Raw genomic sequence first — 144,179 nt, forward strand, 5'->3', positions numbered from 1 at the left:
CAGACCAATAAAGGTATCAATAGCTGAAACTGCATGGACCTGAAACTTCTTTATCTTGTGTAAATAAATATTGTGAAATTGACAGAAGAGATCAGAGAACCAGAGCCAAAACTCATTATGTATTTTGACTGAGAGTCCAGACATCCACTAGAGCACTGAAAGACCTGAGCCCCAGGGGAAAAATGCTTTATTGACAGCTCTAGCTCTCTGATATCTTCTGTCTTGATACTTCAAATGGTCTGGATGATTGACATTTTTATTGGTCTGCACTAAAAAGGAATTTTTTTAAGAAAGTGAAAAGTTAGCAATAAATGACTGTTCTGTAAAAAAAAACTTTTTTTTACATATCCTCTTGTTGCTACAGCATACATTGGTTTTATATAGTGGTTGAATGGGGATGGAAGTATCATGGCTTGGCATAGGAGGGCATGAGGGGCCATAGGGGTGGGTGGCATAGATAACATGATATGGGTCAGGCATGGGGAGCGTCAGGGTGTTGAGGGAGTGTGAAGGGTGAGAACCTTACCGTTTCCATTGTAACTGGGCTCAGTTCCACAGCACTGAGATAGACCTTTTAAAAAGCCCACCTCAGCACCCGGCAGCCGCTGTGGCTGCCTCCGAATTCTTTCCTGGGTTGGCTGGCCCAACTGCAGCCCACACCACCTTCCCCCCACAATCCCCCCAACTCCACCCCACACCAGCCCCACCCCCCAAACCCTCCCCTGCCACCTCCCCCTGCCAAAAAAACTGCAATGAAAACCTTGGCTTTCCTGGCATTTTCTCCCAAGGTGAGTGTGGCAAGACAGGAAATTTCCCTGCCTCGACAGTGAAAATCAAGGCCATCAAGCCGTGTAATCGTTTTTCTGTTTGTCATAATAAAGAGGTGGTCTGCCCATTTCACTGATCTTTTCTTTGCAGCAGGAATGCACTGGTGCTGAAGAGAAGCAATTTTATAACAGGCCTATTTGTATATCTTTGCCAAGATCTGGTCAGTCTTTTCAAATTTTAATGAAAACCATGAAAGTGAGCATAATGTTCAAGACTACTATATATTGAGGATGAGAACTCTTCTCCCTATGTATCCCAAAGATCATCAAAGTTATCAAACCTGGAAAAAAAATTGCTAATTCTTTTAAAATCTGGTAATTGTAAGTGACACCAAGATGGACTCGGATTGATTTGGTTTTTTTTGAAGGAAACAATAGCCTAGATTTTCCGATGCTGGTTATTCATTATGATAGCCTAAGTCAGTCAGCCAGCAGCAAAAAAATGGCAGGGTCTTCTATCTCAGCAGGACTGCACATACTTTGCACTATGGTTTAGTTTCTGGAGGTTGGAGATGAGCTGTGCGCAACCAAGTATTTAATTGGAACCAGGGAAGGTCTGACCATCACTTCTCAATGTTCAAACATCACAATGTCATTTCTAAAGGATACTCTTTTATAATGAACATCCAGCATTGCTATAGAAACAGCTGTGGCAGTATCTAAATGAAATAAAGGCAACTTTCTTTCAATATTTCAATCACTTTTTGATCACCACCCACATGTACAGCGCACCACTGTGTGGCTGGATCTCCAAAATTCCCACATATGCCACATAAGTTAGCCCCTTTAAGTTACTGCCTATGCACAGCCACACACAAAAAGAAACTTAAAGGGTCTGTGCCCTTAAACAAATTCCCTGCATATTATTAACAAAAATTTAGAGGGTTTGTTGCTCTCCAATCAGTTTTCCCTTATGTTGCCTTCAACTAAGACAAGAATCAACTAATACAAAAAATGTGTCAAATACTTGTGAAATTAGCAAGGTTGCACAGTATTAATATACACATGACTGTAAAGTCATAAATGGCTCCAAGAGATCAATCTTGAAGACAAATTCATTCTAAAAAATGGTTAAAACTTTAATTAATAAGCCTTTGGATACTGCCAATGACCACAATATACACTTTCCTGCTCCTGGGAATTGAATGAGACAAACATGTATCTTATAATTAAATAGAATTTTTAGTAGAATGTAATTACTGCATAATTAAAATGTCCATTCTGAAAGACAAGGCTAAATTTAGTTTGAAAGGAAGTGTAGAATGATTACTAGGGAAATGTTGGAATTCTCTGGAGAAGTCATCATGAAGGAGAGAGCAGCTGTCTTTATTTTTGGCAGCATCTCCCATTCTTTTTGTTATCACCTTTCAAAACAACTCAATAATGTCTCTTCACGAAGTAAAAGCAGCTTTTGCTAATGAAGGGGAGGAAGGAATGGATTCTGCAGAGTCACATTCACTGCATCAATGCCAACCATTAATGCCAGAGCCACAAAAGATCAGAACTAAACATTATATATGGATCTTTCATGTAATCATGTTTTTTTTCTGTGCTCATAAAGACAAGGTATGGCAGTGATGGAGAATAGAACTGTTTCCATCTTGGACATCCGAGTTAGCGTACTGTGTTCTCAGGTCAGGTATAACAGAGCTGGATGGAGAGCAAAATTCTCTCAATTTAATCTCAATAATTTTCCTCTGCCCCGACAGCTGAAGAATACCCTTACAATATGAGGTGTCATCAACAACAAGGCTCCAGTATATTGACGAGGTGCTCATAACATGGACATAAATAAAAGTTGTTTCAGTTCAGAGTGAAATAGGAAATCAGGAAGAAAAGTGAGGCAAATTTATCTTGGATTATAATTATATGGCCTACAGTGAAAGAAAGAGATTTGGGGAAAAATTTTTACCTCGGCGGACGGGCACACGTTCGACCTGTTTGAGCGTAAAATGACGCAAGTAAAATGTCTCGGGTGAGTGTCCCAAATGTAACGTGCAGTCGCGTGATATTCCTGTCGGCGGATGCGCGCTGGAGTTGGCAGCGGGTCTGCTGACAATTAAAAGGCCGATTAAGGCCATTAACCAGGTTATTAAAAGAATTTTTTCGCTGCTTGTCCAACCTTACAGTTGGCAGGCAGGCGAAAAGGCCAAGTGGCCTTTGCATTTAAAGCAAAATTAAAAAAAAAAATTTTTTAATTGAAAATTTAATTCATAACATTTAATTCATGACAGAGTCATGAGGAGAAATGTTGCATAACATTTTTCATTTCCTTTTTTTAAACTCTTCATCTCCCTGAGGCAGCTCTGTGCCTCAGGGAGATTATCAAGCCCGCACTCGTTCACATGTGTGAAATTCCTGCTTGCCCCACTTGCACTCAACCCCCACCACCACCTCCCCTCTGCCTGCACAAGCAGTGCAGAGCGCTGCCGCTCTCATTCATGCTGAGCAGGCCTTAACTGGCTGCCAGCATGAAATCGTCTTCCAGCCTCGATCGCAGGCAGTGGCTGGCTTCTCGATCGCCCCCGCTGAGCCCGCCTGACAAGGGCAAAATCCTGCCCTATATTTTTACAATGGTTGGCACACCTGCAGGCAGAGTCAAATGTGCTTCAATGTCATGGAGTTAATTTTGAAACAATAGGCAAAATTGTCTATTCCAGGACTAAATCCCATGATGGGGTCAGGGAAGAGGAGTGTTTCCTGCCATGGAAACCCCTGGGAATTTGTGCCGTATTGCATGATGCTGGCCTCATTAATTATACAGTGGGGGGTTGGGGGGCTGGTTTCCAATGCATTGCGTGGCGGCATGGGCTGCATGGCACTTACCTAAGAGTCACATGCTCCTCCATATTTGAGGCAGCAGTCACGCACTCTCTCCTCTCTTACAGGTGCCAGCAACAAGAGGGCAAGGCCTGAAGAAGACAAAGTCCTGTCTAACACTCAGACAAGTCCACAGAGGACCGAGGCCATTGTGGAGGGAGAAAATACACTTGCGGAGGAGTCACAGCAGTCACCTTCACCCTCCACTAGACCAGAGACACATGCCCTGGTGGGTAATAGATCAAGTTTAGGAAGGGTCTCACATTCTGGTAGTTACTGCTTGATGCATCTCTGCAGCAGGAGGAGGCACGGTCAACCAAGCTCACCAGCACTTGGAAGACTGCTGGGAAGGGAAATAGGCACCTGTGGGATGCGTCGGATGCCAAACCTCTGGAATAGGTCACTCACAAGATGCTGGCGAGGCAGCAAGAGGCAGAGGAACATCAGGCAGGGGTGGCGGAGGCTGTCAACAAAGTGGCACATGAAGTGGAGGAGTCCATCCGCCTATTGGTTGTGAAGTGATGCCGACGAGGTTTCCATGGGGAGGGTGGCAGACTCCATGGAGAACCTGGTCCAGCAGATGCTGCCGGAGATGCACACAGACCTGCACTTTGTTGCTGTAACCATGGGTGAGCTTTTACAGTGGCTATGTGAGGAGGGGACAGGATACCTTGACCTCCCTTCAGGTGCCTCTTCTCCTCAGGGATTTGGGCAGGATCCTTCAGGCACGCAAACAGAGGAAGAGTGGCAACTGGATACCCTGCGCCCTCCACTCAGGACTCTCTGAGGGTGTCCTGCCCTTCTGAACCCCGTTTTCTTGTGACCCCCCTTCAGGCCTTGTCCTCTGTGACCATGCAGTGAGCAGCTGCCCCATGGCAGGACAGCAATAAGGTGGGGCCCTCAGGGCCTTTGGTCTCCAGAGGATGGCTGCCACTGTCATCCAAAACAACAGGACAAACTTTTAAAAAATTCATTCACGGGATATGGGCATCGATGGCTAGGCAAGCATTTATTTCACATCCCTAATTGCCTTTGAGAAGGTGGTGATGAGCTGCCTTCTTGAACCGCTACAATCCATGTGGTGTAGGTACACCCACAGTGCTGTAAGGGAGGGAGTTCCAGGATTTTGACCCAGCGACAATGAAGGAACGGCGATAGTCACATAATAAATAGTCACATTCCATGCGTCAAATCGAATACCTTTTCCCGTCTCCCCATCATCCACAGCTTCCCCCCGCATAACCATTGACGCTTCCCACCACCCTCCACTCCCTCATGAATCACTTTAGACCTTCCCACGGTTATCCTTCAACCCTCCCCCTTCACCATCCATTTCACTTCCGGTCAATGTTGAAGCCCACTACCTTCCTCAAGTTGCCACATCCATCACAGTTGAACTGACACCCCCTCACTCTTCCGACCCCCAAAATCCATTTCTCAATCTGTCTCCACTCCAATAACCCTCAGCACCCCTTCACAGGACCCTCACCCTCCCAATGTAGTGGCTCCCACTGCTCCCTTTAACTTTCACCATCCCCTCCTATCACAATTTCCCTGAGATTTTGCCCCAGGACACATCCACTGACACCACAGACCCCTCCCTCTGAACTCCTTTTCCCTTTTCCCTCCCATGCCTGTTCATACCTGCACATCCCCCCCCTTGCCCATTCACAACTGCACATGCTCCCATGCCCATTCATCCCTCTGCTCGCACTCCAGCATGGCCCTTCCCACCCTTCCACTCCATACCACCTCACTCATTCGACGAGTCTCATAGTATTTTTCTCCTTCCCCTGCCTCTCACACCTCCCCCGCAACCTTCTGGGCCTCCACACCCACCCCTCCATTTCGCTCCCCTACTCCCCATCTAATCCCACCAACACCGCCTCCCCCCAACACCTCCAGCATAGACCATCACTGCCCAACAATACTTCCTGCCAGCTTGAAGATCCACCTCCTGGGAGAAGCTGCTGTGAGAAGATCCACCTCCACGAAACTGCTGCAGCGAGCAGATCCAAGTGGTTGATGATCCACCTGCTCACTGCTGCATGAGATGTTCCAGGGTTCAGTCGCTGGAGCCCTCCATCTTCCATCATATACTCTGGAGACTGCCCCAGGCCTTCTTCAGGTAAATGCCGACAAGTAAAAGCCACGTTGGTCCAGACGTGTTCTGGACCAGCGTGATATCCCGCTGGTGATGCAGACGATAGGGTGGGGGGATGGGCAATTCTGGTCGGGCCTTCATCTGCATTCCATTAAGGGGATGCCAATCTGCTTCATGCCGGCCTCTGGCAGGAATGGCAACATGCCATGGTAGCTGGGAGTGGTAGATCCTGTCATCATTTTATGCTGGCGGGAAACTGGTTTTTCAGCTCCTGCCACATTGTTTCCCCCGCCTGTCACGGAAAATTCTAGCCCATGCTGATTAGTTCATTTGGCCTTTTGCTTGTTCATGACTAAGTACTCATAATATTTTGTCTTTTTCCAGTAGCACACAGTTTCCCAATTGAGATTGGTGGATTTAATTGCACACAAGTTGAGGTTAGAAATACACTTATGTAGTGGTGTACTGGCGTACAGAATGTGCTCGGGGTCAGAAGTACTTCAGTTCTAAAGCTAAGCAGATGCAACACAATTTCAATTCAACATGTGCCCTTCAGCAAACTACTGAGGTGCATAAAGCTACATGCTGTGATAAAACTTCTTAGTGCTGTGCAGTATTTGTGTAGCCTGGTGCATTGTTATGACAAGAAATTATAAAAAATAATAATAGGAAATAGGAGCAGGAGTAGGCCATTCGGCCCCACGAGCCTGCTCCGCCGTTCAACAAGATCATGGCTGATCTTCTACCTGATCACCATTTTCCCCCATATTCCTTGATATCTTTAATATCTAGAAATCTATTGATCTCTGGCTTGAATTTGTTTAACATGTTGCTCACTCTGCAATGATGTGAGAATGAAATCTCCAGCATCATCCATTTCTGGCCTCTGGAATTCCCTGGCTAAACTCATTGCCTCTCTCTCTCCCTCCACTCCTTAAAACCTATCTCTTTGGCCAAATCAAGAGTTAGCACCTTCAGGAATGGGGGGGGCGGTGGAAATGACAGAGAGAAAGAGAGTTCATCCTGGGCTCCAGCAAACGCACACCAATCCAATAGGTTCCTCTTAGCAGTCAAGTGCCTGGTTAGGCTGTTCAGCCATGGAAACAGGAATCAACATCTCAATAAGTATGTGAATAAGGGGTATTGACCTCCATGGTTTTAATGCTTATTGCTGTTATGAATCTCTAAACAAAGCTCATCTGTCAATGTCTGAGGCAAAGAAATGGCAGGTTAGAGATTTCTCTGTGGGATGGTTGGAAAACATGGACCAATCTCCCCGATACGGTTCCACGTTATCAGTCTCTCTTGTAGAGAGTTGATTAGCATCTCGTCAGAAAGGGAACTGGATCGATAATTTATTGAGGCGAGGGGTCAGGGCTTAAAACTCCCTATGGGAGGTGAGCAGAGTGGCCGTTAACGTAGCAAATCAACTGGTGGAGGAGGGTAACTTGTGACAGAATAACCAGAGCCAGACTCTGAGTGGAGAAGCAAGGATGAAGTGGGGGGGTGGGGGCGCAATTCTTTCATAGAATAATCAGACCCAGTTAGAAGCAGCAGAACTATGGAGGGGATTCCATGTTAATAGGCACTAATTTCTAATAGAGCAGGACTGATGGACTGAATGGCCGCTTCCCTTCCAGATTAGTCTGTTTGCGCCAGAGCTCTCAGGCAGGATTTCCAACCCCACCCACCCCCCACCCCCGCCGCCGGGATCTTCTGGTCCTGCCGCAAGTCAATGAACTTCTGGCTGAGGGGCCGCCTCACCTGTGGCGGGTCCCGCCCATGATGGGGCCAGAAAATCCCGGCCTTCATCAGTTTTGCAGTGATCTGAGTAGATTAACTGTTAAGTGATACATTACTGAAGTACTGTACTGTGAGTACTTGTAGTTATTACATGGTGACCAGGCTCCTAAGGGAACATTTGTTACTTACTGCACTATATATGAAGGTCTTTAATTTCATTTCGTATTTGCATGGATAGAAGATTGGCTGGCTGGCAGAAAGCAGAGAATATACATAAATGGTTCTTTTTCTGATTGGCAGGATGTGACGAGTGAAGAGCGGGGTCTGTACTGGGGCCTCAACAGTTTACGATTTACATCAATGAATGAGATGAGGAGAGTGAAGACATGGTAGCTAAATTTGCAGATGACACAAAGATAGGTAGGAAAGTACTTTGAGAAGAGGACATGAGGCTGCAGATGGATATAGATCGGTTGAGTGAGTGGGCAAAGATCTGGCAAATGGAGTTTAATGTGGGAAAATGTGAAATCGTCCACTTTGGCAGGAAGAAAAAAAAAGCAGAGTATTACTTAAATGGAAATGGCTGCATAATTCTGAGGTGCGGATGGATCTAGGTGTTCTAGCACGAGTCACAAAAAGTTAGTACGCAGGTACAGCAAGTAATTAAGACGGCTAATGGAATGCTATCCTTTATTATGAGAGGGATTGAACATAAAAGTAAGAATGTCATGCTTCAGTTGGTGATACTGCACCTCGAATACCATGTGCAGCTTTGGTCTCCCAATTTAATGAAAGATGTAAATACATGGAGGCGGTTCAAAGGATGTTTAATAGATTGATGCCTGGAATGCGCGGGTTGTCTTATGAGGAAAGGTTAGACAAACCGTCTTTGTTTCTACTGGAGTTTAGAAGAATGAGGGGTGATTTGATTGAAGTATACAAGATTCTGAATGGCCTTGAGAAGGCGGACATCGAAAGGATGTTTCCTGTTGTGGGTGAGTCCAGAATTAGGGCCCACTGTATTAAAATTAGGGGTCGCCCTTTTAGGACAGAGATAAGGAAAATTTTTTTCTCTCAGAGGGTTGTGCGACTTTGGAATTCTCTGCCTCAGAAGGTGCTGGAGGGGGGTCATTGAATATTTTTAAGACAGAGGTGGATAGATTCTTGTTAGGCAAGGGAATCAAAGGTTATCGGGGTTCGATGGAAATGTGGAAATTGAAACACAAGAGGATCAGCCATGATCTTATTGAATGGTGGAGCAGGCTCTAGGGGCCGAATGGCCTACTCCTTTTCCTATTTCTTATGTTCTATATTCTTATTTGCACTATAATAGGTCATGACTACAGTTATATGAATGATACCTTCTAATACATTAACATTTGAAAGATAACTTATTCTGAGAATTTGCATTAGATAATTTGGTTCTGTGCAACTTTTCTATTGACAAAATACCATACTTTACAAGCCAAACACAAAATAAATAAACCACAATTTAACACACAATTTGAAGACCTGTTATCCTTTTTTAAAATTTATTTTTTGAGAAAATAATTGAAATACAGTCAATATGGTTTTAAATTCTCAAACATAAAAAATTGTAAATTTTAAACCATCTTATTTTACAAAGTTTTGAACCTGATTTATTCCCTTGCTCCTATTTGTTTAAACTGAAACTCAATTTTAATCACCTACAAAGCTGCATTTTGTTGTTGCACAGTTATTAAAGCAGTTGAATCCCCTTTATTAGAATGTTATTGTTTTTACCGTAAAATCACTCCTATTGGAGAGCTAGCTTGATCATGCTTGGATAAAATATTAACCATCTTCAAGAGTTAAGAAAAATAATTACAATATTCTGAAATCACTTTGGTGTAGAATTGTCTCCTTTTTCATTTTGACATGTTACTCCTGGTAACAAAAAAATAAATAAAAATAGGTTAAAACATTGAAACAATAGTCTTAAAAGTTTAAAAATTAAATCTGAAAACCTTCAATTTCTAATAAATCAAAATGGAAGCTTGCCTCTTTAAAAGTAATGCATTCACCACTTCACTGTAAGGTGCAATATCACATTAATGAGGGTGATTTCCTCTATTCATCAAATGTGGCATCATAACCAAATGTGGGAAGATTTCTTTGGCCTGAACTTTACCGGTGGCAGGTGGCTCAGGTCGGTGGGCACGGGAGTGGCTAGGGAACTTTGTAACTTGGTTAGGCTGTTCAACCATGGAAACAGGAATCAACATCTCAATAAGCATGTGAATAAGGGCTATTGACCTCCATGGGTTTAACACTTATTGCTGTTGTGAATCTCAAAACAAAGCTCATCTGTCAATGTCTGAGGCAAAGAAATGGCAGAACAGAGATTGAGAAGAATATTTTCTCTGTGGGATGGTTGGAAAACGTGGACCGGTCTCACCAATATGGTTCCAAGTTATCAGTCTCTCTTGCGGAGAGTTGATTAGCGGCTCGTAAGAAAGGGAACTGGATCGATAACTTATTGAGGCGAAGGGTCAGGGCTTAAAATTCTCTCGGGAGGTGGGCAAACAAACAGAGTGGCCATTAACATAACAGATGAACTGGTCGAGGAGGTAACTTGTGACAGAATAATCAGAGCCAGACTCTGAGTGGAGTAGGGCTGATGAAGGCGAGGCCAATTTTTTCATAGAATAATCAGACCCAGTTGGAAGGGGCAGGAGTGTGGAAGGGATTCCATGGTAATAGGCACTAACTTCTAATACAGTAGGACTGATGGCTGATTGGCCACTTTCCTTCCAGATTAGTCTGTTTGCGCCAGATCCCTCTTTGGTTTTGCATTGTAATGTGTAGATTAACCATTGAGTGATATAGTACAGAAATACTGTACTCAGCGTACTTGTAGTTATTACACGGTGACCAGGGAATATTTGTTACTTACTGCACTATATATGAAGGCCTTTAATCTAATTTGCACAATGAGCTGGTCTCACTTTAGTGTGCAAGGTCATTTGAAAGTTCAATCGTCACCATAGCAAAGAGAGGAAATGACCCCTGCAGATTCCCATCTACTGCTTTTTTTTTTAATGCCATGCCATTGAATTAAGTTATTGAACAATATATTAGAGAAATATCTACAAAGAAAGTACAAGTAAAATATCCTATCAGGTCACTATCAAATTAAACAAGATTTTCCACCAGGACATTGAGCTCTTGTGAAATATCTCCCTTGTCAGTTAGAGGTTGAACTTCTCACTGGTGGAGTCTTATAATGTTCCCCTAATAAGGTTTGGAAAATTCAAAAGAGGGGGAATGCAGGGCAAGACATAAGTAGCCTCCCGATAGCACAATAAAAATGATCTAAAAATGCAATGAACTCCTGCTGCCAGATTAACATAAATTCAGCAAAACATTTTTTAATAGATTTCTCCTAAGGGCTTTCAGATATGTAGCTGTGCCTGTTATTTTAAGTTCAATAAAAGCAGGCTAGAAAATGACCCACAGTGCATAACATAAATGGTTGGCAACTCTGCAACCATCTCCTAATAGATGAAGGCTGCTGCCAGTGTCAAAACAAACATTTTACTCTCAAGCAAAAACATAAATGGATAGAAATGAAATTCCTGACTGCAAGTTACAGTTTGCTCATTAATGGATGTATGTAAAGCCCCAAAGTGCATTGTTCCAATGAAGTTGCTATCCCTCTAAAAATAATGTTTGGTGAAATTTCAACCCTAAAGTTTTGTACTATGTTACATTTTTAGAAGGACATTTTGCTCTATTATATCCATATTACATTAATTTTCAGATTATTTTGAAAATTGAACATAACGTTCTTTTTTGTGCTTAATAAAATGAGGTATCTCAGTGCCGGAACATTTTCCCATTTTGTTGCATTTATAATCATCTATATGTAGTGTTTCTGGTCTAAATTTGACCAAATTCCCATTTGATGATGAATAAATCTCTTTCTGCTCTGACCCATGAAAATGTTCTTAAACTAAGAAGTGTATTTCTGGCTATATCATTTCTATTTCTCTTCGCTGCATCTACCACCACTCTGACTTCACTGAGTGCTATTGCTGACTTAATGACATTTTATTCTGAGGCTCATTGCTCATTGGGAACTGGGATGAAATTGCACAAATATATTTTATATATGATCCATTGAGCCAGCGGAAAGAGAAGATTTTAACTTATTTTACTTTATTAGTCTGGTCTGGATTGAAACCGAGATCTCAGTTGAAAGGTTATTTTGATAGCCGGATTGCCACCTGAGTTTTGTTAAAAGTGTGAGCTCCAAGTAGTTACTCATGGAATTGAAGGATGAAACATTTAAAAAGTCCAATGAAAAGTCCCTGCAAAGGTTACAGTGATTTAGTTTCACTAATCAGACACAAACACACCATGCAACTACATGTAGTTTCCAGACCAGACATGTTAGTCATTTAAAGTTTTAGATAGTAGAAGAATGAAGTAGACTATATTTATATAAAAAAGACCTTTCCTTACTTTGAATGTTGCTCTTTCTGAAAGAAGAAGGATGATCATGTAAATTTTTCTAGTTCACATCAAAAATGGTTCAGTTATCTTATTGTCAGAATACCTTAATTATATTTGCAGCAATTCAAAATGATACTGTTATTATTTAACGTATTCCATTACACAAAACAGGGTACACAATTCACCAGTTGTTGATGTCACCTATTTTATTTTGAAAAGATGATCAGAAATGCTAGGGGCAAACCAAGCTCTTATGTCTTCTTTCAACATTATAAAGACAATGTATCAATGATTTTTAAAAATTCATTCATGGGATGTGGGCATCGATGGCTGGGCCAGCATTTATTGCCCATCCCTAATTGCCCTTGAAAAGGTGGTGGTGAGCTGCCTTCTTGAACTGCTGCAGTCCATGTGACATAGGTAACCCACAGTGCTCTTAGGAAGGGAGTTCCAGGATTTTGACCCAGCGACAATGAAGGAACGGCGATATATTTCCAAGTCAGGGTGATGAGTGGTTTGGAGGGGAACTTCCACCTGGTGGTGTTCCCATGTGCGTGCCCCCCCTTGTCCTGCTAGATGAAAGCAGTCGTGGGTTTGGAAGGTGCTGTCTAAGAAGCGCTGATGAGTTCCTGCAGTGCATCTTGTAGATGGTACACACTGCTGCTACTGTGCATCAGTGGTGGAGGGAGTGAATTTTTGTTGATGGGTTGCCAATCAAGTGAGCTGCTCCGTCCTGGATAGTGGCAAGATTCTTGAATGTTGTTGGAGCTGCACTCATCCATGCAAGTTGAGAGTATTCCATCACACTCCTGATTTGTCCCTTGTAGATGGTGGACAGGCTTTGGGAGTCAGAAGGTGAGTTATTCGCTGCAGGGTTCCTAGCCTCTGACCTGCTCTTGTAGCCACTGTATTTATATGACTAGTCCAGTTCAATTTCAATGGTAACCCCCAGGATGTTGATGCTGGGGGATTCAGCAATGGTAATACCATTGAATGTTGAGGGTCAATGACTAGATTCTCTCTTGTTGGAGATGGTCATTGCCACTTGTGTGGCACAAATGTTACTTGCCATTTGTCAGCCCAAACCTGGATATTGTCCAGGTCTTTCTGCATTCCTGAACCTTGTGCAATCATCAGTGAACATCCCTTATGATGTAAGGAAGGCAATTGATGAAGCAGTTGAAGATGGTTAGGCTTAGGTCACTACCCTGAGGAACTCCTGCAGTGATGCCCTGGAGCTGAGATGTTTGACCTGCAACAACCACAACCATTTTCCTTTGTGCTAGGTATGACTCCAACCAGCAGAGTGTTTTCCTGATACCCATTGGGCAGATTTTTTCTGTCAGCGAGCTGGGGGCGGGGCCCGCTCGCCAACATGAAAATGACGTGGGATGATGTCAGGAGGAACCCCCCAACATCATCCCGCCCTATTTAATTCAGGAAGGCAGGCGGACAGCACGATCAGCAATTGAGGCCATTGACAGGATCATTAAGCCAATTAAAGGCCCTGCCCGTTCAACCTTAAGTCTGGCGGGCAGGCCAGGAGCCTCAGCGGGCTTCTGAAAAAACATGAACCCTCATCCACTGGCAGGATGAGGTTTCATGTCTGTTTTAAAAAAGTTTAATAAAGTATTTGTCATATTTGTTAACATGTTCCATCTCGTGTGACACTATCACATGAGGGGGACATGTTAATAATTTTTTTTATTGTTCTGTTTTTGAAATTTGAAACACTGTCGGTGATCTCCCTGAGGCAGCACTTAGTCTCGGGGAGATGTGTGCTCTTTTGCGCGCGTGCTCAAAAGAGCACATTTTGACAATTGGGGAATCCCTACCCCTCACACAGGAAGCGCATAGTGCTTCCCGTCGGGCGGGCCTTAATTGGCCCGCCCACTTAAAATGGCGGCGGGGCCTGTTTCAGTGGCGGCGATCAGCTGCCCACCCGCCGCCGAGCCAGTGGGGGTCGCCTGCTCATCAAGGGCAAAATTCTGCCCTTTGACTCCAGTTTTGCCAGGCTCCTTGATGCTACACCCGCTCAAATGTTGCTTTGATATCAAGGGCAGTCACTCTCACTTCACCTAATTTATTGCTGCTCCTCATGTGGCAAATTTAAATTAAAGCACAGAAAGAATCTGCAACAATATTTGCAATAGATTCAGGTTTCTCTGTATATGCTTTGAAGCTTGTACTTATTTGCTTGGTTGAAAATGCTGACTGTAAGTGGAATATTCACTAGCATTATAAAATACTCTTGATCTCTTGATATTATCTCAAGGATTGGAGATTTTATTAAGTATTAATGTTGAAAGAAATTATACCAATGATGAACTTTATGTTACCATACTGAAACTGGGAACTGACCAAAAAACATCTTGGTTCAATGAAAGCACCAGAACAATTATTCAACTTAATTAATAATATGTTAGGATTGGAAGCACCATTCCGTTTAAATGTTCACATTTCAGTACTCACTCTCCATCTCTTATCAAACATTACTCTCTGTTATTACTTCAGGTAATTTAAATTTGTACTATTTGCCTCCGGTCACACTTTTCACTTTATAAGGCTAGATTTACGTGTAAAACCCAGGAAGATATAGATCACAACTGATTAAAATACAGAATAAGTTGTTACTGGCATGGATTTGATGGGCTGAATGACCTCCATTTGTGCAGTAATGACTCTATGGCCATTATTATTCATGACTAGTGGTATTATATCAAATACGGAGTTTAAAAATACTGATAGTCTTTTCTCTACGATGAATGAGATGATGGAAGAAATCAATAACTGCCTCATGTACCAGACGCATAATGGTCATGTCCCATATGGCTGTGGATCACCTCTTTTTCCAAACAAACATTAGAAATGACCAGTAGTAACATGAACTCACCAATATAGAGCGCTGAAGATCAGTCAACACAGAGATGCTCGTAATAGGTCAGCCCCACACCATTGTAAAAATATCAGTTTTTCCTTATTTTTGCAAATTTTGGGCCAAAATTTTGTCTGGGTGTGCAGGCACATTTCAGTGGCATGAATGACAACACTTAGTTTTTTTGGAGGAAATCTGATTTTTCTCCAAATTCCTGACACTGTGCCATTTTTCTCTGGCCTTTTTGTGGGTCAGGAATGCCTACCGTGCACAACCACACACCTACCCCCCTTGAGGTCAGCTTCCTCATTTTAAATGGAGGATAAAAATCAGATTTCCTTCCACCTACCATTTTCATCTGGTGATGTGGGGTTTTGGAAGTCCATTAGAAACATGCCAGGTTTAAGAGTTTGTAAAGAAAATGGAAAACCTGCTGAGGAATCTGGAACAATTCGAAAGGTAAGTGTAAAATATTTTGACACCTTCAAATATCACTACTAGGTGCTGTATTGTAACATAGATGTATTTTAATGCAGTGATTCATCATGGAGATCTGTCTTGCAAAGGTAAGTTGACCCTTACATTGACCAGCATTGTGTAATTGTTCACATGCATTATAGTACATTTCCAATGGAGAAAGTATCATAATGAGTTAAAAATGCAGGAAAAAAATGTCTTCTGCTGTCATGCTTTTGCTATCTGATTTAATGGACTGGCAGATCTGGTGGTTTCTAATTTTCTAGAACATAGAAAACTTACTCTCCCTCCATTGATTGACAGGGACTCTGTTTTGACATGGAAATGGGTATCTGTGCTGTCAGTGGAGCTGGAAGCTTTTGTTATGACAGCTATTCCATTATGAATGCTTAGCTAAGTTTCAAAAGCTTCAGCTCAGCAGGTGCTCTTATTGATCCAAGAATTATTGAAACTTTTATGAGATTATAATAACGGAATACGTCTTAGATATAGTTTATTACTTAAAGGATTGCAACTTTTTTTTCCCCCCTTGGGTGCTTTGGTCCAGTATCAATGATATTGAGTTTGAATTCAGGATTTTCTTAGATGATTAACAATTTAATGTTTTCCCAATGATTTTAAAATAATTCTCATTGATATTGTCTCACTCCTGAGGACATAGTGCAAACTTGATGAGTGGCTATGGAGGATACTTGGGGGGTATAGAGGTGGCATGGGAATGAGAAATGGCTTGCGTTGGCATGGGGGCATGTGAGGTAGCATGGCAGAATTTGTGGGGGCATGGGTTGCATGGTGAATGAGGGGGTGAGGTTTAGGAGGCCTTTAAGTGATGTTGGGAGCTGAGCTACTGGGCAGAATCTTGCCCTTGGATGGCGGGCAGACCCCTCCGGCTTGGCGGCAGACGGGCAGCTGACCCCTGCCACTGAAATGGGGCTATGCGATTCCTGTGCGGGGGAGGGGAGGGATTCCCCAGCTGTCAAAGTGCGCTCTTTCGCACATGTGTGCGAAAGAGTGCACTTCTCCCTGAGGCAAAGTCCTGTCTCAGGGAGAATACTGATAGTGTCAAAAACATTAAAAATAGTAACATTAAAAAATTATTAACATGTCCCCCTCATGCCAGTGGATGAAGTTTCATCAATAACCTGGAGCCCGCTGGGGCTCCTGGCCTGCCCACCAGCCTTAAGGTTGGACGGGCAGGTCTTTAATTACTTTAAATAGCCTGTCAATGATTTCGCTGTCTGCCCGCCTTCCTAAAAATTTAAATGGACCGGGATGACGTCGGGGATTCATCCCAATGTCATCCCGTGTCATTTTTACCTCGGCAACCGGACCCCACCCCCAAATTGCCGAGGGGAAAATCCTAGCCACTGTGTTGGAGAAATGGGGTGGGCCTCATAAGCAGCCCGCTTCTGCACCCACGCTCCTCACGCACTCCATCGCTGCTCACAAATAGCACTGTGAATCCAACCCCTGTGTGAAAAATCAAAAAATCCCTCGTATAGTCACACATGGGTCGGGAGTGTCTTTTGCAAGCCACAAAAGTGCACAGGTCGGGTTTTCCTGAGCCCAGACGAGAATTTGGCCTTTTTTTGTTCGTCACCTTTTGCCAAAATTAAATCATTGTTAACAAAAACAGAATTACCTGGAAAAACTCAGCAGGTCTGGCAGCATCGGCGGAGAAGAAAAGAGTTGACGTTTCGAGTCCTCATGACCCTTCGACAGAACTTGCGTTCGAGTCCCGAACGCAAGTTCTGTCGAAGGGTCATGAGGACTCGAAACGTCAACTCTTTTCTTCTCCGCCGATGCTGCCAGACCTGCTGAGTTTTTCCAGGTAATTCTGTTTTTGTTTTGGATTTCCAGCATCCGCAGTTTTTTTGTTTTTAAATCATTGTTATCTTGTTGCATGACATGATGGCAAAGGTCAAACATGACCAGTTGCAAAGTAAAAAAAATCACAGAAAATATTTGTTTAGCTCATACTTGTCCAAATTGAACCGTGCTGGACTTATTATTCCACCCCCAAAATCAGCTTGGATGTTAGCTAAAAAGATGGGAAAATGGAGCAAGAGCATCTTTGACCATGATCTTACTCCAAAAGATTATTTAATCATTAGTTCTTTCAACAGCCTGAATTTGAATTTATGAACAATAAATAAAGACCTAGACCACAAATTACACTCCTAGTTGGGAAAATAGCAAAACAATCTGATCCAGAGGTGACAGCAGCCAGGCTTGTTCCATTTTCCTCCCCCTGCCCAAGTTAGGAAGGCTGTTTCTTATCTGCTCATTACATGTAATTGCCAACAGGAAGGTGAGACCTAGCCATTCATTTCTTAGCTTTGTGTTACTGATCCCACAGTGCACTCCCCACTTCCCTTCCTCACTGGAACTGCTGGGAGAGAGGTGACAATACCTTCTGGGGCAATAGCGGAAGAATTGCTGATGTCTCTTTTGGAGATAGAGGGCTCAGTAATGGCCGCCTCTTACTCCTCTCAGCCCTCAAACAAGTCACTGTTTTTAGGCCTTGGAATCCTTCACCCTTTTGAGTGGCATCCTTGTCTTCTGGTGTTGCCTGACAGTGGCAGGCTCCATCCTGTTGGCACAGCTCCTGCTGAAAGACCAACCTACAAGTTGAATGACCACTGATTCAGAAAAAAATGGTCAGGCTGTGACAGGGCCTGAGTTGCCTGTCAAAGTCCCACCGTGTTGTTGTATTGGCAGCAGGTGGAGAATTCACCCCTCCATCGCTTTTGTAGAACACCCCACAGCTGCTTGCTATTTAAAGATCTAGCTGTGTAGAAGATCGCAGGAGGCATATTTAATCATTTTTGCCTACAAGAGGTCAGATGGGATGAATTAAAGCAGCTACCAAAGTTTTGGCAGAGCAACAGTCAGTGCACCATTCCAACCAGTCAATTTAAAAAAGGACAGTGGTTGATAGACTGGTATTATAATCACTGGCTTGACATGTATTTACTCATTAGTCCTTTCAACAGCCTGAGTTTGAATTTATGAACATTGAGCAAAGACATAGGCCACAAATTACACTCCCAGTTGGGAACACAGCAAACCCAGCCCACCCAGAGGTGGCAACAGGCAGGCTTGTCCTATTTTAATGGTCAGGGCTCAGTAACAAGGTACTTGCTGACATCCCAACCAAAACTGCCAGGAAGTCATTGGCAACCAGCTAGCTGTTGTTAAAATCATGCTGCTTGGAGGCAGTAACTGGGAAATTCAGGGAATGTGCCCAGAACCAAAGGCTTCCTGATCCCTTCTATGAATGCACAATGTTTATTTCCACAAGATAAAGAGGTTTCAAGTGCTTGAAATTTCTGCTATTGATACTTTAAAAGATCTGGATGATTGGCACTTTTATTGCCTTGTGGTAAAATGAAGCTTTTTTAAAGAAAATGTTAAGTTATCAATGAATGACTTTTTTTTAAAAAAAAGATCTTTTACAATTCCTATTGTCACTATAGGGTTCATTGGTTCTATACAATGTATAGTAGATGAATGGGCATGGCAGTGTCATAGCTTGACATGAGAGACAAGAGGGCCAAATGTGGTGGGTGGAGGGGCATACCTTGGCATGGGGAGGCTTGAGGGGCCATAGAGGGGTTGGTGGGGGCATACCTTGGCATGGGGGCATGAGGTTGCATGAATGGGGCATGGAGAGTGTGTGGGCGTATGAGGGATGAGGGCTAGAGGACCCTACTTTTTCATTTTAACCGGGATGAAATCCCTTGGCACCAAAGTGGACCTTTTAAACAGCCTGCCTCAGCATCTGACAGCCCCTGTGGCTGCCTCCAAACATTTCCCTGGGCTGGCTGGCTTGACTGCAACCTGAACCTGCTTCCCTGCACCTATCCCCGCATTGACCACACCCGAATGAAAATCCCAACTTTCCTGGCACGTTTTCCTGAGGTGGGTGGGCCAAGCTGTCCTGTCTCCCGCTACCTGCCTTGAAGATGAAAATCCAGCCCTTTAAGTAAACAAAAGCAAAATACTGTGGACACTGAAAATCTGAAATTGGAACAGAAAATAAAAACAGAAAAATGCTCACTTCTCATTATTGCCAATAGCATTTTGTGGCCTCTACGGTTATTTTTGAACCCATCAAAGTAATTATTTTTCTCCTGCCAGAAATAAAAATCAATGAACGCTGCAGTAATTAAAAAAGTGAAAGATGAAAAAGTTGCTTGCAGTAACAGCGATAGCGAGCTGAATTATGTGCTCTCATGTACCTTACTGCCCCCAGCTTGAGGGATCCATCATAGACTGATTGATTATTCATGTTATTCCTCACATTTCCCCTTGGATATTTATAGATCTAAAATAGAAGGTGTGGGCTCTCTGCTTGGTTCCTTCAAGGCACATCAGTTGTGCGTAAAATGAACTGAAAGCAGCAAAGTTATAGAATATAGATGGTCACTACAACTGACATACAAACAAGCTAATTATCTGCAACATGCACCATAGCAGTGTACTAAAGTAAAATTAAAGACTTGGGAGTCTCACTTGTTTGAAGAAAATAAGGTTTATTGCCACTTCCACCCCAAATCCCTATTTCCAAATCCTGGCAATTCTACCAAATGCAATAACCAATGGATAATAAAACCAATTAATGTGTCCACACTAGAGAGAAAAAAAAATCCTCTACCTCAAACAAAAAACAGTTGCAAGCAGTCTTGAGAAAAGTAAACTTTCACATCTGACAGTAGTCTGCTGTGGCACAGGACATTCTTTTCGGGAAAGCTAAAAGTACTTAAAAGCTGTATTTCAGCAGATTATATGAACGATACATCTTTGAGGATAAACACTGGTAACCTTGAAACTTCAGAAGCCATCAACTCATTTAACTGGGTGCGTAGGAGCTGGGGTTGGCCATTCAACCGTCAAATCTGTTCTGCCATTCAATGAGATCATGGCCTAGCTGCACCCTAGCTCCATTGACAGCTTGGTTCTGCATCCTTTAATACCCTTGACAAGTAAAAGTCCATGCTCTCATATTTATAATTGTTCATTGAGCTGGCATCTACTGTTCTTTATGGGAGTGAGTTCCGCACTGCTACCATCCATTCCTACCTTCCCTCCTGAATGGATTGAATTTGATTTTAAGGTCATACTGCATTCTCCTATACACCCCTGGCAACAGAAAATCTCAACCCTATCAAAATCCTAAAAACCTCAAATTGCCCCTTAACCTTCTATATACCAAGGAATGCAAGCCTGGTTTATGTAATCTTAGTTTATAATCTAATGCTTAGAGCATGGGTAAGATTCTGGTGAATCACAGAATATTTTCTATCTCAAGTTTCCTCACAGTCAAAAATGAAAACAATTGGTCCTAACAGCCTTTAATTCTGCTCTTTGATTAGTTCATCACAATTTCAGTGAAACAAAAGTTGAAGTTGTTTGTGAAATGCAAATGAGTTTGGGGCACGTGGATTAAATAAAACAGCCAATTTAAAAAGCTGCTGTTTAGCATGCATGCATACACTATACTATTCATTTCATTCATGTTTATGGATTCAGACAACTAATAAATCTACTGATAAAAACAAAAAAACTGCGGATGCTGGAAATCCAAAACAAAAACAGAATTACCTGGAAAAACTCAGCAGGTCTGGCAGCATCGGCGGAGAAGAAAAGAGTTGACGTTTCGAGTCCTCAAGACCCTTCGACAGAACTTGAGTTCGAGTCCAAGAAAGAGTTGAAATATAAGCTGGTTTAAAGTGTGTGTGTGGGGGGCGGGGAGATAGAGAGACAGAGAGGTGGTGGGGGGGGGTATGGTTGTAGGGACAAACAAGCAGTGATAGAAGCAGATCATCAAAAGATGTCAACGACAATAGTACAATAGAACACATAGGTGTTAAAGTTAAAGTTGGTGATATTATCTAAACGAATGTGCTAATTAAGAATGGATGGTAGGGCACTCAAGGTATAGCTCTAGTGGGGGTTTTTTTTAAAATTTTTTTATAATGGAAATAGGTGGGAAAAGGAAAATCTTTATAATTTATTGGAAAAAAAAGGGAAGGGGGAAACAGAAAGGGGGTGGGGATGGGGGAGGGAGCTCACGACCTAAAGTTGTTGAATTCAATATTCAGTCCGGATGGCTGTAAAGTGCCTAGTCGGAAGATGAGGTGTTGTTCCTCCAGTTTGCGTTGGGCTTCACTGGAACAATGCAGCAAGCCAAGGACAGACATGTGGGCAAGAGAGCAGGGTGGAGTGTTAAAATGGCAAGCGACAGGGAGGTTTGGGTCATTCTTGCGGACAGACCGCAGGTGTTCTGCAAAGCGGTCGCCCAGTTTACGTTTGGTCTCTCCAATGTAGAGGAGACCACATTGGGAGCAACGAATGCAGTAGACTAAGTTGGGGGAAATGCAAGTGAAATGCTGCTTCACTTGAAAGGAGTGTTTGGGTCCTTGGACGGTGAGGAGAGAGGAAGTGAAGGGGCAGGTGTTGCATCTTTTGCGTGGGCATGGGGTGGTGCCATAGGAGGGGGTTGAGGAGTAGGGGGTGATGGAGGAGTGGACCAGGGTGTCCCGGAGGGAGCGATCCCTACGGAATGCCGATAAGGGGGGTGAAGGGAAGATGTGTTTGGTGGTGGCATCATGCTGGAATTGGCGGAAATGGCGGAGGATGATCCTTTGAATGCGGAGGCTGGTGGGGTGATAAGTGAGGACAAGGGGGACCCTATCATGTTTCTGGGAGGGAGGAGAAGGCGTGAGGGCGGATGCGCGGGAGATGGGCCGGACACGGTTGAGGGCCCTGTCAACGACCGTGGGTGGAAAACCTCGGTTAAGGAAGAAGGAGGACATGTCAGAGGAACTGTTTTTGAATGTAGCATCATCGGAACAGATGCGACGGAGGCGAAGGAACTGAGAGAATGGGATGGAGTCCTTACAGGAAGCGGGGTGTGAGGAGCTGTAGTCGAGATAGCTTGGGAGTCGGTGGGTTTGTAATGGATATTGGTGGACAGTCTATCACCAGAGATTGAGACAGAGAGGTCAAGGAAGGGAAGGGAAGTGTCAGAGATGGACCACGTGAAAATGATGGAGGGGTGGAGATTGGAAGCAAAATTAATAAATTTTTCCAAGTCCTGACGAGAGCATGAAGCGGCACCGAAGTAATCATCGATGTACCAGAGAAAGAGTTGTGGAAGGGGGCCGGAGTAGGACTGCAACAAGGAATGTTCCACATACCCCATAAAGAGACAGAACACCTGCGGTCTGTCCGCAAGAATGACCCAAACCTCCCTGTCGCTTGCCATTTTAACACTCCACCCTGCTCTCTTGCCCACATGTCTGTCCTTGGCTTGCTGCATTGTTCCAGTGAAGCCCAACGCAAACTGGAGCTCCCTCCCCCATCCCCACCCCCTTTCTGTTTCCCCCTTCCCTTTTTTTTCCAATAAATTATAAAGATTTTCCTTTTCCCACCTATTTCCATTATAAAAAAAATTAAAAAAAACCCCCACTAGAGCTATACCTTGAGTGCCCTACCATCCATTCTTAATTAGCACATTCGTTTAGATAATATCACCAACTTTAACTTTAACACCTATGTGTTCTATTGTACTATTGTCGTTGACATCTTTTGATGATCTGCTTCTACTACTGCTTGTTTGTCCCTACAACCACACCACCCCCCCCACCTCTCTGTCTCTCTATCTCTCCGCCCCCCACACACACACTTTAAACCAGCTTATATTTCAACTCTTTCTTGGACTCGAACTCAAGTTCTGTCGAAGGGTCATGAGGACTCGAAACGTCAACTCTTCTTCTCCGCCGATGCTGCCAGACCTGCTGAGTTTTTCCAGGTAATTCTGTTTTTGTAATAAATCTACTGTCTCTCATCAATGAGCTCGGAGATTTTAAATGTGCAAAAATAATGACTGAAGTTTAACGCACTGTATAAAATGGTATTGTTGCATTGCATAGCTCAAGGAATTGACACTGCTCAGAATGCACATCTCCATTTGGAAGCTATTCCCACACAGTGAACAACGCATGCTATGTGTCATTATGGTAAGAATGTGTAGCTTACGTGAGGATTTATAATAGCGTTCGCATGTGCCAGTTGCTGAATGCCATGTACTAGAGAGGATCCTTTTACTACTGACAGTATGGGGCAGGCATGTCTTTACATATCACCATGCTGGTACATTATAGTCTATGAAATAGCTCAAAATAGCAAGCAATTTCCACTTTATATTGTGAACGTTCTGGTATTTTTGAGATTTGAATTAGCTCTTATTGTATCTATTTACAAAAACAGTAAAGACCAAATGGGCTTCATTCTGTGCTATAATGTCCTGAAGGTCTATAAGACAGCCCATCAGGGCTTTGAAAAGAATCTCAGCAAATGGCAATTTACCTCAGCCTTGCACTGAATATTATTTTCAATGCTCGTACTTTATACCTTGGTGACACTCAGAACAAAATGACAGACTGCTACCTGTAGCTTGGGTGTGGATTCTGTTTAAATTTGGTAAGTACAATGAATCACTCTGAGGAATAAATTGGTGTTCCCATGCAAGGTGATACAAAGAGCAAGTGTATGGATCCTTGTTGAAATCAAACAATCAAAAATCAAGGCTGGGCTATTCTGCACATAAATAGAACAGTTCATGTAAAATTCAGAGCCTTTGTATACTTATGATCAAAATGTGCAATGCACATCCAAATTATGGCGTATCAGCTTTTGTCTTAAAGGATATTTCTGTTATGTATTTGCTGATTCATTGTATATCTTATGTATCTGATTTATCTTAGCAATTACAGGATCCTACACACATAGGGCAAAATTGTCCCAGATTTGCACTAAGTGCGGGAGCGGGCGGATAAAACGATGTTTTACCCGCCGGCTGCAATGGCGGCTTCTTAGACTGTATCGTCCCAAACCCGCCGCATTAATTATGCATTCCTGGGAAATACATTGTTTCCATGGCAGACAGGCTCTCATTCGTGTGCCACGCCATCACCTGTCTGCTTCATTACGTTGGGCGCCATATTTAAAGTGCAGCCGCGTGCACACCTCTTAGTGCCTTTAGCCCACCATTACTGAACAGAAGACAGGGTGGCTAAAAGGCAAAAAGACTGTAGGCCACCGCCTCAGTGACGCATCCCTTGAGTGCCTTTTGAATGCTGTGGAAGCCCATCGTGATGTCATCTACCCACGCTCTGGCTGCAGGATGGGCAGATGTATCACCAATCCAGCATGGGAGGCGGTGGCAGCGGTGGTCAGTGTCAATGCCCTGCAAAAGAGGACAGCTACCCAGTGTCACTACAGGATGAATAGTCTCATCCATTCCGCCAGGGTAAGTCACTCTTCTCATCACTCCCAACATTCACAAACCCTTCACACATCCACAGAAATCTCACACCTCAAGAGACAACACCACTAACTCGCACACACACCCTCACATCTCCATCAGGCTCATACCCTCTTGAGCTCACATCCTCATCTTGTCCATGGCTCTGCTCACCGCACAAAAATTCTACGCAGTGCCATGTGTCCTGCTCACACTCTCTCCATCGTTTTTCACGCAGGAGAAGCCTGCTCACATTAGCAGGGAGAGGTCCCAGACGAGGGGTGGAGTGGGCCACATTACCCAGAAGGGAAGAACAGTAAAAATTGGGAAATAAAAATACTGGTCCGAACTGGTCTTGTACACCTTAAAATGGAACACCAGTAAACCTGGGAAATAAGAGTCCTGGTCTGAACTGTTTTTACCTTCTGGTTAGCCCCTCACTCACTTTGAGGAGTGTGCCATTGTACTGACTGGTGAGGATGTGGACCATGCCTGTGGTGACAGTGAGGTTGGCAACGAACACCCTTGTGAGGATCCTGCCCCACATCACCCCTCTCTCCTGTTTTTGACCCTGCCGCCATGCACTAATTACCTCTACTTTGATTCACAGGGTCTGACACCCTTAGCCAACCAGTCCCTCAGCTCCATCCACGTCCTAACCTCCAGCCAAAGGACACCTCCCACATTGAAGAGCTGGAAATAAACAGCCTGGAAGACCCATCACAGCACTTACCCACACCCTGCACCAGTGCAGAGACACACACCTTGGTGGGACCTAGATCTAGAGCAGGATTGGTTTCACAATCTGTTGGTCACTGCACAGACACATGTCCGCAGCAGGAGGAGGCAGGTTTGGATGAGCTCCCCAGCACTCGGAGGACTGCTGGGGAAGAGGCATCTGTGAGGTCTGAGTCAGATGACGAGCCTCTGGATTTGGCCTTCCAACTAATCGTGGAGAGTCAACAGAAGGCAGGGGAACATCATGCAGAGCTGTTGGAAGCCCTCAACAGAGTGGCATGCGAGTTGGAGGAGTGCATCTGATGAAGTGGTGCCCACATGTGAGCGTATGGAGGTGTCCATGGGGAGCATGGCGGAAGCCATGGAGACCCTGGTTCAGCAGAACGTGAAGATGTGTGCAGAGCTGCACTCTGTCACGGGAGTCATGAGTGTGTTTTTGCAGTGGCAACGCGAGAGGGAAACAGGGCACCACAATGTCCCTCCAGATGCTCCTTCCCCTCAAGGAGTCAGGCTAGGGCCCTGGGTACCTGAAGGGAGGGAGAGCAGCAGCTGGACACCCCTGGATCATCCTCTCAAGAATCTCAGAGGCTGTCCTCTCCCTCTGAGTCCCCTTTGCCTGTGAGCCCTTCAACCTCGTCTTCTGACACTGCAGAGAGAGCAGCTGGCGAATGATTCTGGAAGGTCTGTGTGGCAGGGCCATTCGGAGCCTTGTGCAAGCACTCGCCCACGCATGCAGATTCTTACTGTATTACACTCATCTCACAGTCCTGAGCATTTTCAATGCTGCCTGCTGTGGTTCACTTTCAGTTGTCCATCTGAGCTGACCTGCATCTCCACCCACCCACTGATCACAGTTCCATCCAGCACCTGATCTTGCCCACCACGACTTTCGCTTCACTTTTGATTTAGACAGCATGGTCTTGTTCAGTTTTTCATGTGCTCCCCTGTCCTCTCCCCTCCCCCAGCCACCCATTTCATTTTCCCCATCATTGTTGATGCCCCTGGCATCACCTTCCACCTCCCTCCTGTGACCAACCAGCCACAACCTTTCTCGTTCTGGGATGTCTAGGTGAACGTGCAAATTCCTTACCTTCCCGAAAATCCCACCCCCATTCACAATAACCTTCCCGACCGCCTCCTTCCCACCCCAGGGTCCGGGTCTGCCTCCGATTCCCCACCTACCTACCTCACCATCCCTTCTACCGCTACCGTCAAACCCTCATCTTCCCATCCTACCGCCTCACCCTGCCCTTGGTCATTCTCATCATCCCCTTGTACGTGCCCACCCTCAATTTGCTCTCCAGAAGGCAGTTATGGACTCATCAGAGCTCTACCTTGCATGTTCACCTGGACATCAGCACCCCCCCGGACCCCTTCCACCCTGGAACCCTTCCCCCCTTCGAACTCTTTCCCCCACCTGGGACTCTCCCCCCACCCTTTGACCTCCCACACACCCTCCAGATTCCACTTCCCCTTAGTCCTATCCCCCACCCCTGTTTAGTCCTTCCGCCTTCCTGACTCCTTCAGGCACTCTTACGTCTTCAATCACACTTAGTCCTTCCCCTCTCCTGATTCTTCCCTCCATCCTTACTTCTTCCTCCAGCCTTACCCCTTCCTCCTTCCTGACTCCTTCCTCTCCCCGGACTTGCTCCACTCTCCACACTCCTTCCTCCCCCCGGACTCCCTCCCCTCTCTGCACTCCATCCCCCCTCCGAACTCCTACCCTTACATCTTTCACCCCCCATTACACCTAACTGCCTTGTTATCCCCTCCTGCCCCTGTACTCTCTACCCCCTCCCAACCATTCCCCGCTGACACCTTCATTCCCCCCTCCCAACCTCACCCCATCCTGACACCTTGATTCCCCCCCTCCCAATCTCATGCCACTGACATCCCTTCCTCTCCCAGTCGACCCTAGACCTTCCTCTCCAATTGCGGTACATCTTCCTCTTCCAAACACAGCTGGACCTTCCTCTCCACAGCGTTGACCATCATCCATTGTGAGCAGACCTTCAACGGTGGCTTTCCAACTTCTGTGGGTTGCTTTGCAGCAGAGCCCTGTCCAGGAGAATCCACCCAGCATGCCATGGAGGTTCCTCCAGTGTGCCATTGCTGTCGGGCTCCAGCATCTTCTGCTCCTCGGCTGTCCGCAATGTGAGCAAGGCCCTGGTGGTAAGTCCCAATTCCTGCATGTCACAATTGTCAAGACGTGTTCTGTACTGGCATGTTTTCCTGCCAATCTGGGTGGGCGATCCAGCGGGGGCGGGGGATGATTCTAACAGGCGGGCCTTATAATGATATGCTGATGTATTATAATTAAGTTCCCGATATCCGATGGCAGGGAATGCGGCCCACCATCAATGGGCTGAGCGAACAATCTCAAACTGGTTTCACAACGTCATGAAACCAATTTCTGGCCTTCTTGCCAAATTGTCTATTCACACAGCTTAGCACACCTAACACCAGTGGGCATGGAAAATTCCACCCATGCTCTCAGCCCTGATTTCAGAACATTCTTTAAGCTGTAACTTGTGTAAGCTCTCGAGCTTCACCTGCAGGCTTAAGCAATCAAGTACAGTGAACGTAGATCAGTGGACAGACTAACATAATCAAACATAGATCAATTAACACAACAGTTTCTGTTTTGTGTCTTTTGCACTGGGAATATATTTTACCATAATATTTAGTGAGGAAGGTATAAGAGAGCAACTCTGGTCAATGAAATTAAGTGTGTGCTCATTATAATACAAATGCTCCTTATTTTATTCAAATTCAGTCAACTATAATCAGCATTTGGCATAACTGATAAGAATTGAAAGCACAGTAACACGCCCTTCATCACAACTGATCTATGTCAGCATTTGTGCTCCATACAAACCTATAACATAAATAGATATTATCATAATATCAGCCGTTCTTGTTGAGCCTTTGCCTTACAATGCTGACACAATGGAAAAATGCTTTATGTTGAAAACAACTTGCACTGTTATAACTTGTTACAATCTTGGCAGAAAGTTAGAAAACACCAATATAATGACATGGGTTCTTGAAGTGCAGCCAAGAGATGTTCATTCCCAAAGAGCTAGCCTGTGATCAAGCTAAGCAGCTAAGGCCCACCCAATCACCAAGAAACTCTGTGCATGTTTTTAGGTGTGGAAAAGTCTTCTGATTCTGAGCAAGTAAAATCATGGTACTTCATGGTCAAAAAAACAGTTTACAGAGGCAAGGATCCTGAAGTTTAAAACAAGTGAAACAAGCGAGCTTTTGACCAATAGAAAAAAACCTGGAAGGAGTAGAGAAGGTAACAGAGCGGTCCCCTTGCCTGAGAGTGCCACCTACTTGGAACTGTTTCTTCACTCATCCTTACAAGCATTCAATTGAAAAGAATCCTCCCATCTAAATACCTAATGTGGGGAGGCAGTGGTGTAGTGGTATTGCCACTGGACTGGTAATCCAGTGACCCAGGGTAATGCTCTGGGGACCTGGGTTCAAATCCCACACAGCAGATGGTGGAATTTGAATCCAATAAAAATAGGGAATTAAAAGTCTGATGACAACCATGAAACTGTTGTTGATTGTCGTAAAAACCCACCTGGTTCATTAATGTCCTTAGGGAAGGAAAATCTGCCATCCTTACCTGGTCTGGCCTATATGTGACTACAGGCCCACAGCAATGTTGTTGACTGCTGCATGCCCTCTGAACAAGGGCAATACAAGCTGGCTGAGTTGGTGATACCCACATCCCACAAACAAATAATTAAAAAAAACTGATAATTACATGTAGACATCAATACCTCAACTAGAGGCTGCATGCTGACATTCGGATCTTTCTACACATCCTCTTAACAACCATTACACCCATTACATTGTCAGTATTAAAGATCACTCCTGCAAGCAAGTCCTAACTCTACAAGCTGGTGCAAGCCTTTCACAGTAAATATCTGGATAATTGTAGCAAAATCAAGAATCGAAAATAATTTCTTGCCACTATACTCAGCTTACTGGTATATCATGTGAGCTCCTTGATTTGGCAGGCAACAAACAATCTATCAAATTCTGGCTTATGCTATAAACTGCACAGCAATTTAATAATACAAATAAGCAGTACTTCACTGTTAATGCATAGAGCATTTTATCTGCACTAAAATTCACAGTGAAACTGGATCTGATAACATCTATTAACAATATTTTACATGGATTTTGTAAGGCAACTTTCCCTTCTTCAAACCTCCTATATCTTGCTCTCTGATGGTTTCATAAGAATTGATATCCAGCTCCTTTGGTACTCCACCCAGAACAAAAATAAATCAAATATGCTTTGGATTAAATCTGGTTTGCGAGTAATCTATTGGTTGCCAAAGTGAATGTTGTAGAAACTGTCTTTATGGTGACCACTTCATTATTAAATTCAGTAGTCTATATGTAAACTTCAAACTGGAAGTACAAGCAAATAACCCCTCAAAAAAGCCAAATAGGCCATTGCTCACCTAATAGCTACAGGGCAATCTAATTGGCCAGTTAATGCAAATCCCTCTCTGAACTCATTAAATAAAGCATTCGTGGTTACAATTTAACTCACTAATACATTAATATTTCTCCAACAACAACAGCAGACATACTTAGGCTGCTGATGTCGAGTAGATTGATTTATTTCCTAAAGGAATCTGGCTTAAACCCAAAGTGTCATAACAGAAAAATCAGAGCAAATAAAAAAAACACAATGTGGGAAAAGAGCTACATTTTGTTCTAACTTATCGTTTCTTTGACCCTTCTTGCAGGAGAAGTTAACATATGAATACCATGAGCGACCATTAACAGGTGGTGGGCCCTCAAATTGCACTCTGTAAACAACTGCCACTTTGGGAAGCCTGCAATTCTCTAAAACTGCACAGCCCTTTCATGCTTCCATCAGCTGTTCATTGAGTAAACAAAGCATCCATGACTTGCGGTACACATCTATGCACAGCTGATTGGTTGATATTCAATACATTCCCACTGGCAGCTGGAAATGACCCTGCTGCATAAACGCTGAAGACGATTATGAATTGTCCAGGAACTGGCAGCACTGTGTGCCTGTTGTGGAATTTAGCTCCAGGTCTGACTGCAGCATGTGGCATAACTCTGTGAAGGCTTTCCTGGTGAATTAAATCCACCTCGGGAAGTCTCCTCAGATAAGTGTACAGTATGTGTGCGTATTTCTGACTCTATATTTTGCTGTAGCTGTACCAATGGCTGGGTGTAGCTAGGTCAATCTAGCATTCTCTCTCTGTTGGTCCTCTCTTCACCTAAGAAATCTGATATAGGGGTATTCCCAATGGAAAATCCATTGTGGCAACAGAAATCGGCTATGGGCAACACCAAAGATATTACAATAAAGACGTTACAAAGTGAAAAAGATTTCTGAAGGAAAAAAAACAAGAGAAGAGCTACAATGAAACCCAATCAATATGCCAATTTCATTACTGGTCTCTTCAAACGCACTTTTGTATGGAGTCCAGTACCAAGCTAACCTGATTGCTAAGTTTATATGGGCAGAGAAAGGAAGCAGTGCAAAATGATGGAAGTTGTACAAAATCATGTGAATTACATCTTTGTCATTCGCTCATGCATCCACCCACAAATGATAGTTAAGCATTCGTATTCCATAACATAACAGGCTTTTCTGTTTAAATCAACCAAATGCTGCTCGGTGTTTCAACAGGAGTGCATTACAAACTGTTAGATTTGACTGTCGTCGATGACCTCTAACCTGTCCTTACTTGATTTGTAAAACACCAACTGTTCACAAGCCTCAAAATACCATGTGAATTTGGGTTTTCACAATAATTTGAGCTCAGAGCTGCACATGCTTTTTCATGGGACAGTGAGAACAAAGAGAAAGAGAGTTAGTGAAGGCACGCAGGCATCTTGTAACTTTGCGCCCTGGACTTTGTACTGTGTAATAGCCATTGAGATTTATTTTTTATTGCTGTAACGTAGCCTTTACAGTTGGCAGCAAGTATGTGCACACGTTGCAAAAAAGTAGTTTGAAGTCTTCAGCAATTTCGAAGGAGCTCAGTAAAGAAAGAATTTAAATATATACAGCACTTTTGACAGCCTCAGGACATCTTAAAGTGCTTAACAGTCAATAAATAACTATTGAACTGAAGTCAGTTCTGTAACCACAGCCAATTTGAAACACAGCAAGTTTCCACAAACAATAAACACATAAGGTGCTGAACGATCGGTTAATCTGGAAATACTCAGCAGGTCGGGCAGGATCTGTGGAGAGAAAAGCAGATTGAATAGGCTGAATTTTACCAAGGGCATTAGAACCCCCAATGTCAGGACCATATGCAGTTTGCAAGTCTGTGTTTTTTTTTGTTTTTTCACAGGGCATGAACATCGTTGGCTAGGCCAACATTTTTATTGCCTATCCTTAATTGCCCTCGAGAAAGTGCTGGTAAGCCGCCTTCTTGAGCCACCACAGTCCCTGTGGTGTAGGTACACTCACAATACTGTTAGGGAAGGAGTTCCAGGATTTTGAACCAATGACAGTGAAGGAACGGCAATATATTTCTAAGTCAGGATGGTGGGCAGAGTCGTCCCAGAATTGCACTAAGTGTGGTAACAGGCATGAAAAACTACGTTTCACCCGCTGGCCGCAATGGCAGTTTTTCACACTGCATCGTCCGCTTCCCACCTCATTAATTATGCAGCCACAAGAAACACACCGTCTCGCTGGCGGGCAACCTCTGAATCACCCACCATGCCGTTACCTCACCGTTTCCTCACTCCAGATGCCATATCTGAACTGCAGCCACCCACACAGCTCTCAATGCTTGCAGCCCAGAACAGCTCCAGTGAAGACATGACCCTGAAAGCCAAGAAGAGTTCAGTGACCTGTCACTGGAATGACTTTTGGAGGCCTGTCGTGATGTCCTCCACTCCTACTCTAGCAGCAGGAGGTCCAGCAATCTCACCACTCTGGTTTGGGAGGCAGTGGGCATTGGTGGTCAGTACCAATGCTGCACAGAAGAGGTTGACCATTCAGTGCAGACAGAGGATGAATGATCTCATGCGTGCCGCCAGGGTAAGGCAACCATCTCATCACTCTAACCTCACACACTCACAAGCCCATCATACATTCACTGGCATCTCACTCACTGCCAGCTCAAGGGACATCACCACTCACTCTCTCACACACACCCTCACAACAACCATATGGCCTCATCTGCTCTGGAGACTGCCTCCTCAGCCCTCATAATCTTGAGGCCACTTACACAGATCAACATCTGCCCCCACACACACCCTGGGATACCCCTCTTCCCCAGTACAGGTCTTGTCCTGCAGCCTCTTTCCTTGCTCAAAGCCACTTCTCCCCTTTCCTCAAGCAAGCTCTAGCCCTGCAGTCATTGAAAAGCTGCCTCCATCTTATGGCTGGTCTGGCAGATAGAAATCTGCCAGTGAACCTCCCTAAAAGTAATGTGGTGCTGCTGTGGGGAGTGTTCCTGAGGTGCAAGGTCCAATGAGAGGACACAGCACCGACCAGCTAGCAGTCTGGACAGGAGAGCGTTGGGCGCTGCAGAGGCAGGAAGACAAGCACGAGGGGACATCAAAATGGAGGCGATCTCAGATGCCTGCTGAAAATTTAATATTAATGTAAGTCAAAAGTTGCAGGCCAACAATGTGGAGGGGAAAACCCTCGCAGGAATGGTTTTGGCTGTGGCTGCAGCCTTTTCATACTTGTGGCTCATTCTTGGGACAGTGCAGGCACCGGTGGATCTTTAGCCTGTTGCTGGGAGGGCACCTCCTAGTTGTCGCCTGGCTCTAGATTCAGCAGGAGAGGCTGGTCTGATGCTGGAAAATGCAGCAGTTTCTGAAAATGGCACCTAAGTGGGACCTTAATTGGCCTAATTGACTGCCCACCTTTGAGGAGGAATTGTCGATTTCAGTTGTAGTCTGGTCCTAGGATACAAATCTAGCAGCATTGGGGAGGTGTCCCAGCATGCAACTAACTGAAATTCCCAAACACCTCTGCCTCTCAACCCACCTCCACTCCATGGCAAAATCCAACCCAATGTTTTCCACTTCTAACAATAAGTTACTGATCTGAAATGTTAACCATTCCTTTCTCTGCAGATACTGCTGGACCAGCTGTGCATTCCCAGCATGTTTGTTTTTGCTTCATATTTCCAACAATCACAGTATTTTACTTTTGGACCGGTTAATCTGCTTTGGTGATGTTGTCTATGGAATGTTAAATAAAGCTGTTGGCATCATGATAATTTCCTTTCTGCTTCACTGGTTTCAATCTAATGTAAGCATCAGCCTAGCTGATCCAGAAGACTTGTACTAACGTGGCCGGAGGCTGAGGAGGGGGGGCTGTGGCATGGTGGGGGGCAGGAGTTGCCAGAGTGGGCCTTACTGCAGCTATTTGATTTGGACTGGTAATAGGTACTTCTCCAGAGGCTGAGAGAAGTGCCTTTTGATGATCACTTGATATTATGGCATGGCAAAATGGGGAGAAGTGAGTCTAATGAAAGCTGGGAGTGATGTTTGATTGGTTCTTGTAAAAATTGTTATCCTGTGGAGAGTGCAACATAAAATAAAACTGTGTCATGGAGTTTGTGATCATGTTAAAAGTTAAAGTGGGGTAATATATTTTCGGTAGTTTAGTGTGTTAGCTGCCTACTAAGAAATGTTTGGTTGTGTTGTTGCTTTAGTTGATTTGTTACAGTAGAAGTCTTAAAACTTGAAATGTCATGTAATTCCTTTAAGTTGGTAAATGGGAATTCAGATCTCCTGTTTAATGTTATCAGTCTCAAAGGGGATCATAACATTCTACACTAATAAATTCCCTCATTCATTCCTGAGAGGCCCCATATTATACACCTTGTCAACAATCCTTTATTTTAACTATATGACATACAATGGCCATTTGAAATATTTCTCTTTACATATACCTGGGATTGCTTGACTTTAGTGTTTCCATACTTAAATTAATTTACCAATCAATTGAGGAAGCAACTGGAAATCAAATTGTGTCAATGTAAGTTGACCTACAGTTGCTAAAAGGCAAAGAATATTAGCATTGCTGTTTTAAAGATCAAGGTATATATATATATATATATATATATAGGTAATTAGAGAAAGGCACTATTATTTCAAAGTACAGTGAACATCCTTAATGTAGTTGCATTAAGTACTTGCTTAGAAATCTTCATTTTGATTTTGTTACCTTTTCTACAGAATCAGCTTTGTTCTCCCACAGGCTGCGTTTGCTGGCTACATCCCCTGGTCTGATATCCTAGAAACACAAATTAACATATTTTATCTTTAGGTACCAATTTACAACATCATTCCAATACTCTGATTTTTTTGTGGTTACAGCACACTATATACAACATATAGTTAATGAATAACATAGGAAACATTTACCACATATGTTGTGCAGAGCTGTAAGTAATCTTTTCTCAATGATGGTGTTGCTTCTGTAAAATTTTGTACTTCCAGGTTCAAATTTGTTGTTTTATCTATGAATCTACTGAAGTATTTTTCTTCTGTGATATTCTCTAGCATTTCATCACACTTTTGTTCACAAGTTAATATTTTCCGACCTTGGTTAAATCTCTACTCAATTTGTAGTATCCCCAGTCTTTCACGGATGACAACTTTTATTTATAATGCTCCTTTAATCTACAAAGCATCTAAAAGGCACTCTGTAAAGAAATACTAAGTGCAGCAGATATCAAGGCATAGGAGTAAAGTTAATAGAAGGGACTGATATCTAGGTTGAAAATATGGATTTTTAGAAGTTCTTTTAAAGAGGAAGGTCTTTACAAGATTTTAAGGGGGTGTTTCAGAGAGCTAAGGTGACTAAAAGTTCAGCTTCCAATGATGTGGTGAAAGGAAGAGGGATACAAAGGCAGCCAGTGTTGGAGGTTCAATGGATGTGGAAAGCTGTAGGTATTGGAGAAATTGGGTGCACTGAGGCAATGATGTCATTTGAAGACAAGGATGAAGGTTTTACCTTGGATGTGTTAGGGTTCAGGAGACCAAAGTTAGTCACTAAAGAAGGAGGTTGATGCATGAACGTGTCTTTGATGCAGGGCAGGATGCAGCAGCTGTATTTTGGAGAAGTTGAAGTGTATGGGAGGAAGATAAGAGAAGACCAGCATGGAGAGTTTTGGAGTAATCAAGTCTGGAGGTGATAAAGGTTTCAGTAGCTACATTGAGGTGGAGGTGGGCAATACTGCAGGTTTAGAAGTAAGCAAATTTGGTAACAGAGAAGATACATAAGAACATACATACGAACTATAGGAGCAGGAGTAAGCCACTCAGCCTTTCAAGCCTGCTCCACCATTTACTAAGATCATGGTTGATCTGATTGTAACCTCTTGATACTCCAGATAACCTTTCACCCCTTGTTAATAAAAAATCTATCTAGCTCTGCCCCAGCACTGATTCCTGTGGCACACCACTTGTGAATCCTGCCAACCAGGAAAAGACCCATTTATGGCCACCTTTTGTTTCCTGCTGGCTAGCCAATCTTCTATCCAAGCAAATATATGACCTCCTGCACCATAAGCTTTTATTTTCTGCAATAACCATTGATGTGGCACCTTATCAAAAGCCTTCTAGAAATCTAAGTACAGTATATCCACCGGTTCCCCTTTATCCACAGCACATGTGACTCCTTCAAAGAACTCCAATAAATTAGTTAAACATGATTTCCCTTTCACAAAACCATGTTGACTCGGACTGATTGCCTTAAACTTTTCTAAGTGCCCTGCAATGACATCTTTAATAATAGCTTCTAACTTTTTCCCTGTGACAGATGTTAAGCAACTGCCCTATAGTTTCCTGCTTTCTGTCTCCCTCCCTTTTTGAACAAAGGACTTACATTTGCTATTTTCCAACCTAATGGAACCCTAGCTGAATCTAGGGAATTTTGGAAAAATTAAAACCAATGCATTAACTATTTCACTAGCCACTCCTTTCAAGACCCTAGAAAGAAGATATGAGGCACAAAATTCATTTTAGGATAAAACACAGCACCGATGTTGACCGTGGTTTTTTTTTCAGTCTGAGTGAATGCCTGGGAAAATAGATGGTATCTATGGTAAAGGAGTGCTATTTGAGGCAGGCATCAAAATCAATAGTTTCAGTCTTTCCAGTCTCTGCTGAAGGAAGTTGTGACTCAACCAAGACTTGATGTCAGACAGCTCATTTGACTCAGTGGGGCCATAGGGTAAAGAGACATTGTGGAATGGCAAAGTTAGATGTCATTATCATACAGATGTAAAATGACGCCATGCCCGCAGGTGACAGTGCCAAAGAGCATAAACTTAAGGAAGGGGAACAGGATAAAGATAGATCCTTAGACGTCTCCAGGGATGACAGTGCAAAAGAGCAAAGAGAAGCAATTCCAGGTTTGCATTTGTTTTCTCCAGATATTACATGAAACCACACAAGACCATTCATGTAAGAGGGGCAACGAAGGAGGATATCATGGTATGACAAATGCTGTAGCAATGTTGGAAAGGATGGAGAGTAATACAGCATAGATTAAAAGAACAAACGTGTATTCATATAGACCTCACACAATTTGAGGATGGCCTAAATCACTTCACAGCCAATAGTACCTTAAGGATGCAATGGAAAAGTTTTGTTTGATCTTCCAATTCAGTGGGCAAAAAGAACTCAGGATGGCAGAGTGCACCATGCAATGATACCCTAATGTGTTATTTCAGAGAGTAATAAGTTGAGGGTACTCAAGCAACGAGTTAGATGTCATAAACTAAATACTGTAAAGAGACAATGAAAGAAGAAACCTAGCTTCACCGAAGCAGCTTTAGTGGTGGATGAGGTGTGATAGTTGTCCTTGAAGCCAGAGGAGGTTGTGAAGCCAATAATATTGATAAATGAAGAAAGTGTAAAAGGTAAAGCCATCAAAAGGTGAGCAGTGGCAGCTGGCAGTACGACTTGAAAGAAATAAAGAAACTGTGGCTTTGAAGAAAGATCATTTTCCCACTCCTACTGATGAAAATGGAGAACAAAATGGGATCATTCAGCCATTGCACTGCAAGCATTGGGAATGTTAGGAAAAAACTTGCACTTGTATAGCACCTTTCACATCACTGGGATATCCAAACATATTTACTTTTGAAATGTCGTCACTGTTGTGATCAACTTTTTGAATGCAGCTTGAATGCTCTGATTCATAAGTGAGAGTGTAATTGTTGGTAATTAAAGGAAGGAATAGCAGAAAATATTTACAAATAGAAAATGGCCTACAGCAGAACAACCAGATAGCTCCATGAGTGAACATAAGAATTCAAAATAAAAAGCACAGGTTTAAATACGATCTTGAATGTCAGCTTCTCTCAATGTCCAGGTTTCACCAGCTCTTGCATAGCCTGCAGGAGGAACACTTCAAAGAAACAGAGCCATTAACCTGAAAATTGACAGGAATGTAGGGGAAGGGAACCGACTGAATTAGTCATACATAAGCAATTCCCATCAATTTAACATAGATCAGCACTGAAACTATTCCTGTGAGAACTTAATGGTCTTGAGCGCCTTACCCATCTAATGGAAGGGAGAAACTTTGAGGTATTTTAAATGTAATTAAGAGCAAATAGCCTAAAACATTTTAAATGATCACTAAAATATGTAAAACACAAACGACAAAAATGTAGCAGAACAGTAGCAATAACAGCATGTGATTATTGGACTTTTGTTAAACATATGACATATTTTAAATAGCCATTAAAAGAACTGAAATAGTCCACACTTTATTTATTAATTATAAGAAATTGCTTTATTACAATGCCTTCTTTGATTCATGTTTGTTACCTTATCCACAGAAACTGTTCTAATCTCCCATTGACTGTGTTTGGTTGGTCCATCCTTCTGAATTATCCTTTCATGGTTTTGGTTTTCTGTATTCTCCAAAATCTTCAGTTTTATCTTCTTCCTTTGCATTCACTCAGCTTTTCTGTTCTCAGTGCTTGTTTTTGCTCTCATCTATGGGCTTTGCTATCTCTCGCTGTGCAGTTTGTCCCAGTGTATGCTGATCTGTCTTTCTATGGCCAGGATTTTACAACGCTGCCACTGTGTGTCTCCAACCGATGGATGCGGTGAGCCATTTAAATTGCCACTCAGTTCAGCGGGACCATAGTATCCCATTGGGCGGGAGGGGAAGTAAACTTCTGGCCTAAGTGCCATAAAAGTATAATAATTCTCATAATATTCTTGTGATTTATTGTAAAAGTAGGTAATAGTGGGGTTTAGATAGTTCCTATGTGTCTATGACCAGCACCTTCCAGTCAGCGAGCAGGGGCAGCTGAATTGGCTGAGCACCCACTGAACTGTCAACGGCCTATTAAGGCCATTAAAAAACTAAATAACCTGATTGATGGACCTGCCCGTCCAATCTTCAGGTAGGCAGGCAGGCCGGGAGCTCAGGTGGGCCTCGGAAAAAACATGAAACCTCATCCACGGGCGGGATGAGGTTTCATGAAGGTATTTAAATTTTTATCAAATATTTAAATAAAAGTTATGGACATGTCCCAACTCATGTGACAGTGTCACATGAGAGGATATGGCAGGGAATTTTCTTTATTACCTTTATTTCAACTTTTGAATCGGAGCCGATCTCCCTGAGGCAGTACTTTGTCTGCTCTTTTGTGCGCATGTGCGAAAGAACGTACTCCCGGATGAGGGAAACCCCTGCCCGCACAGGGAGCACACAGCGGACGTCATGCTGGGTGGGTCTTAATTGGACCGCCCACCTAAAATGGTGGCACAGTCCCGACTGGGGGTGCCCATCGGAGGCCCGCCCCCCCCGTCTGCTCCCCCTTCCCCCCCCTCAACCCCCCAACCGTGCCCGCACTTCCCCCTGATGGGAAGAAAATGTTGCCCTGTGTGTGGGACTTAATTGAATTGGAGACAGCTAGGCTGGAGGCTTTTGATTCATCAAAGAAGCTAGGTTTGAAAAGTTAAATACCTAAATATGGCTGAAGCTTTTGAACGTGAGTGAGGAGAATTTGCATTTTTAGATAAATCAGGGTAGTTTGAATTTCAAAGAGATGGTAGGATATTACACCTAGCCAGAGAAGTGAGACCAAGCAGTGTGTTTATTTTTCCCAAAGGTTACTGGTAGTATTAGCACCATGAAAAGATTTATATTATGAGAAAAGTAAAGTTCTAAAGATATATGGGAACAATGAATTTGCATTTAAAAGGCGAAACATGTAAAAAGGAGAAGAGGCTGTATGTCAGAGAGGAAGGCATTGAACGATCTACCAGATGTCTGAAAAGCCTTCAGTATTTGTACAATAAGCTGCTGTCTACAGAAACCAAAGCTAGAAAAAGCCACTTTGAATTCTACTATCCAGGGTATTGTGTTGACTTGCTTGGATCTGTTTAAAATCTATTTGTTTTTTATGGTTGTCTTAATGGGGGCATAACTGGAAGCCAGATTAATTAGGAGTTTTAAGAGTTATTATAGCAGTAATTTGTAGACCTATGTACGTGCTTGAAACCTTTTCTTTTGTTAATAAATGTTTAACTTAGTTTTGTAAAAAATCTCTACAGTCTTGATGTACTGAATTCCTCAATTACTGAATTCAGGGCATGCAGCTCAAAATAAAATACAAATTGCAAAATCATTGTGACTGTCTGATCAAGTTTCCCTCATGGATTTAATCTGCCTGGCACACATCATATGCCCCATCGTAACATATATCTTGACTTATCATTCATCACTTTGGCTTGAAACTCAGGGAGTACTTATGTTAATCCTGTAATCATTGGAGATGCATTTTCGGCACCAGCATTGGATCTGATTGCCCAAAATTATGTTAGAAAGGCTCAGTGAAAATAATCTTTTTCCTAATTTTGGAAACCCATACTTGAACCTTAGTAAAGGACAAATTATTGAACTTTTACAGCCCAACATCATTTGAATCAAAAAAATGTAAAATGGAGAAAATAATGAACAGCCCCAAATCGCTACCTTACATCCAAATGTTTTTCTGGATTCTTGAGCTCTACTGACCCATTGGTTGATGCGAACTGCAACCCTCACATAAAGGCCTATTGTGCCCTATCATTATAGATAATGATAGAATTAGATGCATTGGTACAGTTAACACATCCTATTAGAAGCTGCTTAGTGTGATCACTGGTATCTGGAACTGTTCAGTTAGTATGATTTTTTTCAAAAAAAAATATTCCTTACTTGTACAAAAGTCAAGTGCAATGTGATTGCTTCACCATATGAACTTGGCAAGTGCAACCAGCCCATGACTACTCAGCTTTGCATCTGCATGAGGTTTATTACAAAATAGTGTATCAGAAATAAAAAGAAATCAAAAGAAACTAAGTGAAATAAATAAAATATGTGGTATTACAATTATGTCACACTTCAATAGAAACCAAAATACATTTTTGGTGTTGTATATTTTATTTTCCACTAACAGTCATTTAGTTTAGATTTATTAGTTTGTATTTTTAATAACTTAAAAGTTCCTAAGGGTGATCACACTAAGTGGCTTCAGCCATCATTCCACTTCTGAATCTGTCTTTCAGCCATACTTCATGCTCTTTGCTATACTTTCCAAAATGAAATGCCAGTGAAACAGAGCGATATCAGACCTATATAGTGTAACATGCAACATGCTGTGACATCATTCTCCATTTAATTGTTGAAATAGAAATTTGTGTTTGGTGAATACTGTGCTGTTTAAGGCAGGGTGCAAAGAATTGTCTTAATATCAGTATAGATTATCTTAATTATCGATTCAAGCTAGACTGGAAGCTCCGACAGTAAACAGATGAGCAGTTCAGGTAAGAATGCACAGATGCTATTAAAGAAATAACCATAGTGATATATTAATATCCTGAGGCTTCCAGTCATCATAGATTATAAGGGAAACTATAAATAAGCAATACTATGAAATTAATCTTGAACATTACTGCAAAATGGGAATTAGCAAATCAGCAGTCTTTTTTATATTCTGCCCAACTATCTTTACCATTTAAGTTAATGCTGATTAGACACTATGTGTTTGCTACCGTCACCGCAGACCAATTTCACCACTACCGAATTGAATGTAACATTGAGGCAGCAGGATTAAGGCAACGTTGCATGCAACATGAGATCCACCACTGTCAATAGTCCGGTTCTAAATGTTCTTCCAATTTTCTCCAGCTGTGGCTCAAAGTAGCGCTTGCCTCTGAGTCAGGAGGTTGTGAATTTAAGTCCCATTCCAGAGATCTGAGCACAAAACCCAGGCTGAAACCTCAGTCCAGTTTCGAGGGAGTACTGTATTGTTGGAGGCGTCATCATTTGGATAAGATGTTAAACTGAGGTTTAGTCTGTTTTCTCAGGTGAATCTAAAAGATCCCATGGCACTCTCTTGAAGAAGAGCAGGGCAATATTTACTTCTCAATCAACATCATTAGAACAGATTAACTGAGCATTATCATACTACCATTAGTGGGACCATGCTGTATACAAATTGACTGTTGCATTTCTGACATTATAACAGTAACTATACTTCAAGAGTACTTAATTGACTATTAAGTGCTTTGGAACATTATAAGGCCATGAAAGGCAGATCATAATTGTAAGTCTTTCTTTTCCTCATCAACATTAAGTCTGAATTAATAGAAAATCAATACCATATGTCTTCCAAATTTCACATTAAGGTGAGAAACCCCTCTAGGTTTACTCAAAGTTGCCCTTGGCATCAACACATCTTAGTCTCTGCTCCCCAAGATGACCTTCATACAAGCACATGCTAATTCCTAATATTAGTTACTCTTATATGTTTCACAGGTGGATATCTATTCACCGAATCAGGCAGCAGGAGACATTCTGTTAATCACAACTGTCTTATTGTTAAACTATAGTTCAGTACAAATACCAGTTTCCACTCTTCCCTTTTGGACCCTCCCCCTGTCTGGAAGCTAATTCCTTACTGGGGAAAAAACAGCTCTTAAGTACAGGCCTCAATGCCCTATCAGCTGCTCTCAATTCACTCTGAAGCTTGTCCTGGTTTACTTTGAAAGGGACCTGCATTTGTAACATTGTTCTTGTATGCCTTTTTTTTTAGCAGTGGAGTCAGCACTATGAACAACCATCCCAAGAGCCAAAGCAGTCTGTCCTTGACTCCTGATTCCTCCCTACACGTAAATTTTTCAGCCAGACCACTGTGGGGTAGCTACTAACTAATGTCACATGTTGACTGATCATGCTTTACATCTCTGCCACCAAGTGGCTAGATACGAAGTTACTGTTCAAACACTGAAAGGTCAATTAACATATCTTCATTTCTAATAAAGTAATCTGGACTTTGTACTACACCAAGCAGCCAAAAAAATGCTTGAGGCAGTACGGTGTTTTATTGGCAAAACAATTATAACCACAGCTATTGATTCACAATAACTGAGTACGTCAATTCCTGTTTTATAAAACAAAAACAGAATTACCTGGAAAAACTCAGCAGGTCTGGCAGCATCGACGGAGAAGAAAAGAGTTGACGTTTCGAGTCCTCATGACCCTTCAACAGAACTGTTTTATAACATGGTATTCTAAGATTTTCACTACTGCTTTGATAGGGGAGTCACATTCCACAATTGTATCCATCTATAATTATGGCGTCTGATTTCCAATAATGTTCATTATGTATTTACGAGAAGCTAGATAAGTATGAGTGAGAAATGAATAAAAGATTATGTTGATAGGATTTAGCATGGAAGGAAGCTCATAACAACAGCATATACTATTTCAGTTGATCAGCCTGGTTTCTCTGCTGTAAATTCCATATAATTTTAAAAACAATTAGCTGGTCCTCCAGGGATAGGACTGACACATGGCAACAATAGATTATACTGCTCGCCATCTTCCCCCCATCTCACCAAGATTTCTAGGGAATGACAGACACATACCCACCAAAGTCTTATTTGCATCCAAACTAAACCACAAATGATTGAGATTAAAAGGTCAGAAGTACTTCAAGTGTTGCTGGTGTAATCAGTAACCAAATGACCCACCTAAACAAGTAATGTTTTAAGAACTTTAGAAAATAAGTAATGAAAATTAGTTAAAAATTAACTTTTTCACTCATTCTAGCCAGAGGAGGCACACGTTCACTCTACAACTTCATAATGTTGAGAATGTATATCATTGTCACCTTTGCCCCTACTTAAGCCCATCCATTCAGAAATCTTATTCATGCTGAAATATTAGGGGAGGAAGTTATCCTTCAGTTGTATAGATCTTTTGTCAGACCTACTCTGGAATAATGCATTCAGCTTTGAGCTAAATACTTGTCTTGGAGCTGGTGCAGCCCCATACTCAAATATACCAACACTGTCCTGAGCAGTTCTCCATCCCTCAACATCTGAGCATAACCCACTCAGAAATCAGCCCTGTACTGAACAACAATACCTCAAATCATCATGTTCAAATCCCTTTGGGTCCTCACCTCTTCCATCCTCTGTAACCTTCTCTAACCCGTGGGGCCCTGCAAGATGTCCGCATGACACTAAATTGGAAAGGGCAGTAAGTCATTCAGATGGGAACATGAAGTTGCAAAGGAACTTAGACTGTTTTGGTGAACGAGCAAAACAATGACAAATTATACAAATAATACTGTGGAGGAGGATTTCCTGGAGTGTGTACTGGATGGTTTTTTAGACCAATACATTGAGGAACCAACTAGAGAGCAGGCTATTCTAGACTGGGTATTGTGCAATGAGAAAGGATTGTTGTGCCAGGTCCCTTGGGGAACAGCGACCATAAAATGATAGAATTGTTCATTAGGATGGAGAGTGAAGAAGTTGAATCCGAAACTAGGGTCCTGAATCTAAACAAAGGGAACTACGAGGGTATGAGGTGCGAGATGGCAATGATACATGGGGGACCTTACTAAAAGAGTTGCCAGTGGGTGGCAATGGCTAATATTTAATGAATGTATGCATGAATTACAAAAATTATTCATTCCTGTCTGGCGCAAAAATAAAACAGGAATGGTGGCTCAGCCATGGCTTACAAAAGAAATTAGGGATAGTATTAGATCCAAAGAGGAAACATATAAAATTGCCAGAAAAAGCAGCAAGTCTGAGGATTGGCAGCAGATTAGAATTCAGCAAAAATGGAGAAAAAGATTGATCAAGAAGGGGAAAATGGAGTGTGAGAGTAAACTTGCAAGGAACATAAAAACTGACTGTAAAAGCTTCTATAAACATGTGAAGAGAAAAAGATTAGCAAAGACAAACTTATGTCCTTTACAATCAAAAATAGGGGAAAATATAATGGGGAACAAAGAAATGGCAGAAGAATTGAACACATATTTTGGTTCTGTCTTCACAAAAGAGGACACAAATAATTTGCCAGATATGTTAGGGAACCAAGGGTCGAGTGAGAGGGAGGAATTGAAGTAAATCAGTATTAGAGATATTAATGTAGTTGAATGTTAAAAAATCTCCAGGGCCTGATAATCTACACCCAAGAGTAGTGGCCCTGGAAACATTGGATGCATTGCTGGTAATCTTCTAAAATTCTATAGACTCTGGAGCAGTTCCTACAGATTGGAGGGTGGCAAATGTAACCCCACCATTTAAAAAGGAAAGGAGAGAAAAAACAGAATTACAGACCAGTAAGCCTAACATCAATAGTGGGGAAAATGCTAGAGTCTATTAGAAAAGACACGATAACAGAACATTTGTAAAGCATTAACAGAATTAAACAAAATTAGCATGGGTTTATGGGAAATCATGCTTAATTAATCTACTGGAGCTTTTTGAGAATATAACTTATGGAATAAATAAGGGAGAACCAGTGGATGTGGCGTATTTGGATTTCAAGAAAGCTTTTGATAAGGTCCCACATAAGAGGCTAGTGGGCAAAATTAAAGCACATGGGATTGGGGGCAATATACTGGCATTGATTGAGAGTTGGTTGACAGACCAGAAACAGAGAGTGGGACTAAATGGGTCTTTTTTCAGGCAGCAGGCAGTGACTAGTGGTGTACCATAGGGATCAGTGCTTGGGCCCCAGCTATTCATGATATATATAAATGACTTGGATGAGGGAATCAAATGCAATATTTCCAAGTTTGCTGATGACACAAAACTGGGCGGAGTTGTGAGTTGTGAGGAGCATGCAAATAGGCTTCAGGGCAATTTAGACCAGTTGTGTGTGTGGGTAAACACATGGCAGATGCAGCAAAACGTGGATTAATGTGACGTTATACGTTTCAGTATGAAAAACAGAAAGGCAGAGTATTAAAAACAAAAAAACTGCGGATGCTGGAAATCCAAAACAAAAACAGAATTACCTGGAAAAACTCAGCAGGTCTGGCAGCATCGGCGGAGAAGAAAAGAGTTGACGTTTCGAGTCCTCATGACCCTTCGACAGAACTTGCGTTCGAGTCCAAGAAAGAGTTGAAATATAAGCTGGTTTAAGGTGTGTGTGTGGGGGGCAGAGAGATAGAGAGACAAAGAGGTGGAGGGGGGGGGTGGGGTGTGGTTGTAGGGACAAACAAGCAGTGATAGAAGCAGATCATCAAAAGATGTCAACGACAATAGTACAATAGAACACATAGGTGTTAAAATTAAAGTTGGTGATATTATCTAAACGAATGTGCTAATTAAGAATGGATGGTAGGGCACTCAAGGTATAGCTCTAGTGGGGTTTTTTTTTTATATAATGGAAATAGGTGGGAAAAGGAAAATCTTTATAATTTATTGGAAAAAAAAGGGAAGGGGGAAACAGAAAGGGGGTGGGGATGGGGGAGGGAGCTTACGACCTAAAGTTGTTGAATTCAATATTCAGTCCGGATGGCTGTAAAGTCCCTAGTCGGAAGGTGAGGTGTTGTTCCTCCAGTTTGCGTTGGGCTTCACTGGAACAATGCAGCAAGCCAAGGACAGACATGTGGGCAAGAGAGCAGGGTGGAGTGTTGAAATGGCAAGCGACAGGGAGGTTTGGGTCATTCTTGCGGACAGACCGCAGGTGTTCTGCAAAGCGGTCGCCCAGTTTACGTTTGGTCTCTCCAATGTAGAGGAGACCATATTGGGAGCAACGAATGCAGTAGACTAAGTTGGGGGAAATGCAAGTGAAATGCTGCTTCACTTGAAAGGAGTGTTTGGGTCCTTGGACGGTGAGGAGAGAGGAAGTGAAGGGGCAGGTATTGCATCTTTTGCGTGGGCATGGGGTGGTGCCATAGGAGGGGGTTGAGGAGTAGGGGGTGATGGAGGAGTGGACCAGGGTGTCCCGGAGGGAGCGATCCCTACGGAATGCCGATAAGGGGGGTGAAGGGAAGATGTGTTTGGTGGTGGCATCATGCTGGAGTTGGCGGAAATGGCGGAGGATGATCCTTTGAATGCGGAGGCTGGTGGGGTGATAAGTGAGGACAAGGGGGACCCTATCATGTTTCTGGGAGGGAGGAGAAGGCGTGAGGGCGGATGCGCGGGAGATGGGCCGGACACGGTTGAGGGCCCTGTCAACGACCGTGGGTGGAAAACCTCGGTTAAGGAAGAAGGAGGACATGTCAGAGGAACTGTTTTTGAATGTAGCATCATCGGAACAGATGCGACGGAGGCGAAGGAACTGAGAGAATGGGATGGAGTCCTTACAGGAAGCGGGGTGTGAGGAGCTGTAGTCGAGATAGCTGTGGGAGTCGGTGGGTTTGTAATGGATATTGGTGGACAGTCTATCACCAGAGATTGAGACAGAGAGGTCAAGGAAGGGAAGGGAAGTGTCAGAGATGGACCACGTGAAAATGATGGAGGGGTGGAGATTGGAAGCAAAATTAATAAATTTTTCCAAGTCCTGACGAGAGCATGAAGCGGCACCGAAGTAATCATCGGTGTACCGGAGAAAGAGTTGTGGAAGGGGGCCGGAGTAGGACTGCAACAAGGAATGTTCCACATACCCCATAAAGAGACAGGCATAGCTGGGGCCCATGCGGGTACCCATAGCCACACCTTTTATTTGGAGGAAGTGAGAGGAGTTGAAGGAGAAATTGTTCAGTGTGAGAACAAGTTCAGCCAGACGGAGGAGAGTAGTGGTGGATGGGGATTGTTCGGGCCTCTGTTCGAGGAAGAAGCTAAGGGCCCTCAGACCATCCTGGTGGGGGATGGAGGTGTAGAGGGATTGGATGTCCATGGTGAAGAGGAAGCGGTTGGGGCCAGGGAACTGGAAATTGTTGATGTGACGTAAGGTGTCAGAGGAATCATGGATGTAGGTGGGAAGGGACTGGACAAGGGGAGAGAGAAGGGAGTCAAGATAACGAGAAATGAGTTCTGTGGGGCAGGAACAAGCTGAGACGATCGGTCTACCGGGGCAGTTCTGTTTGTGGATTTTGGGTAGGAGATAGAAGTGGGCTGTCCGAGGTTGGGAGACTATCAGGTTGGAAACTGTGGGAGGGAGATCCCCAGAGGAGATGAGGTCAGTGACAGTCCTGGAAACAATGGCTTGATGTTCAGTGGTGGGGTCATGGTCCAGGGAGAGGTAGGAGGAAGTGTCTGCGAGTTGACGCTCAGCCTCCGCGAGGTAGAGGTCAGTGCGCCAGACAACAACAGCAACACCCTTGTCAACGGGTTTGATGACAATGTCAGGGTTGGACCTGAGAGAATGGAGTGCAGTAAGTTCAGAGAGAGACAGGTTAGAATGGGTGAGAGGAGCAGAGAAATTGAGACGACTAATGTCGCGCCGACAGTTCTCAATGAAAAGATCAAGAGAAGGTAAGAATCCAGAGGGAGGGGTCCAGGTGGAGGGAGAATATTGGAGATGGGTAAAAGGATCCGTTGAACTGGGAGAGGACTCCTGCCCAAAGAAGTGAGCCCGGAGACGAAGACGGCGGAAGAAGAGTTCAGCATCATGCCGAGCCCGAAATTCATTGAGGTGAGGGCGTAAGGGTATGAAACTAAGTCCTTTGCTGAGCACTGAACGTTCAGCATCGGAGAGGGGAAGGTCAGGGGGTATAGTGAATACACAGCTGGGGTTGGGATTGGAAGAAAGGGTGGGGACGGAGGAACAGGCAGGGGTGGAGGGTCCTAGATGGGTGTTGGTGTCAATGAGTTGTTGCAGCTTGCGTTCCTTAGCACTTGAGAGAAAGAGAAAAAGTTTCTTGTTGAGGCGTCGGATGAGCCGAAGGATAAAATGAAACTGGGGGCACGAGTATTATTTAAACGGTGAAATATTGGGAAATGTGGATGTCGAAAAGGATTTGGGTGTCCTTGTACACCAGTCAATGAAAGTAAATAGGCAGGTGCAGAAAGCAATTGGGGAGGCAAATGGTATGTTGGCCTTCATTGCAAGAGAATTTGAATTCAGAGAAGGGATGTCTTAGTGCAGTTATACAGGGCCTTGGTGAGACCACACCTGGAGTATTGCGTGCAGTTTTGGTCTCCCTACCTAAGAAAGGAAATACTTGCCATAGAGGGAGTCCAGTGGAGGTTCACTGGGCCGATACCACGGATATCAGGACTGTCGTATGATGAGAGATTAGTTCAACTGGGCCTGTATTCCCAAGAGTTTAGAAGAATGAGAGGGGATCTGACTGAAACATATAAAACTCTAACAGGATGAGACAGACTGGATGCAGGGAGGATGTTTCCCCTGGTTGGGGCAAATAGAGCCAGGGGCCACAGTCTCAGGATCTGGGGCAGGCCATTTAGAACTGAGATGAGGAAAAACTTCTTCACTCAGAGGGTGATTAACCTGTGGAATTCTCTGTAGCTGAAATACTAGGGGAGGAAGTTATCCTTCAGTTGTATAGATCTTTTGTCAGACCTACTCTGGAATAATGCATTCAGCTTTGAGCTAAATATTTGTCTTGGAGCTGGTGCAGCACCGATTCACCATAATGATATTGGTACTTAGAGGTTAATTAAGTGGAAAGTGTAGTATAAACTTGACTTGTATTTGTTTGAGTATAGGAAATTGAGAGGTGTTCTAATCCAAGTTAAAATGTTAAAGGATTTGATAGGGTTGATGCAGAGAAACTATTTTTTTCTGATCGGGACAATCAGACAAGGACAAAAAAATTTAACCTTTGCATTGAAGCTAGTCCATTGAAGTTGAAATCAGGAAGCACTTTGAGTAGTAGAAATTTGTATCACCCTTTCCCCATAGACTGTGGATGCTGGAACAATTGCAGCTTTCAAAGCTGAGGTAGATGGATGTTTAATAGGTAAGGTTATCAAGGGATATGGAACAAAGTTGGGAAAATGGAGTTGAGTTGTGGGTCAGCAATGGCCTAAATGAATGAACGAATCTGTTCCTAATCATATTCCTAATGTTCTGTCACTCCACTTCTCTCTCCTACTTTATGACCATATTAGAACTTACCTCTGTTTACATTTTTAATCATCTCTAATATCTTCTTTGGTCCAGTCTTAATTATTGTCTGACTGTACTTAGGATATTTTCCTGCGTTAAATGCCCCATATAAATACAAGCTGTTCTTTTTGAGAACCTCATGGCCAATCATGCAACATAGCAGAGTATGTTCTGCTGCTCATGTTTTTTTTTTAAAAGAAAAGGATCATGTATACAAAACCTCAAAGAAATAGAATCAAATCCTGTAAAATTATACAAATTGCCTCTGGGCAGAATTTTGCTGTCAGCGAGCAGGGGGCGGGGCCCGCCTGCAGATGCATAAAATGACGCTGGATGACGTCAGGCAGAACCCCCGACATCATCCCTTCCCACTTAAATTTTCAGGAAGGTGGGGGAGAAGCAAAATCAGCTGCAGGCCCGCCGACCTGTCAATGGCCAATTGAGATCAATTATACAATTAAAGTACCTGCCCACCCAACCTTAAGGTTGGTGGACAGGCCAGGAGCCCCAGCTGCAAATAGATAAAACATGAAACCTCATCCACTGGCGGGATGAGGTTTCATGTAGGGTTTTAAAAAGTTCAATAAAGTTATTATGTAAATTATGAACATGTCCCATCTCATGTGACATTGTCACATGAGGGGGACATGTTAGGGAATTTTTTTTTTCTATTTTTCATATTTTTCAAAGTGTAAGCGATTTCCCTGAGGCAGCATTTTGCAAAAGAGCGGACTCTCGGACTCTCGCTTTTGGGAATCCACCACCCCGCCCCCCCACCCCCCCCACCCTCCCACCCCCAACCCGCACAGGAAGTGCATAGCGCTTCCCACCGGACGTCACGCTGGGCAGGCCTTAGTTGGCCCACCCACTTAAAATGGCGGCGGAGCCTGTTTCTGTTGTCCCCGCCTGCCTGACAGGCAGAAAACCCTACCCTCTAAATTCAGAATTTAGAATAGATTGGCCAATGTTTGTGCAAACGTAGATGCGGCAAGTAGACAGTTTTTGGCCTACTGATTGAAGGGGGCCATGCATGGGCACAAAGGCTGAAGAGGAAATACTAAAAAGAAATTAGATTGGAAGGATAAAATTTTATGTCAACCCTTTTTAGAGTTATTAAGGTTTGGTGTGCTCTACAGTATTTTCCAAGAAAAAATAGGAAGCTAAAATTCAAACATATTTAGTATACAGTCAAATTTAAGTCCATGCAAATATAATGGAAACAAAATCTTGATGTTAGTATCAAATATCAACTCATTCCTTTTATTGTGTTGTATCAGCCATTCCTGTTATATGCAAGTGTGTGAATGTGTTAAATCAGCAACATCAATGCATCTCCCACCCAAACTAGGGTTAAATCGTACTTTACCCTTTTGTTTATAAGATGTCGAACTCCAGCATCTTGAGCATCATCCTTCTCAAACACACATCGCTTGCTTGCAATGCCTTCTAATGGCCGGGTCAGATAGTTAGAAGGGGATTTCTTTGACTTGATACTATCACTTCTCTGAAAAGAAAACATTAAATGAAACCCAATAATGTGCCTAAAACACTAAGTGGAGCATGAATCACTCTTATTCTCAATTGCATGGTTTTGCCTTTTATTTGAAAATTAAATACATATATCACATGTAACCCCGTCACTCACCTGAATTGCCTTTGCATACTTTTCAAGTATGCCATCAATCTTTGTTGAAGGAGATCTGGATGGAATCCTTAAACTAGCACTGTTGGCAAAATTCATACAGTGAATCACCAGAATCTTCACAACTAATGCTTAATTCATTGTATTTTCCTATATTCTATTAATAACACTTCAGTACACTCACCTTCTTTGGAATGGCTGGCTTTTCACCTCTGGATTTGTAGCCTTGAAAACAAAATCTTTGTGTTAATTACGCAGATAATTTAGTTTCTACAGCAGTGGTGGGCAACATGCATGTGGCCCATCGGGGTTCTGCGTGCAGCCTGGGAGACATTTTATTGACCGTTATCCACACACAGGGTTGCCAGATTCCGCTGGTTTCCATCTGCATAGTTGTTTTCCTACCGGTATTACTAAAGTGATACACATGCAAAGCAAGGGCACATGAAGTAAGCTGCATGCTGATGGCACACAGCATTGACTGTAAGAGCTGTGGGCTCCCTCTGCATCCAATCAAAGTGCTGTTATGGCTTAATTGGCACGCCCCGCAAATCTTTATTCATGGGGTCATGGTCAGTGCAGATGCCCAATCTTGTGGCCCATTGAGCTGAAGGAGGGCCACTCATGCGGCCCACTCACCAGCCCAGGTTGCCCATCACTGTCCTACAGTGTTGCTTCTTCTTCCACCAGCTTCTCATCTCCTCTAATAAGTAACCATGTGACAAACTGCCATGGAAAAAAAAGCACAAGAAGTGCCCATTCAGGTTCAATAAGCTTGCTGGCTTCAACAGAAGTGTACAATCTAAACTTGTCAAGCGTTCTCCCTGACACATTGATCTGCTGAAATCAGTTAATAACCATCGGTAACATTTTTAGGAAGGACAACTTTGGATTTCCTTCCTGACCATCAAAGAAAATCAGTCAATTCCTCAAGGTATCCAAACTTGATCGATCGCATTCAACAGTTAAACCTTCCATAGTCCAAGCACTTCCAGGTGGAACCTTCCACAAAATGCTTATCTATGGAATTTCCATAGGGTTCTCCCACCATCACTTCAGTGGAGGACCGGGAGAAACCCTACTGTTTATTTAGACTGTCCACTAACCTTCTACGGCAGTTCGGTGGGAGATTGGAAGAATTGAACACAAATGATGCCCCTTAATTAGCTATGTCCGTGCTTAATTAATTTTCCTTCCAAAATGTAATCACATTTTGTATAAGAAGTTTATGAACTTTCTCAAGAGGTAGCTTGATAAGATTGCACATGCTATAGTTACAAATTTCACCCCTTTATACAAGTACAAAAAATGAGGGTTATACAGCCGTATTCATCTGAGTATGAACAATTGCTGGGCATGGGGTCATTACAGGGAGCTGTGGGTTCACTAGTCAGGGAGGGAGTTGCTACATTAGGTTGGAGGGAGCAGCAGATTCCTGTAAGGGTTCAACATGATATTGAGACTTGTCTTTTCAACAGTCAGCCCTAGGACTGTTCTATTAAGAGGACTCTGTTTGCATAAGGGGCTGATCAACAGAAACAAGCTTCATTTCTCTTGGTGATTTCCGAGTTGCTCATGCAGCCCACACATTGCTTGCTCTGACTGGGTCAAATATATTTGCTGTAGTATTGCTGGCTGCATCCTGACAGGGGATATTTGTAAGCAGTTAATCAACATGATCATTCACTATTTTTGCTTATAATCTATTACACACGTCTACAATATACTGAAACTACTGAAACAAATTACTATATAACTTAGCAAACCGGCGGTCCATGTCAATAAGGCACTATAGGTCTGATTAAATTCATCGCTTTGATTACTCACCGCATTGCATAACCAACTGTTAAATCATAGCGATCATAAACATTGTGAGGCAAGTCCCACAAAAGCTTAGCACTGGACTGTTTGGCGAATTATTTGAAAGCATCTACTTTATTTTCTGTACTTTATTTCCTAGCCGAAAAAGTGCCCACATTTTTTAAAAAAATTGCACCACCCTGTTGATACATATTAATACATCTGTTCCTAGATTATCATTCAACATAAACACAAAAACTGCTGGAAAAGCTCAGCAGGTCTGACAGCATCTGTGGAGAGAAAGACAGAGTTAACATTTCGAGTCTGTATGACTCTACTTCAGAACTAAAGAGATGTAGAAATATGGTGAAATATATACTGTTTAAGGGAGGGGAGGGACAGCTGAAACTGGATTGAAGGTCAGTGAAAGGCAAAGGAGAAATTGCAAAAGATGTCATAAACAAAAGGTCAAAGGGGTGCTGATGATGGTGATACTGGCTAAAGGAGGTGCTAATGGTGGGAGTTTCAGTAAACACCTTGTCAAACACCAGGAGGGAAATGGAAAGCAATAGGGGTGAACAGGGCAGCAAAAACCACAAGCGGAAATCCTGTTGAAGAGAAGGGCAGTATTTCTTCAAGATAGACATTCCTGGAAGAGAAGTGGCAGTGAACTAAACAATAAAATAAAGGCAAAATACTGTGGATGCTGGAAATCTGAAATAAAAACAAAAACTGCTGGAAAAACTCAACAGGTCTGACAGCATCTGTGGAGAGAAAGACAGAGTTGACATTTTGAGTCTTCTCTCTGACAGGATTTCCGCTTGTCTCTTTTGCCCTGTTCTCCTTCATTGCTTTCCATTTCCCTCCTGGTGTTTGACAAGGTGTTTACTGAAACTCGCACCATTAGAACCTCCTTTAGCCAGTATCACCACCATCAACACCCCTTTGACCTTTTGTTTATGACATCTTTTGCAATCTCTCCTTTGTCTCTCCCTATCACTAGCTTTCTATCTAGCTTCACCTGTCCCATCCTTTTCCCCACTTAAACAGTATATATTTCACCATATTTCTACTTCTCTTTAGTTCTGAAGAAGAGTCATATGGACTTGAAACGTTAACCCTGTCTTTCTCTCCACAGATGCTGTCAGACATACTGAGCTATTCCAGTTATTCTTTTTGTTGCAGATTTCCAGCATCCACAGTATTTTGGTTTTGTCCTAGATTATCATTGTTTGGGTGAAGTGGAGCGCATCAGTGTAATATAGTAACTTTGCTCTGTTTACATAACTAACTTTGTGCTTCAGTTTATAGTGTCTAGGGACTATGCCAGTATCACTGTTAATATTGGCAGCTACCCATACCTAGACGACCATATCCCTGCAAAATTATCACAGCAACTCAGACTTACTCTGAACGATGTAGCTCTTGGAGAGAAGCGGTGGAAGGGTACATCATTTGAACTGGGACTATCAGCATCATTTTCCTTTTTCTGGTTCAGTGTCTCTGTGGCTGTAGCAGATGTTCTTTTCGCACACTGAAATTATATTGAAAAAACTATCCCAATTACACTGTCTTTTTCTGCTTACCTGCTTTGTAACATAGATATTCCACCTGAATAAAATCCCAAGAGGAATAATGCCATTCACCCTAGTCAGAACTGAAGGACTAACACTGCCACAGTTCCCTGGGTCAACGAAATTATAATAATCTGGCCTGCTCCTTTTTTTGTTTAGCTGGTTTCCATGTGGCAAGGTGGGTGGGGTGGGGAGGGGGAACAGGAGAATATGCATTCCTGCGGAACTTAAAGGTCTGCAGTAACTGAAAGGGGCCAGCATAATTATAGCAAACTGTTAATGAACGCCTACAGTCAGCAAACTTGTTCCTTATATAGGTAAATATTTTGGAGTAAGAGAATAGAATTCCTTCTGGTTCTGTTACGGGACAAAGGTTTAAGTAGCAACATTGGCACAATCAGTGACCTCCAAGGAAAGCAAAATGATCTGTGAGAAGGAACTTGCATTTACATTGCATTTCCATGCATCTCTTAGAAATGGCTCAAAACATATTACATACAGCAAATTACTTTTTGAAGAGTTATTATGTGGATTAACAGGAGAATCATTTTGTATTCTGCCAGGTGCCACAACAGCAGTGAGTTCAATGGCCAGATAACTTACTTTTAATGATGTCAGCTGAGAACGGAATATTGATCAGGAAATTGGATAAACTTCATGGGATTTCTAATGTCCATTTGAACCATTATCACAGGCACTTGGGACATCAGCTCAATTATATAACCACAAATACTGACAGGAGCATGTAATAAGAACAAGTAGTCTTACTATAACAAACAGGGTAATGTCTAGTTCCTGGAACTAAATCAATGACACAAAACTTTGAAATGTTTTGAACTATGAAGAGAATAGTGATAAACTTCAAGAGGACATAGACAGGTTGGTGGAATGGCCAGACAAGTGGCAGATGAAATTTAATGCAAAGAAGTGTGAAGTGATTCACCTTGGCAGGGAGAACAAGGAGAGGCGATATCAGTTGAAGGTTATAATTCTAAAGGAGGTAAAACAGCATATGTGCACAAATCATTGAATCTGGATGAGAAAGAGGTTAATAATGCATACAGGATCCTGACTTTATAGATAGGGGCATAAAGTACAAAACAAGATAAACCCGTATAAAAGATCAGTTCAGCCTCAACTGGGGTATTCTGTTTATTTCTGAGCACCACAATTTAGGAAGGATGTGAAGACATTGGAAAAGGTGCAGAAAAGCTTCACAAGAATGGCTCCAGAGATGAGGAACTTTGGTTAAATGGGTAGATTGGAGAAGCTGGGCTGTTCTCCTTGGAGAAGAAAAGATTAGTGGAGAGTTGATAGAGGTATTCAAGATCATAAGGGGTCTGGACAAAGTAGATAGGGAGAAACCCTTACCATTGGCGGAAGGATCTAGAACCAGAAGACACCAGCATAAGATGATTCATAAAAGAAGCAATGGCAACATGAAGAAAACTATTTTTACACAATGAGTGATTAGGATCTGGAATACAATGCCTGAGAGTGTGGTGAATACAGAATCGAGGTCTTTAATGAGAATTGGATAATTATCTGAAGAGTAAGTGTTTATAGGGTTATAGGCAGGGCAAAGGGAATAGGTAAGTTGCTCTTGCTATAATCATTCTATAATGTTATTTTTCTATAACAGCTATTGGAATTTATTGCCTCACATGTGTCCCTGCTTCACTGCTCTCTTTCTTAAAGGTCTCCTGTTCTGTTTTCTCATGCTCTCCTCTTTCACTTACGTTGGGCTCTGCTCTTGCCTGAAATTTGAAATAATCTTTTGCAATCATTGTGCTGTTTTCCTCTTCCTGGTCGCACTTGTTGTTCTCCGAACTCAGCTGTGTTTTCAGCCTTGTTGGGCTTTTTACTTCTTTTGGCTTTCCTAAGCTGTGAGTAGGCAAGTAATACAAATCTAGATTAGTAAATGGTACTCATCAAACCACAGGCTGTTGCAAAGTTCTTGCCAAGCAATGGAATCTCAGGAATCCCAACCTTACATGTTGTCAACCACTGATGCTGGAGAATAGCTTCAGCAGTTCTTTACATGACCACAAGATGGAGCACTACACTTTCATGAGAAAGGGAGTACCTATGGGCAAGACCACTATTCCTTTGCGCAAAAAAGTGGATAGGTTGGTGGATGGCGATTCCAAAACACTGATAAAAATGCCATGCATTAAAAGCAGAGCTTAACTTGTTCAGAGCATTGTAAATACAAGAAACAAATGAGTAATGGTTCCCTCAGAGATTTTGAATTTAAGCTATAAGATGAGCTAGCCTTTCTAAGGAAAACAGGTTAGTGTTTAAATCCAAATATTTATGGTCCTTAGAGTTCAAATTATAGTCTAATTGTTCAGCCTGATCTGATAATAACTTAAGTTTTTTGACACAAGTGTGAAGACTGTTGAAGACTGATTTATACCCTGACATCTGTAATTACTTAATGTGCCCAATTTGTATTAAAATTAAGTCAATTCGAATATCGTAATCTTGAAAGAAATGGATGAGACAGATTTTCTTTGGAAGGTAAGGATAATGTTTTGTACTTTGTAGCAGTTATGATACTGAGACAACATTATATTCTTAAATAATAAATACAATGCACAGTATAAAATCTATGAATAAAGGACATCCTTACCTTATAAAAGCCCGTGTGGTGTGTATGGGACTAAGAGGTGATTGAAGGGGTGTTTGAATGCTAGTGTTTTCTTTATCAGAATGATTCTGCGTACTCTCTACATTGTTGCTGGTCTCCTTCTCCTGCTTAGAAATAAGAAAACCATCTATGTAAAGAAATTTCATTTACCAGTTAAAAACTCGTGCTGTATATATGTAATCAAATACAAAATATTGTTACAAGATGGTGGGGTAGTGGTAATGTTGCTGGATTAGTAATCCAGAGATCCAGGCTAATGCTCTGGGGACATGGGGCTGAATTTTACGTCCCACAGACAGATGCGGGCCCAACCCGCTCAGGCGTAGAATCGCACAAGAAGACGTCAGACGAGCATCCCGACATCATTCCGCACTGTGCAATATTTCGCTCGACAGGTGCGCGCAAAAGTCAGAAGTGCGCCCGCTGACAATTAAGAGGGCTACTAAGTCCACTAACGGCGCAATTGTCTCCAGTTTTTCATGGTCCATCCAATTTTACGGTTGGCAGACGGGCGAACCGACCAGGCCGCCATTACAGTTTTCATCAAACCTCATCTAAGGGCAGGATGAGGTTTTCGTTATTAAATAAAATAAAAATAAATATCTGTGGGCAGTATTTTTATCATCTGTATGTTCGGGTGCCCTGATTGTGATGCTTGGACATGTTTTTTTCTGATTTTCAAAACTTTATGTCATGGTTTTTGGGTCTGCAGCTCCCTGAGGCAGCGCTGAGCTTTTCAGCGCGTGCTTCATGCTGGCTGTTAATTGGTCAGCTGGTGTGAAATCGTGGTCAGGGGCCAATCGTGGCCGGTGGTTCGTTTCCCAGTTGATCCTGGGCCCATCGATCGTGCCCGTCCGCCGAGCTGAAAATTCAGGCCATGGGTTCAAATCACCCCACAGCAGCTGGTGGAATTTGAATTCAGCTAATAAATCTGGAATATGAAGCTAGTCTCAGTGATAGTGACCATGAAACAATCATCAATTGTCACAAAAACCCAATTGGTTCACTAATGTCCTTTAAGGAAGAAAATCTGCCATGCTTACCTGGTCTGGCCTACTTATGACTCCAGGCCCACAGCAATGTGGTTGACTCTTAACTGCCCTCCGAAATGACCTAGCAAGGTCAGTTCAAGGGAAATTAGGGATGGGCAACACATGCTGGCCTTGTTAGCCCCACCAACATCTCATAAAAAGAATAATGAAAAAAGAAAATGTTCATTGAATAAAACTCATCATCGAGAGGTTGAATTCCCACAGCCATTTCTCCAGTCTCCAACTAAAATTCCCACAGAACTCTAGTGGAATGGCTCAATAACAGGCCATGGCCTAAACAAACTGGGTCCTGACTTCACTTGAGAAATTGCACTCAGCCTCGTAAGCTGCAGAGCCTTTGTCAAACAAGGCAATCCATGTCTGAAGGGACGAGTGAGCACTCGTTACTCTGAGAGTGCGCTCTTCTCTGCCCCATTAAGGGATGCATAAGACTGGACAGTTCGAACAGAATACTCATCCTGCTGAAACTACAAGCATGGGCAGTCCCTCAGAATCAAGGATAATTTGTTTCTTCTTTGGTTTCATGGGCTCAGAAATGGCTGATATGTCCAACGTGTAATCTGCAGTCTCTGCGACATGTGGGCTAGGTGGTCCTTGAAGGGTTGGGTAGATGGGCTTTTTGGAGATTTGTGTACTCCCTCTGATGCCTCAACTTTGCCTCTGCACGTTCCCAAAGTATTTTTATGTGCTCGGCGCCCTCCCGAATGAGCCTTCTCCATTTTGATCAGTCACAAGCGAGGGTCTCCCATGTGTCATGGGTGTGTTTGACCTTTTCACGATGCTTTGATGACATTCCTGAGTCATTTGTTCTCATGGGAGTTTCCTGCCAAAACCGAGCTCTGAGTAGAGCAATTGCTTCATGCGTCTGGTGTTAGTCATCCAAACACCATGTCATGTCCAGTATACCTGGTTTTGAGTGATGCTGTACAGACACGAACACTGATCTCTTTGACAGCATTGCAGCACATAATGGATGTACAATTAAGAAGCCATTTAAACTGGTGTATCATGATCTTTGGTATTTACAGGTAATATCTTGTGTGCACTAAGATCAATCATTGGACAAATCAGTCGGTGAGAATATACCGGGCAGGATTTTCAGCTTGGTGTGCGGGTGCGCGCCCGACCCGCCCGAGTGTGAAATAGCGTGCGATGATGCCGGGCACGCATCCCAACGCCATTGCACGCTTGCACGATATTTCGATCGGCGGGCACGCACGAGAGTTGGCAGCGCGCCCAATGACAATGAAGAGACCTATTAAGGCTCTTAAGCTGGTAATTAAATTGAATTTTTCGCTGCCTGTCCACCCTTACAGTTGGCCCGTGGGTGAATAGGCCAGGCGGCTTTGCATTTTTTTGCAAAACCTCATCCACGGGTGAGATGAGGTTTCCAACAATGAATAAAAAAAAATAAAAAATTTTAAACACCTTTTTAACATGCCCCTGTTCATGTGACAGAGTCTTTTATTTTTTGAATCTGTATTTTTCATTTTTAAACCCTTCAGCTCCCTGAGGCAGCTCTGGGCCGTCAGGGAGCTTTCAGTGAGCGCACCCCCGCGCATGTGCAGGCTTCAGCGCTGGCGCTCCGCCCGCCCCCACCCACCCCGGCAGCATTAATTGGCCGGCCGGTGTGAAATCGCGTTCGGGGCTGGACTGTGGGCAGTGGACTGTTTCGTGGCTGCTCTCAGGCCCGCCGAATGAGAGGAAAACCCTCCCCACCTTCCAGCCCATTATCATTTGTATTTCGATTTGATTGGTATTCATGTGGATCACATTCACAACAAAGGACACATATCAAACTCACTCTAACATCAGTTCTAAAATCTAATTTCCCATCTGCTTTTGTCTTTTGAGTTTATTTACAAATCATCATATCGCAAGCCATCTAGTTGAACTGGTTTTGCAGGAACCGTAGCGATCTATGGATAATTGATGTGTGACAGTATAATTCATGACATAGTGGAGATCATTAAGCCTTTTAGTTGAGTCACCCAACCACACAAATGCCCTGCTATATGCATCTACACGCATCGGGGAGAATTTTTCCTATGGCGGGTGGGCTGGGCAGGAACAGGCTGCGCGCCGCCATTTTATGTGGGCGGACCAATTAAGGCCTGCCCAGCATAACCCGTGGCTGGTAGTGCTCAGCACTGCCTGTGTGGGCGGGGGGAGGAAGGAGAGTTGGGGCCTGTGCTCTTTCGTGCATGCACGCAAAAGAGCCCAACAATCTCCCTGAGGCACGGAACTGCCTCAGAGAGATCGAATGGATATTAGAATAATTAAAGAATTGATTTAATCATTTGTTTAAACATGTCCCCTCATGTGTGTCACATGAGCTGGGACATGATTACCAAGTTTGGAAAATTTATTTGTTTATTTCATAAAAGCTTCAGGAAACCTCATCCTGTCCATGGATGAGGTTTCCTGAAAAACACGAAGGCCGTTTGGGCTCTTCGCCTGCCGCCAACCTTAAGGCTGGACGGGCAGCATTCTTAACTAGTTTAATTACTTTTTTAATGGCCTTAATAGGCCGCTGACATTTCGGCGGCGCGCGCCCCCCGAACAATACATCGAGATGGCGCGTGATGACGTTGGGATGCTCGCCCAAAGTCATCGCACGTCATTTTATGGGGCCCACCATCGCACGCCGCCCAGAAGATTCAGCCCATTGTCGCTACTTTGTCGGAAATAAATTCAGAAATCATTATATAGTTTGTATCTCAATTTCAACCTTCAGTGATCAGACTAACTGCCCAGCCGGAGATTTTTCTGAATGTTTGTGACAAACAGTCTGTGTTGGAAGTTATCATTAATAAAAAGGGATAAAACTTCAAATGCTGGCTTTCCGAAATAAAAACAGAAAACACTGGAAATTAGACACATAGTTGAAAAGGAAAACAAAATGCAGGGTTATGGGGAAAGAGCAGACAAATGGGCCTAATTGACCAGTTCTTTCCAGGAGCTGGCACAGATATGATGGGCTGAATGGCCCCTGTCCATACTGTATGATTTTATGAGATACACAGCATGTCAATCAATATGTAAAGAGAAAGAGCAAGTTAACCTTTTGGGTGTGTCCCCTCCATTAGAATGCTCATTATAGTTCTAACCACAGGAGTAAATGTTTAACGTGCTATATGGCCAAGCAAGAGGGAGATGCTGATGCTGTGATTGCCTCATGGCAGAAAATAACAACATGAAAATGTCAGGAGCCTAAAGTCCAACAGGTTGATAACGCGCAATCAGGCTCTAACTGAACACTTTATGAGGGTGCGGTACATAAATGCACTGATACTGCAGACAACAGTGTTTGGTTTCATTTTCTTTCCCTCAAACTATTGCCCATTTTTCAGCTGAGGTGGTCTCTGGATTAATATGAATTCTATTTTCTCACTTTATAATACTGATTTGGCACCTGATCGCGAATATTTTCCCATTGCTTAACAAGCTACGACAGAACAAGCCAAGCCAAAACATGCCTTAGCTACAAAATAAAAAACTGAATGCATTGGAAAAGAGAGTAAAATTCAATTAGAAACATTGGTTCTGATGTTTACAGGAAGGGGGAGGGGGGAACAGGTGTGGAAGAAGCTGAAAACAGGCAATCAACCCTGCAAGGCTGGAGACACGGAGGTCCTGATACAGTTAACAACAGGACCATGTTATCATTTCTTTTGTTCCATTTCCCGATTGAATTCAGGCCAAATGGACTCCTGGCCAATGACTGGGAGGCGGAGGTAACCAGTGGCAGGGGTAACCACAGCCAGAGGCCCTTGGAGTGGTCCCCACCTTTCGGGAATGAGGGCAGGTCGGTGATTGGGAGTTGGGTGTGGAAGGACAGAGAGGTCATAAGGAAAAGTGAGATGGGGAGCGCTCCTGGTGTTCCTGATGTACAAGGAATGCCGAGAAAGGGTGCAATTGCCACATGGAGTCAGCAGTTCCCACATCTCTTCATTGTCGGGTTTCCTGACCCAGGAATGTGCAATTGAGGTAAATTTTAAATCATCTGCTGTTGTGGAATCGCAATTAAATATGTTCATTAAGTGCCCCACCTCCACTGCAGGATGCTCAGATGTCCCAATATGGTGGGTGCAACTTGTTGGGGATGTATCCACCATAGTTAAGTCTTTAATGCCTCCAAACAACCCTCTTTGGGGGTGGGGCAGGTGGCAAGCACAGTTAATGCTGAAGTTGCCCCATCCATGCCAGCTTATGCTTCCTGCCCATCCCTTATGTCCCCTCATTCATCTAACGCCAATCTCTGCTCTTCCACCCACCCCCTTTTGGTCGTTCATTGTGTATACTCAGCTGAGAGCCCAGATGTCCATTACTCTTGTTAAAACAACTGTGCCCCAGAGGAAGCATCGCTTGATTGACAGCCCTGGCTTTCTGATCTCTGCAGTCAATTTCACAATGTTTATTTACACAAGCTTTAGTGGTTTCTATTATTGATACTTTAAAGGGTCTGGATGATTGAGATTCATATTACCTTCTAGTGAAATTAATTTTTTAAACATGGTAGAAATTTATGAATGAACTACGCCTTTTTACAAAGACCACTGTCACTATAGGGTTCACTGGTTCTATATAGCGTATAGTGGGGCAATGGGCATGGAAGTCCCATAACTTGGCACTAGGGGTATGACAGGCCATAAAGGGTGCGTGGAGGAGCATGGCTTGGTATAGGTGGCATGAGAGGCCATAAGGGTGGGTGGAGGGGCATGGCTTGGCATAGGGATGTGAGGAAGGGCATAGCTTGGCATAGGGGGCATGTGGGGCCATAAGAGCTTGGTGGAAGGGATGAGCCTCACATTGGGGGTATGGGGCCACAGTGAGTGAATGGAAGGGCAGAGTTTGGCATAGGGGACATAAAGGGCCATAGGGTGTGGGTGGGGGGCAAACTATGGCATAGTGGACATGACGACGACCTTTTGAATTTACCTTTTTAAAGGCCCCCTGAAGTAGTCTAGTGTTCACAACTCCTCTGAGGAGACATGACCATGATTCTTTAAAAACTCCATGAAAATTGCGGAGCAGTATGACATGCTTATCTCTGCAATGAAGCCGGCCAGGTGGGAGTGCCGCATGCAGGCCTTTGATTGGAAACGGCCAACACTCTTTAAAGACCCTCCCGAAAAACAGACAGCACGGGAATTGGATCGGGAATTCTGGAATCAGGACACACTTTCCATTTTTAAAGGGCTCCCGAGTCATCCTGACATGGTGAAAATCCAGGCCAATAGTTCCAAGTCAGGATAATGTGTGACTTGGAGGAGAATTTGCAGGTGGTGGTGTTCCCAAGTGTCTGCTGCCCTTGTTCTTCTAGGTGGTAGAGGTTATAGGCATGGAAGGTGCTGTTAAAGAAGTGTTGTTGAGTTGCTGCAGTGCTTTTAGATGGCACACACTGCTGCCACTGTGCACTGATGATGGAGGGAATAAATGTTTAAGATGATGGATGGGGTACTAATCAAGCAGGCTCGTTTGTCCTTAATGATGTTGAGCTTCTGGAGTGTTGTTGGAGCTGCACTCATCCAGGCATGTGAAGAGTGTTCCATCACACTCCAATTTGTGCCTTGTAGACGGTGGACAGATTTTGGAGAGTCAGGAGGTGAGTTATTTGCTGCAGAGTTCCCAGCCTCTAAACTATTTTTACAGCCACGTGCCGGAATTTTCCAGCCCCATTGTGGCAGGACTTGTTGCAGGAGTTTTGGCAGCCCAGCCAAAAGTCCATTGACAGCCTGTGGGACTGGATGATCCCAGCAGCAGGGGGGGTCAGAAAATCCCGGCCACAGTGTTTATATGGGTGGTCCAGTTGAGTTTCTGATCAATGGTTACTCCCAAGATGCTAGCACTGTTGAATGCCAAGGAGCGATGGTTCGATTTTCTCTTGTTGAAGATAGTCATTGTCTGGCACCTGTGTGGCACAAATATCACCTGATACTTTTCAGCTCAAGTCTCAGTTTTGTCCAGATCTTGCTGCATGTGGGCAGAGACTTCTCCATGATCTATTTCTTATATTCTTGTGTTCTTATTTCTCCTAAATTTAAGTTGTTCAAACAAAGTTGTCTGTGTCATGTTATGTGCCATATTGAAGAAGATTTATACAAACATCCCATATTATTATGAATGGGAGAAATAAAATCAGCACACCAAATTAATGTCTTCTCAACGCATCACAAACCAAAATCTATTTAAAGAACAAAAGGAATTCACTTCTGTGTTTCCTGAGGGAAATTTTACTTGCAGCAAAATAATTAATGTATTTAAAATGTCAAAAGAAACATAGTTTGTGTTAAATTCCATTGATTACTTTGGAAATATAGTGGTAATTTTTGCATTGATTTAAAAGTACATCACACACACCTTTTTTTTCTGCACAAAGTATTAAAACCTCTGGATAATAGCTAACTGGCTTTTAATATCCTTAAGCTACAAGTAATGAGCAAGCCAATGTTAATTAATCATGGGAGTTTTCCACTGTCTTGAACCAGCTAAAGGCACATGGAACAAAGACAGAAAACGCTGGAAAAACTCAGCAGGTCAAACAGCTAATTTTAGCTCTGAAGAAGAGTCATATGGACTCGAAACGTTAACTCTGTTTCTTTTCTCTCCACAGATGCTGTTAGACCTGCTGAGCTTTTCCAGTATTTTCTGTCTTTGTTTCAGATTTCCAGCATCTGCGGTATTTTGCTTTTATAAAGGCACATGGAATTCTTGGGCTAAAATTTATTTGCAACGAAATGGAACTAAGCTGTTGTATCACGTGTCTGGTACTAGTGCATTATAGTGATATACAAACAAGGTAAGGTAACCAGAATACTAATACACTAATAAGGTACAACTGAATAAAGCATCAGATAAATCAGCCACTGCCCTACCTATCAATGCTGGGAAACTGAATTTCACTCACGTGGTCCTGATGGTAGCATAACACAAAAAGCATTTGGCCTCTTGACTAGTTGTGCTAGGGGAGTGTAACACGGTTGGCAAAGATGTTTACAATTAGATTAATCAAATGCCAGCCACAAAGGGGAAATAATTCAAAGGGGATGGGATTAAGCATAAAATACTAAATTATTAATCCTCATCAATAAACACTCTGTTGAACTGTCGATGTATAGAATGGCAATGGTGCTCCTGTTCTTACAATTAATAAATTTGAGATTTGGAGTGTGCATTAATATAACTTTCCTAATGGATTAAACAACTGTTGTTTAACAGTTTAAGCATCAAATGGGTCATTTTGAATTTATACCTTTGGACTGGAATCTCAAATATAATTGAAAGAGATTTAGTTACATTATGATAAGTTGATTTATAACAATGTAACGTACTCTTAATGTTGTCAGGGCCCAACCCTTATATATATATATTAACCTTTTCTTTGAATTGAATCCAAGCTGCCATAAAAATGGAAAGCTAAAGGAGATGTACATAAGAACTTTATTCTAGACTAATGACAAATTTAAAAGGTGTGGTGTTCTAGCTATAGCTGCGAGATATTCCGCTACAGCTCACAGATGGGGATTGTGAGCTGATGGCCACATTGTCACAGTGTGACCTTTTTATTTTCTCAAGTTAAGGCATCACTAAGGAATCATTTATACTCTGTACTTAATATTGAACTGAACTTTAATTTCTAATATGAGCTATTCTGTTTACCTTCAAATCAACAAAACAGCAAACTTGTCTATCAATTATTCGATTTGATTTGATGGAACACAATTTTGAGATAAGATCATTAGATCACCAGAAACAGTAGCAGGAGTAGACCATTCTGTCCACTGAACCTGCTCCGCCATTCAATAGAATCATGGCTGATCTGATTGGGGCCTTAATTTCACTTTCCTGCCTGGGGACCATAACACTTGGCTCCCTCGTCGATCAAAAATCTGTCCAATTCAGCCTTGAATATATTCACTGACCCAGGGTCCACTGCCCTCTGGGGAAAGAGAATTCCAAAGACGAACGGCCCTCTGAGAGAAGGAATTCCTCTCATAACCATCTTAAATGGGAGATCCCTTATTTTTGAACTGTGCTACTCAGTTCTAGATTCTCTCATGAGAGGAAACATCCTAACAGTATCCATCCTGACAAGCCCGGCAGAATCTTATATGTTTTAATAATTGCACCTCTCACTCTTCTAAACTCCAATGAGTATAGGCCCAACCTGCTCAGCTTTTCCTCAGAAGAAAATCACTTTATCCCAGGAATCAGCCTAGTGAACTTTCTCTGAACTGTTTCCAATACAACCGTATTCTTCCTTTAGGAAGGAGCCCAAAACTGTACACCAGGTGTGGTCTCACCGATTCCTTGTAAAGTTGTAGCAAGACTTCTCTACCCTATCCCCTATGCAATAAAGGCCAACATTCCATTTGCCTTCCGAAACATTTGATGCACCTGCATGCTAACTTATTGAGATTCACACCAGGACACCCAGATCTCTCTGTACTGTATTGCTGCATTCACAGTCTGGGGCAGAATCGTCCCTGGTTTTTACTAAGTGCGGTAGCAGGTGGGCAAAATGACATTTTATTCATCGGCCTCAATGGTGGCTTTTCACGCTGTATCGTCCCAAACCCACCGCATTAATTGTACATTCTCAGGAAATACACCGTTTCCATGGTGGACAGGCTCTCATTCACCCACCACACCATCACCTTGCTGTTTCAGCATGCCGGGCGCCATATTTAAAGCCCAGCCACATGCACACCTCTCAGTGCTTCCTGTCCATGACTGCCGCCAGGAAGACATGGCCCAGAAAGGCAAAATGGCTGCAGCCCCCAGGTTCAATGGCGCATCCATTGAGCGCCATTTGGATGTAGTGGCGGCTCACCGTGATATCCTCTACCCACGCTCTTGCTGCAGGATGGGCAGAAACCTCATTAATATGGCTTGAGAGACGGTGGCAGCAGTGGTCAGAGCCAATACCCTGCAAAAGTGGACAGCTACCCAGTGCCACACCAGGATGAATGGTCTCATCCATTCCGCCAAGGTAATTCACTCTTCTCATTAATCTCAACTCACTCACTCACAAACCCATCACACATCCACAGGGATCTCATACCTCAAGGGACAACACCACTAACTCTCATACACACCCTCACATCTCCATCAGGCTCGTACCCTCTCGAGCTCACGTCCCCAACCTGCCCATAGCTCCGCTCACCACACAAACATTCCACACAGTGCCATGTGTCCTGCTCACACTCTCTCCATCTCTTTTCATGTAGGAGAAGCCTGCTCACATCAGCAGGAAGAGGTCCCAGACTGGGGTGGACTGACACACATTAGGCCCCTCACTCACTTTGAGGAGCATGCCATCGCGCTGACTAGTGAGGGTGTGGATGGTACCTGCGGTGACGGTGAGGTTGGCGGTGAACACCTTTGTAAGGATCCCGTACCACATCATCCCTCTCTCAATGCAACTGTGAGTGGTCTCTCTCTCCTGCTTTTGACTCTGCTGCAATGCACTACTTATCTCTAATTTGGTTCACAGGGAGCTCTGCCAAGCGACCAACACCCTCAGCCAGCCAGTCCCTCAGCTCCATCCACACCCTCACCTCCAGCCAAGAGGACTCATCCTCCACTGAAGAGCTGGAAATAAGTAGCCTGGAAGACCCTTCACGGAGCCTACTCACACCCTCCACCAGTGCAGAGACACACACCTCAGTGGCACCTGGATCTAAAGCAGGCTCGGATTCATAATCTGGTGGTCACCGCAAGGGCATATGTCTGCAGCAGCAGGAGGCAAGTTCAGCTGAGCTCCCCCGCACTCGGAGGGCTGCTGGGGATCAGGCACCTGTGAGGTCCGAGTCAGATGACGAGCCTCTGGATTTGGACTTCAAACTCATCGAGGAGAGTCAGCAGAGGGCGTGGGAACATCAAACAGAGCTGTTGGAAGCCCTCAGCAGAGTGGCACGTAAGTAGGAGTGTGTCCACCTGGACTCTGATGAAGCAATGCCCACATGTGCCCATATGAAGGTTTCCATGGGAGGATGGTGGATTCCATGGAGACTCTGGTCCAGCAGAATGTGGAGATGTGATGCAGACCTGCACTCCATTCTGGGAGTCATGGGTGAGTTCCTGCAGTGGCAATATAAGAGGAAACAGGGCACCACGATGTCCCTCCAGGTGCTCCATCCCCTCAAGGAGTCAGGACGGGGACCCCAGCACCCGAAGAGAAGAGGAGTGGCAGCTGGACACCCCCTGGGTCATCCACTGAGGAATCTCAGAGGTTCCTTCTCCTTCCGAGTCCCCTTTGCCTGAGAGCCCCTCAACCTCGTCCTCTGTCACCACAGAGAGACCAGCTGGCCCATGAGTGAGTCTGGGGGGAGAAGGGTGTGAGTGGCAGGGCCTTTCAGAGCCTTGTGCAAGCACTCTCCCATGCACGTGGATCCTTCCCATATCATACTCACCTCAGTCTCCTGAGCATTTTGAATGCTGCCTGCTGGGGTTCGCTTTCAGTTGTCCATCTGAGCTTACTTCTTCCACCACAAAAGTCCCTCCGCCCTTCCAACTCCTTCCCATCTCTGCACCCGTTCCTCCCACTGGACTCCTTCCCCCCTCCAAACTCCATCCCTTATATATTCCAGTCCTAGTATACCTACCTCCTCAGTTGCCATCTTCTCCCCTGCTACCCCCTCCTCCCCCTGTACTCCCTCCCCCAACCCCCCAACATCACCCTCTGACACCTTCATTTCCCCCCTCCCAACTGACATACGAAAACCTTCATTCCCTCCCTCCCAAGCTCACCCCCACTGACGCCTTCATTCCCCTACTCCCAGCCTCACACAACCTGACATCTCTTCCTCTCCTACACGCTACCTACACCTTCCTCTCCCACCCCCTTGAATGTCATCTGTGGTGAGCATCAACAGTGACTTTCCAACTTCCATGAGCTGCTTCGTGGAAGAGAAATGTCCAAGAGAATCCACCCAGCATTCCATGGACATTCTTCCAGGGTTCAGTTGCTGTCGGGCCCCAGTATCTTCTGCTCCTCGTCTGTCCGCAATGTGAGCAAGGCCCTGGTGGTAAGTCCCAACTTCGCAGTTGTCAAGACGTGTTCTGCAGCAGCGTGTTTTCCTGTTGATGTGGGCAGACAAACCAGGAGGGAGGAGGAGTCCAGTGGGCTGGCCGTAGAATGATATGCTGATGTATTACAATGAGGTTCCCCGTCCAATTGTGGGGAACACAGCCCACCATCGGCGGGTGGAGCGAACGATTGCAAATTGGTTTCATAATGTTGTGAAACTGATTTTGGCCTTCTCACCATATTGTCCGCTCATGCCACTGAACACACCTGATGCCGCAAGTGCAGGCCTTCAGTAATCCAGGTGCCATATTTAAAAGGTGCTCCTGCACAGAAGCAGCACTCTTTAAAGGATCGGAAGCAGCTGCAAGATCACCAATCCAGCACGGGAGGTGATGACAGTGGTGATTAGCGTCAACGCCCTGATAAAGAGGACAACCACTCAGTGCCAAAAGAGGATGAATGATCTCCTCCATTCCGCCAGGGTGAGTCACTCTTCTCATCACTCTCAATTCACAAACCCATCACACATCCACAGGGATTTCACTCACTGCCAGTTCAAGGAATATCACCATTCACTCTCTCACACATGCCTTCATCTGCACTGCGGATCATGTCCTCACCCTGTCCATGGCACCACACATGCCAGGCATCCATCTCAACTGGCCTGGCAGGCATCCTGCTTACATTCTCTCCATCTGTATTCATGGTGGACAAGCTGGCACACAACAAAAGGGAGAGGTCGCAGACTGGTGGAGGGATGCCTGACATCAAGGTCCTAACAGATTTTGAAAATAGAGTCATCCAGCTGTCCAGTGACGATCTGGACCGTTCCTGTGCTGAAGGTGAGATCTGTGATGCTCAGCCAAGTGAGGATCCAGCAGTGCAACATCCATCAGACAACCAGGCTGTGAGTCAGTTCCCCTGTTCCGCAGTCCCCTGTCATGCACTAATTATCTCTCCTTGTTTTCACAGGCACATCTGGGAGCAGCCGAGGGGCCACGACCCAGGTCCTTGACTCAAGACCCGAAGATATCTCGGGAGAAAAACCTGATGACATCCTCAGTGAAGGCCCATCACAGCGCTCATCCACACCCTCCACCATTGCAGAAACACACACCTCGGTGAGACCTAGTTCTACAGTAGCCTCAGGGTCAAAATTCGGTGAGCACATTGCCATGTCAGATTCACATAAGGCAGTGGCAGGGACTTCCCAGGCCTCCAGAATTTGGAGGACTGCTGGAGGCCAGAAATCTACTGAGTCTAAGACAGATGAGGAGCCTCTGGACTTGGTCAGACCTCAGTTGCTGGAGCTGCAAAGGCAAGCTCAGGAACATCAACAAGGTATGTCCACTGCACTCCTCAGATTGTAAGGCACAATGGAGGAATCCATCTGCCTTCACTCTAAGGTGATAGCCTACATCACACATACTGCAGCGGTTCAAGAAAGCAGCTCACCACTACCTTCAAAAGGGAAATTAAGGATGGACAATTGATGCTGACTTTCTCAGCGATGTACAGATCCCATGAACAGAAACAAAAAGACATACAGCAGTAAGAAATGAGCAAGCTAATAAAATAAGCGTGAACCAGAAATGAACAGACTTCTGGCTTCAATAATATAAAAGCAAAAAACTGCGGATGCTGGAAATCCAAAACAAAAACAAAAATACCTGGAAAAAATCAGCAGGTCTGGCAGCATCTGTGGAGAGGAACACAGTTGACGTTTCGAGTCTGCATGACTCTTCAACAGAACTAAGGAAAAATAGAAAAGGGGTGAAATATAAGCTGGTCTAAGGTGGTGGGGGGTGGGGGGGGGGGTGGGGGGGAGGTGGGTGGGAGATGAAGAGCTGGATAGAGGGTCAAAAGATGTCACAGAAAGAAGGACAAAGATGTGTTGAAGGTGGTGATATTATTTAAGGAATATGCTAATTAAGGGTAGAAAGCAGGACGAGCAAGGTACAGATAGCCCTACTGGAGGTTGGGTGGGGTGAAGGAATCGAAAAAGGCTAAAAGATAGAGATAAAACAATGGATGGAAATACATTTAAAAATAATGGAAATAGGTGGGAAAAGAAAAATCTATATAAATTATTGGAAAAAACAAAAAGGAGGGGGAAAATTGGAAAGGGGGTGGGGATGGAGGAGAGAGTTCATAATCTAAAGTTGTTGAACTCAATATTCAGTCCGGAAGGCTGTAAAGTGCCTAGTCGGAAGATGAGGTGCTGTTCCTCCAGTTTGCATCGAGCTTCACTACTACTGGCTTCCCTTGTTAAAGTCCTGCCATTCACGGGGGTTACGTTCCATTGAAACCTCGCAAACGGTGAAATCGCAAACAACAGACATGCTTTACAATGGGAGTCACTTAGATAGGTTCCAGCTATCCTAAAATTTTGCATGTATAAAGGATCAAAGGTAACAAAAACTATGGCTGGGATTTTCCGGCCCATTGACCTTCGGCGAGACCGAATGATCCAGGTGGCAGCAGGCCGGAAAATCCCGCCTTATGTTTTTAACAAATTTAAAGAGAAATTTACTGCAGAAATTATTTGATAAAACAGGGAAACAAGAAAAATGTAAAAAATTGTCACACTTACAGCACTTTACTTGAGAATGGAGGTGGACTGTGATCAGGAATTAAATCGTAGGGACAAGTAACGGCCAACGACGCACGCACAGTGTGCACTTTCCACTGCAGGAAATACGCGATGGATGCCTTCCTTTTTGTAAACTTTATTTAGACGGTGTTTCTTTCGGCATTTTGTAAAGGTGGCTTCCATTTTGTCATGTTTAAAACCGCAAATAAGTGAACATTTCAGCCCACAATGGGTGAACTGGTGTACAAAGACTTTTGTGTGGAAAAGTGGATTTGCGAAAGAAGAAGGCGCCAATGGCAGGACTTTACTGCACTCAAGCTCCTGACCAATCCAGAGAAAACGTCTTTGGTTTTGCAAGGTTTTTGACTTAATCTTATGTTGAAGGCAGCAGTTATCATCATGCCATTAAATGCTATCCCACTGAGAACTCTATGCAAAATTGTAAAAACATGCTGTGCTAAAGAAGAATTATTTGATGGAAGTTGTAGAAACTGAGCAGTGACTTTCGGCAGTGAATGAAACATGCAGCGCATTACATTTACACTCAGAAATGCATAGACAAGAAAGGGTTGAATTTCTTGACCTTGACCTTAGGAATACTTATAGCCCATGCTGTAAACATCACTCAAAAAGGAGCAAAGACTTGTTTAACTGGGTTTCCAAGCCTTTTGCAGTGCTCTATAATTCCCAGGGTGTCCCTAGGAGTGCAGGGAGCAGAACTGACCTTCCAATAGGCGCTGGTCCATCTCAACAAATGCAAATGAGGAGAAACACTAGCTGGCCCTGCAGGCAAAGGCTAACTGAGCAAAGCTGGGTTAAGTATTAGCTTTTCATTTTTAACCCCCTCTCCCTTCCTCTCCTGCTCGATAGAGGTTTAGAGGTAATCAAAGTTTCTGGCTGTTTATCTCCAATGGTAGCCCCAGTTGGAAGCCCACTTCAGGCATGAGTTTACCATTTTCATTCCCTCAACCATCTTATAAAGCTCCACTGGGTCACCTTTCTGATGCTTCTTTTCCAAGCTGAACAGTTCTTTTTTCTCCACTCATTCTTTATGACTCAGATCTTTGGCATTAGGGATCAGCGTCATGGCTTTTCCTGTTGCTGTCTCCAGTGCTGAATGTCTCCTTTGTGTATCAGCAACCAAATAATTGCTGCCTTCAACATATGATTAACTCCAAAACCTTGTGAACCCAAAGTCATTTTCTCTGGATTTATCAGGAACTTGAGTATAGTAAAGTCCCACCATTCACAACTTCCTCTTTCATGAATCCACTTACCCACGCAAAAGTCTTTGTACCCCAGTTCACCTGACTCAAGCTATGGTCTAACCAGAGTACTGTACAATTTATATATCACATCTTCTGACTCGTCTAGTGGAAAGGGTTAATAGTTATGGTGCTGAGATAGTGCTGTTTATCGTGATGTAACCATGACATCAGTAGTCATGTGCAAAGACTCTCTAGAGAAGATGGAATAGTCTGCACAAAAGGGAGGTGTAGTTATTTAGTAGCTTATTCTGTATATAATGTAAAATAAAGTAGTTTTGAAGAAACCTGCTGAGTCAGATCTAAGTAATGAGTAGCGGGAATCCTTCCCAGTATAGATTAGGCCATGGGATAACTCACAAAACAAGGTAGCAGCAGTGGTGACATCAATCTAACAATGATTTGATGCCAGCAACAGAACACTACCAGGGAGAAATCGGAAGAATTATTTGAAGGAAGAATCAGAAGACTTAGCATGATGAGAAGCACACTGAGAGTTGGTAGTGATGTCAGCACTAGTTTAGCAGACACTGCCCTTTCCGCAGCTGTTTGAAAATCTTGAAGGTCCACACGGAGACCAGTGTCAGGGGTTGTGGAAAAAAACACTTCCTGAGGAACCGAGTAGCATTGGGTTTGCATGCCAAAGAGCAGAAGCACCAGGTTAGTTCATTCCTCTAAGTAGCGGGGCCTGTTGCTGGCAATGTCCTCCTGATACAGTGGTTAGAAGAGACCTCTGCAGAGCTCACAACTGTCCTAAAAGCATTTGATGAATATTTCAGCTGAAAATGGAACCTCATAATTGAGCAAGCATGATTCAATCAGAGATCCCAAAGGCCAGGGAAATCCAACAAAGTGTTTCTTACAGACCCGTATAGGCTAGCCAGTGGTTGTATGTATGATGTATTGAAGGTGAACTTATTTGCGACCACATTGTCATCGGAATCTGCAATGAAAAGCTGTCAGAATTTTTTACAAGCAAGAGACCCTAACGCTCAATCAAGCAGTTCAATATGCTAGGCTGGCCGAATTTAGAGAGCATAATCCAGCAAGGTACTGAAGCTTCAGACCAGTCTGTTAGTTAGGTAGGCACAAAAGTGGCAGCCATGCCCACTCACAAGCCTACCAAAATTGGTGAAAGGGTTAAAAACCCTACAGCAGCCATCTTGAGGTACTTACGCTGTGGCACTAAAAAGCAGCACAGAAAGTAACATTGCCCAGCAGGGGAGCACAGTGTTCCCAATGTGGAAAGACAGGACACATCAATCAGTTCTGTGAATCTAAAAATTTCATTAAAGGAAGAAAGCAAAAGAATGTCATTGAAACAGGGACAATTCAAGAAATTGGGAATAAGGAAAAAAATGAGATTTCAGATTTCCTACAAGAAGTAAAGGGCCATGAATAAGACTTTTGGTCAGTCGCTGTGGAAATTAAATGTTCTAAAAATGACTTCAAAATAGGTTGGTGTTACAATACCAGCCGATCATTTAAGTGGCTCAAAACAGTATGCATCCTGTCATCAAACATTAAATTTCAAGGTCTAGAATGTACAAATCTTCAAGTAAAATGTCAGATAGCCACCATCTTTGCCAGAAGGGGTGACAGATACTTGAGACCCTCTGTATCGTCTACAATCAAAGCACTGGAAATGTATGTGTACAAATGGGCATTCTAGAAACAGTAGATGAAGACCTACTGCAGGACAACTAGGTACCTTTCATGGAGGAATTTCCAAAGTCAGGTGTAGAACAGATGGCTTTCAATCAACAGCAGCTTGTGAGGTTTATTCGTTGAGCAGTGAATCATTCTCCATCACAGAGACAGCATCTACTGAACCCCGGGAGGAGATTGTAGATCTCTCAGTTCTTCCTGAAGATAGGCCAGAAGGTGCGGAAGCAGAAGGTACTGCAGCAGGCAGTGACCATCTGCAAGAGGACCTTCTAGACCTAGTTTGACTCTTTCCTGAAGAAGGCGGCTATGAGAAAGAAGTCATTGTTTTTTTACAATCGCTCATGGGATTTGGGCTTCAGTGGCTAGGCAAGCATTTATTCCTCATCCCAAACTTAAGGGCATTTAAGAGTCAACCACATTGCTGTGGGTCTGGAATCATATGTAGGCCAGACACCAGAATTCCTTCCCTAAAGGGCTTTAGGATAGATGTGTTTTTAACAATTGAAATGGTCATCATTAGACTTTTTTTAAATTCCAGATTTTTACTGAACTCAAGTTCCACCATCTACTGTGGCAGAATTCAAACCTGGGTCCTAGAGCATTCCCCTGGGTTTCTGGATTACTAGTCCAACAACAATACCACTACGCCATTGTCTCCCCATTATTAGCAATGAGTGATCCGTTGAAAGATGAGGTCTAAAGCTTGGTATGCTGTTTGAATCTACTGCTGAAGCATATGAAGTCTCTTGTTTTTTTTTGAGGAGTCAGCTGTGTTTGCTGTGGAAGAGCAGAATTCATTTCTTTGCCACACTGAACCCACCAGTGAGATGCATTGTATATCGCTGGCTGATCTTAGTGAGTTGTCCAGAGAAAATGAAATGCTTGATTCCATAGAGCGATGGTAGAGTCTATTAGCTTGGGTGAAAGTAAGTTGACACCCACACTTCAATCTCATCAGAAAATCACCCTGCCACTACTGTTGTCTTTTAGCACCAAAACCACAGAGTCCTACACAATAATTTTCCCTGCACTTAGTTCTGGAGATTCATTCCATTGCTGAAGATGGTGTTGTCTTACCTGCTTATGCTGACATAGTCATCTTCTGGCCTACAACAGAGCAGTCTCACACTGAAACAAGTGTGGTAATGTTACCACTACCTACAGAAAGTGAAAGTAGTTTCCAAAGCATTGTTATGAAGCCATATCTTGTACATATCCTGGAATGTCTACAGGAATTTCATCATTCTTCTTGTCATCCAGATTTGTTCAAATCTCAGATATTGAATACATTTTTCATCCTCAATTCAGCAGTGAATGATACAGCTGTGCAATCCTTCATTGGAGTTGAAGACCCTTCATCTTCTCAGGCTTTTGTCCAGTGTGCTAAGAGGGTGCAGACGTTTTTTGAGCGAATCGTAGTTTGTCCTCTTCTTGTTCACGAGAGTGCAGTTGTCCACGTCCCAAAGTCGTCTCTCTTGGATCAGTCGTTCATTAAGAAGATTTCACGATCCCTACAGTTCAGCTGTCATGTCATGCTTGCCAGTAGTTGTGGAAAGCTGTGCTCCCACTGCACCAATTTTGTTGCCTTCCAGGGAAAAGATGAGGGCCTACATATATCCACAACATCCTCCCAGAGAGCCCAGGACATTGTGGGAGATTGAATCATTTATAACAGTAACTTGGGGGGGTTGCGGGTTGCAGGGGGGAGGGGGGCTGGGGTTGGAGTGTTGGGGTTGGTGGGGAGGGGGTGAAGTGTAGGTGTTGGATGGAATCTCAAACAGTACAGGAAGTTTACAGAAGTTCAAAAAATTAATATAAATAGTGTAAGAAATAGTTTAACATGGTTATTAAAAAATACCTGAGGGGAGATGTAGCAGAAAGGATTAAGAGTTGTGGTCATGAGTTATGGTAATGAGATTGTGATGTGTATCATGATGTAACAGTGACATCAGCAGTCATGTGCCACAGACTCTGTGAAGAAGATGGAATGGTCTGCATACAAGAGAGATGTACTTACAAGTACACATTGTAAATAAAGCAGTTTTGAAGAAACCTACCTGACTCAGACCTAAGTCCCTCATGAGTAGAGGGAAACCTTCCTCCTTAGGCCACAAAATAACCCAGTGGCAGTGGTGGCACCAATCTAATGATGATTTGGTGCTATTATCACCCACAGGGAGAGATCAGAAGAAAAATTCTTCAAAGGAAGAATCGGAAGAATTACCTTGGTGAGAGGCATACTGACAATAGATAGCAATGTTAGCACCAGTCAAAAAGTCACTATCCTTTCCGCAGTCATTCGAAAACCAACAAAACAACCAATATTAGATCTTTTGAGCATATCGCTTAACATGTTTTTAGTTGCTACTGCATTGGTTGGACATGCTTAGCGTTGGATCTACTAAGACTCTTAGGTCCCTTTTCACCTCATCCTTAGATATTTCATCATTCATGGAGCATATGTTACATAGGTACATGGGAGGTACAGCACAATTATAGGTTTAGCCCAACCAGTCTATGTTGGCATTTATTCAGCCTTCTCTGTTTTAACAAAAACGAATGACGGTTATTTTCCTTTTGAACAGTTTCTTCCCAATCACTAACTGTCTGTGTTTGATATCATCTGCAAATTTCACCAGTTTCCTTTGAGTATCTAAACCTAGGTTATTTATGCAAATTTCAAACAATAATGATTCCAACATCCTATGCACCCTATGATAACTCTCTCTCTCTCTGTCACTCTCTCACCAGCACTGCAACTGCCTCCCAAGCCGGGGTGGTGAGATTGCTGGACCTCCTGCATCCAGAGCAGGGGATGGGGGACATCACGGCAGGCTGTCAAAAGACATTCCAGTGATGAGTCACTGAACTCTTCTTGGTTTTCAGGGCCACGGCTTCACTGGAGCAGTCCTGGGCTGCAAGCATTGAGAACTGTGTGCACGGCTGCAATTTAGATATGGCACCCGGAGTGAGGAAACAGTGTGGTAATGGTGAGGCGGGCAGTTCAGAGGCCGCCCGCTAGCAAGACAGCGTGTTTCCTGTGACTGCATAATTAATGAGGCGGGAAGCAGGCAATATGGCGTTAAAACTTGCCATTACGGCTGGAGGGTAAAATGTCATTTTTCATGCTCACCACCACGCTTCATGCAAATCTGGGCTGATTCCGCCCATAGTCTTAGACATAGAAGTTTGTATTGAAAGTCGAGGTCCTTATAAAACTTTCCACATTTCCTCAAAGAACTCGAGACAGTTGATCAGGTAGGAACTTCTATTAAATCCATGTTGATTACTCTTAATTGGGTTATTATACAGATAATACAAAATTTTACTCCTGATAATTGATTCCATTATTTGACATTCAATTTAAGAAGACTGGTCTGCATAGGAACAGGAAGCGAAACCCCTTGAGCCTGTTCTGCCGTTAAATTAGATCATAACTGATCTGTACCTCAGCTTCATGTATCTCCCTTTGATCTATACCCTTGATATCCTTATCTAACAAAAAACTATCATTCTCATTCTTGGAAATTTTAATTGACTCAGCTTCCATGACCTTTTCCAGTAGTGTTTCCACTACTCTTTGAAATCAAGAAGCACTTTTTCATACACAGCTAAATGGTCTATTTTATGTTCATTGTCAGTTTCAAGTCTTCTTGCATATTTTAGGACTTTCATCTCTTCTCTGATTGTTTCCTTTCTCTCACTAAACCTGGTCCAACTTAGCAGAATAATGCATTATACAATACATGTAGCCCTCCAATCCTTCTAAAACAGGGTGTCATCCAACTCACTGCAAGAAACAGGAGATTCAACATTACATAATTAATTAGGCCTGCATAACTTGTATATGAGTTTTATTTTTTATATTTCTCATTTTCTATTAGTTAATATGTTGCATAACATATTGCTAAGTTTGCTGGCTACATGATAATCCCAATCAAATTCAGCACAGGTGGTAGGCAAGCTACTTCATCTGTCACTAGATCATGCATTTCAGTGAAAAAGGATCCAATTGGGAGAGGGAATTGCAGCTGATTCACCCCCATTCTTCCAATTTTAGATGAAAAATTTGCCAGTTTTACTGCATACACAACAGCACTATCAATCGCTCAATTGTTGGGATTGCCTAATCATGCAGTGACACCTTAATATCAATATCATATAATAACAGAAGTTAAAGGCTCCCAAAGGAAGCTTTCAAGCTAATGTACTTTGTTCTTTTTATCAACATAACTTATCAGTTATGGTAAGCAAGTCACCCACCTTCACTGTGATTGCATTGATTTTCTTATTGGAATCTTTATCTGATTTCTTCCTCTGTGTCTCAGTGGGCACTTCCCTCATTTCTAGCTTCTGGTTTTCGTCCTCCTGCTTGCTTCTGCTTTCCTCCTCAGCTTCTGTTTCAGAGGCAAACTTTGCAAGTTTCAGACTCTGTAAAGTTTCACGTTGATGCTGTCTTTTGTCCTCCTCTCTCCTTCTCAGCATTTCAGCAAATGCAGCAGCTTCATCTTCCAAGTGTGGAGATGACATCTCTTCTTGTTCATTAAACACAGCGCTTAATCACAAATGGAAAACAATTGTTTTAACAGTTTTATTGGGCTAAAGGTATTTATGTTGTGAATCAGTCCCTCCCAACTTGACTATAATTCATCATAGATTTCACAAAGCCAGGAGTAGTCATTTCCTGCCCCACAGTACCTTGCTACACAACTGTTCATTGTTTAACTTGTTCTGGGAAATAATGTCTATAAAAATCACCTGTCAATTAAAACTGCACTACTTGAGTTGTTTCACAGGCTGGAGGGAATAACCTGTATGACATCAAAATGGTGTAAAAATTTACATTAAAGTTTTTTTTGATAAAAGCTTAGAAGATTCACATTGATGAGAAACTTATAACTGTAATTTTTAAACAAGTTAAAGGTATAATAATACAGTCATAGCAAGTAACTTAATTGATCTCCGAACCTACAGGACCCTCATATTAAATTGTTTGTGTTTGTAACGTGTTTGTGTTCAAGCCATTATAGAAAGTAAATAGTTGTTTGGTTATAACCTAAAGCAGAAGTTTGAAAATGGATCTTGGATTTTGCACAGCCATTCAAAGCATTTAAAATGTAGCATATTGGAGCACCCCTTAGTGCAGAGCTTCCTTCTGCCATCAAGGGTTTGGATTGTGACCTGTAGTATAAATCTGAGGCTACCAGCTGCAAACTGTTCATTGTATCTAGTAATGTCAGATGAGTTCCACAGTGGTGTTGTTACAGAGGAATAAATCTGGGTTGCCCAGGATTGTGTGTGTTTGGATGATACAGGCCAACCCCAAGCTTTGACAGGATCAAGCATACATCTATTACAGAACTAAGTATAAATTTGGAGTTGAACCAAGTTTTCATTTTTCCATTGAACCAACAGAGGGTATTTTAGTGGCTCTGTGTTGGCCTTTGTTCAGGGAGAGGCTATTCTAGCACTCTAAACACTGTACTGTGAAAATAATTAACCAGGTGAAAGTACAACAAAAGAAAATAGCCCATTAAAGTTTCAAGTGAGTTGTTACCATGTCATTTTATTATAAAGATTTAAGTATCCATTATTAGAAGTTTTCTAAAATCCAAGCTTCAAAAACTTGACGCGATAAAGCAGATTGAGAAGCTTATAAAATTTGAAGGCATAAAAACTTAGGAGGCGCTATCATCCAGTTATAATTATTAAAAAAACTATGATGTTGGACACATAAAACATTTCTTAACTGGCTGTAAAGCCCAAGCTCATTTGATACCTAAAACCTGCTTCCAAATCTGAGAGGACCTTCTAAAACTTTTCACATATTTCTGATATCATAGAAGAGAAAGGTTTCCATATGATTGGCAGCTGCTCTGTCACATCTAGCTTCACACTGCTCTTTCTGGCACAAACTTCCTTGCCTTTCTCTACTTAATTCATGGTGTCACGTGTCCAGTCCATCTCTGAATCAGAGAAGAGCTCTTGTGGCCTCGGGCACTAGGAGCATTCAGGGACCCTTCCGCACCATGTACAATCCCTCCAGCCTGCCCGCTGATCCAATTAAACACAAACTTTGCCTCACCCACTTCTGACAGTATTTTGAAATGCTGGAATATTTTCATCCCATGGTTGTATACAGATTATCTGAATCCAACTGAGTTTTTCCAGAGAGCCCCTGGACACAGGCCTCATAGGCCCGTGCATTAATTTACCCCTGCTCTTAATTCTTCTTTCCTGCTCCTTCTAAACACCAAATGTTCTGCTCTATGTAACTATGGTGAAATCAGAATTTATCCCAATATTCTACTCTAACTTGTTCTTTCCCAGGCCCTGCAAATGGAACTTCTTGCCTCCTTTAGTCTTTCCTTCTTTATGTGAACTTTCAAAATCTAACTTTGGCATCCCCTCATTATAACTTCATGATTTATCTTCCATTTTTCATTCTGCACCTTGAGTCTTGACCCTTCACTCTGACTTTTCATTTAAAGAAATTAAATTTACCAAGGTTTGGGGACACTGACGGCATGAGGAATCGAAGAAAAAGGCACGGCAGGGTAACTGGTGAAACAGCAAGAAATGGTTACAAGAAACCTACCTACCTTGGCAAGTAATGCAAAGGAATCCACTTGATAGAGTTTTGTGATAGAATGTTAGGATCACATTTACATGTTCTTTATGTATTAAAGTTTCCAGGGAAGGTGTACAATACCACTTCTTGCAAACCTTTCTACAAGGTGTCATTTTATGAACTAAAACCTGAGGGGATGAACTACCACAGACTTGCCACTCATCTGCCATCCATGCCATTTTTCTGGGGTCATTTTTCAGTTTCCTCTGGAGCATCTTGAAAAGCTTTTCTATGCTAAAAAGTATATAAAAGCAAGTTGTTTTTTATCTTGTTATCTGGTTTTATTGCCTGCCTTTTCTCTATTTTTCAGTTTGGATTGTTACATGCTGCATTGTGAAAGGATTTGCATGTGATTGTGTTTTTTGTTTCATTCATAATTCTGTAAAATTTGAAAGAATCTTTGGGTCCAAAAGTTCAAGATGCAACTAGGGTGAATATCTACACAAACAACCAAAACATGGGTCAGAGATTCTGCTCTTTCTTGTTCTGGCCCTCTGAAGGAGTAAATTACCTAGTGTCACTCCCCTGCTTTTTCCCCATAATCCTGCACTTTTCTTTCTTTTTCCGATAATGATCCATTTCCCTTTTGAAAGTCTCAGTTTAACCCCACCTCCGCCATACCCTTTGGCAGTGCATTTCAGATCCTGACCACACACTGTGTGAATACGTTTTTTCTCATGCGGCCATTGCTTCTTTTGCCAATTAACTTAAATGCCCTCTTAAATGATCCTTCCACTAATGGGAACAGTTTATCCCAGCCAAGCATGGAGCCATCAGGTTCTACAGAAAGAGTTCTTATACCTGTCCTCATTATGCATGTTTGGCTGAAAACCCAGACACATAAAATGATTTTCTCAGTGGGAGTTTTATTTCGATAGCTATAAGGTACTGTTGGCTTTGTCTGATTGACATCTTTAAGTGACTATAATAAATTGCTCTTTCTGTGGTCTCTTTAGTCAATGTCTCAATGTTTATTTGCACAAACTTAAGAGATATGAAGTGTTTGAAGCTTCTGTTATTGATACTTTAATGATCTCCTGGTAGCACGGAACTTGAGTATTGCTGGGAAAAGGGACTTTCTGTCAAAGCTTTTCATCTTGCATTTATCAGGACAGACACAAGATGGTCAAGTTTCAAATTGAGCAACAATATATACTGCATGAGAAAAGGGTCCTGTTTGGCTGATTAAATGTAATGTTAGATGTGATTCTGTGATTGTACAGCACTTGCTGAACAATCCTGTGTGTGCTAAGAATTACATTAACAACCAATTTTAAATTATCAGTCAGGCTCACAATATCGAACACTTAGGCTTGCTAGAAACTACGTTTACTCATTCACAGGGACCTGTCCTCTGCAGGAAAAACAACATGCCCAGGCATTGTGCCTTTTTTAAAATTGAACTAAAACATTGGGGACAGTTGTTCTGTGGTGTATTTTCCACGGCAACGCCTCGATCAACCAGAGTCAACTTGCCAATCCTTTCTCATGCGGTATAAATTGTTGCTCCCTTTGAAATTTGCAATTCTTGCATCTGTCCTGATGAGTGCAAGTCGAAAAACTTCAAAAGCATGTCTCCTTTTTCAGCAATATTTTAACGTTCTGTCTGAATGGCACTTTCTTAGAGGTGTAGGAAAAGCAATCTTTTTTCAAAAGAAGATTTATGAACATTATTTTATTCTAAGCTTTCTACACATGCAATTGTTACTATATGATTCACTGGTTCTGTACATAGTGCATACTGGGTGAATGGACATGGAAAGGCCAAAAGTTGGCATGAAGTTGCATGGAGGGTATGAGGATCCATGGAATGTGTGTGGGAACATGATTTAGCAGTGGGGACATAAGGGACTATGGGACTGGATGAGAGGACATGAGTTGGCATGAAGTGTATGAGAGGCCATGGGGGCTGGGTATTGGTGTGTGTGTAGGGCTTGAATTAGCATGGGTTGGCTTGGAGGTGGCATGGAAGAGTAAGATCTTTTGAGCTTGCCTTTCAAAAGGTTCCCGAATCCAACTGTGGTTCACTGCTCCTCTGAGGGACTGTGAACAATGAGTCATCCAGAAGCTCATCTGACTTCATGAAAATTGCAGGTGGCAAGGAGGTGCCAAACCACAATGGAGCCAGCCAGGTCAGGAATGCAGGTGCTTCTGTACCCTTATCCCACATCAGCGAAAGTTAGGATGCCAGGAATGTGGACCAAAATCCTGGAATTGGGTCCCACCCTCCATTTTTAAGTCACTCCAGAGTTGTTGCGATTCTGCAAAAATCCAAGCCTCAATGTTGTGTTCCCTAGTCTCTCTGCTATTTACTGACACTTCCTTTGTGGGCTCCAATTTTGATTCTTCCAATGTTATTGGTTCCAACATAAACCATTACTCCTGGCTGATCCCCTCCTGTCTTCAAAATCTTTCTCACCTACTCTATTGCATTCCTTACTCTGGAACCTAGGAGAACCATGCCGTTCAAGATTGTCAGCTGTGGTTGCAAAAGTGTCTGTCTATTCCCCTCATTATGGAATCCCCTATTACCACTGTATTTTGCTTCTTAAGTTCCACACTACTGACAACCAAATCAAAGTAATTCATGGCCAGCATTTTACGGCCCCTCCTGCTCGGCGGGATATTATGGCTCAGCCAAACTTATAGCGTCACAGAGTCATAGAGGTCCACAGCACAGAAAAAGGCCCTTTGGCCCATTGAGTCTGCACCAGTCAAATAAGTATCTAACTATTCTAATCCCATTTTCCAGCACTAGGCCCAAAGCCTTGTATGCCATGGCATCGCAAGTGTACACCCAAATACTTCTTAACTGTTATGAGGGTTTCTGTCTCTACCACCCTTTCAGGCAGTGAGTCCCAGATTCTCACCACCCTCTGGATGAAAAATTTCTTCCTCACATCCCCTCTAAACCCCCTGTGCCTTACCTTAAATCCATCCCCCCTGGTTATTGATCCCTCCACCAAGGGGAAAAGGTCCTTCCTGTCTACCCTATCAATGCCCCTCATAATTTTATACACCTCAATCATGTCCCTCCTCAATCTCCTCACAACTAAAACTCTCTGGCCGGGGCAACATCCTGGTGAATCTCCTCTGCACTCTCTCTAGTGCAATCGCATCCTTCCTATAAAGCGGATTCCAGAACTGCACGCAATACTCTAGCTGTGGCCTAACCAGCGTTTTATACAGTTCCAGCATAAGCTCTCTGCTCTTATAATCCATGCCTCGGCTAATAAAGGCAAGTATCCCACGTATCTCCAAACTGAATGGAGATTTAAAAGGCTCGCCGCATCCTCCGGGAGGGAGACACGCCGCGGTGGGGCCATAAAATCCTGGTCCACATGTTTCCTTTGCAAGACTGGTTAATTATGATATTCGTACCTGTTTTCAAATGTATGTTGTTCTTCGGCAATCTCATTATCTGGCGATGGATTACTTATTCGGTTCCGGCGCCGACGAGCTTTCTCAAATTCCTCATCATCCTCCATTGATCTCTGCCTTGCCAGACTGGAAAATATATAATAACTAGTTTATACAATTTATGCTGTTATTATGAAATACCCCAGCCTTGCCTTTCACAGAGTAGCTTCAGGGTCAATTGTAGTAAGCTAGATCAGTGAGCCTTTTGTTTTTGCCCCTCTACTGCATGTGACTTAAGAAAGAGCCCATGCAGGAACAAAAACTTAGTCTCATTCTGTCAACATTAAAGATGGTGACCTGGGTTCTCAAAAAGTTGAGTTTAGTCATTGGCACTCATGCCTCCAAATCAAAAGGATACAAGTTCAAGTTTTACTTGAATGCATCAACTATAAACCATGCTGTCACTTCTTGTGTAGAGTTGAAAGGGTGCCATGTTGTTAGAGGCATTGTCCTTTAGATTATATATTACTCTGAGGGTCACCATTGCCTGCTTCTGTGGTTCAGGGGGACATACCAGGTGGAATTATCCCGAATTTACACTAATTTCAGTAGCAGGTGGGAAAAAGGACGTCTTACCGGCTGGCCACAACGGCAGCTTTTCACATTGTATCGCCCCAATCCCACCTCATTAATCCAGCATTCCCGGGAGATATGCTGGGTTGCTGGCAGGGTATCCTCTCATTTACCCGCCCTGCTGTCACATCAGGCTTTCAGTAGCCCGGGTGCCATATTTAAAGGCTGCCCATGCAAAGAGCCAGAACTCTTCAGGGACAGGAAGCTGCTGCAAACTGATGGCTGCCAAAGGGAGCAAGTGTGCTGCCCCCAGCTTTAGCGACACCTCCCTCGAGTGCCTATTAGACGCGGTGGAGACCTGCCATGAAGTGCTCTACCCCGACACTGGGTGAAGGCCAGCAAGCAAGCTCACCAATTCAACAGGGAGATGGTGGCAGTGATCGTTAGTGCAATGCCCTCCAAAGGAGGACAGCCACCTATTGCCAAAAGAGGATGAATGGTCACATCCGTTCCACCAGGATAAGTCACCCTTCTCATCACTCTCAACTCACACACTCACAAACCCATCACACATTCACAGGGATCTCACACCTCAAGGGACAACAGCATTAACTCTCACACACACCCTCACATCTCCATCAGGCTCATATCATCTCAAGCTCGCGTCTTCATCCCATCAATATCTCCACTCACCACATAAACATTCCATGCAGTACCATGTGTCCTGCTCACACTCTCTTTATCTGTCTTCATGCAGGAAAAGCTGGCTTACAACAGCAAGGAGATGTCCCAGACCAGGGGTAGAGTGGCCCACATTATGCCCCTCACTTACTTTGAAGAGTGTGCCCTCACGCTGACTGGTGAGGTCATGGACTGTGCCTGTGGCCATGGTGAGGTCGGCAGCAAACACCCACCTGATAACCCTGCTCCACAGCATCCCTCTCCCAACGCAACTGAGTGCTCTCTCTTCTGCTTTTGACTCTGCTGCAATGCACTAATTATCTCTACTTTGGTTCACAGGGAGCGCGGCCAAGTGACAGACACACTCAGCCTGCCAGTCCCTCAGCTCCATCCAGGTTCCCCCTTTGTCAAGAGGACACCTCCTCCATTGAAGAGCTGGAAATAAGCAGTCTAAAAGACCCATCACAGTGCTTAGCCACACCCTCCACCAGCACAGAGAGGGACCTAGGTCTAGAGTAGGCTCGGGTTCACATTCTGGTGGTCACCGCATGGACACGTGTCTGCAGCAGCAGGACAGAGGGTCAGCTGAGCTCTCCAGCACTCGGAGGACTACTGGGGAAGAGGCATTTGTGAGGTCCAAGTCAGATGACGAGCCTCTAGATTTGGCCTTCCAACTCATCGTGGAGAGTCAGCAGAAGGCAGGGGGACATCACACAGAGCTGTTGGAAACCCTCAACAGATTAGCACATGAGTCAGAGGAGTTTGTCCACCTGCTCTCTGATGAAGTGGTGCCCACATGTGCATGTGTGGAGTTCTCCATGGGAAAGATGGCAGATGCCATGGAGATACTGGTCCAGAAGTATGCGGAGATGCACGCAGACCTGCACTCCATCGTGGCAGCCATGGGTGAGTTCCTGCAATGGCAACACAAGAGGGCAATGGAGCACCTCAACGTACCTCCAGGTGCTCCTTCCCCTCAAGGAGTCAGGCCGGGGCCCTGCGGCACCTGAAGGGAGGAGGAGTGGCAGCTGGATGTCCCTGGGTCATCCGCTCAGGAATCTCACAGGCTGTCCTCTACCTCCGAGTCCCCTTTTCCTGTGACCCCTCAACCTCGCCCCTTGTCACCACAGAGGGAGCAGCTGGCCCTCAAGTCCTCGGCTCTCCAGAAGACACACACTGAAGTCATCAGAGACAACAGGACCAACCACTGCACTGGCTGCCTCTGCCCCTGCTATGGATGTCAGGGCAGTACCTAGAAGTGGTAAGCCTAGAAAACTTAAGAATTTCTGATCACAAATGGTTGCATGGGCGAACACGTTTTGTCGCTTTATAATCTGAAAATATATTCATTTTCACTCACGTCGCGAATCCTCCCACAGTATTCCCCCCACCCCCAACCAGCAGTTCAGCTGCACGTAGCCAGCCCATGGATGATTCTGGAGGAAGAAATGTGTGTGTGCCAGGGCCTTTCGGAGTCTCATGCAAGCACTCTCTCATGCACATGGATCCTTCCCGGATCACACTCATCTCACTGTCCTGAGCATTTTCAGTGCTGCCTGCTGGGGTTCACTTTCAGTTGTCCATCTGAGCTGACCTGCATCTCCGCCCACCCACTGATTACACTCCCATGCAGCACCTGTGCCCGTCCTACACAAAGCTCCTTTCACTTTTGATTTTAGAAGCATGGTACTGGGGAAGTATGTCTTTAGTGCCCCCTAAACTTTCCCGTCCCCCAGTCACCTATTTCCTTTCCCCATCACTGTCGACGCCCCGGCATCCCCTTCCACTTCCCCACTGTCACCTACCAATCAGAACACTTTTCTTTCCAGGGTGTCCAGGTGAATGTGTATTTTCCCTATCTTCCTGAGAATCCCACCTGCACCCACATTGACCTCCTTGATCTCCTGCTTCCCAGCCCCAGGGTCCTTGTCTGCCTCCAAGTTCCCACCAACTACCCTCGCCATACCTTCTACCGCTACCAATGCACCCTCACCCTCTCACCCTACCGGATCACTCTGCCCTTTCTCATTCTCACCATTCCCTCCATCATGTCCACCCTCATTTATCCCCCCAGGTGGCAGTCATCAACTCCACAGACCCCTCCCTTGGGACATCACCTGGACATCCTCACCCCTTACTCCTTCCTCCACCCTTACTCCTTCCCCACTGTGAACTCCTTCCCCCATCACCCCACCAAGGACTCCTTCCTTCCCCAAGGTTCCTTCCCCCACCCCCCACCAAAGACTCCTGACACCACCAAATTCCTTCCTTCCCCCCCGGGCTCCTTCCTCCCCGTGAAGTCCTGCCACCTCTGAACTCCTTCCTCCACCTGTACTCCTTCCCCCCTCTGAACTCCTTTCCTTTTATCTACTCCCCATTACACCTACTTCCCCAGTGGTCACATTCTCCCCCATTACATCTCCTTCTCCTTTCTTTCAGCCTTACTCCCCTGACACCATCATTCTCCTCGCCAACCTCACCACCCCACGACACCATCAAACCCCCCCTCCTAAACTCACCTTCCCCTCGCACCATCGCTCCCCCCCACATCATGGTTCCCCGACTCCCTATCTCACCCCACCTGGTACACCTTCCTCTCCCAGCCAAACCTAGACCCTGCTCTCCCAACTGCCCTGGTACACCTTACTCTCCCACTCACAGCTGGGCCTTTCTCTCCCCACCCCTGACAATCAACCAAAGCACACCATGGCCCAGACACTGATGACTTGAAGCAGACCCTCAATGGTGACCTTCCAACCTCCGTGAGCTGCTTTGCGGTGAAGCCATGTCCATGAGAATCCACCCAGCATGTGATGCATGTTGGATCCAGTTGCTGTCAGGCTCCAGCATCTTCTGCTCTTGGAATATCTGCGATGTGAGCAAGGCCCTGACGCTTAATCCCGACTTCTGCATATCACATTTATCAGGACGTGTTCTACACCCTTGTGTTTTCCCGCTTTTGTGGGCAATAAAGTTGATGTTAGGGGATGATTCTGGTGAGCGGGACTTACATTAATATGCGGAATTATTAGAATGAGGTTCCCGATGTATGGCGGCAGGAAATCCATCCTGCCAATTACTGGCAAAGCGGATGATTGCAAATTGGTTTCACGAAGGCGTGAAACCAATTTTTGGCCTTCCCACCATTTTGTCCATTCACTCCCACCATGCCTTCTGATGCCAACTGGCACAGAAAGTTCTGCCCACTGTTTAAAGAAGGATAAGGAGTTCCCCTGGTGTCCTAGCAACATTTCCCCTTAATCAATAGCTGTACCAAATGGCTCATTCGGCCACCTGTGGTTTCCAATCTGTAAGCTGGCTGTTAATTTTGTATCTAGAATGGTTTGCATTTTACCAGCACTTTGACAAAGGGTTATGAGGTGGAAAGGCAGACAAAATAGCACGGGAAGGCATCCGAAGAGGTGGGGGGTATCGGGAAGACAGGAAAGGTGGCAGATAAGCTGCCTGCCTTGAGCTCAAGTGACTGGCCAGTTAAGGCCACTACCCACCTCCGCGGGCATGTTACTCATGTCATGGATCCCAGCAAGCTCTGGAGTGCGGTACTCCTTTTTAAGTACTCAGTAGCCCACAGAGGGACCCTGATGGCAATGACTGCCTGTTCCTCACAATCCTCCTACCCAATGCTGGAGCCTACCTGCCTGGCCCCAACACCCCCTGAAGAATACTTAACCTTCTCCAGGGTCACTTGGCCATCAAAATTCCCTCTCTGCACCTGTAGTTTCAGCAATGACCACCACTAAAGGTGGTGCTACTGAGGCTGCTGATTCTCTGATTGGACGGCTCTAGGGGGGAGGGGGGGTTGCTGCAGGTTGCCATCCTTAATGTTGTTGGTAGACCTGGCAGTGGCCACTTAATTGAAGAAGAACAGGGGTCTTCTCTTGTGCCCCCTGGCTAATACTTATCCCTTAGCAATTATTGCGAAGTAGAATATCTGCTCTTTTTTTTGAGGGACCTTGCTGACAATAATGATTACAACAATGATTAATCTCCATTAAAATATATCTCAAAAATTAATGGGCGGATTTAAACAAAACTTGATACACAGATAGGGTATGGCCCAAGGAAGAAGTGATTAATTTTGGTGAAGATGTGAATCTGGATCTTGGAATCTTTTAAAGGACAAATTGATGTTTTTTTTTAATGTTGTGGGTCATTTTGTTTAGAATGTTGTTGATCATTTAAAATGTTGTGGATTGTCTCAGATACTGTGGTAGAACTATTACAGCTGCCAAAATGTGAGCAGAGTTTTCAGAGCAGTTTGTTGGATGTGGGTTGGCCTGAAGCCTTCTCAGTGAAATGGAAGATTTCTTTTTTTCAGCTTTGTATTTACAGAGCCTCAGGAAGAGCTGTATAATTGTAATAATGTTGAGTTATCATAGAGTGGTGGAGTTATGGTCTCTACTGAGTGCCCTCCTCATTTGTTAACTCTGTTCCTCTCTCCATTTATCTCTCTGCAGAAGCTGCCTGTTCTTCTAAGTATTTCCAACATTTTTTGTTTTGTTTTTGTTTCTTGGATATAAAATATGTCCCAAGATTCTTTACATAGATGAGTAAAAGGAAATGAGTAATTAAGAAGAACACTTAAGAAGTAAAGCCAAAAGATGTGTTTTAAAGATGAATATTGAGAATATTTGTAATTCTGGAGGGATAAGTGGAATGTAAAAGGATTCAGGCAGAGAGTTTCATAGATAGGACTGAGGTAACTGAAGATACTGCCACCTATGGTAAGGCGTGATACACAAATGACCAGTCAGAAGGTCAAAGGACCCAGGAGGAGACTTAAACCTGGAGGAAATTGTAGAGATAAGCCTGAGTAAGCTATGGAGGGAACTGAAGAAGAGGATTGAATGTCTTGTAGGCAGGAGTGATGGGCAAACAGGACTTAATGTAGGAAAGGATGCGGGTAAAGAAAAAAATTGCATCAATATAACATCTTGGGATGCCCCAAAGCACACAACAGTAAGTGATGTAATTTTTAGAAGTGTAATCATTGTTGTCAAGTTGGGAAATGAGGCAGCCAATTTGCTTACAGCAAGGTCCCACAAAAAAGAATGAGCAAATATTCTGTTTAGTAATATTTGCTAAGGGATAAATATTAGCTTGACCCACAAGTTAAGTCCCTGCTCTTCTTCAAATAGATCCACCTGAGAAGGGAGGTGGGGCCTCAGTTTACATCTCACCCAAAGGACATCGTCTCCAACAGCGCAGCATTACCTTAGTACTGCATGGAAGCATCACCCTGCACTAGGTACTCAAGACTCTGGAGTGGGGTTTGATCCTCCAACCTTTTGAATCAAAGGTAAGAGAGCTACAATGGAGTCCAAAGCTAAGTAGGTGAGTTCCGAACAAGTTGTATTTAGAGTCACAATATAAGTGCAAGTCTTTCTTTTTTTGTCTATTCCACTTTTAAATAAGGTATGATTTTTATAAAATGCTAACTTTTTAAAAATTGACGAGTGTTGAATCACATCAGCAAGTTGTTGTCAGTAATTCCATTCAGCACTCTTACAATAAATCATCTGTCTAACTTGATAGATAATGCTTGGTTACTGAAATTTGTGTCAGTTTAGTTCAGTTGGTAGCATATTTGTCTTTCAGTTAGAACATTGTAGTTTTTGGCCGCAGATGAGGTTGGCACCCATTGCAGTATTGTTGGAGAGGCCAAGATCCCATTTGTTCAGCTGAATATTAAGAATTCTATGGGGTCATATTTCAACAAGTTCAGGAGTTTTCTTGATGTTCCAACTAACATTTCTCCCTTAGTCCAATTGGTCATTCATCATGTTTTTGTTTTGGCTACATTATTTGTCCACACTGCAACAGTCACTGAGCATCAAAGGAAGACTTTGAAAGAAAAGAAAGAAAGATTTGCATTTGCATAGCACCTTTCAAGATGCAGAGAGCATATGAAAGCACTCTACAGCCAATTAAGTACTTCTGAAGTGTAGTAATTTTGTAATGTAGGACACACAACAGCTAATTTGTACACAGCAAATTTCCACAAACAACAATGTGGTAATGATTGGATAATTTTTTTTGTGATCTTGATTGAAGGATAATTGTTGGCTAGGGTATAGGGGATAATACTCTTGTTCTCCTTCAGTATAGTGCTGTGGCATCTTTTACCTCAGTACTCCCTCATGTCAAGATAACAACAAATTGTAATACTTTCCTTCTGGTAATAACCCTGGCACATTTTCTTATGTACTGGAAGTTAGGCTTTTGGGTTTGTAGATACGATAATTGGATTAAGAGCTAGGGTGACTGCAATGGTCTAAAGCCAATAGCGGTTTTGATATGTTAATGAGCCAAGAGGAACTTCAATCAGAGTTTTACATAAAACAATAACAGGAATAATTTTGCATTGAGTTGTTTTAGTTCAAAGGGTAGTTTAAAGGTGTATGGAAGTGAGGTAAAGTTAGGGTAAGTTTGTTGATACAAGTCTAAGGGCTGAAGTAAAGAATAGCCTCAACAATCCTGGGAAGAAAGCATTTCTGAAGAGACAGATTGAAATAATAGAGATATCAAAGAGAAGGGATGCATTTAAGGAAATACTGAAGCCTATGTGAGTGGGTAGATGCTTAGATCTCCCAGAAGACAGCATAATAGCTGGTCCTTGAGATTGCCGAACTCCCAGAAGACAGTGTGAACAAGGCCAGACTGAAAGGATCAGTTGCTGCCAGCCTCAGAGGACATCCTAAGGGAAAAGCACTGTGTTTTAAAAATTACTGGACTTCTATAGATTCTAAAACCTATAAGGATAGATGCTGAACAGAAAAGGAGAAGGTTAGCTCTGAGGATAGTTAAGATTTGTGGAACTGTTTTAAAGTATTATTTACTGTGTGAAGCCATTTGTCTGTTTAAGTGTAATTGTGTTTTATTTGTTTTTCTTTATTCTTTTAAAAATGTTTACTTTACTATAAAATCATCGCAAGTAGTCAAAGACATCACTTCCTAATTTCAGAACCGCTCCTCATACTATACAAATTGCAATAAAAATGTTTTGGTAGCCATTTCAAGTTTCCCTCTGGGATTTGAGCAGCATAGTATTTACCATCTGCCGTACCATAACACTCAGTGCTGCACTGGAGTGGCAGAGTTTATTTGAGACATTTTGGCACAAAACGCATTGTAAATGCAAGTACAATTTTACTTATTATTTTACTGCTGGTCATACACTCCTGAGCAGCCTTATGTATGTGATATCATCCAATAAATTTGAAGTCATGCAGCTGTTTCCAGAAAAGTAGAATTGACAAATGTAACATAAGTTGTTGTAGAAAGTCAGAGAGACCAGGAAAATCCCTGATTTAATCTCTGCTCCGTGATGGGCGGTGAAGACCATACGGTTGTTGTCAATGTCCCTGAGTGAGGAAAGGGGAGAAAGATGAGCAAAACATTCTCCTCCTGATCATAATCTAGTGACTTCAGATGAAAATGGAATGTCAGTGTTGTGATTTGGTGAAGACAGTATTGGATACACAACATCCCTCCCCTGCAGACTGAACAATTTTCTGATACTCACTGTATGGGCTCACTGGCTCATGTATGCAAAATGAACACTTTCATAAGGTCCTTGGGATTGCCCAAACCGATCGACAGTACCTCAACAAGTGTCGGTTACCAAGCATAATACTCTATGTTAGAATGCTACCTTTTACTGAAATGGATAAGGACATTTCAGAACCTGACCAAGAGTAAAGTGGGCCTACAACCCAATCATTCTAGAAGAACAAAATCGATCAACTTGAACCAAACTGAATGAAATTTGTTAATATTTAAACTCACCATTCCCTATATAGACTTCCTTATGTTTGTATTAGATATTATTATAGATTATGCTGTGATCTTTCTACAGATATGACAAGAGATTTGTCTGATTTTCACCAGTTTGGGTCCAACTTACACCGATCCCCAAATGGAATTAAACCAGCAGGAGGAGACGAAATTTTGACTCCATACTAGAACAGAAATAACATGTTTGTAGCATTCATATTAACTCTTTTAATCTGAAACATCTGTTAATTTGCAGCAACTTCAATTTTACAGATGTAATATAAACACCAAAAAATTAGCATCCAACTAAGACTGAAAAAAAATGTTTTGAGTGTGAAATTAATTTCTTCGCTGTTAGAATCTGGGAGCTGAACCGATTGTATGGAAAGGTATTATCATGGAATGTTGCCATAGAAACATTTTGCTAAAGGGGTTGTAAAGGATATATACGTTCAAAAAGTTTGTTTTTCTTTTGTATAAATGTCATCATGTATGTTCTGTCCAGTTGACTATATTTTAAAAGTATTATTTAATGAGTATATTACAGTGACCTATAATATACTGCATTATATAAACTATGTCTGTTCTGGTTCGAGAAGAGAAATTCTGGTCAGATTCCCTTCCATTGAGAGGAACGTGCTGCCTAACTTCCTCATCACTTTATCCTGTTATCTTTTCATAGCTTTTTATAATTAAGCTAATTAATTTAATTCTTCATTTTGTCAATTTGATTAGATCATCTGGGAATGCAGACTGTGGCTAAAATCTCTTGGCTTAACAGGGACAAACTTAACCCTTTAACTGTTATACTTAGTCTGAACAAGAAGCACTGCATGAACTCATTAAATGATACTTTTAAAATATTTTTGTACTTAAAAAGGAGGAAAAAATACATTAATGGACAACTGGAATTTAAATACTTTTGTGCATTTGAAAATAATCAACTGCAAAGTAATTGCGCACATTATACTCATTAGATTAGCCCATTTCCTTAAATATTCCTATTTCAGATAAAATAAAGTCTCTATCATCTTAACATAATTTTACAAACCTCTGAAGTTCTAAACAGATACCTTATAAATTAATGTGATCAATGTTATAGTGCAGGAAATTATAAAGAACAGGCTCTTGAAAAGTATGGTGCAAGTTTGGTCTCCCAAGAAGTACCTCTCTACTGACAATAAAAAGGGTCTAAGGTATAGTTGTGTATTGGGACAGAAAAAACAGCATGATCTTGTTGGGTTAAGTGGGATTTTTCACAGTAACCTTTTAATGTTCTCACTAGCTGATTTCGAATAAGGTATGCTGAAGGGTAGTCTGATGTCTGGAAAACTAATAATCTGGTCATTCCCTTTATTCAAGCACTCCTATTGGGGAATTGGTCTAAATGAACACCTCGTGGTTAGTATTGCTTTAAAAAGCAAACATATGAAAGGTCATGCCAAAGTTTAGGGCATGCGGAACTTGGAGGCAAATAACTGAACGGACAGAAATTTGGCCAATAAAAAATAAAACATGAGTAGAGGTAAATGGGTAGTTATTCAGATTGGAGGAAGATAGAAAATGGTGTTCCACTAGGTCAAACATGGGAAAACCCTCCCACTCACAATGGTTCTCACTCCCACCTTCACTTCCTCCCCTTTGTAACCCCTCTTCCAAACCCGGGCAGTGAGTGGGAGAGTTGGCTGGGGAATCGGTGAATGGGAGAGCCAAGCAGGGAAGTGGCAAGATAATCGTCGAGAGACAGTTCACATGAGAGAGAAAGAGCATTGGCCTGTGGTAGAGAGCCAGAGCAGGAGAGAATCAGCCTGTGGGAGAGGCAGTGAGTGGGAGGTAAGTAGAAAGAGCATATTTCCTTTATATTTTTAAATTTATTATATTTTACAAGCTATTTCATTTACAAAAATTGGAATGTAGGAATGTAAAGTATTTCAGCTTACAAGGTACTAGGTTTTAATGTTTTTTTCCTGATGGGAATGGTTCCAAAGAACATAATCAAAGCTTTTACATGGATTGTAATGAGAAAACCTGATTTGCTTAAAGTTGTTTCACTTTTTAAGACATCTATAACTTTAGGTGAAGCTTAGTGCACTAGATAGTCGATGTAATTTTATGTTGATGCTAAAAGTTTCTCTGGATTGATGGGCATTTCTTCATGAGGAAACAAAGCATCATAAAAATCAATAGGAAATAACAGATTTTCTTTCTCATGTTGAATATTTCTTTTAAACATTCTGTGTTATGATTTCTCGACATTATATGCAAACTGAGTCATTTCAGGTGTGACAGGATCCCTTTGATACACACCAGAAGGTCTGTAACATTCTTCAAAGTAACTTGCAATGTAATGCTGTTTTATGCCATTTAACAAAATTGGGATAGATTTCCACTTGCCTGGCATAACCTCACAGCAGAGCCACGGAAGCCCTGGGACAATGGTATAAATGGAGCAACATTTTCCCCCTGTCGGGGGGTGAAATGCGGGAGTGGGCGCAGGCGGGAGGGGTTCCCATCGGCACCCCCAGTCGGGGGGCGTGCTGCCATTTTACGTAGACGGGCCAATTAAGGCCCACCCAGTGTGACGTCCACCAGGAAGCACTATGCGCTCCCTGTGCAGGCGGTGGGGAGGATTCCCTCAGCCGGGACTGAGCTCTTTCACGTATGCGCATATAAGACCACACAGGTCTCTGAGGCAAAGTTCTGCCTCAGGGAGATCGGCTCTGATTTAAAACTTTCAATTTGGTGATTAAAAAATTTCCCTGCCATGTCCTCTTATGTGATACTGTCACATGAGTTGGGACATGTCCATTGCTTTAATTTAAACATTTAATAAAAATTTAAATACCCTCATGAAACCTCAACCCGCCCATGGATGAGGTTTCATGTTTTTTCCAAAGCCCGCCTGGGCTCCTGGCCTGCCTGCCAACCTTAAGGTTGGATGGACCGGTCCATTAATCATGTTAATTAGTTTTTTAATGACCTTAACAGGCTGTCGACCGTTTGGCAGGCGTGCAGCTGTTTTGGCTGGGCGCCCACCGAACTGAAAATCTCAATGACACTGGGTGACGTCGGGACACACGCCCAATGTATCCCAATGGCATTTTATGCATCGGGGAGCAGGCCCCGCCCCCGCTCGCCGACTGGAGAAACCTGCCCAAGGTGTTTTTGCTGGAGTGATGGTGGAAAAGTGAAATATATCGACCTGGATCTAACCTATAATGACTTTTTAAGGTACATGAATGCATTCTGAGGTCAATTAAAGGAGAAAAAATCACTAGGTTGCCAACAGATTGTAACTCAATAGGTTAGAAAAAAACAGCGGGGAATTGTTGCTTTTCTCTCTTTGTTAACATTTTTGATATTTGAACTCTAAACTATGACAGGTCTGTACAAGACACGAACATTTGAACACAGATGGGTTAGATCACAGATAGATATCAAAGGTGCGATGAACTGATGGCCTGCTTGAAAGAATATGTATCGTTGGAGAAAACAATTTAGTTCATAAACAGTCAGGAGTTCATTCAGGAGAAGCAGAGGATGAAAACGGCCCTTGCATTTCCTATAACAGGTCACTTGTGTATTCATGGAATAGAACAGCTTCCTGTACTGGGAGATGCCCTTATTGCGTACATGTTGCCTTGAAGCCACATGCTAGCAGCAAATTAGTCCCAGGATAGTTCAGAAAGTTTGTTATTTAAGAGAACATACGCCTGATCTGTGATTTTGCTGTCCAAATGAAACAGATGCAACAATCCATTCATTTAATGAAACCGAGTCAGTTAGACTTCAGAAAATCCTGCTGATCGTGCCTGAGATGGCTGAAAAGGCAGAAGGAAAGGGTCATTTCTTCTCTGTCCTTCACACACTTAGGCACGTATAAAAGCAGCGAATGTCTGAACATTCTCATTGACAGGGTTCTGGCTCTTCATTAGCCCAACAAGCTCCTGATGAACTTGGGGAATAGCTGATCAAAGAAAATAAATTCACAGATAAAACATTTGTTCTGGGTTATACCAGCCTCTTCCATTTTGCATTCTCTATATTAGATGTGGTCATGCCATTCTGTCCATACTCAGTGACAGTGATGTGTGACTTTTCATTGCTCGTGAATGAATAACATTGACTGAAGTGCCTGTACTTTTGCACTGTCACAATTTGCTGATTTGTAGCTCCGGAGAAACTTCTAAATAACATCTACATTACTGATGGGTTGACTTAGCAAGTTCCAGGTGTTAATTTCAGGGACGTTATTGAGAAATGTCAACTAAGTCTCAATATCCTTATCCTCCTTTTCACTGACACTATGAACTAAGTAATGAGGGCCTGAATTTTACCTTTGGTGGGCATGCCTGATCAGTGGGCCTGGGAGCGGTCAGGAAGTGGGCCCCAGATCGTGGTTGGCCCCCGACTGCGATTTCATGCTGGCTGGCCATTTAACTCCCAGCCAGCGTGAAACATGCGCTGAAATGCACAGCGTTGCCGGGGTGGGGATGGGAAGAGAGCGGGCAATGATGTCACTGCGGACATGGGTGAGCACTGCAAGAAAGCTCCCTGAAGGCAGGCAGCTGCCTCAGGGGAGCTGCATACCTGAAAGTCACCAAATAAAGATTTTAAAATCTGAAAAAAAAATGTCCATGCATCACAATCAATCACCTGAAAATACAGCTGATAAAAATACTGCCCATAGATATTTATTTTGATTTTATTTCGTAATGGAAATCCCATCCTGCCCGAGGATGAGGTTTGATGAAAAATACAAAGTCTGCCTGGCCGATTCGTCCGTCTAACAACCGAAAGGTTGGACAGGCCACGAAAACTCAGAAAATTGCGCCGTTTATGGGTTTAATTGTCCTCTTGTCAGCGGGTACGTTTCCAACTTTTCCAACACCCGCCAAGTGAAATACTGCGCGAGTGAACAATGACATCGGGACACTCGACCAATGTCCTCTTGCATGATTGGGTCGGGCGCACGCCAGCTCGCAGGGCGTAAAATTCAGCCCATTGCCAAATTAAAGTCAATTTCTGTGAAATTCTAAGTGTTTTTAATGCTGTCCACAGATCCTTTCATGCAAAGTGCTTACAGAAAGAGCAGAATTCTGCTCCAGCAGTTTGGCTCAAATTTTCTCATAGGTCGTGGAACTGAGAGAACTGTGTGCTAACCCAATTGGTGAAACTGGGATTGACTATCTCTTTTCACTGCCAATATGGTGGAGCAGACCACCCTTCCTTTATAGAACCCATTTGATACTTCTTCCATAGGAATTTATGCAAAAAAAATTGTGAAGGATGGGTGATCTCCTGAGCAAGCTTACCTCCCAGGCAGTGAAAATTAAAAATCTATCTCAATACTTTTGATGAAGTTAAGGAAACAGATCAAAAAGGAACTGAAACTCATCAAATATCCGTGAGGCTCCCTGTGTCTAAACCAGCAGTACATGCATTAAAGGTGAGATCTGCAATTTTTAAAATTCACTTATGGGTTGTGGGCATCACTGGCTGGGTCAGCATTTATTGTCCATCCCTAGTTGCCCTTGAGAAGGTGCTGGTGAGCTGCCTTCTTTGACCGCTGCAGCCCATGTGGTGTAGGTACACCCACAGTGCTGTTAGAGACAGAATTCCATGATTTTGACCCAGCGACAGTGAAGGAATGGCGATATATTTCCAAGTCAGGAAGTTGTGTGGCTTGGAGGGGAACTTCCAGGTGGGGGTGCCTTCCCATGCATCTGTTGCCCTTGCCCTTCTAGATGGAAGAGGTCATGGGTTTGGAAGGCGCTGTCTAAAAAGCCTTGCTGAGATCCTGCAGTGCATCTTGTAGATGGTACACACTGCTGCCACTGTTCTTCAGAGGTGGAGGGGGTGAATGTTTGTGGATGGGGTGCCAATCAAGTGGGCTGCTTTATCCTGGATGGCGTCAACATTTTTGAGTGTTTGGGAGCTGCGCTCATCCAGGCAAGTGAAGAGTATTCCATCACACTCCTGGCTTGTGCCTTGTAGACGATGGGAAGGCTTTGGGGAGTCAGGAGATGAGTTACTCGCCACAGGATTCCTAGCCTCTGACCTGCTTTTGTAGCTAAAATATTTATATGGCTAGTACAGTTCAGTTTCTGGTCAATGGTAACCCCCAGGATGTTGATAGTGGGGGGTTCAGCAATGGTATGCCATTGAATGTCAAGAAGCGATGGTTAGATTCTCTCTTGTTGGAAGTGGTCATTGCCTGGTACTTGTGAGGCATGAATGTTACTTGTCACTTGTCAGCCCAAGCCTGGATATTGTCCAGGTCTTGCTGCATTTGAACATGGACTGCTTCAGTATCTGAGGAGTCATGAATGGTGCTAACCATTGTGCAATCATCAGCGAACATCCCTACTTCTGACCTTATAATGGAAGGAAGATCATTGATGAAGCAGCTGATGATGGTTGGCCCCAGGACACGACGCTGAGGAACTCCTGCAGTGAAGTCCTGGGACTGAGATGATTGACCTCCAATGACCACAACCATCTCCCTTTGTGCTAGGTATGACTCCAGCCTGTGCAGAGTTTTCCCTTGATTCCCATTAACTCCAGTTTTGCTAAGGCTCTTTGATGCCACATTCGGTCAGATGCTGCCTTGATGTCAAGGGCAGCCACTCTCAACTCACCTCTGGAGTTCAGATCTCCATGTTTGAAGCACGGCTGTATTGATATCAGGAGCTGAGTGACCCTGGCGGATCCAAACTGAGTGCCAGTGAGCAGGATATTCCTAAGCAAGTGCCGCTTGATAGCACTGTTGATGATCCCTTCCATCACTTTACTGATGATGGAGAGTAGACTGATGAGGTGCTGATTGGCTGGATTAGATTTGCCCTCTTTTTGTGTACAGTACATATGTGGGCAATTTTCCACATTGCTGGGTAGATGACTGCGTTGTAGCTGTACTGGAACAACTTGGCTCAATTTTTCACCCCACAAATGCATGTTTTACTCACCTGTACCTTAAAACTGGGCGCAAGGGATCAAGCAAGCAATGACAAGGCTGTGTTGCAATGTTGCATGAGAGTTTAAGACACACCAACTCATTGGATGCTGAGGACAATAAATTTACTTTGATTATACAATTGATTTGTTCAATAAACCGTGTTGCAGTAATTTGCAATGAATTACCTGTATAACGTTTATTTTTCACATTTCAAAATGGCGGCTACCCACACCCACACAGTGGTTCACTTTTATGCTTAGCATGTAAGTCAGCCCCCATTTTTGGACGGTTTTTTCAAGGTTTCAAAGGTCAATTTACACGCCAACATCTACGGTATATCTATACAGACACAGATACATATATATATATGGAGAAACTTAGAGAATTTGTAATTACTTAAGAAAAAACATGTGAGGAAAATTTCTAGTTGCCATAGTTGTTAATTCCCGAATGTTAGGTAAATGAAAGACTTGCATTTATATAGCATCTTTCACAACCTCATGATTTTCCAAACCACTTTTCAGCTAATGAAGTACTTTTGTAGTCTAGTCACTGTTATACAATAGGGAAAATAGCAGACAATTTATGCATAGCAAGCTCACATAAAAAGTCATGTAGTAATGATCAAATAATTTGATTTCATGATGTTCCTTGAGGAGCAAATATTGCCCAGGACACTGGCAATAACTCCTCTCTTCTTCCTCAAAATAGTGCCATTTGATCTTTTATGTCCACCTTAGGAAGTAGACAAGTCTTAAGATCTCACCTGCAAGACAGCAGCGATGACAATACCACACTCCCTCAGTACGAGTCAGATTTTGCCTCAAATTGGAGAAAGGAAATTTCAGCCAGCCTCTGACCATTTTGTATGCCAGTGTTTAAGCCAGCCTGAAGTCCTCTCACACAAAACCTACATTTAAATGAAGCACAGTATGATTTCCTATGGTTTTCTATGGCGTTGTATTGGACACTCAATTCACCCATCTCAGGTGAATCTAAGGAAACCCACATGCGCAATGCAACTTTTAAAGGGACAGTGTACTTTATGCAATTGTTCAAAATTTTAATTTTTCTAGATTTTTTTTTCACTCTCATCTTTTGTTCATTCTGGCCTTTCTTCCTGATTCTTTTTTAGATCTGTTGTTTATTTTCCAAAATTTATTTGAAGATTTCTCTATTTGGAACAGTCAGAAATTCTTATGGTGAATTAAAAATGCCTGAATCTTGTCTACAAACCCATCAGAAAGCTGTTTGTCAAACAGTTCCAAGACTTCAGAACAGGAAAAGCTTAAAAACAAGGTCATGAAAAGGAGTTCTTAAATACAACTTTCACAGCAGCTTAGGGAGGAACAAGAGTGCAAGCTAGTTAGTAACACAAGCTGCAGTGAATGATGGAGGTCCGTTTTAAAGCACCCCAGAGTATTTCATGGATTTTCTGTTCAAGGTGAAAGTAGACAAACCAGAGAGATCAGTAGGCATCAGAGTTGAACTGGCCACATCCATTATTGTAGCCCCACGGATAACACATGTATCAAATAGATGACTAGTGCCCTGTTGGTAAGGTCAGCCCATTCATCTCTTTTCTAACTGTCTGGAGGAGCCCTGCCAGTGGTGTAGACCAAAACAGTACCTGTTACATACTTACCTTGCCTTCGCTGATGATTGCAAGCTGCTTTCCAGCTAATACACCTCCTCTATCCAATACAGATATTGAAAAGCAAAAATGTAAATTTGAATCCATACAATTTTATGAATAATATGATAGTCCCTTTAATGATACCTTCAGCTCTTTCAAGTTGTTGAGGATGTGTATGTTTCCACATCCTCCCTTCCCAGCCATTTGGTGAGCTCCTGCCACCAGGCCCAATCTAGGCCAGGAGGTTTCCTTGTATAAGTAAAATATGGGGGCTCATGGAATGAGGTAAGTGAGAGACTAACATGCAGTGGAAATTGGGGGTAGAATTCAATGCCCTCCCAGCAGTGAGTTTGGAGGTGTGAGGGGCATTTATTCGGGAGGGAGGCTGAGGGCTAGAGACGCAGTCACCTTCCAGCCTCTACCCAATTATGTGTGGTGCTGGAAGGCTCATGGATGGTCAATAGGGCCCTTAAGTGGGCAATTAGTGCACACTTAAGGGCCTCATCCTAATGTCACTGGTATGCAAGCCTGTTGAGTTTGCTTGTGGGCTTCTGGCGAGGTGGGGGAGGGGGAGGGGTTTTTGGCAGTATTCTTTGTTCAAAGGTTCTCAATGCCTAATAGAAGGATTTGGCATCGGAAGGGCAGACACTCTGAGAGCCGCACCCCAGCCCATTCTTCTGACGCCCTCCCGCCCAGCCACGACCTCTTCACTGCAACCCCAATCTCATGATCCCCATCTTGCCCTCATTCAAGTTTGGCCAAGGGTCCATTGGTGATACTGGGTCTCTGGTGGGTGCATTACTGGCAGCAGGCACTGGGAATGGTCACGCTTTGATTGGTCAGAAGCTCTCAGGGGGTGAGATCTATGTTGGGCTCCTAAATCCTGTGGAAGGCCTGACGCTGGCCGACTAAGTGCCTGATGGACTTTTAAATCTGGTGGGCCCTCCCCAATGGAGGTTATGCAGGACTCCCACTAGTTTTCCTGGTGGACGAGTCCCCTGGCGCCAACATCGAATTGTGCTCTGTTGGGGGAAAAGCAGGAGGTGGGACCAATTAAGTTGGTCTTTCAAAAATCTGGCACAGACAGAATGGGTCAAATAACCTCCTTATGTGCATTAAAATTCTATGGTTCTGCGATGATTTACCTCTCTCCTCTTTTTGGTGTGTTTCTGATGGCCCATCTTTTTCCATTAGAGTAATAATGGGAGGAACGAATTCAAGGTAAAGAACTCAATTTATTCCTCAATTTCCCTATTACTCTTTTCCTTGACCTTGCATATTTCTCATAATGAAAGATCGCTATCAACAAGAAACTGAAATATTTTGCATATGCTGGAAAGGCTTGTTGCTGTGGTAACAAGTTGACTGGAGTAGGCACGTATAACGTATGCACAGAATTGATACAGCACTGAATGAAGCCATTTAGCCTGTCCTGTTTATGCCAGCTCCCCGAAGGAGCAATTTACCTTGTGCCACTCCCCTGCCTTCTCCCCGTGGTCCTGCTCATTTTTCCTTTTCAGGTAATAATCCAATTCCCTCTTGAATGCCTCAATTGAAATTTCTTCCATCTTATATTCAGGCAGTGTATTCCAGATCATAGCCATTCATTGTTTCTTTTGACAATTATCTTAAATCTGTCCCTTCATGCTCTCGATTCTTTCACCAATGGGAACAGTTTCTCCCTGCTACCCTCTCCAGGCCCATCATGATCCTCTATCCTCTGCTCTGAACCTTCTCTTCTACAAGGAGACTTTTCCAATCTATCTACATAACTGAAGTTCCTCATCCCTGGAACTATTCTCATGAATCTTTTCTGCACTCTCTATAATGCCTTCACATCTTTCCGAAGTGTGGCATCCAGAAATGGATGCAATACTCTGTTGAGGCCTAACCAGTGTTCTATATAAGTAAAACATCACTTCCTTGCTTTTATACTCTATGCCCCTATTAATAATGCATAGGATGTTGTATGCTCTATTAACCACATTCTCAATCTGTCCTGCCACCTTCAATGACTTATGCAGATATACACTCTGGTCCTTCTGATCTTCCATCCCCTTTAAAATTGTACCCTTTATTTTATATTGTCTCCCCTCATTCTTCCTACCAAAATGAATTAGTTCACACTTCTCTGCACTGAATTTCATCTGCTACTTGTCCATCCATTCCACCAACCTGCCTATGTTCTTTCGAAGTTCTACACCATCCTCCTCAAAGTTCACAATGTTTCCAAGCTGTGTATTATCTGCAATTTTTAAAATTATGCCCTGTATACCAAGGGCTAGCTCATTAATGTATATCAGGAAGAGCAAGGGTTCTTACACTGATCATTGGGGAGCTCCACCACAAACTTTCATCCAGTCCGAAAAGCATCCATTAACAACTACTCTCTGTTTCCTATCAGTCAATTTTGTATCCAGACTGCAACTATCATTTTTTACTTCAAGACCTCTAACTTTGCTCACAGGTCTGTTGTATCAGGTACTTTTTCAAATGCTGTCCATGTAAGCCACATCAACAACAGTACCCTCACCAGAAAACTCCAGCAAGTTAGTTTAATGTGAATTGCCCTTAACAAATCTGCACTGCTTTTCCCACTGCATTTTCCCAAGTGATTATTCATTTTTTCCCAAGCTATTGGCAGGAATTTTCCCCTCCCGCCATAAGTTCCATGGTGGGAGCAGGAACCCGTAGTGTTCTCCAGCAATGAGTGGGGTAGGCAGTTACGTGGAATCATGTGCTCCCCGTCTAATTAATTATGCAACACGTCTCATTGTAGAGCAGGCAGGAAGCTTTGTGCCCTGTCATGTTCGGCCACCATATTTAAAAGGCACCCAGCGTGTTAGAACTTTGGGGCACTGAGATGGCTTCGAGAAGGCACCAAGCACAAACCCCACACTTCAGTGATGCCTCCCTGGAGACTCATCTGTGGGCCATGGCTGACAGGAGGGATATGCTATTTCCCAGGGGTTGGAGCAGGAGGCCCACACAACTCACCACACCAGCCTGGGAGGAGGTCGCCAGGTTGGGCAGTGCCACAGGATGCAAAGGAGGACTGCACTGCAATGCAGGAAACTCATGAATGATTTAATCCGCATTGCCAGAGTAAGGGAACCTTCTACTCTCTATACTCAGCTCACCATTTTTCTGAATCTGACCTGGACGTGGGTGTCAATGGCAAGGCCAGCATCTATATTGCCCATCTCTAAGAGCCCCTCACAAGGCATTGGAGTGCTGCCTCTTGGCCCCACTGTAGTCATGTGATCTGCTGGTAGGGAGGCAACTGAGAGTTGCTGACCCAGCCACACTGAAGGCACAACCATTTGGCGTGGGGGTGTGGGGAGAGGGGGCGTGATCCGGGTGGGGGATCAGAGTCATGGGCAAATTAGGGCAACTTGCAGATACTGCTGATGTGCCTCTGCCATTCTTGTCTTCTAGCTGTTGGAGCTTACGGGTCTGGAGGAGGCTGCCGAAGTAACCCTAGTGACTAGTAGCAATGCGTTGTTCACTTGGTATACATAGCTTACCAATGGGCCGGTGATGGAGGGACTGAATGTTGAGGGTGCTGGATGGGGTGTCATTCAAGCAGCCTGCCTCATCCTGGATGGTGTCCAGCTCCCTGAGTGTGTTGGAGCTACACTTATCCAGGCATGTGGACAATATTCTCTCAAACTCCTCACTTGTGCCTTGTGCATGGTGGTCAGGTTTTGGGGAGTCAGGGTTTCAAGTATTAACCATAGAATTAGCAGCATGTGACCTCCTCCTGCTTCAGAAGTGCTCACAGTCCATCCATCCATTTTATGCAGGAGAACACAGTGCACAAAAGGCGAGGGAGGGAGAAGATGGGAGGGGGCATGCCCAAGATCCAGTCCCTCACACAATCTGAACAATAGGCCGCTAAGCTGGCAGTGGAGGACCATGACTGTGCCTGTGCCAACGGCGAGGTCGGCCTTCCCCAAGCACCTAGTGAGGATGCATGCTTAACCTCTGAAAATAGATACCTTAGGATGATGCTATGTGCAATGTAGGAATCAGCCTAGGCTGTCACTCATTCTCTATTCTCTCCATTCTAGATGCCTGTAGGAAGAGGGAGAGGCCAGTCCTTGCCCCAGCCCCCAGACAGCTCTGATGATAATAAGCACTTCTTCGCACCTGTACAGCCATTACAGCATTCACCTGCACCCTCCAGCAGCCAAAGAGACACACAGCTCAGTGGGTGAAAAATCTAGGTTAGGCTCTGGCTCACACTCTGGGGGTTACCTCACAGGCATGTGTCCACAGCAGGAGGAGGCAGTGAGAGCCAAGGTCTCTGGCATTCAGACGACTGCTACAGAAGACGCCCCTGCTAAAGTCAGAGTCAGATGATGAGCCTCTGGAAGCAGTCGTACAAAAAATGCTGGAGTATCAGCGAGATGCAGTGGAACATCAGGCAAAGGTGTCAGAGGCCCTCAAAAGACTAGCATGAGAGATGGAGCAGTATGTCCACATGCTCTCCAATGTCATGGCTCTAGCATGTGAGCTCGTGGAGGTCTCCAAAGGAAAGATGGCAGCTGCCACGGAGACACTGGTCTAGCAGAATGTGAAGTTTCTGATGGATATGTGCTCTGACCTGTACTCCATCGCTCCAGCCATGGGCGAGCTTATGCAGTGGCTAGAAAAGAGGGAAACAGTGCACCTCAACCTCCCTCCAGGCGCCCCTTCTCCTCAAGACGTCAGAGTGAGGCCCTCGGGCACCCAAAGGGAGGAGGGGCGCCAGGTGGACACCCTGGGGCTTCCACCCAGGACATTCCAAGGGCATCCATGCATCCTGAGTCCCCGCTGGCTGTGACCCCATCAACTCCAGCCTCTGAGACCACTGAGGGTGCTACTACCCCAGAGCAGGAGACCCAAAGAAGGCCAGGGCCCCCCAGACCTCGGGCCTCCAGGGGATGCCCGCCAAAGTCATCAGAGACAAGAGAGAATAATAGTCAGCAGGCTGCCTCCACCTCTACTGTGGATGTCGGGGAAGCACCTAGACATAGTGGTAGGGAAGAGAAATGAAGAAATATTAAGTTAACACTGTATGCAGTTTTAGCACCTTTGTAAATGCATTAATCACTACATTTCTATATTCGGATAATTGTAGTCCCCCATTAAAACTACTTCATAATTCTTGCACCTATCTAGTTTTTTTGCAAATTTGTTCCTCTACATTTTTCCCATTAGTTGGGGATCTATAGACTACATCAAGCAATGTTATTGCACATTTTTGTTCCTTCGCTTTAGTCAAATAGATTTTGTTCTTGACCTCTCTGGGACATCCTCTCTCTCTAGCACTGCAATGTTCTCCTTTATCAATACTGCTACCCCTTCCCTTTCCTTCTTTTCCTATCTTTCCTGAAGACCTTGTATCCAGGGATATTTAATACCCAGTCCTGCCCTTCTTTGAGCATTATCTGTCAAATGGGTCACCAACTGCTACTGATGGGTTCCTAAGGCAGGAGCAAACATCTCCTTTAAAAGATGGATATTACCCCAATGGATCAGAAGAGAAAGTTCATGTCTAACTCAATTACACAAAACAAAAAGTCCTAGGTTTCATCCTGTTGAATGTGTTGATCCTAGCCAACATGATGATAGGATTAATACAATGGGCTTAATCAGCCTCTCTTAGAAGGGCAAGTGTAAGCCATGGTTCCTGCTTGTGGATTGCTATACATTGGCATGTGTGTACATGTGCATGTGTGGAGCCTGACAAAAGTTTCTAAGTAAACTCAAACGTGAAGAATGTTTAGAACTTAGCAGCAAAAATCTGCACTGTTTGGAGTGGTGAGAAGAAAATCACAGATAAAAAAGCGAAGGTGAAATATGAAAAAGAACAAACAATATGCTGCTGGTTTACACTGGTTGTCATGCTCCAATACAGATTTTCTGCAGAATGGTCTCACGCAGCCATCTCTTTCCTTCAAACTCGGAAAACAGAAAGCAAAAATTTGGATTTTCCTTACGTGAGTTAATATATCATTCCTTGTTCATTAATGGTGTAAAGGGAGGGGATTGTACAATACTATGATATTGATTTCTGTGTAGAATTGTGTTGAACTTGCTAGCCTTAAATGGACTATAACAGCAGAATAATAACATCCAGAAACTAAAAGAAGCAATTGATGCAAAATGTTAAAGGTCTTTCACCAGAAGTGTCAGCTTGATTCAGTAACCACCACTGGTCAGAAGTTGTAGGTTCAAGCCTACAGAACATTTCAGAACTTGAGCAGACACTCTAGACAGACAGTATTGAGGAAATGATGCATTGCCAGAGCTCTTGTCTTTCAGATCTGAGATCCTGTCTGCTTGTTCATGTGAATGTAAAAAAATACTATGGTGCTATTTGAAAAAGAACATGAAGTTGTCTTGGTGAACACTTGTTCCTGAAACAACACCATCAAAAACAGATTAACTGATGACTTATCTCATTGCTTTTTGAGGGACCTTGCTGTATGTAAATTGCCCACTACATTTCTTACAAAACAATTATGACCACATTTCAAAGGCAATTCAATAGTTGTGAAGTGGTATGCTGGAGATGTGATAGGCAATAAATAAAAACAAAAATCCCAAAATTCCCCTGGTAGTTCCACTGCATTTGGACCAATGAATTGGTCCTACATCCTCAAAAGGTGTTTACAGCTAAATCCACCATAAACTGTGGGGTACGCTAATTTAAATATTGATTGGTGGTTTTGTAGTATGAGCAGAATATTATAATCAGAGTGCTTGCAAATCTATTTTATGAAATTAGAGAAACATAGAAACACAGAAACAGAAGTTGGCCATTCATCTCCAGTTTGATCCACATTCAGTTTGATCATGACTGATTGGCAGGTTAACTCTGTTATCTTTGATTCATATCACTGTTACCTAACAACAATCTATCAATCTCAACTGTGGAAATTTCAGTTGAAATATCCAGCAGCTATAACTTTCTGAGGAAGAGACTCCCTTATTTCAGCCTTTATGTGAAAAAAGTACTTCCTGATTCCATTTCTGAACAGTCTGGCACCGCTTTTAAGCTTGTGCCCTCATGCACTATGTACTTGCACCAGAGGAAATAGTTTCTCCGTGTCTGACCTATTAAATCCCTTTATCATTTTAAACACTTTGATTAGATTACCCTTCAACTTTATAGTCTCAAAGGAATACAAGCCAAGTTCATGTAAGCTGTTCTTGTAATTCAACCATATCATTTTGACGTTCAATGGCATTACCATTCCTGAATACTCCACTATCAACATCCTGGAGATTACCATTGACCAGAAACTGAACTGAGCCAGGCATATAAATATTATGGCTACAAGAGCAGGCCAGAGATGGGAATTCTGTGGCAAGTAACTTACTTCCTGACTCCTCAAATCTTGTGCACCATCTATAAGGCACAAGTCAGGAGTGGAAAGGAATACTCTCCACTTGCATGAATGAGTGTGGCTTCTACAACTCTCAAGAACAAACATACAGAACAAAACAATACACTGGTACCACCTTAAACATTCAGTCTTTCCACCATCGACGCATAGTGGCAGCAGTGTGTACGATCCAGAAGGTGCACCAATGCACCACAGCAACTCACTAAATCTCTTTTAGCAACACCTTCCAAACCCATGACTACTACCACCTAGAAGGACAAGGGAAGCAGACATATGGGAACACTTCCACCTGCAAGTTACCCTCCAAGCCACATGCCACCCTGACTTGGAACTATATCACCAAGTCTTCACTGTTGCTGGTTCAAAATGCTGGGACTCCATTCCTCATAGCCCTGCGGGAGTACTAATACCAGATGGATGATAGCGATTCAAGAAGGCAGCTCATCACCACCTTCTTAAGGTCAATTAGGGGTGGACAACAAATGTTAGCCTTGCCAGTGATGTCTAAATCCCATGAAAGAAGTTTTTAAAAAATCCTTCATGTCTTCATATCATTCTGATAAATCTGCATGTTTCCTAGGCCTTTATATCTTTCCTGAGATTCAGTGTCCAAAACTGAAAGGAGTACACCTGATGAGGTCTGACCATTCATCATTTAATGATCTCGATAAGGGCAGGCAAGCTAATACACTGATCATCCTCCTTTTTTTTCCTTTTCACCAACACGCTTTTCACCATCTAAAATTAAGACCAGCAAGAATAGCCTCTGCACCATTCTTCTGGCTAGTAAAGTTGTCTGAATTTTAGGAAGGAGAAGTAACAAAGATAGCATGGAATTTCATGGCCAAGGTCTTTCTTCTTCTTTAGTCTGGAAGATTTAAGGTTAAGAGAAGATTCAAGGCACATCTATACCACGATACCTTTATGAATATCTGAAGTAATTATTCCAGTGCTCTCTGCATTTGAATCTTAACTGTAAGTGAACTGAATTCTATGCAGGTCCTGGGTAGCAAATGTTCCAAATAACTACCTATACACTGACATCAAAGAAAGAAATCCAAATGAAGGCAGTTAGGATAACTTTAAAACTGCTATCTCCCGCCCCATAAAATTCAGTTCTACGTCATTCATTTTCCTGCAGTCCAGGGCATTATGATTCCATTTTAACAGGGGACTCTATATCAAACTCATGCAATGCTCTGAAGGGAAAGGAAGTTTTGTATCCAAACACCCGCTTTCCTGACAGCCTTGAGAGCTGCTCCATCCCCTGTCCATAAATTCCCATTTCATCATCTTCCTTCCCACGTCGTTATGTTTTCATTCTTGTTTAAGCATCTCCCATTCTAAGCCGTGGAAGGACATGTTCAAATTTGAACTCAGAAGAAACTTTGGGCATTCACAGAAAACATTCAAAAGTTTCATCGAAATACTGACTTAATTCTATTCATAATTGTGCTTTGAACAGATTAGTTACATGTAGTGAGTTGCCTGTGTGTAAGGAGTGGCTTTCCATACATGTTTGAAAGGCCAATGCTATCATATTAACAACTGCCTGCTCAATTCCTGAAATAGAAAAAGCTAAAACTACAAAAAACTGTTAAAAGAACATCTTACTCACTCAGATGATTTTCTATAGCTGCAACAATACCTATACATCTTTGCAATGCATTTTAAGTACTATGTTACAGTAAAAATGTTGACACAAGTCTTTTGTAGTTCTAATATGAAGTGACTTATTGGATCTCTGGCTGAATTATGACACATCCAATTTACAAAATTAGTCACCAGCTAAGAGTAAGTACTGTAGTGCAACTTTGACTTTCAGTTTGTCTTATACAAAGGATGCTTCCTGTTCCACTTTCTATAAAAGGTGAGCTTCCACATGGCACCTTCTGTGCATAGATAGCTCAAGTACCAATTTGTACTGCTCATTGGATCATTAGACGCTTTATGCATATAGCACAAAGCTTTAGGGCAGGCAGGTCCAGGAGCGGTTGCGAAACTGAGTGCTGCCCGCAATTGAGCCCGCAGAGTGCTGCTGGTGTGGAGGCGGGAGGAGGGCAAGTGTGGAATTTTGCGCATGCGCATGGGTGCGCGCACTAAAAGCTCCCTGAAGGCACAGAGCTGCCTCAGGGAGCTGAGGAATGTTAAGAACATAATAAAAAATTTAAAGATGTTAAAAACGTGTCACCTTATGTGACTCTGTCAAATGAGCAGTGACCTGTTATAAATGAGATTTAAATATTTTTATTTTATTTTTAATTCCTGTTGGAAACCTCATCCACCCATGGATGAGGTTTCATAAAAAGTCCAAAGGCCACCTGGCCAATTCACCTGCCGGGCTGCAAAAAGCTTTAATTATTATTTTAATGGCCTTAATAGGCCTGTTGATTGTTGGTGGGCACGCTGCCGACTCTCGCGCATGTCCACTGAACGAACTATCGTGCGAGTGCGCAATCACATTGGATCGCTCGCCTGTCGTCACCGCGCATCGTTTTACATGTCAGGCGCATGCCCGCGCACTGAGAGAAAAATTCTGGCCTTAGTTTCGAGTGACCTGCCCTGATTTTACCATTTTGATTTGATTTTGTTATTTTACTTTGGTTTTGCTAAACTTCCTGATGTTCAATGTGATTAAAGACAGGCGGATCCCACAATTGGCCCAAAGCAACTTAAAATAAAGTATTTAAATTTGATTTTTCCTTTGTTTATTAGAGTGGATAAACACTTCCCAAATTTTTATTGGTGCCCTCCCAGTTAACCAAGAGCCTGAAAAAATGCTCCCGTGGGATTTCAATCCAGCAGGCCACTGCAAAGAAGGACGAAGGCTGGGATTTTGTCAATGGCCTGTCACTCAAGACATCATCACCGGAACTGTGTACCACTTCTGTTTTCTCTCCCTTTGCCATTTCCCACACGTTTATAATTAAAATTCTAAGTGTCAGCAGCACACGTACACAACGGCGGGGCAAGATTTTCATTGGTGCATCTGCGAGTGGCTTATTAAAGAGCCTCCTGGTCAAACAGGAAAGCTCTGCATCACAGCCACAACTTGCCTGCCCAACTCCATTGTCACTAACATAAGACTTGGGAGCACAAAGATGGCACGGGTGATTTTCAAAATTAAATTTCACTTGTAAATATTTCACATTATATTGGTTTCGCTTTGCTCATGCGTGCACCATCGTTATTTGTTGAGGCCAACTTCAAAGAGCTAACCGTGCTGGCAAGCCTCAAGTTTGGAATGCTTTGATGGTTACAGGGGAGTTAGGGACATTTTCTTTATTGTAGAAGAAACAATGGCCAGCCCACTCGTCGACGGGTAAAATGATGCGCGGTGACATCGGGCAGAATCCCCAACATCACCGTTCCCCATTTAAATTTTCAGGTAGACGGGGGCTCAGCAGAATCAGCTGTGCACCTGCCAACCTGTCAATGACCAATTGAGGCCATTGACAGAGTCAATAAAGTAATTATTGGACCTGCCCGTCCAACCTTAAGGTTGGCGGGCAGGCCAAGGGCCCTGCCAGGCATTAGCAAAAGCATGAAACCTCATCCACGGGCAAGATGAGGTTTCATGTAGGTTTTAAAAAATTTAATTAAAATGTTTTTAAAAATTATGGACATGCCCCAACTCATGTGACAGTGTCACATGAGGGGACATGTCAGGAGAATTTTTTCTTTCTATTTTTCAGATTTTTAAAGGTACAGCCGATCTCCCTGAGGCAGCACTTTGCCTCAGGAAGATGCGTGCGCTCTTTCATGTGCATGCACAAAAGAGCGCACTCTTGGCTCAGGGAATCCTCCCCCGCCCGCACAAGGAGCGCACAGCGCTTCATGGCGGATATCAGGCTGGGCAGGCCTTATTTGGCCTGCCCATGTAAAATGGCGGCGCAGCCCTAATTGAGGGCACCGATCGGAGGCCGCCATGCACCCGCTCTTCAACTCCCCCCTCCCCTGTTGACGGGGGGAAAATTCTGCCCAATGTTGTTTTTTTGCATTCACTCTTTATTGAATGTTCATGTTACTATCCAGTGTTTTACTCACCACTTAGTGGGGCATGGTTGAACTTGCAGGCTCAGCTGGCCCTCCTTTCTATACATTGTAAAGGACATTGTCTGAGAGCAATCTCAGCAGGGGTAACCGAAATGTTGTAAGAGAACTCAAAGCCCTGTAAGTGTTCTGAAAGCAAACAACCTGAGATGGACATGCATTTGGATAGTACTTACACTGCCCTTTAGGCTTCTCATTTTCTCACCTTGACTGACTGTCCCCACCATGCTGGCACTCCACTCCACCACACCTAGGACACTAGGCCCTTCTCACTTCAAACCTCCATGCTCCTGACCCCAAATGCAATCCTTCCCTGGATCCCTCTTCCATTCCTCCATGCGCCTGATCCCACTCCATGACCCTCCTTACCACTGACTCACCCTTGCCGGTTTGAAGTCTCCATGCAAGCTGCCATTCTCCTGCTCTTGTCCTTGGCACCGTAGAGTTAAACAAGGAAAACTGCTGACCTTACACACAAATGCACAAAACTGACTGATACATGCCACCTTAAATGATTATGAACCGGATGACTCGAGATCGTCATCCACCACTGACCTTGTCTTGAAGGCAAGATGTAGCTTAACAAGGTTTTATGCTAATGAGTATTCATGGAATGCAAATATATCACATGTAGGACTCCGGCATAGGCCAGCGTAATGTTCGACACGTAGCAAACACACTACTGACTTTATCTTTGCATCTCAATCTGTTGTCCGGAAATCAAAATTCAAATCCCGCCTAATTAAATCATCTCACACCCTTGTGGGATCCATAAAATTCCCCCTTACTGTACAGACACTCCTCTTACAATTGTCTACATTTAATTCCATCCACTATTCCTTATTCCCATTCATATAATTTCTTTAGGCACCTTTGAATTCCATCAAACTTCCCTCTGCCAGCCACTTATAAATAATTTAATGGGTTCAGTAAGTTTTATATTATGAGAAGCATTTTCTCATTTTTTTAATGGAAACAGCTGGGGACCTACAGCATACCTGTACTAACACAGCATCAATGTTGCCTTCCTTATAAATTGCAGTTCAGATAGTGTTGTCAATCTTTATGCAATGAGAGTTAGTAAAAATATAAAGAAGAGCAAGTGACATGTGGACTACAATGCTAAACTCTTAATGTCAGTCTTCAATGAGATTCCAGTTAGATTTTACTCGATTCGGGAAAGGCAACTGGGGAAGAAGAACTGGGAAGATAGGCTGGAGATCTTTATCCATGTCAACCAAACACAACTCCAGATTTATCTGCCAAGGAACTGCCTCTATTCAAGATAAGTGCAGGCAGCTTACTTCCTGACAAAATAAGACATAGGTGCCTGATATGAAATGAAGAAATTACAGAATCATTTAATATTAATAGTTACATTGTAAACAGCGTCAGGTCTGTTATTTAATAAAGCCATCTAGAATTTGAATCGCAAATATAAATAATGTTATATGTGTGATAATCTGTTGTTTTCAGATCTGTTTGTGCTTGAGCAGATCAAAATAAATTCATTACTCTCAGACTTCTGTAATGACCACTTATACATCCATTATTCTGTAAGCCATAATTAGAAGGGGAAAAAAGATGTGTTTGGCCTAATCATACACTGAGTAGCCATCGTGAAAATTTTCCAAATAAACAGTCTGCGGACCTCAGGTAGTTGCTTACTTCAATAGCAAATCTGCAGGAACAGTTACAGAAAAGATCTTTTAAAAAAGTTCTTTCACTTTATGTTTTTGTTTAGACAGAAAGTTATTTGCCTGTATATCGTTTCTACTTTGTTATCCTATATGCCTAAATTCCACCAGTGTGTACATTGTAAAAGGCAGGTCAGACATAATATACATCATTCAGTTTTCATTTCCTTTACGTTTACATCAAACTACAAGGTGCTGGACTTATTTTTCACTTTATATTTCTCACAACAATTAACCTGCAGCATTCAAGTGTAAATGAATACGGAAGTCGTCAAAGTGTTAAACATTAATAGACACCTACCTGGAGAGAGCAGTCCAATTTTTCCTACTTAATGACATTTTGTCCCTCAGGCTTTGTTTATCCCGTCTCTAAAAGAACTCCAGTGTTAACTTCTATACTGTTCCATATAGTTTAACAACTGTACACACAATGAGTAAATAAGCGTTCACAGTTTTTCATCTGCCAAATAGTATTCATCCAGTAAGTGAAGTGCACCTTCACCCTAGCTTGTTAGTACTCCCCTGCTGTGGGGTCACGTGGTTCTTATCAGTTGTGTTGTATACTGTAACTTACCTATTAGCTGCACCATATAAAATCTGACTGTTCCAATAAAGCAAGGTTAAAATTTTTCAATTAAATACAAATGCCTACAAATGTTAACTTAGTGATGTAAATTAATGGATGAAATGAATGGCTTCTGGGTTTATAATTGTCCTTTTCTGTTTTTAAATGTTTATATTCAAAACAATTTTGAACTGATAGAGGCAGAAATATGGCAGTTCAGAAGTTACTTTTATTTATTGTTAAAGGGATGAATCTAACCATTTTGATTATTATAAAGACCCCCACTTTCTAAAAGGTCTCCTATTACCACTACTGTCATTGAAATGTGGCGACAATTTTCAATATGTCATAAAAAGACCCAAAATGCAGCTACTAACATATTATTTAAGTACACATGGTTAGGTTCTAAAACGGAAGCTACCAATGATTACAATGATTGTGTTTTCAGAATAAGGGACTGCAGGAAATATGGAGTGATCTTTGTTTATTTGTCCCAGTCAGTTTTCACTGAAGATTATAAAACAACTCACAAGAGTATCAGAGATCTTAAGTGTATTTAGAACACACCCAGCCTCATGCAAAAGGAATTTCCGTGGATGCAGAACTATTGGGACACAGCACAGAATGGTTTATCCCCCACAATCCTTTGATTGTAAAAGCAGGTTTTTTTGTTTTAGCTGCTATGCAAAATGGCATGCAAGTCTCTATGTCGGAATTACATAATGCCAGGTCAAACATGACCACATTACATAGAATTAACCCGTTCACCTTCTGACTTCAATATTTATTAAGCTGTCTCACACCAGTTTAAGGCATTAAAGTTAAAGAGCTACAAATTTAACAGTGCTGGGTTTTGGCTGCAGGCCGCGCAATGTGCGATTACCCTATGTTGATCGAGTTAACGCAAACAGCACATGATTGCAGCATGCAGCCCAATGCAAAGTGCCGTGGAACCCTGTTATTGAGCAAGTGGTTCAGTGTACGATGTGACTCCAACTCCGAGTGCCAAATTGGGCTACAATTCCAAGGCTTCACATGGTTCTGTAGATTGGATAGGCCATGGGAGTGGCCACACCTATAAGAAAGCTTGCCAAACCAAGTGAAAGGGCGGGAAAATCCACATCAGCAGCCATTTTGAGATGCTTGCACTGGGGGCCTGAAAACCGAGCATGAATACCAAGACTGCCCAGCAGGGGGTGTGGATTGCTTCCTGTGTGGCCAAACTCAACATTTCAAGCATTTCTGCAAATCCAGTAATTTTAGTCGAAGTTGGAGACAGGAATGTATTTCTGAAACACATTCCTTCCAAGAAATGGAAAGTAAAAAAAAATGTAAGTAGTTCCTCAAGGACATAGATCGTCTTAATCCAGACCACTGGTCAGTTACAATCCAAGTTCAAGGCTTCAAAACTACTTTTAAAATCAAGACTGCTGCTGCTGTTAACATATCTGCAGATGACCTCAACTGGCTTTAGCCAATACCCTTCATCCATCAGACATCAAGTTACAAGGTCCCAGTGGCATAGACCTTCAAATCAAAGGCAGGATTATTGCTTCTCTTAGCCACAAGGGGTGACAGATTGTTAGTTCTCTCTATTTTCTTCACAATCAACATACATCCTTATTGAGTGGTGACATTGGCATACTTCCAGGTATCCTAGAAAAATAAGATGATGCTCATCATTTGAATGTCACTCGCTGTCTTTCATGCAACGGTCTTCAAACCTTTCTTTAGAAGCAGTGGAAATTCAGCCTTCAGAAGCTAAGGAAGTTTATACACTCAGCAATTAGTTCCATTCTTTCACAAAGGTACCATCCACTAGACCAATGGCAAACTTGGAAGTAATGAATCTCTCAATTCTTCATGAATTAAGGCCAGAGGTAGCAGATACAGGAGGCACTACAGCAGACAGTGACCATCCCTATGAAGATCCGATGGACCTGAATTGGCTCTTCCTCGATAATGATGAGGGAGAATCCCTTGCAGTACTGAGTGATCTCTTGGAGGTTGAAGTCCTAGAGAATGATTCGTCTCCCATTGATGGATGCATCTTATGAAGTCACTGTTATCTTTTTAGAAGAATCAGCTGTACTTTTAGTGGTCAAGTAGTATTCAGATCCTAGCTCCACTGAATCTACCCATGTATTACCTACTTTATCTCCTGTTGTTCATGAAGAGTCTTCCACAGAGAATGCTTTGCCTGTGTCTGCGCTAGAGTACATAGAGGATCACACTGCTAAAGAGCTGGTACCTTCTCAGGGTGAAAGTCAGTTGGTGCCCTTACTTCAGTCTCGCTGAAAGCCTGGTTCTCTTCAGGGCTGGGGGTCAGCACAGAGCTGTGGTAGAATCTTTAGCACTTCTGAAGCTGCAGAATCCTGTTCAGCATTCTTGTCCCAGAGCTGATTGTCTACAGGAAGCTTGTCTCATTACAGAAGATAAGTCTGTCTTGTCATCATATTCTCAGCAAATCTTCCCATTGTCCATAGTGGAGCAACCTCGTGCAGAAAGAAGCATGGCTCTCTTACCACTTCCTACAAAAAGTAGATGGTCCTCCTGCAATGTCATTGGGAAATCATATCTTCTTCTTTTCCTGACGGTCTTATAGGAATTTGGTCGTGTTTTCCCTTCACTATCGAAGTTGATTGAAATCTTAAAACTTCAATGCCTTTTCAGTCGTCGATACAGCAGTTAATGATGCAGCTGTGATAGTCTTCCCAGGAGTTGGAGATCATTCCTCTTCTGAGGATTCTTCTCAGGGTCCTTCAAGGGAGCAACAAGTTCCTCAGAGCATCCTGAGTTCTTCTTAGTTCCAGAGGGTCTAAAAGTCGATTATTTTTAGTCTTCTCTTTTGGATCAGTCTTTCATTGAAAAGTCATTGTTGTCCTTGTATTTCAATCATCCTGCAACCTCTGCTTCCCAGCAATACTGATAAAGTGATGTCTTCTTTTGCAGATGATGATGCCTTACCAGATGCAGAAGAAAGATCTCATGTTTCCAGGCCATTTTCCCTAATGGCCAAGAATACTGTGGGAGATTGAACCAACCAGGACTGTGACTTGGGGAGTTGGGGGAAATGGGGGTGGGAAGAGGATTGTGAGTTGGCGTTGAGTAGAATCAATAGTTATAAAAAAGGGAGTTACAAAAATATAATGTAAATAGTTAAAGAGATTTTCATGTTGTTGTTAAAAAGTAGGAGAGCATACTTGGTGGTGGGGCATGGGGTTTGTGGTAGAAAAAGTTAAAAGATGGGATATGCTAATGCCTGACATAGATGATGGTGTACCACTGACATCAGGCAGTAATGTATTAAACTCGAGGGAGCGAGAGAGAGAGGTTAGGATCATGTCTAGTAGCAACATGCCCACTCTGTAACCTGTTTAGATATAGTACTAATAAAAAAGTGTTAAGCAGATACCAGAGTATGTCTACGGTCTGTCTAAGAACAAAGTCCCATGCCTAGAATTCAAGACAGAAGGACCCATCTCAGAACAGGAACTGTTTTGAACAATGGGCCCGAGTTTAACCATTCAAAACCCCATTCACATATTGAGCCTAATGTTTCTGAGGGGGACTTAAGAGTGTTAATGGAGCAGCAGGCCGACAAAGAACTCACAGCATCTCTGATGCAGCAGTGGAAGCCTTACATGGGAAGTGCCTTAGATCAGAAGGTAGAAAAGAGATGTTTTTGCAGGAGGCAAGAAAGCCTTCAAGGCTTACACTGTGAAAGGAGCAGGAGCGGGTAGTCACAAAGGTCAATTCAAAAAGTGGGGTCCAGAGGATCTGGCTGCGGTGTAGCAAAAAGTTCAATGACATCACAAGATCATTGAATGCATCATCAAATATCATCTCCTACCAACTACACTACCAACCTCATAGGCTGTTTAATGCAATACATGCCCATCACATACCTATTAGCAATTTCTAGCAAACAGGACTCACGTCTAGCAATCATATGTTCCACCTAACCTCACACATTTACTAATGCTGCTTGCCTTGTACCCATACCTCACAGCTTCTACACACTTTGAGCACATAACCCAGAAACTCACTGACACTCTTTCCTCTGTCCTGCAGGACACAACAGTGTATAAGAGGGGGCAACAGCAGAGGACTAGAGGGAAACAGGCACACCTGCATCTACTGAGACCTTTGGCAGAGACGGTGTAGTGAATTTTTGGGCCAGCAGTGACTGAGCTGTTGCAATTGGCATTGCAGAGAACATCCAGGATGACAATACGTTCCTGCCTTGTGCACCTTCTCAAACCCCACTTCACTCTCATCGCATTAAGTGGCACGAAGTACAAGCCAGAACAGGTATGAATATCGACCCCTTGCTTTCCATTCAACCCCTCCCTTCCCTCATCTCAATACTCCGGAGATATCAGGTACTCAAGAATTGCTGCCTGACCAGCCAGTATAACCTTACGATGAAGACCGTGAGCAAGACCACACATCTGATGAAGAAGCACAATTATTTCATTGAATACTCACAGCCACCAGCTCAAATACTAGCACTGCACATCCTTAAAAGGGTAATATAGAGGCAGGATCAGGATGTGGTGACTTACCAGACACGTGCAGGCAGCAGCCAGCCCAAGAGGAGACTGTAACATGTATTCTAGCTCCCCAGAGGGCAAGGTTGCAAACAAATTCTGCTGCAGAGGACTCAGATATGAACTTTGATGGGGTGAAATATGGAAAAAACTTATGGGCATGCACACTGAGACGGTTGGTGCATTGGCAAACCTGTCACAAACCTTGTTGTCATTGTCAAGGAACATGGAGCAATCTGGCTTCAACTTGACACAGGGTTTTGTGCTGAACTCAAAGCTCATTTGTTCCAATGTGGAAGTGGTGGCCATCATCATGACAATACTTGCGGTACTAGGTGTTACATAGCCTCTCATGGCCAATGTCTCAGCTTTCACTGGATCATAGACAGAAACCAACAGACATTTGAGTGTTGCCACTCAGGCTGATGTCATGGGATCTCTGCTTGTTGTTAGGCATACCCAGCTTCTTGCCATGCAGGCTTAGACTGCTATGTCTGCAGATATCAGTTCTCAAAAGGACATGCAGGCTCTTGCATAAACCTCACAATCTGTGCTCCAGTAGATTAGGAGGCTGAGGCACTGGCCCTGGTGGAGTGGCAGTGGCTCCATAGTGTAGGAACCTGGTGCTCTCTCTCTCTCTTTCTCTCTCAGGATGACAGCATTTGTGCTCCCAGCACTGCCACTCCGCCAGTGCCCTTGCTGTTGCCCAATAGCCACCCAGCCCAGATGACTAACACCCAAAGGGAGGTGGTGTAGTCCAAAGCCAGACCCTCAAGAATTAGAACTGTTTGAGGTCACCCTGAAAGGCCCCATGGAGTCTCCGCCAGTGAAAGTCAGCAACCTTCCACCAGCCACACCACAGCACTGGGGGTTCGTGCTTCATAGCATCACTAGGCCAGACTAAAGCACCTGCAAAACAGTAAATAAGGGAATACACGAGAGTGAAAAAAAATCACTTTTGTATGTATTATTGGAAGTGTTGTTGAACAAAGCTGTTATGGATTTTTTTTTTGTGTGAAGTCATTTATTTCAGGGTTTTGGCCAAGATGGCACTGTGATTGTCCATATCTAAGGGACAGAAAGGCGTTGAAGTGTGGAACAACAAGGATGTGGGGACTTTTTCAGGGGAACCAAAGTCTGATTAGTCACTCACGGACAGCCCGTATGAAGTGATGATGTCCCAGATGTCCCCTCCTCCACCTAAGCTTTCTTCTCCTCCTCCTTCTGAAGTGCTCAGTGAAGGCCTGATGGCAAGGGCTGTTCCATCAGGATAGCCAGGCTCTGTGGAACATAGCAGACCACACAAATTTGGAGAAACCCTCAGGCAAGTATTGGAAGCCGTTATTCTAGAATGTCAAACATTTCCTCTAAGACATTTCTGGTGACAACATGACTGTCATTGCACACACACTGTCCATATGTGGTCAGAAGGGAAATCAAGAGCTATGTTTAGAGGGGGAAATCCCAAGACACCAAGCAGTGACCCTCTGGTTCATCAAGCTGGTTCAATTAAAGTGGGGCGGCTGCCTGGCACAAGATAAAAACATTGTAGCTGCTGCCAGAATAGCAGACATTCACTAACATGATGTTCCATGGATGGTCATATACCAACTGCAAGTTGAAGGTGTTTGTCCACCCAGCCCACAATTCCCCTTACCCTTCCCTCACCAGGGCCTGCCAGCCTGTTCCTGGCAATACCACCGCCCCCCCACTTATCTTGCATCCAACTCGAGTGATGAATGTTGTTGGAGATTGGATGCAGTTCCTGCAGTAGCCACCAAACCCTGTAGCACTGCTGATACCAGAGAGCTGCTGGGCATCTGATTGGCCAGCAACACTTGGAGGTGGGACTTCCTCCCCAAATGGGGGCAAAAGTCTTGCCTCAAGTAATTAACAACCCAACAATGCACCTGCTTCCACATCTGCCCAGGGAATCCACTTGTTGGGTTGGACATAATCCAGGCCCCTGTGTGGAGCTCATCAGAAATGTCCAGAAGCAGTGAGGCTAACACTTTCAGCATCTCTGGGCTCCTGTAATGCCAACACCAGGGTTGCACCAGAGCCAAATACAGCAGACAAATCTTCTATAAACATGACATAGACTAAGCCAACCATAGCCATTTGACAGATGGCTTGATCCTCTCTGATGTGCATTGAGACAAACAAGTGGTGAAAATGGCTGGAAAAGTTGATAGAAGAATGATTATCTGCAAGAAGCTGAACCCTACTTCCCACCATCAGCAACTTCACTGTTCTTCCAAGCCTTTAGGAATAACTTTGCGACTTTGAACCTCCTGACAGGTAACCTGACCCACTGAACTCACAAACCGGAAAATTTGGGGGACACTGCCCATAATTTCTAGGCCATTATTTTGAATGGATGGAAAGTCATGGGCAATGTGCACATGAATTTCCAATACATGTTCGTGGGAGGCCAGCTCCACATTTGGAGTACAAACTCAAAAATGGCCCCACATGTCTGCACAAAGATGAAATATTGAGAGGTGTTGCCAAGTTACCCTTGCTCCTGGATTCAGAAAAGTGCTAAGCCATTTAGACCAGTGCTTTAGTCAAAGAATGCATCCCGTTCATCTTGTTGTCTGTTAATCCAGCAGTCAAATATTAAGGTACATTTAGAAATCCCACCTCCCCACACCAAGCCAAGCCAAAAGGTGATGCCTTCCAAATGTAAAATTAAGTACAGAATGCACAGACATTTAAGTCTTGAGTTTGTAAAAATGTGAAAAAACAGGCACAAACCCATCTATTCTGGAGCTCACTGGGTGGGCTATGCATACATTTCTGAATATTTTTTCTTCTAGCCCTTGAACACAAATAGAAGGAAGGAACTGATCAACCAAAAACATTAGTACCAAAGTAACGTATTAAAACTCTAGTATGTATTCTGTGTGCTATGGAGTTGATTACTTACCCTCAGGTGTTATTTTACGTGGGCAAATAGGAAATAAAAGAAGTTTGCAGTAGTGGGGGGGAAGGGAATACGGGGTCGGGTGGTGGGGTGGTGGGGGGTGGGGGTGGGGGGGGCGTGGGGGGGTTGGTGGGGGGTGGATATCAACTCAGACCCAAACGTGAACCAGGTGCTTTCAACTAGGGAAAATAGTTCAGGATAGTGCACAGCTCATATAAAACAATCTATTCAAACAGGATTGTAGTTCCAGCAGCTTTCCATTGCCTTGTCTACAGGTGCCATTATTTATTTGTGAAGTAGGCAATGAGTGTTAATAGATTCTTCAGTTATGGGGTTTGGAGGATTTGAAAAGTAAACATCATCTGTCCTCTCCTGACCTCCCAGATGCATCATTTCCAGCAGAGGTCAGTTTCTCATCTGCTTAGTATGGCAAGATTGGCAGATATACGTTCTGTGCAAAACACTTTGACTTCTCCCTGAAGAGATAGGTTTATAATAATTTTGTTTGCATTTCTAACACTGAGTGGATTTCTGAAAAAATACTTGGCCCAGGAAGAAAGAAAGGAGGGGAGGAAGGAAGGAAAGAACAAAGGAAGGAATGGAAGGAAGGGTGGGAGCAGAGTGCCTCATCTAATCTCAGAAAAGTGCTAGAAATACTTCACATACAAAGGATTTAAATCTGTCTTATCATGAGAATGAACACCCCAGCCATTTTGCATAATGTCCCACAAGCTGTAAATCAGAATAATTAATCTGTTTTTGGAAGCATTAGATGAGGGAAGAATGTTGCCCAAGGTACCCAAACTCTTTTTTTGATATGTGCTATGGTATCCTTAATGGTCACTTAAACTAGAGGAACAGGCAAGATAGGATCTCAAGTTAATGTTCCACCCAAAGTTCTGCACCCCTCACAATGCAGCACTTTCTTGTATTCTTCTGGTGTATCAGCGTAGATTATGTAATCAAATTCTGGATTATGGCTATGAAGTCATAAACTTCTGACTCAGATGAGTTTGATAGTGGATAGATCAGCACAGCCCAAAGATCACATTACCTGCGAGGCAGCATGATGATTTCTTCAATAACTAGGAATGCCACAACAACTATAAGTAAGTCATATATTTTCTAAGAAAATAGCAGTGTATTGATCAACTGTTGTGGCAATTAGAGTCGTACTGCCATACAGTAGGAAGGAGATGTCAAGTAAATGTTGTATGTTTACAACATATTGGGCATTTTACTTTTCATACCTCATCTCATTTACTGAAATAAAGAATGGCTCCACATTGCCTTGAACCAAAGTGAAGAATATAAAGTCGAGCCAAACATAGCTAGGTCTGATGTGATTATGAGGCTGTCTGCGGATTACTGGAATGAATGTACTTATATAGGTTAAATTACATCTACCATTGTGAAGCCTGATGAAACAGTTGTACAATAAGTGTATTGTAAGAATTTTGGCTGATGCCTGTACCAAGTAAAACCTGTTTTTCTAAACATTTTGGCTGGGAGATTTGCGATAAAACCTGCCCAACTTTAGGTGGTTCACAAATGAAAATGAAAATGGGGAAGCCTTCCTCCACAACAGTTGCCTCCAAAAAAATGTCTGACAGGGTTTTCCCCTGATCACTCTGACTGTGAGCGCAGCTGCCTGCCTTGAGGACACTCCACCATTTGTAAATGAACCTTCTCTGCAAAATTCCCCTAAGTTCCTACCCAAAACCCTAGCCCCCAGGAAACAACACCGCTTTAAATGCGGCATGGATGAGGCAAAGGCAGGAAAGCAAAGGGGAGACCAATGCTGATATTGCTCAGTGATCAAAAGCTTGGAAGCAATTGCCAATATCGAAGCCTCTTGACAACTTAAGTATAAAGACAGTTACTAGATTTTAAAATTTAAGTGCGGAATTAACCTTAAGGAAGTAAAACATTTTCCTCATGGAATTCCACTGTTCCTGTGATTTAGGAAAGAGAACAATGAGGAAACAGAGGAGAGGATGGGAGCCATGTGATTCTGGAATCGCATATGCCAGCAACGCCCAACCCCTAAACAACTGCATAAGAGGGTCTTCAAATCAGGGAGATCAAACAGAGAATTCCCGTAGTCTGCAATTATTTCTAGAAATGGTTCGAGAGTTATGCCAGTCAGATATGCAGCCTCCTTCTTCCATGGGCAGAGCTTTGCAAAGAGAACAATTCTAAAGCTTAACCCTATTCAACATTTCTAGTTTGACCCAAGTCACATTATGCAATCGGCGGTGCATCAGTGCATTGAATCCCATATTAAGGTCATGGATTACCAGGCAGCAATGATCCCCGTGCTGCTATATGTTTCAGAGACTTGGACCTGAATTTCACGCTTGGAGTGCGTGCCAAGTCGGCGGGAGCAGAAGCAGATCTGGAATCTACTCCCAGCTGCGTTCGTATTGCAAATGCAATTTCACGCTGGATGGCCAATTAAGGTCCGCCCAGTGTGAAATGCACCTTCCGAATGGTCAGGAAGGGCCAGATGGGGTTGGGGTGGGGGCCTGTTGGGCACTGGGTTCAAATATAGCAGATAAGTCTTCTAAAATTGACAAAGGCAGTTCCCTGAAGGCCATCAGGGAAAATCTTTAGAGTCAGTCCAGAGACTGGAACAATGGCCTCAACAGCTGCAGGAAACATCAGGCGAGAGGGCGAGTTGGGTGTGCACTCAGCCCCCCGTTTCTCGGACGAGTGCTTCGCGGTCCTCGAGGAGGAGATTGGTGTCAGGTGGGACACTCTTATACCCAGGGATGGAAAGAGGAGGCCACCACTCTGGACCAAAAAAGCCTGGGAGGAGATGGCATCTGAGGTCAGCAGCCACGATCTGCTGCACTCGGCAAGGGTGAGTACCGGCATGGATCGGTGTGGATAAGTGTTAAGGGCTGGCCGCCCACCTCCCCTCCACCGTGGAGCTCAGGGGTGTTAGATTCTGAGTGCCAACTGTCAATGACGCCAGAGATGGTCAAAGTAGGAAGGTTAAGAAGATATAGTTGCACAGACAAGATCTGGGTGTTAATCACTTGTAAATACTGTTCACTATTGTAAATAAACTCCCAGCTATCTCGACTACAGCTCCTCACACCCCGCTTCCTGTAAGGACTCCATCCCATTCTCTCAGTTCCTTCGCCTCCGTTGCATCTGTTCCGATGATGCTACCTTCAAAAACAGTTCCTCTGACATGTCCTCCTTCTTCCTTAACCAAGGTTTTCCACCCACGGTCGTTGACAGGGCCCTCAACCGTGTCCGGCCCATCTCCCGCGCATCCGCCCTCACGCCTTCTCCTCCCTCCCAGAAACATAATAGGGTCCCCCTTGTCCTCACTTATCACCCCACCAGCCTCCGCATTCAAAGGATCATCCTCTGCCATTTCCGCCAACTCCAGCATGATGTCACCACCAAACACATCTTCCCTTCACCCCCCCCTATCGGCATTCCGTAGGGATCGCTCCCTCCGGGACACCCTGGTCCACTCCTCCATCACCCCCTACTCCTCAACCCCCTCCTATGGCACCACCCCATGCCCACGCAAAAGATGCAACACCTGCTCCTTCACTTCCTCTCTCCTCACCGTCCAAGGACCCAAACACTCCTTTCAAGTGAAGCAGCATTTCACTTGCATTTCCCCCAACTTAGTCTATTGCATTCGTTGCTCCCAATGTGGTCTCCTCTACATTGGAGAGACCAAACGTAAACTGGGCGACCGCTTTGCAGAACACCTGCGGTCTGTCCGCAAGAATGACCCAAACCTCCCTGTCGCTTGCCATTTTAACACTCCACCCTGCTCTCATGTCCACATGTCTGTCCTTGGCTTGCTGCATTGTTCCAGTGAAGCCCAACGCAAACTGGAGGAACAACACCTCATCTTCCGACTAGGCACTTTACAGCCATCTGGACTGAATATTGAATTCAACAACTTTAGGTCGTGAGCTCCCTCCCCCATCCCCACCCCCTTTCTGTTTCCCCCTTCCTTTTTTTAAAAAATTTTTAAAACATTTTTTAAAAATCTTTTATGCTCTCCCCACCCCCACTAGAGCTATACCTTGAGTGCCCTACCATCCATTCTTAATTAGCACATTCGTTTAGATAATATCACCAACTTTAACTTTAACGCCTATGTGTTCTTTTGTACTATTGTTGTTGACATCTTTTGATGATCTGCTTCTATCACTGCTTGTTTGTCCCTACAACCACACCCCCACTTCTCTCTCTCTCTCTCTCTCTCTCTCTCTCTCTCCGCCCTCCACACACACACCTTAAACCAGCTTATATTTCAACTCTTTCTTGGACTCGAACTCAAGTTCTGTCGAAGGTTCATGAGGACTCGAAACGTCAACTCTTTTTTTCTCCGCCGATGCTGCCAGACCTGCTGAGTTTTTCCAGATAATTCTGTTTTTGTTTTTATCCCAAGAATGTCTCCCTGCATATGGCCCCTTGTTCTAATGAGCAGTGTTCATGTCACTCAGATGTGAAACCTTAATTCCTGCACAAGATAAAGCAGGTGCCTCAGTCTAGGGCCTCTTCCTGGTGCTTTGTGCATCCTTCAGCCCAAAGTGATGGTCCGGCTTCACACTCACTGGCACATTACTGATGCCTGCACCTCGACGGTGCTTGTTATTGCTACCAGAATGCCGTGGGCAAGGATCACAGAGTTCCATCATTCTACCTGTGTGCTCTCAGCACCTTTGAGCTGGGGCTACCCCCCCTATCTTGTCAGCATCTGTGACTGATGATGCTGTGCACCTGAAGGGGTCAGGTGCCAAAGACTGACAAAGGATCAGGAACATTTAAAGTTTTATGGCTGTGACTCCATGATATCACCCTGATCACAGATCACATGTGAGCTGCCCTGGCTCAAACAGCATTCAACATTCACAGAGGCTATATGAAGATCTATGGAGTATCCTGACTGCATGTCATCATCATCATCCTGGAATCGAGCGATTATTAGGGTCTCCGCTGCATCTCCATGACCAGGAGCCTTATCACAGAGGTATTTGTGCTGCCATATGCCAAACTGGAGTCAAACGTTCACAGATGCTATGTGGAGATCTATGGAGCCTCTTCACTACATATCATCATCATCCTCCACAAATCTAGCTGCTATGAGGGCCTCCCGAGTGTGCCGTCTCATCTGGCCAATGTGATGGCCTCACCACTGGCATCCTGGCCTTTGAGGACCTTCTCACCCTCATCCCCGTCAACACCCTCCTCATTGGAGGAGACAACCAGCTCCTCCATCTCCTCCTCAGCCAGCTCCTCTCTCCATTGCAGCACCAGGTTTTAAAGGGTGTAGCAGGCAACCACAATGCGTGACACCCTCTGTGGACTATATTGCAGGGCTCTGCCAGACCGGTTCAGGCATTGGAGCCTCTTTTTCAGCATCCCGATTGTTTGCTCCAGCAAGGTGCGTGTTGCAGCATGGGCCTTGTTGTACCTTTGCTCTGCTTCAGTCTGGGGCCGCCTCATGGGTATCATAAGCCAGGTCCTCTGTGGGTAGCCCTTCTCCCCATGGGGCCATCCCTGCAGCCTTTGTGGACCCTGGAAGATATCAGGGATTTGAAGCCGACTGAGAATGTAGAAGCCGAGGACGCTCCTTGGGAACAGTGCACAGCCCTGCAGGTAGCGGTTATTGTGGTTACACACCAGCTGAACATTCAGCGAGTGGAAACCCCTGCGGTGGACATAGTTGGTCGCTTGTTGCCATGGAGATCTGAGCCTCACGTGAGTGCAGTTGATGGCACTCTGCACCTGTGGGAAACGTGAGATGTGGGCAAATCCAATTGCTCTTGCACCTTGGCTTTCTTCGTCCCGGGTGAAGTGCACAAAGTTGTGTGCCTTCGTAAGGATGGCATCAGTGACCTCATTGATGCGCTTGTGGGTGGAAGCTTGTGATATTCCCATAGTCTCACCACTCCGGCTTGGGAGGCAATGACAGAGGTGGTCACTGCCAATGCTGCACACAAGAGCTTGGCCGTCCAGTGCAGAAAACAGATGAATGATCTCATCCATAGCGCCAGGGTAAGGCAACGACTCATCACTCTAAACTCACACACTCACAAGCCCATCTCGCTCACTGCCAGTTCAAGGGAGATCACCATTTACTCTCTCACACACCCTCTCACATCTCCATCTGGCCTCATCTCCTCTGGAGACTGCCTCCTGAGCCCTAACCATCTTGAGGCCACTTGCACAGATCAACATATTACCCCACACATACCCTGGGATACCCTCCTTCCCCAGTATAGCCCTCGCCCTGCAGCCTCTTACCTTGCCTGAAGCTACATCTCCCCCTTCCCCAAACAAGTCCTAGACCTGCCGCCATTGAAAAGCCATCCCTAACTTACGGCTGATCTGGCTGGTAGAGACCTGCCCATGGGCCCCCCTAACGGTGATGTGGTGCCATCTGACACTGATAACCCCGAGTGCTGCACAGAGCAAGGTAGGCAATCAAACCTCGAAGTCATGAGTGAAGTGAAACTCAACAGATGATCCAGCGCGGGGAAATGATTCCGGTGAGCAGGGCTTATAATGAGATGCTAAAGTATTGAAATTAGTGTGCCGACATGCAGTGACAGGAAATGTGGCCAGTCATTGACGGGTGGAGCGGATGATCGCAAACTGGTTCCATGATGGCATAAAACTGATTTTTGGCCTTCTCACCATATTGTCCCCCATATTATTGCCATGGTGGCCAATGCCAATAGGGCCAGAAAATTCCAGCTATAAAGGCATTAGAGAGAGTGCAAGAAATATTCATGGGAATGGTTCCAGGGATGAGGAACTTCAGTTATGAAGATAGTTTGGGGAAGTTGCAACTGTTTTCCTTGGAGAAAAGGAAATTGCGAGGAGATTTGATAGAGGTATTCAAAATCATGAGGGATCTGAACAGGATAGATATGGAGAAACTGTTCCCACTCATGAAAGGATTGAGAACGAAACAGCAATGATTTAACATAATTGGTTAAAGAAGCAAAAGTGATATGAGAAAAAACTTTTTTCATGTACCAAGAGGTTAAGGTCTGGAACATACAACCTGAATGTGGTGGAGGCAGGTTCAATCGAATCATTCAAAATGGAATTAGACTGTCATCTGAAGAAGAAGAATGTGCAGGGTTATGGGGAGAAGGCGGGAGAATGGCACAAAGTAAATTGCTCATTCAGCGAGCCGGTGCAGACACTGAATTGCCTGCTTCTGCACTGTAAAAATTCTGTGATTTTGTGATATCTTTTTGCATATGAATGATAATCTGAAAGCTGGGATAATTCTTTTATTATTTAATAATTAAGGATATTGGTACCTCCTTCATATAACCCACAGCAGTGTGTCAGGATGGTTGCTTGGAGACGAGGTTAGCCGCTTCAGTGATGACTAATGACATCATAGTGTCATCCAAAGACAGGTACCAATAATAGGACCTCTGAAGTCTTTCTTGCCATACAAGTCATTATTGAAGAGATTTCTTAAGTCCTATTTCTGTTGCTTAGATAAGTTGTGTGGAGTCCTACAAAACAGGAGAGTGAGGAGGTGGCACAGGAAAGTCCATTGCCAGCAGCTTGTGTGTTTATTATTAACAAGAGAAGACAGGCTAAATTGGGCCATGTAGAATTCAATTTTGTAGGAGCTTTTGGAAGACTCAAAAATGGAGTTCAAGATGTGCATGAACATATTTGGCAGGAAGTACAGAAGGTGTAATTTTGGGAAAGGGGTTTGCTCATACGTGTCTTACAACCAAAGGCAACATGCATAACAATGAAATGATGATGCAAGTCAATGGATAATACTGATTTGAAGCCGCCACGGCCATTTTTTAGCTCACATTCAAGCCAATATTTTTTCTAACCTCATACATTTGAACATAATGAAGGATCCCCACCAGCACTATTAAATGGGATTATGAAGTAATTGCAGGTTCGTTGCTGGATTATTTGATCTAGTTGCTGGTGGAATTATCTGTGTTTTGGAACTGTCCTATATATGACTGAAGTTTGAGTACTGGTGTTATTGCTGATATATTTTAATCATTTAAATGATTAAAAAATCATATGCGAAACAAGCTTGGTAGGGTTTCCTCTGAGAAGTGAGCATGATTGGGAGAATTAAGAGAGGCCAGAGCAGAACAAACTTTTAGGTTTAATGTTACACAGTTGATTAAAAAAGGGCGAAGGATAACCCCAGCAATTTTAGCCAGTACATTTAACATTGTTGCTGGGGGGAACTTTTAGAAACAGTAGACCGGGAGAAAATTAACAGTCATTTGGACAATCATAAACTAATATAAGAGTGCCAACACGGAACTGTAGAGGGCAAATTGTGTTTGACTAACTTGACTAACCATGGAAAACCAGAATTTGCTATCCAGGTGGTCCTGATCTCTCGCCAAAAGGCATGGCATTGAAATACATGAAAGGGCGTGAAATTGCAGTACTTACATGATAGATATTCACTAACCTCCCTGAACAAAAACAGTTCTTGTCCATCCCAATGTAGGTGCATTTTTAATAACATGATAAGTCTTACTTACTGCAAAACATCTCTTACACTGAAAATTAAGTGTTGTGCCATGTCTCATTTCCTCAGATTTTAATTATTGTTATAGATTTTAAAAATTAATTTAAAAAAATAGAAAGTCTGTGGGCAAGTGCAACTTTGATGAATGAAGTGTTCATTCACTGCTGATCACAAAATCTAAGCCATTGATTTCTTGCTGGAGTACAGTGATGGGCACACTCTCAGGATCTCACCCAGATGGTCTTTAAACCCATGTAGGTATCATAAATATGCTTATTTTGTTCAGCAGTTTAAAATATCATTTTGGATGGTCATGCTGCTTTGGCTTATTGTTAGCTACAGATCTGTTTTCCCATAATTTGAATGAGCTGCTTTTTTTTTCTTTCTGAATGTTTTGAAGCCTGTGGATTAACTGCTTTCCTGCAAACACAAATATATTTTCTCTGATGATCAGCTCACTTGCAAGTGTATGTAATCTTTGCTTCTCACTTTTATAGTTTTGGTGTGTAATGCAAACAGGCAAAAATGGCAGGTAGGAAAGTGTCAGCTAACCGGTCAAGCCTGCCAGGGACAACATGATACCATTTGCTATCCCATATCTTTAAATCATTCGTGAGGGGTACAACAGACAAGGAGTTGAAGACAGGAAAGATGTAATATTCTCAAAATAGGTAATTAATTCATTACAGCCTTCTCATTGGCTGGTAGATACCTCAGAGTAACTTTGGGTTCCACTGGCATTACCTGGTTGGAAGTGTAGGGGAACCCTGTTCATGCAAGCAGAATTGGAGGAGCTCCAAGGAACTTCCTGCTCGTTATAATTACATGAAAAATATTTTTACTCTGCATTGTTTCCTTTGCACTTGTAAATTGTAAATAAATATTTTGGTTATTTTAGCCTGCAAAAGTTCTGGTTCAGCTGCAATTTTATATATATATATATATATATATACAGAGAGAGGGAGAGTTTTTTATGAACTTAGGAAAACCCAAAGCACTTCACAGCAAATTATGTACTTCGGAAGTGCATTCAATGTTATACTGTAGAGAACTATGACAATCAATTTGTGCACAGCAAATTCCCACAAAGAATAAAAAGCATTGAGATGAGTCACAAAGCAACAATGAGATGATTCATAATATATATAAATACTGCCAAAATTCCCCTGGGAACTTTTACATCCACCTAAGAGAGCAGGTGAGTCTTTCACTTACACTGTCTCATCCAATAAAACAGCAGCTCCAACGATGCAGCACTTCTTCAGTACTGCACTGCAATATCAGCTTAGATTATGTACTCAAGATTCTCAAATAGGACTGGAATATACAATCTTCTAAATCAGAAGCAAGAATGCTACCAAAACACCAAGGTCATTGTGGCTTTTTGTCATGTCAAAGGCAAGCATCCACACACAGTCAGCTGTGGCGCAGTTGATAGCGCACAGAAAGTTATGGGTTCAAGGCCAGAATTGTTCAGTTGGCAGGCGGGCTCGGTGGGAACGGGCGGAGCTGGTCAGGAACCCCACTGCCACCTGCGATTGGGTGCGCACCACGATTTTACACGGGAGGGCCAATTAAGGCCTGCCCAGCGTATTTGCGGCTCCCAAGATCTGCCGGGAAGGGGCGGGCGGCAGCGGGAGGCCAATGACCACCAGGTCCAATGGCGGCCCTGCGTCCTATTCATAAATGGTGCAGGCAGCCATCCTAAGGCTGCCACTGATTTTAGGTTAGCTGTCACTGAGCTCAGTCATCTGCCATTGAGTTCGGTTAGCTGCAATGACAACGTCGTCGGAGAGCAGGCCAGGCAGGACGGCAGGTCGGCCCTGAGGTTTTCCGATGAGCGCTTGCAGCCCTCCTGGAGGAGGTGGTAGCGAGAAGAGAAATCGTTGTCCCAAAGAACGGGAGGAGGAGGCCCCCCACCCCCGCTCAGCTCATGAATGAAATGTGCCTGGGAGGAGGTGGCATCACTGGTCAGCTCCCATGGTGTGGTGAGGCACACATGGGTGCAGTGCTGCAAGTGGTTTAATGACCTCCTGCGATCAGGAAGGGTGAGTACCGTGTTAGCATGGGCCACTTAGCACAGCAGTTAGGTTGGACACCCATCCTCCTCCCACCCCACCCGACCTCAGAATTTTGTTTTTTTATTCATTCATTCACGGGATGTGGGCTTCGCTGGCTGGGCCGGCATTTATTGCCCATTTCTAGTTGCCCCTGAGAGGGTGTTGGTGAGCTGCCTTCTTGAACCCCTGCAGTCCATGTGGTGCAGCTACACCCACAGTGCTGTTAGGGGGTGATTTCCAGGATTTGGACCCAGCGACGATGAAGGAATGGTGAAACATTTCCGAGTCAGGATGCTGAGTGACTTGGAGAACTTCCAGGTAGTGATGTTCCCATCTATCTGATTCCCTTGTCTTTTTAGGTGGTAGTGGTTGTGTGTTTGGAAGTTCTTAAGAGTGTGAGTGGCAAATGTCATGGAAGCAGCATCTGGGCAAGGGGGTGAGCCCTGGCTGCTTGGAATGAGTGTAATGCGGCTCCAGGGTCACAAATCAGAGGAGCCCTGCAAGGTTTTCCTCAGGTGGGGGTGGCGAGGCTGCAATGGTAATGCAGGCACGGGGTGGACTAATCAATGCTCCTCTCTCTTTCAGGAGAAGACAGCACACAATAATGCAGAGCGACTGCGGACTGGTGGAGGACAGCCCCACCTTTTGATCCTCACCAGATATGAGCAGGAGGCACTGGAGCTGGAGAGGCATCATGCGCCTAGATCAGCTGGCAGCAGGGAGGCTGGGGTGCCAGTGGGAGGTAAGAGTGCCGTGCACTGGGGTCACAATGTCTGGCAGTGCAAACATTCCACTGTTGATTATATATTGATTTCAACCTCCAACATGGGATCCCCATTGATAATGGAAGGAGGAATGCATCCTGATCAGAGTGCCAGGTATGCACATTAACAGTGTAACTACTTCAACTAATCAAACGTCCTTGTTCTTCCTTTCAGCCTCACCAGAGCACGCCCGGCCTCAGGAGCCTGAGGGACCGCCGCTGACCCCTGAGGGCACAGAAGATATGAAAGTACACCAGTGCCACACCCTCTCAGCCAGGCAGGCACCAGCGCAGATACCAGCATCTCAGTGGGAATAGGATCATCGGCTAGTATCTCGGTGCACATTGGTGAGGGCACTTCATACTTACCTGAGGTACAGGTGGAGGCAGAGAATGCCCAGGGTGCCAGCCATCGAAGGAATGCTGGGGACCATGACCATGCTCAGTCAATGGCTGATGATGGGCATCTGGAGTTGTCCCTGAGGCAGCTGATGCTGGAAGTCCAGCAGGGTGTGTGGGACGATCTGGCAGGGATACATAAGGGAATGTGTGTCATGGTCTCCATGTTGGAGGAGTCCATGCGGAGCATGAGCAATGCAGTGACCCTCATGGCTGAGCACTCTGCCTCGTCCATGGAGAGAGTGGCGACTCTTATGGAGAGGCTGCTCCCAGAGCTGAATCAGGGGTTCCTGGGGATGTGCTCGGACCTCCAAGCCCTCACACCAGCAATAATCTCAGGTGGTCAGTGTCAGTGTGGGAGATGGATTGGGCACCCAGTATCCAAGCTGGGTGACTATTCATTAATGGTGAGCAGGCAGGTCCAAAGCGACCTGATGTTGGCGCATGAGTTGTTTGTCGTCTCTGTGGGCTCCTCTCAGGGTGCTCCAGATGAGGGCAGCAGCTCCTCTGCCCTCTGCCAATGACTGTGGCATCCGAGGAGGCTGTGGCGACTGGGGAGATGCCAGCCCTGCCATTGGCTGCTCCCTCCCAGGGGGGGCCAGCACAGGCTCCAAGGGCCAGAGGACACCTGCCAAGGTCGTCAAGGCCAACAGGACAGCAGAAGTGAGCAGGCTGTCTCCAATGCTGGTGCCAGCAAGGGGGGAGCACCTAGACGTAGCACCCACAAGCATAAACGTCAAGCACCTTAGGCAAAACACTGGCTTCTCACTAGTGGTTTTCTTTGGCCCCACTTTTAAGTTACTGTTAAGTTGGTGTGATGTTCAACACCTTTTCATTTACTTTGATTTCTGTATGCCAAGCTGCAAAGCATTAAATATGTTGGTTCTCAAAAAGCCCCTGGGTGCTTCATTAGTTCTGCAGGTGAAGGGGAACCCTTGATGTTACGAGTGACTTGTTTGTCAGTGAGCTTGATTGAAATGGCACATAGTTCATGTCGCTGACCAAGCAAATTTTGCTCTCAGGTATTGAGTATGGAGCCTGCAGCCGTGGCATGTGGTGGTGGTTCATCTTTGGTAGGCTAGCTGAAGGAGCGTTGGATCAAAGCATTGGATCAAAGTGTCCCTGCCTCCCTGGAGGTTGCCCAGGTTGGCATCTATCCCCTCAGCATTCACCTGAACGTGCCCATCCTCAGACTCACTACTGGACTCATCTCACAGCAGCTGCATCAACATCTTCCTCCACTGTGTCCCCCCTTTCCAGCGCCAGATTGTGGAGAGTGCAGCATGCAACCACTATCAGTGACACATGATCTGGGGGGTACTGCAGTGCGCCCTCTGAACGGTCCAGGTATCGGAAGCGCATCTTGAAAGACCGATGGTTCTCTCTACCACCGCCCTTGTGGGGGCATGGCTCCTACTGTACTGCTGCTTGGCCTCTGTTCTTGGTTGGCAGAGGAGCGTCATGAGCCACCTTTTGAGGGGAAAATGCTTGTCACCCAGCAGCCATCCATCGAGCCAGGCTGGAGCACTGAAGAGCCGCGGCACCTGGGAGTATCTCAGGGTGTAAGCATCATGGGAGCTGCCTGGATACCTTGCACAGACTTGCAGAATCTGCATCCTATGGTCATAAATTATCTGCAGGTTTAGGGAGTGGAAGCCCTTCCTGTTAACGAAGGCACCGGGCTCACCCGCTGGCACCTTGATGACCACATGTGTACAGTCTATTGCACCCTGGACGCGAGTGAACCAAGCAATTGCTGCAAAGCCTTTGCCTCGCTCCGCCTGGCTGGCCTCAGCCATGCAGTAGTGGATGAAAGTCAATGCACATCTGAACAGAGCGTCTGTGACCAGCTTGACACAGCTGTGGACAGCAGATAGGGAGACTCCACAAAGATAACCCGCCAACCACTGGAAAGAGCCGGAGGCATAGAAGTTGAATTCCACTGTGACCTTCAGCACTACTAGCATTGGATGTTCACCCACACTGTTAGAGCTGATCTCAGGGCCGATCATCTGACAGATGGAGGTCACTGTCTCCCTTGAGAGACGGAGCATCCTTTGGCATTGTACCTCGGACATATTGAGGTAGCTGCATCGTTGCCTGTAAACCCTGGCAGCAGGATAGTGGCATCTTCTGTGGCCCCTTTCACCTTGGACTTCCTGTTGATTCTGTGCCCCCTGTGCTTGCATCTTTCCTCCCACAGGTGGCTCCCCTGGTGGCTGAATATGGACTTCTATCTTCCTCCTCAGAGGAGGTGCCTCCAGCGGAGACCACAATCCCCATGCCCAGGGTAAAGGAAGGCTGTCTGATACCTGGAAGGCCCCAAGTATTATGACTCCTACAGAGTCCTGAACTGAAGCCTGTTATTTCTGCCAAAGCAGCTCTGAAGCAAAATGAAGTTCTCCTGTTTACACAAGCAAGTAGCAGTAAGTAATAAACTAAGGTTCTAACAACTTGCATTAATGAGCCCACTCACCCCTCTTATCCCACCCGTGGATGAGGTTTCTAAAAATGTGGCCTACCCGCCTGCCTATTGTGCCCATGCGACGCCCCGAAAATCACACAGGCCGCGCAAAATCGATGTAAATTGCTGCCTCAAGGGCCTTAACTGGCCCATTAATTAATGGCAGGCTCAACTCTGAACTCATAGCACGCCCGCCTTCTGAAATATCACGATGGTGATATCATCATCGCAAAGTCATCGCGCATCATTTTCCACGCACACATGTCGGGCCCACCCCTGCACGCCAACAGTGAAATTCTGCCCCACATTCCATTCGACAGCTGGAGCAAAAAAATCAAGGCTAACACTCCAATTTAGGCCTGAGGGAGTGCTGCACTGCTGGAGGTGCTGTCTTTCAGGTGGGGTATTAAGCTGAGGTCCTCACTACTCTCTCAGATGGATTTTAAAGATCCCATGGCACTATTTCAAAGATCACTTGAGGAGTTATCCCTGGTGCTCTGGGCAATATTTATTCAACATCAGAAAAAAAAAAACAATTATCTGGTCACGTTCCTCTGTGTGGGAGTTTGTTGTGTGCAGGTTGGCTGCTGTGTTTCCAACATTGCAACAGTGACTACACTTCAAAAAGTACTTCCTTGTCTGTTAGTTTTTGAAGGTCTTTTATGAATGCAAGTCTTTTTTTATGATTATATGTTTACTTTCTCAAATTTTAGTTTCACATTTCACAAATCTTTGTGAATAAGAGGGGGATCTGGAGCCCAGCATGGGCATTTCTCTCTATTATACTCAATATCTGGCCACAAACAGTTTCAGCATATTTACAGTTTGAAGATGCAATGTGATCTAAATATTCAAATCATGCAGAGAAAAGAAGGAAGTTGGGGAAAAGTTTAATAAGGCCCATTGGGAGATGTGGGGATTGTGATGCCCAATGGAAGTGATGGAGGCAGCACAGAAACTTCCTGCTGCCTACTGATCTCCATGATTGTGGCATGCTGCCCAGCACTAGACATGCTGTTGAGGGGCTGTGTGCTCAGCAAAGGGCCCAGGTTCATATGAGGCTAACACTAATTAAAGTTAGCCTACACTTCTTAAACAGGAGGTGCATTTTGGCTGAAGCATGTTCTACAAGTGGCTGGGAAAGACTTTCTCAGCAGGAAGAAAGTGAAGCAATGGAGCAGCAGGCCAGAGAGGGTGCTCCTCAATTCTCTGATGCAGTGCTGGAGGCCTTAATGCAGTAAATGGAAAAGAGGGGGGAGGTCATCTTTTTGCAGCAGTTCAGAAGGACAGTGGGAGCTGATAGCCACGGAGATCGATGCCAAGGTTCTGGGCCCAAGTACCTAGCTGCAATGCCAGAAAAATGACCACGCACAAGTGGCCAAGGTCAATGAGGGCATTTTCGATTGCCATCTGCTACCAGCCACAGCATCAGTCTCACACCAGTCTCAATGCACCACACCTCTGTGACTCACCCATCGGCAATTTCTAGCAATCAGAATTCATGCCTAACATTCATATGGTCTACCTCACCCTCATGCACTTATGACTGCTGCAAGCATGGCACCCACATCTCATAGCTTCCACATACTTTCAGCTATGACAGATCACCCAAACACATTCCAACACACTCACAGACACTCTTCCCTCTCTCTTGCATGACAAGGTGGCACATAACAGGAGGCAGCAGCGAGGGACCCAAGGGGGTCAGGAGGGGGTGCTTCTCCTCATCCCCTTGGAAGAGACAGCATCCGGCATTATTGGCACAACTGTCACTGGGGGCATAGCAATCAAAGTAGCTTGAACCCCCCATGGTATGTAGCTGTCTAATGCACCTTCTGAAATCCCATTTCACACTAATCCTACAATGTGGTATGAAATACAAGATGCAGATGATGTACCCATGACCCTCTTGCTTTCTGGCCATGCTGCCTTCCCTCACCCCAACCTTCCTATTGTGCATTTATGCTTTCAGTTATCAAAGGTGTGCCAGCTGGCCAATGAGTGTTACCTGAAGATAAAGGTCTTGAGGAACAGCAAAGCTCTGAGGAAAGGGAACTGTCACTTGATCGGTTCCAAAGAAGAGTCATATTCGATTCAGAATGTTAACTCTGTTTCTCTCTCCAGAGGTGCTGTCAGACGTGTTGAGTTTTTCCAGCGCTTGCTATTTTTAATTTCAGATTTCCAGTATTCGCAGTACTTTACTTGTATTTTACAGAACTTCCATTAACTCAGCAGCAGCAAAGAGACAGTCAAAAGCACCTCACCTGAAAATTGAATGGAGATACCTTTTAATAGCTGAATTAAATATGGGATGATCATGCTGATGTCCTTCAAGATATGCTGATTGGTGTGGGCTGTATTAGGAGTTGTTGGGAACAGACCCCTTGAGTTTTCTTTTTCATCTCCCCCAATCCCTTTAGCGTTCTGGAGGCAAATTTTGTAGCCTTATTCTCATTCTACCTCATTCTATCTCAGTGGGCTGGATTTTATGCTCCTCCATTGGTGGGTTTGAAGGTGGGTGGGCTTGTGAAATCCAGCAGGTGGCCTTCCCACTGCCTACCTCCCCACCCTGAGCTGTCTGAAATTTTATGGGGACGGGAGGGGAGGGGCGCAGAGGAGACGCCGGATGACCCACCCGCCCTTGGGTCTAATGAGGCCCTCAAGTAGGACAGACTGTACTCCCAAGATTGGCCGCCATGCCCATCTGGTACTGCTGGGACTGAGACTACAGAGCTGTTGGCCATCCAATTGACTGGCAACTCTCTAAGGCGGAACTTTTTCCCGAAGATAGGAAGGAATTGCTTTCGGGCAGCCATCGGGATCATAGACAGGCCTCCCTCTAACATTTTAGCCGTGGGGGTGGGGGGTGTGTGGGGATGCAGTCATGGCGCTCCCTAAATTTCAGCCCAATGTAAACAACATCTCAAGTGCCCCTCATTCAAGAATAAATATCAGCAAAAATACTGCCAATCAGAAAATAATCATAAAGTTAATTCCCAATGCTAGTACAACCTAAATGCTTAAAGGAGTGATCATCAGGATCATTCCCGATACATTTCCATTAAAGATAATAAATGCAGTAGCAGAAAACAATATTCTCAATGAAAGAGTATAGCTATTGAAATAGAAGAAAAATTATCCCTTACAAAAAGGCAAATGGTTTTCAGCGTATTAATATTTGAACATCATGGGCTTCATTTTACTGTGGGGGGAGTGAGATGGCTCAGTCCCCCCACCCCCGGAAGGAAAGCTTTCCTGCCAGCGTGCCCCGCAGCCATAACGCACTGTGGGTGGGCTGCAACCAGTCCCAAGAAGAAGGCCCAATGGATTCCAGAGAGTGGGATAACCCCGGAGTGCTGGGTGGGAAGGATTTGGACAGCTTAGAGAGCGGGGCACATAAAATCTAGCCTTATAAATGCATCAAGAAATATTTTTGAATTTTGCCAAACACACATTTGAATGAAATTTCTAGTAGCATCAACCACATCTCAAGAAAAAAATGTTTTTATATATGCTTTTGAATAGTTAACATTATCCTATTTAAAAATGTGTAAGTTCATGGCAAGGGTAGATATAACACAGATCACATATGACAAATTTCCAGCCTGCATTCCATTTTTGCAAAAGGGGGAATTTCAAAGCAGGGTTTTTCCAGGAGCGAATAAAGTTTGTTTGAAACTGCTTTAAACCTCAAAGAGGAATATGTTTGGAGTAGTTACACTGCCATCAAGAGGCAACGTTTCTAGCTCAGCCACAAAATAATTAACCTATGACCTTTAGCAGCATAGAATGAAACCAAAAGGATCTCAAGTATTAGCTTAGCAGCCCCCACTCTTTGAAAGTCCTTAATTGCAATAGGGATAACCATTGGGAAATCATTTGTCATTCATGTACAGTGGAGGTGCAGGCTTTCAGCCTCCTTCTATGCTTAATACAAAAGATACACATGTACTGTACTCCTAAGTTTCCTCCTCAATTGTCATATAGTTAACATTTGATTAATTCTTAGTTACCCATTTAAGAACTTTGGGAATAAGACTTCTTTTTGTAAGCTCTATATATATAATATATAGCTATATATATAGCTATATATGTAAATATATATATATATAATATATAATCACATAATTGTATTTCCAAATAACTGTTATGAGGAGTGGATTACAGTAATTTATTTAAAGAATAATATGCCTACATATCTGCTTGATCCACAACATTATTAGCATTATTTTATGGCTCAATTAGACACCGGGATTTCTGGCTCTTTCATAAGTTTTGAAACTTGAAACATTTTCTCTAACCCTTCAGAGGCTGACACTGGAGTCTGCAATGGCTTTCTACAGCAATATAACCTGCATCATTACACCATATGCAGTGTACAGTTTAGTCTGTGTTCCTTGCTGACATTCATCAATGTCACACAGTACCTACTGGTGGTAGATTTTGTTTGAAACACCTACTTGAGACTTTGAACGGCATAACAAAATATAACCAAAGGACAACCTAAATTTAACGCCCCTTGACCGTAGCAAATTCTTTGACATTGAGGATTATTTGATCAGGGAGGAAGGTACTGGATAAGGAAAAGTTTTTGATATTAATAACTAACTGATTGAGTCAGAGAATGATAAGGGTAATTGTGAAGAAAACTGCATCAACATGGAAAGAAGGAACATGTGTAAAAGTTTTATCTTCAAAAGTCGCAGTGACCTCACCCCATTCTACTTTCATTATCACCTCCAGCTTACATTCCTCCAAGAACGCTGCATTCTTCCAATCCTGGTCTTTTGTTCCTTCCCCATTCCCTTCTCCCCATCTCTGGGGCCTTCATCCACTGACTCTGTAAATTCTGAAACTCCTCCTTAAACCTTTCCTCCTCCCCACTCCTCTTTCCACCTCTAAAACCAATGCCTTTGACCACAATTATTGCCACCTGTGCTAATACTCCTTCTCTGACTTGTCTTGGGAAGTTGTATGCTAAAAGCGCTATATAAAAGAAAACTGTTAATGTTATACTATAGCCATCAATTTTGGGCTGTTTCAATATATAGTAATGACTTGGAGGAAAAAAATGGTGTCAAGCTCCTCAACTTGGCTGTTGATACCAAATTAGGAAAGGGAAAATAAGTAGACATAATACAGAAGGATCTGGATAGGCTGCAGTCTGAATCAAAAACTGGGATTTAGAAGGCTGTAACTTCCAACTAGTGTCGGAAAGTGTTGGCCCACAGGAATTAGAAGAAATAAATATCTACTTACCTGGTCTTGAAAATTATATTAACATTTCTATTCGCTGGAGCTGTTTGGGGTCAGCATCAAAAGACGCCTCGCAGGCCCCAGTGAAGACTAGCTCCAGCGGATTCAAGGAGGCCACGCCCATTTTTCATGGCACTTGCTGCCATAAAGCAGGTAAGTTTAAAGGGCCAGGGAAATCGACAGGCCAGGGAGAATGAAAGTGTCTAAGGTAAATGGATTGGATTTGGGAGACGGGGGTATCCTTAGGCAGTCTGGGGGGGGGTGGATCAGAGGTCTGAGAGGGTAAGGATGTTGGCCAGAAGTCCGTTGCAGGGGTGGCTCTGATGTCAGTGGTGATGGGGAGGTCCCAGGTTGGGAGAATGGTCAGAGGTCCAGGCGGGTCATGTGGAGGGTCAGAGGTCCGGGGCAGGGGGATGGGGGGGCGAGGGGGGGGTGCGGGTGGGGATTATGGGGAGTGGGGTTTGGAGGTCCGGAGGGGTCATGGGGGGGTTGGGGGTCCAAGGTCCTGGGAGGTCAAAGGAGGATCCGAGGTCGGGAGGTTGGAAGTCAGAAGTCCATGGGGAGTGGGGGAGCAGTCGGAGGTCAGTGGCGGAGGTCTCGTCAGGGCGGGGGCTGACAGGGATCCGAGGGTCGGAAGTCCATGAGGGAGTGGGGTGCTGGAGATGTGGGAGGGTTGAGGGGTGTTGGAGGTTGGGAGGGGGTGGGGGCTGTCAGTGGTCAGGGGTGGGGGGTGTCAGAGGTCATGGGGTATGGGGGTTTGGAAGTTGGGGGGGGTTGTTGGGGATGTTGGAGGTCTGGGTGTGAGGGAGTCAGTGGTCAGGGCTGGGGGGGTGTCAGAGGTCAGGGGGGGTGGGGGGAGTTGATGGGGTG

General features: G+C 43.8%; 1 protein-coding gene across 5 annotated transcripts; it reads right to left on the reverse strand.

Moving 5' to 3' along the window:
* Window positions 1-8,997: 8,997 nt before the first annotated feature.
* Window positions 8,998-116,319, reverse strand: LOC121281807 (ladinin-1-like). Of its 5 annotated transcripts, none has more exons than XR_005943934.1 (13): window positions 116,089-116,319; window positions 85,014-85,139; window positions 79,265-79,556; window positions 57,371-57,492; window positions 56,400-56,619; window positions 54,570-54,695; window positions 51,546-51,586; window positions 51,365-51,443; window positions 51,086-51,223; window positions 34,597-34,665; window positions 15,198-15,290; window positions 11,983-11,999; window positions 8,998-9,402 (listed from the first exon to the last, which is right to left on the reverse strand). XR_005943934.1 is itself a non-coding variant. In XM_041194810.1 (12 exons), exons 1-12 carry the CDS (start codon window positions 116,124-116,126, stop codon window positions 9,384-9,386), a joined length of 1,290 nt encoding a protein of 429 aa, XP_041050744.1. In that variant the 5' UTR covers window positions 116,127-116,319; the 3' UTR covers window positions 8,998-9,383. The 5 variants fall into 5 exon arrangements, 2 of the variants coding, with proteins under 2 accessions (XP_041050744.1, XP_041050745.1); XR_005943935.1 differs by having other exon boundaries at window positions 56,475-56,619; window positions 57,371-57,495; XR_005943933.1 differs by having other exon boundaries at window positions 57,371-57,495.
* Window positions 116,320-144,179: the final 27,860 nt, after the last annotated feature.

Source organism: Carcharodon carcharias, chromosome 9 (assembly GCF_017639515.1).
Source record: "Carcharodon carcharias isolate sCarCar2 chromosome 9, sCarCar2.pri, whole genome shotgun sequence".
NCBI lineage: Eukaryota > Metazoa > Chordata > Chondrichthyes > Lamniformes > Lamnidae > Carcharodon > Carcharodon carcharias.

Coding starts and splice junctions, on each gene's coding strand:
- LOC121281807 (XM_041194810.1), bottom strand. CDS start 116,126: ATGTCATTAAGTAGGAAAAATTGGACTGCTCTCTCCAG. Junction 54,696..56,399: donor GCAGTGAAGCAGGGACACAT/GTGAGGCAATAA, acceptor ATATAATTTCAG/TGTGCGAAAAGAACATCTGC. Junction 34,666..51,085: donor GACATCTTATAAACAAAAGG/GTAAAGTACGAT, acceptor TTGTGTTTCTAG/GATATCAGACCAGGGGATGT.